Raw genomic sequence first — 114,827 nt, 5'->3', positions numbered from 1 at the left:
TTAAGGCAGCGAGTTTTCAAAATTAGGCTCCTTATTTGATAATTGGAAATTTGAAAATACCTCCCCAAGTGCAGCAATGTTATTTCTTTCGCAGTTAATAAAACATAAAATACACGTTGCCGTAAAGGGAAGGCGATGGGGGGCAGGGGGGGGTGGGGCGGATGGGGCGAGGGAGAGGGGGACACAGGGAGAGGGGGCGACATTTCTAATAACACCTTCACCACAACAGGAGGAAACATGCAATAGAATGTGAATAAATATTTGCGTTTTAGTAAAAAATGTCTGTTTTTTAAATAGTAAACAGGACAGTTGCGAAACATTTTATCCATATAAATCATAGAATATTTTACCTGCACGATTTCCTGCATTTTTTTCGATACAAATAGAAGTAGCAATACATCGATTTATCCTGTCCTACATTTTTACGCTCCGCGGTTATTTCACATTTTTTGGAAAATCGTCTGGCAAACTGGAAATTTCTAAACACCAGCAAAAATAGGGCATCCATCTTTACAGCATTTGAATTAGCGAAACCCGAGGGAGAAGAGGAAGGGGAAAGGAACAGCGGACATTGTGTTCACTGACCACCGACCGGCACTGAAATATCGGCCCAGGTTTGGACGCATCGCCATTTATTCTTTGCTTATTTGTTTGTATGATGTGACTGGGTATGAAGTTGGCTTTGGGGCGCATCTTTACCTTTAAAGGGACATCCGATTCACTCATATTGTGCATCCATGAGAAAGGCAGGGTACATTTACGACTGCGATAACTAGACGCTGACATCAACTATTTTCTTTTATGGCTGCCTAGTTTTTAGTAAACAGTGCATCTGCAGTCAATTAAACGGCACAAATGTACAGCAAAACAAAGCCGCCCTTCCCATCCTCGGTTTAAGACTGGAATGGGGTGCATTGAATAACCCACTTTCACTAGAGGCCTCGGGAAAGAGGAGGAAGAAGAGTGACAAAGGAGCTTAATGGTAAAGATACGATTTAACACAAAGCAGGGAAAATGTATGTTGTGCATTTAAAATAATTGGCGCTATATCGTGGAAAAAAATTTGTAAGAAAATTTCAGCATTCAAGTTATTGATGGGCTTGTTTTCTGTAGGTCGCTGCACATCTCTTCGTCCACTCCAAACATCCGCGTTTTTCATAATATTTATCAGGGATCTGACGTGAAATATATAATTAATGGGGAGCGACGGGGAAATATACAGCCAAGAACTGTCGAAGATGTCTGACGAGGACTTGCTGGCCTGTTCCAAAGAGGAGCTTATCAGTCGACTTCGCAAAGAGGAGTCCGATAAGATATCAGCTCTGATCCAGCGTGGTCGGCTGATCAAAGAGGTCAACAAGCAGTTACAGGGACATCTTCTGGAAATCCGGGAGCTGAAAGTGATCAACCAGCGCCTTCAGGAAGAGAACCAAGAACTGCGTGACTTGTGCTGCTTTCTGGATGACGACCGGCTGAAGGTGAAGAAGCTTGCTCGGGAATGGCAATTGTTTGGGCACCACGCCGCCAAAGTGATGCGCGAGGATCTGGGTGGATACCTCAAGAAGCTTTCCGACCTTGAGCGACTGCAAGACGGCCTGGTGAAAGAGAACTTGGACCTCAAGGAACTATGCTTAGTGCTGGAGGAGGAATGTGTCAGCAGGAGCGATTCGAGTCCTGGAGGCTCCACAGAGCTGAATTTGCCCTGTATGGTTGCACGAGACTTGGGTGACGGCAGCTCCAGTACTGGGAGTGTTGGTAGTCCAGATCAGCTGCACCTGGTTTGCTCGCCTGATGACTAAAGAGCTTATTGCTCAAAAGAAGATCCATGTCCTGGAAAATAAATCAGAATCAGGAAATTAGTGGAAGATTTTATGCCAACACCAAGAAAATGTAGGCCTCTTCCATACAGTAATCATTTTAGATCATAGACTTCAATTTTTGTGATATAATGGCTTCCTGAAGACGTTTGTTTCTTTGGGCATTTGGACTTGACAAATAATTAAGCCCTATAAAGTTTAAAGAGGACAATGGTAAGAAATAATTGATTGGTATCTGAATCAAACTGGGCAGAGCAGTAGCTACAAAAAAGGCTGCACTGGATGGGGTTAGTGGATATGCCTTTAATCACAGACTTTTTAAAAATCCTAATGTGAATGATTTATTGCTGATGCAAATTTGTTAATTTGTTATATGGGGGGGGGGGTCTTTTAATGGGGTTGTATAAAAGTTTGTGAAGGGGGTTACATAAAGGGTGGGAATCAGATTAAAAAGTTTACTTTATAAAGGCGTTATAAACCATAATACTGAACTAGACCAGGTTTAATTGCTTGTACTGCACTGTCTTGATTAGACTATACTGGACTCTCATGCACTGTAATAGACAAAGCCAGATTGTGGAATCATACTGGATTAAAACGTTTTAAATCTGCTGAAAGCCAGGCTGTGGATGTTTACAAGAGGGCAAAGTCAGGAGGAACTGAAGTAGATTATCCTGGGAAAACAGGCATCAAATCCAACATATACAGATGGCATATTCACAATGTACATGTGGCAGAATAAGACAGAATAAAATCTCCTCACCACTGAAAATCTACTTTGTGAAACACTGTTTGCACTGCATCTGGAATGTGGTCATGTCATCTTGTGGCCAGGTGTCAAGAAAAGATCATGTTTTTCCAGGATACATCTCTCTCTCTCTTGGTTGGAAAATTGAATGGAGTGTACCATAGTAACTTGCATTATGCATTGTAGTGAATGAACTGATGCAGCATGATGTTGGTCTAAGCTCAGCTGTTACACCCACATTGCACTGAATACCTATACAATGCTTTTACGGTGCAATAGCGCACATTTGTGCTAAACCATGCTTTGTAGTTGTAAAATGGAACTGGAAGAGTATAATGCACAAACACTGGGAATCTCTGGATGCAAATGATGTCGCAGTGACAATTATTCTGTGCTCATTTGTTGTTTTTAAGAGCACTGCTAAGTGTTAATTACTATTGTTAGATTTACATTATTATTATTGCTACTACTAATATTACTGCTACTGCAACTATTGGTATTACCTTTGTTGTGTTATTTTTGTGTTCCCATTTAGGTTATTATTGAGTTTATTTTATGAATTGGTGTTGTTTTGTGTTCAAGTCTTTTACAAGATATTCACCCCCATCAGTATTATTTGAATGATTATATTTTTGTTTTTAGAGACTCCAGTCTGAAATGGCTGTATCGCTGGCTTCTGCTTATGGGCACCGATGATGACAATGGGAAGAGCTTTAAATACAGTGACAGAGTCACACAACATTCTCACGTGGTCTTTGTGTCATGATTGATCGCCCGCCAGGATGAAAGCATGGAGAGATGTGCTTTATGATTGATTACAGTTTAACTCCTGCCTGAGTGTTAGGGGGACGTTACTCTTAGAGTAAGCCTGTGGCAGATCAATGTCTCAGATTCTCAGCTTTCCTCTGAGAATTAATAGTGTTCTTTTTATCCCTCAATTACCATCCCTTTTCAGATAGGAATGCATATTCATCTTTTGGCTAAATCTCTTCTCCAGTGGTGCAGGTTCCAAAGTTAATCCAGATCTTATGGACCAAGGTCACTTAATTTAGAGAGAGAAATAGGGAAGTCTGTATCCAGGGCCTGAAGTCACATTAATTAATTCCAGCATTATCCTTTCTCCATTTCCGTCCTTCTCTTCTTCTCGCCCTCTGTTACTACCATACAATTTCTGCTTTTTGCTCCCTTCTTTCCTGTTCTCAACAGTGTCTCCCGTCTACAGACATTTAAACCCCCACCCTGCTTATAACTTTAGCCTGTACTGTCCTTTTGACTTGGGGTGCTGCTGACAGAGGTGGAAAGTTCAGGTCCGGAAAGTAGAAATCCAGACAAAGAGTTTGTTTCCACCAACCAGTTGAGTATAATGAGTCGGTCAGTACTCAGCTGGCTGGTTGAAGTAAACTTTTGGTCTGGATTTTTCATTCCTGGACCTGAACTAGGGGGCAGCATGGTGGTCCAGTGGTTAGCAGTGTTCCCTCACACCTCTGGGACCAGGGGTCAAGTCTCCACTAGGTTTCCATGTGTGTGGAGTTTAGATGTTCTCTACCGTGTCGTCATGGGGTTTCCTCTGGCTGCTCCCATTTCCCCCCACAGTCCAAAAACATGCTGAAGTTAATTGGAGTTACCAAAGTGCCCATAGGTGTGCATGTGTGAGTGAATGGTGTGTCAGTGTGTCCTGTGATGGGTTGGCACCCCATCCTAGATTGTGCTTGTAGCCTCCAGGATAGGCTCCAGACCCCCCGTGACCCTGAATAGAACAAGCTGTTACAGAAAATGGATGGATGGATGGACCTGAACTATCCATCTCTGGACTGCTGCATATCTGCTTTGATCTGCAACACATTTATTCAGCTAAATATTTTCCAAAGCTATCAATGCTGCATGCAGGACTTGTATAGTGAAGATGACATACTCCATATTTAAAATATGGGTCATAGGCTCGGTTCCAGTTTACTGAGAAAGATGGACTCGACTTGTCTAGGTTATTGATCTATACATTCCTCCCATCGCTTGTAACCACAACCTCAAAAACCCCACCCACATCTGCTGCATTTGCTCCTCTTTTTGTGTCTCATCTAGCTCCTCCAGTATATCTAGCTCGGTATACAAAAAGTATGTTTAACAGTTACTATAACCCAACACTGGGGAAGTGGTTATGAAAGATGAATGAATGGATGTTTTCTGGAGATGAAGAGAATGTACTGCGTGTGTTTCTCTGTGAATTCTGCGGTCTACTCAGGACATCCTAAAAGGAAGTTGCAAGCTGACATGCTCCTTTCTCCTCAGAACATCCCTGCTCGTTGTCTTCAAGAAATATCAGTATCACCATGAAATGTATGGTTTTAAATTGCCCTGAAGCCTTTAAGGGTAACGTTATACCAAACATGAAAATACATGTTAACTAGATGCCATATTTCTGTGGAAATGGTAGTATAGCCATGTGTGTGCACCTACAACCTTAAGGGATGAGTTGGTTTAAATAGACGTCATACTCCCAGGACACACAAACAGAGTTATTTTCAGCTTCTTTAATTTGTCATTTACAAGTGGAATACTGCAGTCATGTATTCACAAACATGCATTACCTCCATATCTCAGTCAAATGAAAAACAATAATACAAAGTAAAATGCTCTCATGTAAAGGTCCTGCCTTAGTACATTTTGATTCAATCTGTTAAAAAATCTAGAACGTTCTCTGAAAATGTTCTTGTATATCACGACAGTGTGGAAGTATGTGCAAATTAATGTGCAAAAGTGAGCAACATGCCAATTTTTTTTTCAGACAACAACCTAAGAGAGAAAACACTCTTATGATGACTATCGTGCTGTTATTTGAGATTTCTGTATAAATGCATGGCATTTTGTATATTATTTACCTTTCACATGATGAGTTTTTCATGTCCTCCATTCTTAATACAAAACTAACTAAACTTCTACATAGCAAGAAAGCAAAAGTTATCAATCGCTTTTCATTTTCCCATCACAGCTTAGATATTACACTCTACTTAAAATACTGTCCTATGTATTGTAGTGCTATAACTTAAAGAATAAGGCTAAATGAAGTTAATAACTTCTAATAACTATTAGCTAAAGGATTGCATATGCCAGATGTACTTAACATGCATTATTATATCCCCGTATGATAACTAGGCAGAACAATGTGGGTGTCCTCTTTATAATTCATATATTAGTTATTGCTAGTAAATAATATAACATAATAGCCACTTCCAAACCTAGTATAAACTGTTCTTTGTGAGCAAAGACTTAAGTAAAAATGAAATGTCGCTGCTTATAACTGTTATCTTCAGCGCCATCTCCTGGTAACTGCCTGTTGCTACAGTGGGTGTCCATCCATCACAAAGTGAGGATGGTGGGAGAGTTAAGGGAGTGGTCTGACGACTGATCCCCGCTGCTGCTGCTGCGGCGATGGGCTACGCTACAAGGGTGGGGGACAGAGGAAGAAGAGGCGAGGAGGCTGAGATGGTGGGCGGTGGCAGCTGCTGATGCATCCAGTGGGGCAGATGGGTAGGTGAAAACAAGGTTGGCCGAGGTGTTTGGAGAGGGTGTTGATATAAGGATAGGGGTATGCAGGGAATCAGACTCAGCGGGCAGAGCTGACGCAGAAGAGGAAGAAGAGGCAGGGACTGTGGATGGGAGGATTATCTTGGGTTTAGGCTTGTCCTGCCTGATTGATGGCCCAGGTAGATCTGGATCCTCGCGTTCAATTTTCACAGCCCCAAGCAAAAACGGCTGCGGGTCTGGGTCAGAGTCAGAGTCTGAGTCTGAGTCTTCGATCTTGCAAATAGGCCGATGGGCTTCCAGGACCAGCTCCAGCTTCTCCTTCTCCTTCTCTAGCTCAGAGATCTCTTTCTGCAAACTGGTCTTATCGCTTTCCAATTGGTCAGTCTCCTGTGAAAAGAAGGGAGGAGCACAGAGTGATAGTCGGGTCACGCGCATGTAACACGGGTCTAATAGGGGTTCCTCCAGCTCTGGGGTTTTCCAGTAACTTAATGCTATATGCTGAAATACAGTGAAATGATGATACAATTAAGCTTGAAGAAATTATTGTTTACCTTTGAATGTTTACCTTTGTGAAACGTAATGCTACCCGTTAGACAGATGAGGATTTGCCAATCCCATTTACTGGCAAGAATTTCATTAATTGGGTTGTACTCACATTCTGAAGAGTGTCTGTCAGCTCACGCCGGCGGTTCCGGCACTTGGCAGCAGCCAATTTGTTCCTCTCCCTTCGCATTCTTCGTCTTTCAAGTTCCTCTGGGGACAACTGGATGAGGATTATATGAGACGAAAATGTTATGTACTGTTAGGGTATGGCACAAACATTTAGTTTATAATAATAATAAATGTGCTCGTTTTTAAAATAAGGAAAAAGCAAGCATATATTTAATTATTATTACAGTCCTCGGAAACAAATTGTTGAAAAACAACTGCTGAACTTATGTTTGTGTATAATATGGTACACATAAGAGGGTAACAGCGTCATCTAGTGACTATAATATATTACTACACCTTAAACTGCAAACATGTTTTAGAACGCCTTGTTTTTGCTTTGTCATTTACACGTTTTGTTGTTACTTCCATCTTATCTCATTCATAATTTAATCGTCTGCTCCTTATTTTTTCCCGTCTTTATGAGCAATGACTCACGTTCAGGCTACTGTGACTCAGGTGTGAGTCATATGACCAGCCCTGATGAGTCACATGACAGCACACTTCCTGTCCCATCATTCTCAATCCCGTAACGAGTACTTCATATGTCACATGTTGAATTTGAAACCTTTATTTCTAAGCATTTTTATGAAAAACCCATATATCTATATATAAAAAATAGAGCTTCTGATTTTACAACCTATTGTTTTCACAGAGCAGGAGGCAGTTGATATAATAATGAAATTACACTTTCTGGCTGAATTACAACAAACAACTTATTATCAGCCTATAACCCATAAACATTTAACTACAGATTTTACTGGAGAGATAAGGCTTCCCTTGTGTGTTGATTTACACATTTTTTTCCCACTAATTTGAAATTTATATCTTGCCACATATAGTATCTAAGTAAATCGCTTTGAGTGTGTAAACATGTAATGTATAAATTTCTCTCAAATAAGAAATGCTATTTTTAGTTGGAATTACTCTCAGCCTTCTTTGTACGATTCCTCTGTATGTCACTTAATCCAAACAGCTACCCAGCCTCCTCACAGCTCAAAAAGATGTGGCTTCTTCTAAAGTGTTTTCATAATGCTTTATGTTTGGGGAAGCCCCTCTGGCTAATTAACCTGGCAAACATGTAATGTATGTAATGTCATATACGAGTCATACTACAGGATGTTACACATACAATTGATGCTGACTCAAGTTTCAACTGTCCAACTTGTTACCACTCTTTTCATCAACTCTGAGAACTTAAGAACAACAAACTTCTGTTGTTGCCGTGTTGCTGTTTTAGCATTAGTTCTAAATGAGAGGTTCAAAAATAGTGAATATCTTTTCTCCTAAAAAAATGTGTAACATTTCTATGTGTCCAGCCCAATGCCTTGATATTCCTGTCCACTTGCACATGTATACATAGCATGAAACTCACAAAGTCATCAGTCCGCCGTCTTAGCACGCCTGTTTCTCCAGCAGCTCTTATGACCCCTGGCCGCAGCAGATGCATTTGAGATGCTTGCTGGGGTGGTGACAGAGGTCCTAATGGGGGTGGTAGAGGTGGCCGTGGTGCTCTGGGAATCGCCGGTGGAGGCAAGAGCGAAGGCTGGACTAACCACTGAAGGTCCTGGCTGGATGTGATGGTATTGAGGCTGGGAACAAACTGAGCAGCCCCAGTTCCAGGAAACTTATGCTAAGAATGAGAAATTGAGAGGGACTTACACATCCAGTTAAGTATACACTATGTAATACTAGAATATTTTTAAATCATCCTTTAGATGCTTATATTAATAATTTAAATTTCCAAATTTCATTTACATATACTACATAAAGTCAATGTAATTACAGTTTGAATTTCACAGCATATACCAATGTCTCACCATATATGAAGATAAACTGGAAAAAATAATATACTGAAATACCCACTGTTTACCACTGTAACAGCAACCCACCAACAAACAGGTGTACCAAAATCCTAAAATCTTTGTTTTATAATTCAATAATCTTTCATTCTTCATTATACATACATTTAAAATATAATTTATAATTGATAATGTCCATATATTCAGCATCCAGTAGTATAATATTTAGCCATGATTAATCGCAATTTATCTGTATATCAATAGAATAAGTTGTATAATATAAATTGCACGTGTGTGTGTGTGTGTGTATATATATAAATATGGATAAATACCTGTTGCTGTTCTGAAGATGAAGTGCTGGACTCCAGTAATCCGGGATTTGATCCTGCTCGTGGGGTACCAGAAGTTCCCGAGAAGCACTGGTCGCTCGTTTCGCTCATATTTTTGTAATTATGATACATCTTATAATCAAATTCAATCCCAGGAAAGATCTCCCCTTGTTTGAACTAATCTTAACACAACGTTGAGCAGTCGTCCCGTAGTACACTTGCCAATACCTCCAAATAATATTCTGAAACTGATTCAAAGGTGAGGAAATCCACTTTCTTCACAGAGCGCTTTAGAGTGAAGTAGTCTTGAAGGGTGGATATGGAACAAGTAATATTTACACAATCGTCACTATTCCTCCACCATCCAAGACATTCAGGAAAAAACAATTAAATTAATACATTCAGATTAAGTCTAAGTCGATGTGGTCAAACGATTTTTGGCTGGCCGAAAATGATACCAAAATACCTCTGCGCCCCTCTTTATTGTCTGGAGATGGTAGCACCGATCGTTTATTGGATGAAATGCTGTCGTTTATGCACGTGTGGTTGACGTATTAACCCATATATGGATCTTTTCCTCTGATTTACAGGGATTCCTCTTTTGACAGAAGAAACCAGAATACAACTTTCTATTCCGACCCTCCGCCCCCCACCCTACCTGCCTTCCCGACTACGCCTTTCGCATTCTGTTATGTCTGCTCTTTCGGGTTTATTCTTGTGAAGACGCTTCAACCTATTTCTGAACTATAATAGTAATAAAAAGAAAATAATCTATATGAAAATGATTCATCCACGGTGATTTATCCATGATTTATAACGGTGAATTTATCCAAAGCAGATATAGGCTAAAACTATAAGACAAGAAATGAGAATGTAGTCTGTCGTAAAAAAAATAAAGTTATTATTTCATATTTCATGTGAAACTCCTGAAAAGTAAAAACGCTAAAGCAGAATGAATGAGTGACCACGAGAAAAGTAGCCAACGTCGCAGAATGTGGCAAACGTGCTCTGAAACCACTAGGGCTGGATGGCTGGGGCACCAGGCAATGATTCAGTGATAAAGAATGAAACGGAACTACTGAACTATTTTTCACCAACCGTCCATTCATTCTTTATCCCTTCTAAATGGGGTTTTGAGGTTTAAATAAAAACAAAATGAACGATTTGTCTACCAACTATACTTATAAAGCTAAAGAAAAGAAAAGTTAACAACATAGTTATTCTCTATACATATACATGTCGTTTTATATTATTTTGGGATTTTATGTCATTTGTCTTGTAGTTTGACAACGGTCCACAAAAAAGGTAGAAGTTAAACTTTAATTCATTTGTTGAAGCAAAATAGTGTATAGGTGTAAAGTAATATGCATTTGCCTCCCTAAGCAGGACCCCTACTCCCAGGAACTAGACACTGAGCACCAAGGGTGGGCTCCTCAGCTGTGTATAGCCTAATGGCCCATGGGCAACAGTATGGCTCTCAGTTACAGTTACTGCCCCCACCTCATGGGTAAGAATAGTGTGTCTAGAAGTCACGTATGGTTTTTTTTTATATAAGGCAACCATTTTCCAGCAGGATAATGGTAAATTGACAAATTATCATGACTATAAAGAAATATACAATATTGTTGAAGAATTATCTACACCATATGCGTCTTCTTATTTTGGTAGAAAGAATACACATTTAATGGCATTTGAGGTCTCCACCCCACCCCACCCCCCATCCCATCGCAATGTACGCCCATGCTGATATTTACTTCACTGCTGTCTAACACTGAATCGATCCTAATAAAAATACGGCGATATGAATCTGAAAGTAAGATTCAAACTCCACCTTAATGCTGAAATGCTTGTGACAATTTTTAACTTGGAACATCCATACACGTCAGAACTAAAGGTGAGTGAACAATCAAAAGGTCCTTGGCTGTGAATAACTTTACTTTGATTTCTGTTACGTCTAATATGATCTAAAAGTCGAAATGCAAATAGAAAAAAATATTCAAATATAAATACAGGGTTTTCCTGTGCAGCGTAATTTAAAGAATTAGTCAGTAGTTAGTAATAGACCCACATTTTACTTTATATAATCTTAATTCCTGAGATTATTAATGCTGTGAATAGGTGCGAACTGCAATACTACTTCTAGTTTTGGACACATATATTGTAGGCCTACAACACATTTTGTTTATTAACTAGTTTTCAGGAAGAAATGCCTAGTTATTAAGCAAATGGCGTTTGACTCCAGTGACTACGGATACCATCAGCTACGTTTTGCTAACGAGTTACAAGAAACTGACCTTATTTTTGCTTCTGCTTTTCTGTCTTATCATCATTACACATTGAATATTGAGTTGCAGTATGAAAACTACAACATGTATATCTGCAATTCGAAAGTTCTCATTTTCGTTTCCAAGCACTTTCAAACGTATTTACCTAAAAGGATTTTAATTAAGGTGTTTATCCAAGTACAAAAAAGACATTTCCTCAATGATACAACAGCATATATAACACCATCAAGTTATCTACCTGGATTTCAATATTAAATAAGATATGATTCAGAATTATCATGAATTCATCTATAGTACTCAAATGAATATATTATATAAATAAAAGTAGTGAGTTCGTATGAGTCATGTTTCATGAGCGAAAGTGGGGAGTTTCTTATGTTTTAAGTCTGACATTTTTGTTTTATGTGTCATGCTGGTATCTAATTTCCTGAACATTTTACGTTTTGTATGGGCTATACACTGATATTGTGATCCAGTGATCACCAACGTGCGGGCTCCGATCCGCATCTGGCCCGAGGTAAAAAAGAATCCGGACCCCTCCGCCTTCGCTCGGCAGATTTTACTGTCGGCATCACCCCATGGTCGGCGTTTTTTTTTTTTTCTAAGACGCAATGGACCTTAGCTTTGTGTTGCGGACTGAATTTGTCCCTGGGGAAAAATAGTTGGGGACCAGGTTGTAGAGTGTATCGTTCCCTGCAGCTGGTCACGAAAATACAATAAAGGTCAAAGGTAAAGATGATGCAAGCCAATTGAAACGTAGTTGTCACAACACACCTTCTCCGACACTTTTCCTTTAAAAGGTTCAGACGAATACCTACTGTATGAAGGTGCAATGTCACATCTGTGACATCATATTTGCTAGTACATCAAGTTCAATACTTAAGCTTGAGGAATAGTTTGTAACAGCATGGATCCACTGTACCCATCACATAGTATCCCTCTCTGTCTGATTAAATTGCAAAGAACCCAAGGGAAAATAAACATTTACCAGAAATGCACATGGTACCCTGCCTGTCTCCACATTTCCTTTCTTTGTGTAATTGGACTCAACCCATGTGTATTATACCATGTTCTCAAAATGTGTTCTCCGAATTTTATAAAAAGATATCAATATAATCTTCATGACTCCTAACTTGCTGTCTCTGTGATAATTGGAGAACAAATTTCAATTAAATTACTCTGCTCACCCTAATCAAGTAGTGCTGATACATATGCATCATTTTCATTCATAAGTCAAACATTTTCCACAGTTTCTTATCCAGTGCAGCATCATAACAAGCCTGGAGCATATCTAGCGAGCACAGGGCACAAGGGAGGACATGCTCTTCCTGTCAAGGATCAGGGCAGACTTGGGGCAATGGTGAGGCATGATGCAGGCAGAGAGGTGGACAACCCTCTGGCGACTCACAGGACAGGGGTTTATTAAACAAGGACAGGGAACACTGGGAAACACTACAAAACCAAACCAGACCACGAGGGGTCAAAGTAAAACAAAGACTACTACAAAGGGGTCAGGACAACAAGAGGCGGTCAGGCAGGTAACACATATACATCAGTGGCATAGAGACCTTTGACAACATACAATGAACCACTGGGGAACTGAACTCAGACAGGAACTTAAATATGAAAACTGAACTGGATAACGAGACAGCAGGAGTGAGACATAGACAATTAACCAATCAGGGAGGGTGCAGGGCAACAAGCAATCAGGAAACACACAAGGACCGGCACAAGAACAGGCAACAGGTGGAACTAATTAACTCAGGAACTAGGAAGAGAAAACTAAGACACTGACAGGAACAAGGAAACAGAAACTACACTAGGGGAATAACAGACAGGTAAAAACACAAGCACAGGCACAAAGAATGAAACCAAAACCAAATACAAATCACAAGACACAGGAACTAGAAAACTCATACAAATGAAACACTAGGGAACAAAATACAAAAACAGAGGAGACTGGATTCAAACACACAACAGAGGGGTTAAGAAAGCTTAAGTTAGTCAAATACAGTATGTATATAACATTCCTGTGTATGCACACATATACATATATTTGGAACATTAACATTTAAAACACTGAAACATTTAGTCTGAAGACGCCCCCCCCCTCAAAAAAAAAAATAAAATGTCCTCACGATTGGAAAAAAAGTTGCTGAACCGGGGTGAGGTCTCGCGAACAGCTCATATTTGATAACGATAGGTCACAACACCCAGTTTAACCCCTGCTTAATATGATGACGTAAAAGGTAATGGTCAAATTGATTTCGCCGACATAAAATGTTACCTGAAGAAGGGATTGATTGACCGCGTAACCAGTAAACGCAAAGCAGTTCACAAACAGGAAGCCTCTTTGCACCAATAGGGTGTTTAGAATGGGCCACGCTGCCACGCAGGCACGGAATACTGTACCAATCGGTTAGTGCAACGGGGCTGCGTCTTCGAAGGTTGCTACGTCTATGGTTTTTGTAAGTTTTTGTTTAGTTTTAAAATATTTTGAAGATCACTACTAACATTTTATACATCCCCCTTTATGGTCATAACTTCGGGTTATTGTTAATATCTCGCTTTGCTCTAAAACCACGTACATCCGTAATAATAAATGGCGTAAAATCGCAGCCCGTATACGGCTGTATTAGCTGACGAGCAGGAGAAAGCGTCGTGATGCATTGTATTTACACAAATATAAATTTCAGTTAGCTAACGTTATTACTTTTTTCGAACAGTAATGCACGATGGACGTCCCACACCACGGCTATCGAGCAAGTAAGTATGAAGGACGGCAAATGTTGCAGAGTTGCTTATGACAAGTAAGCGGTTTAGCCTGTGGTTCTGAAGCTCGTCCCTGCATGGGCCTGTTTCATTTTGATGGCCATCCCTGTAGATGACACATATTATGATTTTGGCGTTTCCGTTTGCTAGGTTCAGTTAATGCGCCTTTTCTGTTCTGTAAAATACATCATTGTTTTCTTTGACTTCATTTGACGACCTAGTACATTCAGAGAGTGAGTGACCGAACGATAAATGTAAACAGTTTTTTTAAGCATGGTGGTCTTTATAATGATGTATAATAAGATAACGGGTGGCAAGTTTGGTCAGCTTCTTGGAGTGAGATTTTCTATTCGAGACAAGTCTGCACACGCAGTTACATGTATGCAACATTTTATTACCTTAAAAATGGTCTGTGGGGTCTGCAAACTGTCCCAACGCTTTTGATGTAGGTAATTTTAGGTTTATAATGGAATAATATAGATTTGCTGTAAGATTTCTTGTGTGAGCGCGAGAGTCAGAAAGTGTGTCATGCCAGATGCTCTCAGATAATGCATGATAATGTGAGCAAAAGAGAATGGCATGAGCATTTAGTTCTCATATTTCCTGATGTTCTTGGCGTAGTTCTATCTGTTCATGGTGTTTGAGAACTGATGCAAATAAGAACAGTGACAGAAAGAAATAATATTTATTTAAGCTTTGGTTTGAACGCTGGACGCAGTAGTAAAGCATATTTTATGCATTAGTCATTTTTCTGTCCATCTACCCTCTATCCTGGTTCCCTATGAGTTGCTGTTTAAGGCAAAATTCAGCTTCTGTTTAAGCAGGTGTTTTGTAATTGAAGATATAATGTATTACATTAAAGATAAATCGTGTGTATTGCTTGAACTCAAGTACAAGTAAGATTCATCATGTTATTCCTGTGCCCGGTTTGTGATTCCTGCCTGGTGGTCATGTTCTTAGTTTGTAGTTTTAGGTTTTGACAGGTACCATCCACAACCTTTTGGATTTCTACTTCATTAAAAAGTCACCATGTGGAATACTTGTGGTTAAAACAACCGCAAACTGACGTTTGTGTTTCAGCATATTTCGGAAAGGTTATAGGTTAAAGTAAGTTGGGATGCCATGATGTAGGAGACATATGAACAAGGTCTGTATAGTATGGCTAAGTTTAACTGTTTGTCCCTCAAGAACAGTGCTTATTTTGCTGTGGTCAGTGGCTCACTTCACACATTTCTCTCTGAGCTTGGGGAAAATGAGGAATATGGTTTTCCTCAGAAAGCGATTTAACTTTGTGTAGCAGTGTCATTATTAATATTAATAAAACATTCCTCATCAGTTTATACATTTTTAGCATTACTTCATTCCTCTGTTCCCAAGCAGCAAAGCCTCGGGCTCGAGCGGCGCCCCCTTCTGGCGATCCCTTGTTGTTTGAGGACACCAGCTCCTCAGGTCCACCCATGGGACATCAGGGGTACTACAGCTCCGGGTACAGCATGAGTGGAGTTGGTGGCGGAGTGGGAAACAGTGGGATGAATGAACTGTTTACTGACCCAATGGCCAATGCTGCTGTCATGTATGGCTCGTCACTTGCCACACAGGGGAAGGATATGGTCAACAAGGAGGTGAGGTTTTTTTTTGGGGGGGGGGGCTAGATTGCAGTGAATTAGAGGTATCAGTTTGGTAGGAGAGAGGGGAAATGGAATTTGAAGAATGTTGCCGTGGCTCTTGTCCTGATGTGAAATGCTGTGCTTTTTCTGTTTAACCTCTAGATCAGTCGGTTTATGTCAGTGAACAAGTTAAAGTACTTCTTCGCCGTTGACACAAAATACGTTATGAAAAAACTGCTCCTTCTCATGTTTCCTTACACACATCAGGTAATCCAGCTGGCTTGCTGGTCACTCGTCGCTAAAACTGTTGCCCATTTTGGCATATATCACATTCTAATGGTCTTACACATTTTAATTTGGCAATTTGATATCTTCCACTCTTACAGTAAAAAATCTGCAAACTGCTGAATTGCATGGTGCCTTGCTTAAAGAGGCACATCTTCGTCATAAATTACAAGAACTTAATTTTGTAGTTAAGAGTTTAACAAAAACAGAAGTATGTCAGTGTTGCTCATCTATCCTGTTATTGGAATGTAGATCCTCACTTCCTGTCTGTGCCTGTAGATCCTCACTTCCTGTCTGTGCCTGTAGGTCCTCACTTCCTGTCTGTGCCTGTAGATCCTCACTTCCTTTCTGGCCTGTCCTTTGTTATACATTCCACCCAGAATACCCACGTGATTAATATACATAACATAATATCTATTAACTTCTTTGGTGTTAGCCAGTTTGCATTTTACAACATGTGAACCACCAAATGGCAAAGTCTTTTTTTTATTATTCATTTTTAATCATTGTTTATGTTATTAGGACTGGGAGGTGCGCTACCACAGAGACACGCCCTTTACTCCCAGACATGACGTCAATGCTCCTGATCTCTACATACCTAGTGAGTAGTTGACCTAAATTTTTAATACAGCTTGGGTAATTACCCATTAAAGAGCATATTGACCATCGTCACCTCATTTGCCTCCACAGCTATGGCCTTCATCACATACATTTTGCTGGCAGGTATGGCGCTGGGTATCCAGAAAAGGTTAGTCCTACTTATGGTTTTATTTAAGGCTCCCCCCCAACAATATGTTTTGAATTTTACAGTCAGATGAATTCAAAATTCATTTGTCACTCTCTAATTTTCAGGTTTAGCCCTGAAGTCCTCGGCCTTTGTGCCAGCACTGCTCTGGTCTGGGTCATCATCGAGGTCCTGGTTATGTTGTTGGGGCTCTATCTACTCACCGTTCACTCAGACCTGTCAACCTTTGATCTTATTGCCTACAGCGGATACAAATATGTGGGGTGAGGCTCTTTGATCCATGTATGACTTTCATCATATGTTGCTATTTACAGTTGGCCCTCCATTTCATTGGGGAGGGGTTGGTTGGTCCCAGGATCCCACCCCCCCCCCCCCCCCCCCCCGATGCTCAAGTCCCTTACATAAAATGGCGAAGTATTCGCATATGTTACGCACATCCTTCAGTATACTTTAAATAGTCTCTAGATTACTTGTAATACCTAATACAGTGTAAATAAGGTAAAATACAGCAGCCAAACGAATTACTTGATAGTGTAAAATAAAATTGGCTTTTCTACCTTCACTCTAAAGACAGTCTTTGCGGGCACTGAAAAGCATTGTGGGTAAACGAGACAGGAGAGCACCTTTGTCATTCAGCCCTGCCAATACGGGAAACCAGAACACTGGTAGCTGGAAAAAATGATTGAAGCCCCGTTACTTCTTCACCGCCCCCGGCTTCTAACTGGAAATTAATAGCCTACCAAAATACCCAAATTACACGTACAATTAGCACTTTGTGCATGGCGAGTTCATGTTTTGCTTTTTGGAACTTTCTGAATTTTTTTTTTTTCTCACTGATTCATTTTAATCTGGGGTTGGATCGGGCGGCTGACTGTAAGACCAGGAAGGAGTTATTGGAGTAGATCATCCTCATGTTGGTTTCACTAATCAGTAATTAAGGTGCTTTCTCTCCTTGAAGTTCAAACCACCATCTGGTTGATATGTGACTTGTGTCCTCTGGTAATAAATCTATTTGCTCGTGTATACTGTGGTAGGCAGCTGCCCAGTCAGCTTGTCTGACACCTGTCCTTCTGCCATACTGGGAGTTGTCTGACACAGCCAGAATTCTAAAAGATTAGAAGTGAACATTGGTTGATTGATAAAATGTGATTTTTAGTTTCTGTGTTCAAATGCAGACTGTTGTCTTAATAGTTGTAATACATACTACTTTGGCCTACTGTGTTTCACTATAGCTTTGTTTCTGTCTCTCCTAGGATGATCTTCACAGTTCTCTGTGGGCTGCTCTTTGGCAGTGATGGCTATTTTATTGCTCTGGCTTGGTCCTCCTGCGCCCTCATGTTTTTCATCGTAAGTTTTAAAGCATAGATTTTTTTAATCTGCTGTTCAGCAGTAACATGCATCTTTGTATACTCAGTTACCTGTTTTTACATTTTTTTAATTTTTTTTTTACATTCTGAATACTAAATATTTCAAAGCAATTTTCCATTTAGTGACTGATTAAGCTTTGGTACAGGAAAAGTTAAAAAAATTCTGCTTTTGTTGGAAGTAAAATGTAAAGAATATTAATTGTAATTTCTTGTGTTTAAGACTAAGTCGAGCAGTTCTGTTTTATGCATGTTATGTACAGTAGGGCTGCTTGATATCACGTCGCGGTTATATGGTGTGTGCACCGGCGTCTTTTTCACCTTGTTTAAAAACAATATCTCCTCTTTCAAAATATGTGGGTGTTGAACCATTCTTCTCTTCACTAACAACCGAAGTGCTTATTGCTTCCGTGATATACCAAAATAGTAGTATGTGACGAGCTCTGCTAATTAAACAAACATAAGGATATGCTGAATTTATACGGATTAGTAATTTTTGGGTGTCACAATACGGCTAACAATATTTTTGATATACTACTAATCTGATTACCAAATTGTGGGCTTAAGTAAACATCCGTACAGTACCGAAAATGTTTGGACAAATTTTTTTTAATTGTTTATGCCCGTCATCTAAAGCCCTGGTGATTATTGTGCATGTGCCTATAATCGAAATTAGATCGCGATGTAATATCATGAACAACAAATTTATATATGGATTTTACGATTTGGATTTAATAGTTTGTCATTTTGACTTTATATTTTAAGCAAGTTAAAAATGACTGCATTGTGTCAGTTTTGTGCTTTTCATGAAGCAAATTTTCCTGATCGGTCTAGGTTTTGTGATGCAGTCTCCATTGCATTAAGATTGTCACAACTCACTGACATTAAAACTCTGTCTCTCAGGTCCGCTCCCTCCGGATGAAGATTCTTTCCTCTTTCCCTCCTGACTCCGTGGGTACTGCGGCCAGTGCCAAGCCCCGCATGCGTCTTTACATTACTGTAGCCACCGCTGCCTTTCAGCCAATCATCATTTACTGGCTCACTGCCCATCTGGTCAGGTGACCTAAAAGAGAGTGACTCCTATGGTTTAATGGACGACGGACTCAAATTTTAAAACCTTAATCCACACATTGACTAATTCCACCTTCAAGGAAATGCATTTTGTTTGATGGCATTTCCATACAAAAAGGAAGACCTGCTATTAGAGATGAGATTGTAACTTGTCATTGTGTAATGGATTAAAGTTTTAGTTTTTATTTCGGTTTAATATGGTCTTTTCCACAAACAAGAAGTACGGGAATATGACGCATTCTCCCTCCCTGCCCTTTTTGTGTTGCCACGCGCTTAATCAAAGAACGGACGTAACTTCCCGTTTTCAGTTGTAACCACGTGGGGGAGCTCGTCAGGCTACAACGTCAGCTAGTGCAGGAACAGATTGGTAGAACAGCGAATATATTGAAAATAAAATAAGAAAAACCTTGCCCAAAGAGCCTTCAGCAGTACTGTGAACTGTATTTGACACGAAATATGGACTAAAAGGGATGATTCTGCTGAAGTTGAAACGTCACATGAATTTGAGTTCCCCAAATAAAACTGCATTGCTGCTGATTTAAATAAACAACGGCGACATTAAATGGTATGATGTTTTTTATGTTCAGTTTTCCCTTTCACTTACTATTTTACATGTATCTGTGCTGTTACCTTAGAATGAATAACGATACTATAGAATTGTCTTTTGGAAAAATAAACTGAAGTTTTGAAAATTGTCTTCGTTTCTTTAGTTGAATCGGTTTTCTGTCCTTAAATACGATAGCTGTATATGTGAACATTAATTACGGTGACCTTGTGTCCTATTTTTCCCGTATCCGTCCATTTCTTTTGGGACCTAAAACTCCTGACACGTCCGCGATTTCGCTTTGTTTCACGTTGACGTTTGTTTCTACAGTCAGAATGCTTTCTGTGTGCAACTTTGCGTCCTGCCCCTAGTGCAGTCTTTTTTGCAAAGCAAAATATGGTCATCCTACACTGATATATAAAAAATGTATTGCTTCTGATAACGATTTTACTTCCTCTGTGTCTGGTCTCCTAGTATATCTGCATTGCTTTATAAACGCTTGTCTCCAACTCCAAGTGTTTGGATTTATTTGTAATTTATCTTAAATCATTGTCCTGGGTGTATACTGTGCATCCATGCTGTAAGCCCAGTAGCAGAGAATCACGAGGTAGTTCCCCTTTAATCGTGGCCGCGCTGGACGCGCGCAGGTTTCTAAGCGTCCTTTTGGTTTCTAAGGAAACGCGAGGAAGGTTGGAACGCGGACAGACGAGAGAATTCGGCTAAAACGCGTTTTATATTAATTACAAAAATAGACATTTTTTGTTTTGTTAACACTCGTACACTTACATATCTGTCTTAAGGTTTTTCTGTAATCAAGGTAAGCAGCGCATGCTTTAATTGTTTCTTTACAACCTTTCTTCTTTTATTCGAAACCGAGATAGAGGGCAATGGACAAAGCCTGTTTCATTAATTGTGCAAAGTGTAACTGTATATTCTAGCGCCATTTTCATAAGATGCGCCAACGTCCCTTTTGTTTTCTAAACGGTGCGATAAGTGCTAATTTTTAAGTACGTGTGTTTACACGATGTATAAATGTATATATGCATCTTGCAGCATAAAATATGTGCACCTGTTGGTTAGCTAGGTTGCTAAATCATTAACAGGAAAAGTGGACTGGGAATGACAGACAAGGACTCTGACCAGGCTGGCTAACTTTTATACTTTGTCGTTTTTTTCCCCAAACATGTTCTTTTCTCATTATGTATAACGTCTATCTTTAACGATATTTGTATATAATTGTTGTCGCGTTAAGAGCATCTATTAATTTCTTTTGTGAATAAGATGAATAATCACTTTGTTGACTTCTGAACAGGTCAATAGTTGGATGAGTGTATCAGGAATCTGGAGCTGGGAGAGAGATGGACACCAACTCTCAACCACTGCCACCATCTCATTCTCTTCACGCCACTCTCACTCCTTGTCAGGCTCTCCCTGTGTCCCCCTCCCTCCAGTCCCAGCCACTGTCCCCGCCATCGTCCTCTCCTCTCCCTGCCTCATTGCCTCTTTCTCCTTTGACACCCTCTAATTCACTCCCTCTATCACCTACATCTTATTCTCCCTCAGCCCTGACCGCTGACTCCCAGTTGCTCTTTGCTTCTTGTCATCGCCTGTCTCCTCCCCCACTTTCCCAAGGACCTGTCGCGCACTGCCCAAGCCTGCCTACCTCCGCTGCCGAGGATGACCTGACCTGCCTCAGCTGGCTGCACCAAAGGGGCGACTTACTCCCCCTGCAGCCCCTACCTAAAACCATTCCACTGCCCCAGCTAACACTCCAAGACTCCATACCAACCCCTCATCTGCCCCTTTGCTCTTCCAAGCCCCCTTACTCCTTCAGCAGTCTGATTTTCATGGCCATCGAGGACTCCCCAGAAAAGAGGCTACCTGTGAAGGGGATCTATGACTGGATTGTGAACAACTTCCCCTACTACAGGGCAGCCCCTGGCGGCTGGAGAAACTCGGTGCGACACAATCTGTCACTGAGTAAATGTTTTCACCGGATTCGCAGAGAGAAAGGCCAGGTAAAACAAAAAAAAATAACTGTCTCACACCAGACCAAGTACCACATTAACTGAATATATTCCAATAATATCATGAAAATGATGTTACATTGAATTCAACTAATAATAACTAGTAATAATGAGTGTTGTCTTTCTATTTTTGGTTCCTTTTGATACATGGACACATTCATATGTTTCTATATTAATATTGTTATACATATATTCAAAAACACATGCATGCAGTGTCCCGTTGCAGTGCATTTCAATAACAATGAGTGGGTGTTTTCCAGACAGTGGGCAAAGGATCCTTGTGGTGTGTGTCTCCAGAGTACAGACCTGCCCTTTTAGAGGTGCTTAGGAAAACTCAGCACTGCCACAGCACCAGTAGCAACCTGAACAGCAGCCCTCTTCTGTGAGTCTACTTGCACACAGATATCGGTTACATATGTTACATCTACAGTCCAAATGAGCAAGTCTCGCAAATTATACACAACCTTGCTCCGATGTGTGTTTTAACTGCACGGCTGCTTACAGCTTGTGTCAGTGTTTCTCAGCTGGTTGATTGTAAACTAAAAGTGGGTCGCAGAGAGTAAATGGCTTTCTTTTGTGTCGTAAATTAATGACCAAGAATAATGTGGGTCCTGTGACCAAGCCAGTGGAAAACCTCTGGATTATGTAATATTCCTGTGGTCACATAATGCATACACACGAACGCGCTTAAGCGCACAGGAAGAACACAGCAATAGCTGCAGCCTCCTTTTATGCAGAGTTCAACTAGTAGCATTCGTCCTTGGTGTTTACTGTATAGATGACGGTTGTTATAGCAACCTTTTTTGGCGATATTTCCTATATTGATAGTATTAGCCATTAAAGATGTTGATTCTTAAAGAGGGGATTTCAGTCCCATCTGTGATGAATATATTTATGTGAGGACAGGACTCTTGACAGGTCCAACCAGATTCCCAATAGGTTGTGGCTAGTCAAGTCTGTTACATCAGATAAAGCTTGTATCCCATAGAGTTAATTAAAAAGGAATATCAATGTGCACCTTTCGTTTGATATAGACACTTTGCTTTAGAAAGGATCTAGAGTCATTTCAACAAGAAAATCGGAAATCCCACATTCGGAGTTAAACAAGGAAAAGATGGTCAAGAAATCATCCATCCTTGACCAAAATGTCTCTGAAGAAGCGTGGAATCTGAAAAAGTCGAAAGTAATTAGTATTTTTGTTAGTTTCTCCCACAATCCTCTTTATATTAACCACTGCCAGTGTTGCTATTACACCACTCCAAAGAGCAGCCTGTTAAATGCAGACACAAGATATGCATGTCGTCATGCATTTTTAAAGACTCAACAATAGGTTTGTCTGACATTCTTCTGGGAACTTAGAATGAGTGTCAGGGAGATTTTCTCAGAATATTCACACTGGCCTTTTCAGTTGTGAAGTGTAACACACACTTTCCCTGAGTTACAGCATTCTGACAAGGAAAGCTGTGTAGGATGTCTTAAACTTCATTGTGTGTTTGATGACCCTTCCAAAGTGTGACACAAAATCAGAAACAGCCTAACTGATTTCATAGCACAAATCTGTATTTTATGATACTTATTTGCAGCAATGTAACAGCTTTTAAAAATGTTCTTTATTATTGTGTCCTGAAACAGGCTTGAGGAAGGAGATTATGGGGCACCAGTGTTAAGTGATGCTATACAGATCTCAGGTCAGTTTCTCTTGCTTGGAATTAATTTCTGTACTAAATGCTTAACATATACACAGGCAAAGCGAAAAACCTTCCACATACTTTTAATCAAATTAGATTTTGAATGTGAAAATGAAGTTCATTTTTCATGGTTAAAACGTGAAGCATGCATATTTTGCACGGTACCTTCCTCATTACGGTCCGACAACTCATCCTCCCTCTAATTTCATTCTCTTCCGTGCTCGCTCTTTCCCTCTGCATGTTGCATATCTTCTGCGTTTGTATGCCATTTCCCTAGCAACCGCCAGCTGTTACCTTGGCAACCTTGAGCCACCGCAGCCAGATGGCATACCACTGTGTCTTTAGTGGGTTCATTGTTGTTCACTTAATGCCAAGGACTGACTTTCACTGCTACTGTAGAGTCGAATGCACATAATCTTATATTTGCTGTGTAAATCGGACATACATTTTTATGCAGGTGGACTGTTAATGCGTCCATTTTTGCATACTTTGTAGTCATAAGTGTGTTTGCTTGTTCATTTTTGACCAGTTTTGCTCTCTTTCGCACAGATTCACTGTCCCAAACGCTTCTCCTTTCTTCACCCTCCCCACCTGCCCTGCCCTCTGATACGGTTGTCCATTTGACTGCTGACCAAGAAGAGCTGGTTTCTATGGAGACCATAGAACTCCAGGAAGTGAATGAGGATGGAGAGAAAGACCCATTAACAGATAGTGGCTACATTGAGTTTCACTACTACCAGTATCATCAGTACCAGTACCTAGTGCTTCCAGGGGAGACTGAATTAGACCTGGAGACGGTAGAGATTCTGCAGCTGGATGCTGAAGCCCAGGAGGCGGCTGGGTCTTTGCTTGACTTGGCAGGAGGTGGACATTAACATCCTCTGGATGAAACCTGAACAGAAAGAGGCACATCTGTCTCACCTGCCACGTGTCATACCGACACATGCATACACTGATCTTCACACTGCCTGAATTAGTCCTATTGACATGTTGACACATAGTGATATATTTAATACTTATCACCTAATGCTGCTCTCTGATACACACCAGCATGCAGAGTTTGATGCAACTCAGCAAAACATCTTGTTTGACTCTGATGATGTGGGACATCGGAAAATTAAAGGACAACTTTATCCAAGACAAATCCGGGTGGCTGATATACTCAAATTTTATTAATAATCAAGACTGCCGTGTGAGATTTTCCGCAATAAAAATATGGTTATTCAATGTGTTAAAATTAACTGCCAGCACTGAGAGATTCAGGGCCCAGATAATGTTTTAATGTTTAGTTTTAAGTTATGATACACATACAACTGCTAAATACTTTTTAGTTCATTCTTAGAAAAAATTATATTTTAGTTTTACTAACTATTGTAAATCTTCCAGCTATAAACGATTTTGCATGGTCAACTGAATTTAATAAAGGTTTTCATTTTAAATTAAAGTTTTTTTTCTGTCAACAATAAATAATTATTGAGATTCTTAGAGCCCAGTGTGCATCCATTTCATTTTTCTGTTACTATATGTGGGGTGGTGCAGTGGTTAGCACTGGTGTCTCACACCTCTGGGACCAGGGTTCAAGTTTCTGCCATGGTTCTATGTGTGTGGAATTTGAGTGGTTCCTCTGCTTGTCATGGGGTTTACTCTAGTTCCCCCAAACCCACAATACAAAAACATGGTGAGGTTAATTACCCATAGGTGTGAATGGTGTTTGAGTGAGCCTGGTTATGGGATGGTGCCCCATCCTGGGTTGTTTCCTGTCTGGCCCCAGTAGCCTCCTGAACAGGCTCTGGACTTCCTGCAACCCTGACTAGGACAAGCAGGTACAGAAAGGCATAATAATGGTACTTTCAATGAGTTCTCAGACACTGGCTTTTATTACATTGATGTGGGGTGTTGATCTGTATTTCTTGCAGAACCTTTGTCAGTTACAGTACATATATGGAAATAACTGATAAATGTATTACTGAAAACATCTACCCAATGGTTTGATATCCCCATGGAGGAGCTGGACAAAGTTGCTGGGGAGATGGAGGTTCCAGGGTTGCCAAATCTCATGCATCTGGTGTGACACTCACGCTTTTGGACTCACATTCACACAAGAAATCTTATGGCAAATCTGAATTATTCCATTATAAACATCAATAGTGTTGGGGCAGTTTGCAAACCCTACAGACCATTTACAAGGAAAAAACTTATATACATGTGAATGGATGTGCAGACTTATCCCCCTGAGGTTTGGGGATTTCTTGCATTAGGACGGTTGCATACCCAGATCTACCACTGAGGACATGAAGGTCAAGTCCTCTATTTTTTTCTGCTACTCCAACAGCCATGATCCATCATGGGACACACCTAGAAAGGGTTAACACTTTTGACCTTGGTATTTTAAAAATCACGACTACAGCCCTGGATGGATGTTGCCTACTACAAAATCTACGTTTATATGCTTTAAATGTGAATCAAATGCTATTTGCGCCAAAACAAAAATTAACAATGGCTTCAAATTAAGCACAAGCAACAATAAACTTCCAATTTCACTTCCAGTCAGTGGCGGCTGTAGCTTGTGCACACCAGGGCGAACCCCAACTTCGTCGCGGCTACTCATGCCGCCCATACCTAAATACGTCAGCGACTACGGTAACGGAAAAAGAACGTGTTGCACTCCACCCTTCCGCATTGGTAATGATTCATGAGGCGCTGTTCGCCTATCGGGGTGCACCCTGGGAGATGGTGTTTAACCACTGCCGCACATTGTTTGAGTTATATGATACTTTTAAATCCCAAAACTACAATCCCTACATGGCCATTCAATGGGGAAGGGAATGTCAAGATATACGTCGCTGGTAGCTGTAAGTTTTGGATATTTTTACAGTCATTAAAAGGAAAGTGCTTGCCTCCGCTTCAATTAACCGGATACTTAAGGTATACATAATTTGAGAAAAATGTACCGATTGCATAGTTCTAACATGTAATTTGGATTTTTCTGGGCTACAGCGTTTGTTTTGTAGTACCTTGATGGATGCTGCGTTTATCAACATTTCGAGACCTGACTATAGTTGGCAGTAATTCATTTTTAATATTGTAGATCTGGAGCCATTTTGTAATGTTGTTATAGGACTTAAAATTTCTTATATTACCTAGCGTTTATTGCGGTATATTTGTCGCATCAGATGTAGAGTAGAGTATTGTATAAGATTTATTTAGCTCTGTTATTGTGGCTGCATGCTGCGTATAGAGAGTATATTTGTTGATATATAATCCGTGGTTGTTGCATCCCATATACTAATGGAATTTTGTAACGCGAAATGCGTTTTAACATTGTAGTACCACCAATGGACAATTGCAAATGTCATGGCGTTATTCCGTTTATGCATTTTAACAGGTAATACTCAAAATTTCTTCACGGGCCTAAGGTGTAACAGAACCCAGCACAACTCCCGAACTTAAGCACTTTACGGAACGTTTGTCGTGACAAATGTCATAGATCGCGTACTTCACGGCGACTTTTACATCAACCGGAATCTGCGGCTTTGCTTTTTAGCAGTGACACCAGCTTGTGATGATTTTTTTTTCATCGCAACATTTCCAGCAATTTGCTTGTGTGTACTGTCCCACGGATAAACGCGACGAGCCGAGGTGTAACAAAGAGCTGTATTCAGAAAAGTGTCTGATCGGCAAGGGAGCCTCATCATACGCCAGTAGAGCCATACAGGAGCTACCCAGGGCAGATGCGCTCCCAACCTGTTAGAGAGGCTATTTACTGTGCTAGATCTTATTAAGCAATGGCTAGACATGAGTGTCATATCAAATGCATTCCATGTTCTAAAGATATCAAGTGTTTGATAATAAAAATAAGTTAATTAGTATTCTAACAATGCCAGACATGATGTAGTTGTGCTAATCTTAATGACCAGTGACCAAGGTAGTTTGGCAGCCATCTATAAGTAAATTTGTATGTTTATATTATGGTTTGTCGCATTAGGAGCAGTCTTTACTGTGTGGTTTGTCATTGATTTAATGTTGTGGTGATGTTTGTTGTATGTAGTAAAGTACTTTCTGAATAATGCTGTTAATTTTCCATTCTTATTTTTCCTGTCATTGAAATGAGTGTTTTCTGTTTGTCACGCACAGGAAGTACCAGTGTCTCACCAATGAGGGGCAGTAGCGAGCCTGGCGCAGTCCAAATTGTGACTGTTAGCAAGGAGGATCACTCCTTCTCACTGGACACAGAGGCTCTGGAACGAGTTCTTTTGTCCCCACACGTCCGAGACAAGCATGTCGTGGTGCTGTCCGTTGCCGGCGCCTTCCGCAAGGGCAAAAGCTTCATTCTGGATTTCATGCTTCGATACATGTACAGAAAGGTCAGTGTTCGTACGTCATGTGATAATCTCTGTGGCTGAACTGCCATTTCATCTTTGCCGTCCGAGATTTAGGCACAAATCTTGTGATGCAGCGGAGCGAGTTTGCTCTCTGTCACGGGGAGAGGTTGTTGGTTTAGAGCATTGTGTCCCGGCTGGCCATACAGTACAGTAATGCCTAATCTAGTAACCCCAGCTGCCTGCCGTGATTCCCGCCTTTTTCTCTCTGCATGTTTAGTCTGAGGACAACTGGTTGGGATCAGAGGATGAGCCCCTGACAGGCTTCTCTTGGAGGGGGGGCTCGGAACCAGAAACCACTGGAATCCAGCTGTGGAGCGAGGTCTTTCTGCTGGAAAAGCAAGACGGCTCTGAGGTACAGCCCGAAGCTACCTTTGAAGGAAAAGTGTATGGCTCTATGTCACTGCTGGCAATGTAAAGAGTGCCATGTTTTAAGCGGTAAAAGGGGGAAATAGAAAATATCACTAAATATCGGAGCAGTGGCAAGATGTCATATAGGTACTACTGTAAAGACACCCCACATTTTAAGCTGGAAAATGCATTTCTGAAACCCTAAATTTGAATGAATGGATGAATTTGATTACAAATTGAAAATATCTTTTTCTATATAAATGAATCATGCACTATGATCCTTCTGCTGCTATGTAATTTCATGGGCTGTTGCACAGGTTTTGCATTACGCACGAAATCGCCACAGACTCCTTCAGGCAGTGTGCTCATGTATTCTGTGTGCCTGTATTGCTTCAGGCACCAAGTCACCCTCTGGAAATTCCTCTGGTGGAAGAGCCTGATACTTTACACATATTAGCCCATCCTGGACAGGCAGCTGTGTGAGGTCTGCATTGTGCCCCTTGCAGGTGGCAGTGGTGCTGATGGACACCCAGGGGGCTTTTGACACCCAGTCTACTGTGAAGGACTGCGCCACCATCTTCGCCCTCAGCACCATGACTAGCTCCATACAGGTGTGGCCTGTCTGATCAGCCATGTTTTTGGCTTTGACATGCTGTTCGTCCTGTTTTTTTCTTTTCTGTTTTTTTTGTGTGTGTGTCTGTCTGTGCATGTGGATGGTTCTTAGTCTTGCGAGATGCTTTGCATCTTCACCTTACTAGCCTGCTTTTCTCCTTCACAGTGTCAGAGTTCTCCCCAGTCTGGTTTCTTTTTTATTCTACTTGTGTACATGTGCATTTATTCATGGTGCCATTTTACTTCTGCATCCCTTATTTTGTAGTAGGCAAACCCTGACCATCCAGTGTGTCTGGTGCTTAGCAACATGTTTTGTTTCTGTAGATCTACAACCTCTCTCAGAATATCCAGGAGGATGACCTACAGCAGCTTCAGGTTACTCATCTGCTACACACGCTAAATACGCACCACTTGTGCATTCCAGCGCGAAATGGTGCCTGTCCCCAGCACGGCCCAATAACCCTACCTCTCTGTACCTCATTTCAGTTGTTCACAGAGTACGGTCGCCTTGCCATGGATGAAATCTTCCTGAAGCCTTTTCAGGTACAAAGACATTAACCAGATGTTACCAGTGCATTTTTAGTCACTCATTTCAGATGTTTACCAGCTCAGCGGTGTAATTAAAGTAATACTGTTTTTAAAAGTTTACTTATACTTCGCAGTTTTTTTTCCTAAAGCCTCTTGTGACCCAATGGCCTAGAGCAGGGGTCTCCAACCCAGGTCCTGGAGAGCTACTATCCAGTCGGTTTTCAATCCTGCCTGGCTTCTGATGAGCCACACCTGTTCTCAGGTAAATACCAGGAGCAGGTGTGGCTCATCAGAAGCCAGGCAGGATTGAAAACCTACTGGATAGTAGCTCTCCAAGACTGGAGTTGGAGAGCCCTGGACTAGAGTTTATGCTGTGTAATAGCCCATCAGTGTAAACTAGCAGCAGTGCTAATTCCCCCACGCTATCTGTTAACAAAGTGGACAAACCACAACATCTGCCCAAAGATGCAAAGTGGCAGTGCAGGCTGGGGGCTGTGGCGGCTGCAGTCTGAGTCACAGCGACGTCACGGTCACACTCCGTCATGGCGGCACACGGCATTGAGTTTCCTAGGGCTAACATTTTGGTGCCAGTTTGTTTACATGCCGTGAGTACGTGTAATAATTCAGTTATTTCACTTTTCTTGTACCTCACACCCCACCCCCCCAAACCCAGTCCCTAATGTTCCTCGTCAGAGATTGGAGTTTCCCCTACGAGTATCCCTACGGACTGAAGGGGGGCAGTGACTTCTTGGACAAACGCTTGCAGGTAGATGTTGGAATCCAGTACAGTTATATATGGCATCATAGGGCTGGTGGGTTTCTATGCAATTTTATTTATTAGTAGTACTAGTATTTTTTTTTAATATTAGCATAGTCTGCAGCACGTGGGATGTTTTGTAGTCCTTTGATGGTACGTAGGTGACGCCGTGTAGATTTTGATACTTATCTTTTGTCATTCAAAGAGCATGTTTGTGTTGGAAAATAGGGCGAATCTCGGGGGCTTGTATGAATTTGTAATCTTGCACATACACCTTGAGTGACCTGTACATATGATGCCTTTCGTCACCCCTGTGGTCCTGGTGAAGTTCACAGTGAGCAGCATGGTTGTTGGAGCTCAGTAAAGCCACAGGCAAATCATTTAACGTCAGAGTATTTTAAAATTACACTGCAGTCACAGCATAAATAATGATTTATTATTTAATTGATACTTTATGTTGGATAATTGAAGTCAGACCATCCTGGTGCAGAGAAAATATTGATGGAACTGAAATGGCACATGAATTATGTTAGTGTGAATTTTGATATTTGATAACCTTTCAGAAATATAAGGCAAGTCTTTATTTCATTGCCATAATCACCAGGGACCTCAGCCAGGCTAGATTTTATTTATTTATTTTTTTTACCGAAGATCATATTTTTGAACATCTGTTTCTAAACAGCCAGACGTTTGATAGCTATAGTTGTATCATCCCCACTGATTGCTCAGCGTCACCCCGCATGTCTAGCAGTCAGTTGCTGTCAGTATTAGCAGAAGCGCGTAAATAGAGAGTGTGTGTATCAGTAGAAAGGTGGCTGATGTGTGTGTATGTGCCACCGTGTAGGTAAAAGAGTCCCAGCACGAGGAGCTGCAGTCAGTGAGAGAGCATATCCACTCCTGCTTCAACTCCATTTCCTGTTTCCTGCTGCCACACCCAGGGCTGAAGGTGGCCACCAGCCCCGCTTTCCGGGGGCAGCTAAGAGGTACTACGGCTGCCTTTCCATCACTTCCACACGGCTCACGGTGACGTCTGTCCTGTACATTCCTCTCTGTCATCAGTAGCGATCCCCGCACACTTCAGGTCAAGACAAGTCAAACTTCACTGTCATTTAAACGAAATGGCGTAAAACCAGTTTTACATGTGTTGAATTTGTACCGCAGATGCGATGGGCTGTTTTAATTGCTTTCAGACGTGGCCCAGGAGTTTAAGGACGAGCTCCGTACCCTAATTCCTACACTGCTGAAGCCAGCCAGCCTGGCTGAAAAGGAGATCAATGGCAACAAGGTCACATGCAGAGGTCTGCTGGAGTATTTTAAGGTGAGGGGGTGATGACGCCTGTTACTCTCCCTGATGCAGCTGTAGCTGCCACAGCGTGCTGGAGATGCACTGTCACTCTTTCCTGCTGTGGTGGGTGACAGCTGTTTTTACTCTCTTGTCTTTAGGCATACATAAAGATCTACCAAGGCGAGGACCTTCCCCATCCGAAATCCATGCTGCTGGTACTTAGTCTAATTACTGCTGCTTCCGCTAGAGTTTTGGCACGTGTCTGTCGCAGGGACTATTCAGTGTTGATTTCACCTTTACACTGATTGCACAGACCAGTAGCTTCTGGCAAAATATGAATGTTCTGCTCTGTGGACAAAGATAGATTGGATAAGAGCATCTATTCCCTTTTTCTGACTGCATGTGAAACTCCCTGGTTAATTCAAATTATAGAATCACTGCTGTCTCTATCAGCATGTAGATTTAAAAATAAATAAATAAATAATGAAAACGGTAGTCTATCCATCCACCTGTCTTTTAGGGATTTATTGGGTACAGGGTTGTACGTGATCTGTGCATTCAGTTTAATACTGGGAGTACTAGTACTCATAAATGTAATTGATGGCTTGGTTTGCAACAAAGGTAAGATTTAAGGATGTTCAACTGAAAACTGAATGAAAGTATTGTTCTTGTGAGAATTCCTGTTTGCATTTCAGACTGGGTGATACTTTGTCAGTGATATGCAGCCAGCTGATTTTGTGCTGCTTTATTCCAGGCCCCATTTTAAAAACAGTGGTAAAGCTGTCCTTCTCTTTCAGGCAACAGCAGAGGCTAACAACCTTGCAGCAGTGGCAGCAGCCAAAGATCAATATTACAAGAACATGGAGAAGGTTAGTACATTCATGTACATGTGGGGACAATATGAGAGTTAAGAGTGTATGTCCGAGGAAATGAGACCTTTACCATTTCATTGACAGTACTTCATTTTCTTGAATCTGAATGACATTGAGAACGTTGTCATTCTGATTTTGTTGTTGTTGGTCAACCATAGTGAAGCGGAGTACAAGCCAGTTTTGGTGAACCTTTTGGGTACAGCTCAAATGAGAATCTAACCTGCAGTCAGTTCCATAAATATAACACATTGTGACAGACAAAAGTTGCAAGTGTTGTTCTAGGTGTGCTGTGAACCGTTAAATATAGCTGCAACGTAAAGACACCAATAAATCGCTGTGTTTATGACCTGGTTGTGTATTAATACATCCTGTCAAATCCCCAATGTGAATGCAGCCTGTAAGACTTTCCCGCAATAACTAAGAATGAAATCTAATGTTTATCTGTTTAAAATGTTGTTGTATGACTGTCTTTGACTCCCCTCCCACTTTCTGTCCTTACTAGGTCTGTGGGGGAGACTTGCCTTACGTCTCACCGGACTCCTTAGAGGAAAAGCATCAGTTCTGCCTCCAGGAGTCACTGGATCTCTTCACGTCCACCAAAAAAATGGGGGGACAGGAGTTCTGTGAGCGCTACTACACCCATTTGGAGAAGGAGCTGGAGGAGATGTGGCAGTCTTTCAGGAAACACAATGAGGTGAGGTGCAGATTCAACTGTGAAGCAGTGTCACCATCTAGGCCAGTGGTTCCCAACCCAGTCCTCGGGGACCCACATATGGTCCACGTCTTTGTTCCTTCCCAGCTCCCAAGCAAAACAGTGGACTGTCTGCTGGTCCCCAAGGGCTGGATTGGGAAACACTGGTCTAGTCAGTATTAGCACTGTGGATACATAGGAACATGCTTTTTATTTTTAATGTACTCCCATGACACTGTACTGGAAAAGGAGTTGGATGGATTTTTATATACCTAGGATAAACAAATTCTTAAAGTCAATATGTGGAATATAACTGATGAATGATTAACATTGTATCACTGATATAGCTTCTTTTTTTTCCTGCTAAAAGTCCAAGAACGTCTTCAGTGCATTCCGAACACCTGCAGTGCTGTTTGTCCTTGTGTGCTTCCTGTACGTTCTGTCGGGCCTGCTGCTGTTCATTGGATTGGCCAGTATGGCGTCTCTGTGCGACCTTGTCCTGGGCCTGGCCATGATTGCCATGCTCACTTGGGCCTTCATACGTTATTCTGGAAAATATCGCGGGCTTGGTAGTGCAATAGACCAAGCTGCTGGGGTACTACTGGAACAGGTAAGTTCCCTACCAAAGGTCACATTACATTAAAACAGGGGTGGCCAATCTTATCCGCAAAGGGCCAGTGCATATGCAGGTTTTTGGGATAATCTTTAGGGCTGCTGTTCAAACCTAAGTGTGAAGACTCCTCAACCAATCATCAGTGCCTGACCACACAAATGTCTTCAGGATGAATGGGCAAAATTCTCAGACACACTCAAAAAAGCCTTCCCAGAAGATTGTGGTAGCAGTGTAAATGCATACTTATTTTATGTGCATTTGCGCTGATATGAAAACAAAATATAATGCATTTTAATCTTTATATGCTAACTCCATTTCATTTGCGGTATACGGGTTAAAATGCAAGGTATTTTCCTGTCATAGCAGCATAAATGCACATAAAATAAGTATGCATTTGTGCTTTTACAATCGATTGTTGCACGTATCGTTCTTAAAGGTGTGTGTTTGTTTGTGTGTGTGTGTGTGTGTGTGTGTGTGTGTACTGCTGATCTTTTTTTTCTTTTTTCCTTCTCTTTTTTTCAGGCTACAGTGGTATTAAACATGCCCAGAATGCCAGCAGTGGTGCAACAGAAGAAACAAAGTTAGGTTCCCAAATAAAGCTCACTGGCAGCCAGGTGACATTCATGGCTCACATAATAACATAGTGATACACAAAATGGATACCAAGAGAGAAACAGCACAAGTGTCTGGTCGTATACGGGCTCTAAAATCTTAGATTATTGACACCTTTACACACACCACAATACACTACGTGGCAATGACAGTAATACCATTTCACCAGCACAAAAGTGTGGCAACCTACAGCACTATCCAGCTTTAAACGTTAATGCGAGGTGTACTGCAGGGCTCCGTCTTAGAACCCAAAGAACGTCATTTTGTACTGCTATGCATTCACACTGCCTTAAGCTGTTACCCTGTCTCAGGGGCACTGGTGTTTGTTGTTTAGAAAATTCAAAACTAGGAAGTAGGTGCATTTAACACACCAGACATTGGTCAGTTAGCTTTGTCACCACAATCTTTGGGTTGTGTGACTGTAATATCAAAATATGTTTTATCTGGGTTTCATCTGCAAATGATTACTTATAATTTAAACACCAGTGTACTATATAATTTAATAATTTAATGTCTATATATGCCTTAAATTTGATCTGGCACCATGCTGCATTAATGCCTTGTATTTTACACAATGTGCCTTATACATAATTATAGCAGTACTCCCAGGGTAATAATCAGGTGCTGCGTTTTTTTATACACTATTTTTCTGCTTATGGCTGTTTTTCCGCTGTAGTATTCAGACATATTGTTTTCCCTGTTATTCCCTTTTTCTTATGTTTAGCAATTAGATACAAAAAAAAAACTTTCCACATACAGGTTGGATGTGTGTATACTCCATAATGCATCCATTTAAAGTGTCATGATATTTTTATTGCATGAGAATTGGTCCGCTACTTAGATTGTTACATGCTGTCTGTTAACTCTGACTCCATTCCTGTCTTTAAGAAACTCAACTCTGCCGTATATCAAGATTTGTTTTAACTTTTAAATCATCACATATTCTGTGATATTTTGGTTATATCATTTCAGTAACTCGCACAAAGTTGCATCTTAAATGAACTGAGATTTTAAGTAGTGAAGGACCAGTTAAAAGGTTTATATTTGATAATACAGAAAATGAATTCCAGCTGCAAGAGAACACCCCTCATAACTAAGCAGTAATGTTTATATATATTTTTTTATTTAATTACTCTGTACATCACATTCCACAACATGTTGCATTCAAGTCTTATGTCATCCTGTAAAGTTGCACATGTAAATGATGTGGGTATTGTTCATTAACTTTGATACTCTTTGCACATTTTACTCTTTGTTTAAATTTAAAGTTTATTCATTTATGTAATAAAAACATTTGCATTAAATGTATTTACTCAGCTTTCTTTCTCTCCTGGCTTTACCGATGTTAAATGTAAATTTATTATTTTGTCCAAATCAGCTTACACGTTAAGAGCATATACTGTGTTATATCGTTTACTGGAATTGTTACTGAAAGGAGTAAAAGCTTTTGAACTAAATAAAATGAGAATGTTTAAAATGAATCAAAGTGCCCACTTATTTGTACGATCATTTTCATGCAAATCGCTGCTCCTTAAACTTATTTACATTTGTACTTCAAAACACTAGGTGTCAGCATTGAACTAAACACAAAATGACAGTTTTTATGCAGGACTAGTAAAACTTTTCGAATTGGTTTTACAGAGATTTAATTCATGTTGATAAATGTTTCATTTTTATAATTTTTTTCTACTTGGTTATAACTTCGGAGCAATACGTCAGTTATAACATTTGACAAGAAAAACATTACAAAAACTCGTCTCCTATTTAAAATGCGGAAGTTGTGTCCTCCATTCTACAGTTATCTTGTCTACTGCGGGCCCTGTCCCGCCTCTCGTCGGGTTCTGCGGTTCTCTTTCCTCAACACGCTGCTCAACGAACTTCGCTTCAGATCTGCGATGGCTTATTACCTTATATGGCAATCGACGCCACAATCCACACGGCGCTAGAGCAGTAGCGTGGGGCGCGCGCACGCCACCGGTGCTACTATTCGCTTCCTTATTTGGAAGCGAGTTCAGACGCCTTAAAGGGAGAAGCACGTGGGCGGAACTGTGGTATCCTTCAGAATAGTCAAACGTAACTACGTTGATTCGTTCTTTAAATGTGGTTTTGGGCAACCCAAAGAACCGAGGAAAAGGAACCTGATTAAAAATATGAAAATGGTACATACACGTAGATATGTGTTAACTTTATTTGGCTTCTTAATTGTACCTAGTTTCTATTAATAAAACAGCGTAGCTTAACTTTTTTTCTGTGCAAAAATAAGCTAGTCTTCAGTCATTTACTGATATAACGGTACGAGCTAGCAAGAGGTTGACTAATACGATATACATGAAGGACAAAAGTATTGCATTAACAACTACAGCTAATTGCAGTTAAGCAAGTGGTATGTGCAATATCAAAGTTGGCAACCAAAATATGCATCCATATCAATAATGTCATTTCAATGTAGGAAAAGTTGCAGTGACTGAAACCAGAAGACCTTTCACTGTGTGCGTTTCTTCACAACTTACTCTTTTAAACTGGCTGTCCAGTTTCCTGTACTTGGAAATCTGTGCTGTATCACATCTTTTCTGAAAATACAGCAGGCCTAGTTTTCGTCATTATAAACTCTCTGATTAAGTATGCCGATGCCCTTAATATTTCTCGATCTACGTCGTACGTCAAAATTCTGTATGATAAGCATTAGTTTAACCCCAAGCTCGTGTTTTGTGCAATACACTGAAAGATTTACACGTCATAATCATTGAGATCGTGATATCGGCCATTACATATTCTTAAACATTTAAAACTGGCATTGCAGTAGACATTCGCTGCATTTAAATTGTACCGGTATCTCCTAGACAAACCTCAATTCCCACTATCCTCTCCGATTGAAGCACAGGGTCTCCAAACCCGGATGTGCGCTTCCCACCCACAGCTGCGAAGCACGCACAGCTGGGCGCGTCCGCGAGGCGTAGCGAGTCATACGGAGGCACTGCACTCGAGCTCATTCAATCGCGAGCCAGACGCCGACAAACTCGTACAGCGATACTACCATGGTACGTTCACATTTTAATGTCTCTGCCCTCATTTCGGAATATATATATATGTATAACAACACATAATCCAAATGTTTTATAGTGCTTTAGCCATGTAGCGGGTTTTGGGTTTTGTGCTGTAATAGCCCGCATGTATTAGAGCTGCAGTAGAGCACTTCCTAGTTTTTCTTGCTTTCTTTCTCTCTCTCTTCCACTGGCTATGCACTTGACAGAAAACAAGTCAGGCGGTGACTAATCTGAGTTCCTATTTTTTATAAAATGTTTGTGTACGAATTAAGTGATGCAGGGAATATATTTTGTTTCTCCCCCTTGTTTACTTGATTAAACCATATATATAATATATATATGTATAACGGTATATAACGGAAGCAACAAAACGACGAGAAAACTGGCGCCATTTCCTCGTTCTCGTTCTCTCTGGGCAAGTTGAGGCCTAGCTCGGTATGTCTGGATCTGTTTTGGCGTCTTATTAAAATGAGTCGACAGGCCTCCACCTCAGTCTGCCGCCCGTTCTCCGGCTCGTTGTGAATGTCGGATTTGAGTAAATTAAGTCTGTCTCGGTTTGGAAATGGCGATTGTTTTGTTTTTCTTATGTGACTTTTTGACTCTGTGGGCGACTGAGCGGTTAACTGCCCGGTGCACGTTTGCCAATTTCGCGTATTGATTGTCAATATTTCAGCTGATGTGTTTGACTTTGCAGGCGGCCGTAGCTGCAGTTTTTAGGTAATGTGGCCGATTCTCACACGGAGTAACGCTGTGCTCACGGCCCCACCCTAATCTACTTTTCGCTCTAAGATCGGGATCCCATGTTTCCGTAGCATCTCCGATATATTTTACTTAGGCACTTATGTAAACCAATGCACAAAAGGTGACATCTAATGACTTAAGCGACCCTACGTCGGTTCTTCAGGAGAGACCTAGCGTTTGGCTGTCGTCTGAAGTGGCTTGACCGGCTTCCTGGTTGCGCGCAGGCAACTTTGACAAGCCGTGTCGGTGGCCACCCCTGCTCGTCAAAGTTCAAGGTTAACTTGAGCTGCTTTGGCTGACCAGTTGATGCGGCACAGTGGTCGTTGCTGCTAGTCAAATTTGCCGTTGTTCAGAATTACCACTTGTATGTGCGAGTTCTGTACCATGTGCTCTGCAACTATTCACTAAATTTCACGACTTTATAATCTCAGAAGCCATTCTATTCGATCTCCCATCCCTCTTTGCTTTCTTCCAATAGCTATTTAAAAACCACATGCTTCCAAATGTTAAATGTTAGGGTCTTTTGGCCTTTGTAGCGAGTTTGTCGTCGTCGTTGCGTTTGGAAATGTAATGTGTGTTAAATCATTGCATTCGCTGTCTTCGGGCCTAGTTGCGTGCGCCTGCGCGTCTGGAGCAGGCGTTGGTACCGGTATCATCTCTCTTCGCCATACATGTACTCAGCCTTTTTTTCCCTTTTATTTCCGGTTTTGTTTCGCGTCTGTCTAGCCGTTAGCAAAACTGAAAATCGGTCGCCATGGTTTGGGCTGTTGGGGTAGGATGGTGGCGCCTTTGAGTATCCAATTTGCCGTATGTTAATCGGCTGAATTTCCGAGATCTTGAGGGAAACGGTGGCAGGTGTGTGTTCGTTCAGCCAGAGAATCCGAAAGGCTAAATGAGGGAAGTTTTCTAGCCTCTTCCGACTACATTTCCTATGTTGCAGTGTCGCAACTGACTCACTCGCCCCGAAATCAGTGTTAGTCTTGGCCAAGTCAAACGACTCTTAACCGAAAATCATGCAGTATACCCAAACTATCACAAGTAATTTTAGTGACGGGCAGATAGTTGTACATGGTAACGCATTTTGTAGGAATCGAAACCTTTGGTTTGTTAATGGTATTTTAAATTGCACTCCGCATATTGGTCTTAGGAGTTTTTATATTACGGATTAAAATGCTGTCATACTCGTCTAGGCCGCGAACAAACAGGACACGGAAGACTTATGAGCGGAATATTTAGCAAATTTTGACACTCGCTTCATTAAATAATTCTTTCCGTTTGTTCAGACTCAACCTGGAGAAATATGGAGAAACTTTGATCCTTTTAACTTTTTAAGAATTATCTTGTCTTTATAACCATTTCTTGCTGTCTTAAATCCTTGCTTGGCAGCTTGTACACAGGTAATTGTTGAGGTGCTCCTTGAAACAACCCTTTCCCTGCGCTGGGGATTTACACATTTGTTACACTCTGGCGGATCAATTCGATTCTGTAGTCTGGTGCCCATTACATTTATTTTGGTGGTTAGTTGTGTAGTATGCAACTCTATACAAGCTCAAGTAATGCAGAGCCATCTGCCAAATAAGCTTTGTCCTCTTCATGCTCAAAACATGCGGCTGGTGCAATGTTGGTTGATATTTTACGGTTGTGATTTGCAGTTGCGTAGTACCTTGTTATACCCGGCTTTCATCTGCTTTAGTCTAAATGAAAATCAGAAGTCCTCAGTCTCATGCATTGTGATTGAAATTTGCTTAACTAAACACCACTAAAGCCCTGTTGTCTGTAGTAACAACCCATGATACAATGACTTCATGTAGTGCATGCATGCGTCCTCCAGACAAACTTGCAGCATTGCTGACTTAAGTTAATGCTTCCTGATGATCTTCATTTGATTAGTGTGCTTAGCCAGTGGTAAAAATTTTCAGTACCTTGAAATCATGCGCTGTTACCATCAGTGTAATAACAAAGTTTGCCCTGTTTTATATACATTTCTATATAGGTGGAGAGCTCCTTGAAGGCCAATTGGAAAGACTGAAACTATCCAGTCTAGTCAATAGTTTGGAGATAAGTTCCAGTATTGGTTTAGTTTTTTAATATCTGCCATAAACGTGTAACTTAAACGTTTGTTCTGAAGTATTTTGACATTCATTTGCAGCATTTACTTACCTTATACAGTTCATTGATAACTTCTGCAGGGCTTTTGTGTATGTAAAATAATGAAGCATAAAGGCATTTACAAAGATCCCAGACAAACTGAATAATGGATATGATTGTTGCACTGAATGGTGCATTTTATTTCACTAGTTTAAACTATATATAGAGCTGTTTAGTATTAAGTTTTCTTAGATTTATAGTTTTAGGTGATGTAACATCTTGCATGCTTAACATTCTCATCCATAAAACATTTAAATCAAAATATTCAAGTTGCTAAAATCCTAAATGTATTAAGCTTGCTGCACACAGTGAATTGCAATGCTAAAATTACTTGCAGTATATGGTTTTGTACTATCTAGTTTTATATCTTTAAAAATAGTACACTGTCTGAAATAATACTTAACTAGCATCCTACTGCTCTCTGCAAAAGATTTCACCTGAGAAGAGCACTTTTTCTGGCCTGTATGTATATGTTCAGGAAAAATGCTGTCTTCAGAATTAATCAAAATAATACAATAACTACCTTTTGGGGAACAAGATTTCTTGGATTGCTAGAGGAATCCAGCTTTGTTTCTGTATACTCTTACCATTCCACTTATTTAACAGCCAGCTTGTTTTAATAATTGACTTCATGAAATATTGGTAAGCCAAATTAGTGAAGTGCATGGGTATATTGGAGTGATTGGAGAGGCTTTGAAATGTCTATGCTTAGAGACTTACAGACACAAAATCATCAGATTTATGGCAACTAGGGCTGCAAAAAATGATTATTTTGATAATTCATCATGTGATCGACTAATTCATTATTTTGGCCAAAACGGGGTTCAAAGAAAAGCAAATACTTTATTTAAAAAACATTAAGAAGTATTTAAGTGACTGTTGTTGTAAAACCTTTACACAATGTAGAGAATCTCTAAAGTGGCAGTGGCATAGAAATACAAAATCTGCTGTCTCCGCCATATTGTTTGCTGATGATTGTACTTGGCCTAGTAACAACTTCAAAACTGTTCATGAAACTTTCCCATTTCACTTCACTGCCTGTATTTGTTTATTGCAATACACTTGCCCCCTGCTGGTCTGGTGGAGTAGCATTGCCGTACGCATGTGCTGATGTGACCTGTTTCTGTGGACGCATAACCGTGTACAGACTGTAATGGATGCACAGAAGTGAAATATGAACTAGGCACAACATGCCGACGTTAACATTATGACGACATCACCTTCTAGCACTGTTTACTCGGCATGCTAAAATGCACCCGAGCAATGACGAAATTAGTTGATAACTATTTCATTGATTATTATTGATTCATTGTTGCAGCCCAAATACTGTTTTAGCAGAGCTTTATACAAGAGGCCATGCTGCTAATGTCTACTCCAGAAAAATTCCAGTATAGTGTAACGCTCGGTCCAGTTGTTGAAGAGCACAGTTGGCAGGTTATTCCCTTGTCATATTTCATGTTATTGCTGGAAGGTAATTTTGCATTGGAATTATCTTCCAACTGCTTACTTTCACTTGGTTGGGGGTCATTGTAATCATTCTGCGTAATTTCTTATATGAAGTAGATTTATTGCAGAACATTGTGCTGTCAAATTACATTTTGGGAATTACAAGTGGGGGGGAAAAAAATCAATCTGCCCATCAGCTTATCACTGATTTGCTTTCAGCTTTAAACAGTCTTTTGCAAACCATGCTGCATATGAACAGGAAGTTGAATGCTTTGTGTTTCAGCTCTTTGCAAGCTTTTAATACTTTCCCGTCTAGGTTTTTGAGGAAGTGATTCTGTTCTTACAGTATGCTGTAAGTTTACAGTACACTGAGTTGTGTAGTAGATTTTAAAACATTTCTATCCATAGATTACATCTCACACAACTGTGTGTGCTGTAGCTGGTATTGAAAGATACTCGTGTTTATTGGTTTGATAGTGCCACCTTTGAAGGAAACACATGAAGTAGCCTGTTTTGTACTCGTATCTTATGTCCTAAATTGGTAGGTCATTGGGCAAGCTCTGCTGTGCTTCCCATCTTTCTTTTATCTATTGCCCTTTAGTGCTTTACATTGCCCTGAAAAGGTTGCATTTAGGCCACTCCTTGCTCCTATTCATTTTTTCCTAGAGTGAAATATTTTTTCAGTCAGTGTCAGGTGTTTATATTGTGACAAAATATCCGTCTTTTTTTTTTCTTTCATTTTTTCATACTGGTCATTTAGGCTTGGTAGCTATTAAGCACTGGGCTGGAGTGGAGTAACCATGCATTTGCATATCACTGATTGATGGCTAACCACCCTCCTTGCCCCTCTAGGCCTCCGGAGTGACAGTGACCGATGATGTGATTAAGACCTTCAATGACATGAAGGTGCGTAAAGCTGAGGAGGACAAGAAGAGTAGAAAGAAGGCTGTGCTTTTCTGCCTGAGTGATGATAAAAAGAGCATCGTCCTGGAGGACGGCAAGGAGATCTTGGTGGGTGATGTTGGAGACACCATTATGGATCCCTACTTGCACTTCGTCAACATGTTGCCTCCCAATGACTGCCGTTATGGCTTGTATGATGCCAAATACGAGACCAGGGAGACGAAGAAGGAAGACCTTGTCTTCGTGTTCTGGTAAAAATGGTTTTTTGATTGACTCTTGTGTTAATATGTTGTCTTAAATGTCTTATTCATGGGCCTTTTGAGCTGAACCACTGTCTCTGTCTTAGGGCCCCAGAGAATGCCCCTCTGAAGAGCAAGATGATCTATGCCAGCTCCAAGGATGCCATCAAGAAGAAATTCTCAGGTTAGAAGCCCAAAAGGAAGGGTTGGCTGCTTGGTGAAGCATCACTTTAATTCCTTAAAGTTTGACTTGCAAGCAAAACACTCAATTGTAAGGATGACCGAAGAGGAAATGCAGGTTGAACTGTTAGTTCCCAGCAGACAAGATTAGGCTTGTATTTAGTTATCTAAATATAAAACGGGCTTTTAAAATGGCATTGAATGGATTGAAAGTCAGCTGAATGTATGCTGTACAAAAGTACAAAAAGTCACTGATATAAAACTGACATGCCATTAGTTTCCTGCATCTGCACATGGTTTCACTTATTGCAGGCAGCTTCTTATCTAGCTGTGACCTTTGGTTAATCAGTCATCATACACTGAGCTCAAGCAGTACATTTGTAGTCTTAAGCCTGATATGGAAATTCATTACAAGTTAGGCTTATTACTTTGCTCCCCATTTCATCTGGAAGTATCTGGCTAACACAACATATGCATGTATGGTATTGAAATGCAGGTCTAGTAAAATATTTTGTATTGTCTTGTTTTAGGCATTAAGCATGAGTGGCAAGCTAATGGGCCAGAGGACATCAAGGACCGGAAGTCCTTGGCAGAAAAGCTTGGAGGCTCATCAGTGATGTCTCTGGAAGGGCTTCCTTTATAAGTTTAACTCCAGGTTGCACTTTGGGCCTATCAGAAAGCATATTTGTGTTGGGGTATGGCTTTTCATTCTGATACAAAGTGTGTGTGTGGAGGGGGGGTACTCTGGGTAGGTGGGGGTAATAGATGGGGGGGGGGGGGATATTTGCAGGAGGGGTGGTATCTGACAGTTTTAATTTCCAATATTGTTGGTTGTCATTCCAGTTCACTCAAATAAAACCAACACAAACGTGGTTTATAAGTGCATAGGGTAGAACTGAAATTTAAACCGTGTATGAGAACAGGTTTTTCTTTCAGAATTCCTTTAGACTGAGGTGAGGACAGCAGCTGTTACATTTGAAACTTCATTCCTCCTAATTTTTTGTTTTTGCCAAACTTATTCACTTACGATTATTAGCTACACACCTGGTGTTATACAACATGCAGTGGGTTTTCAAACGGTTTTTGGGAGCTTTTTTTTTTTTTTTTTTTTTTTTTTTTTTTTTTTAAGAATGTCAATATAATTCCAGAATTTAGATAGAATATTAAAATGAAACTGGAAATATTTTGAGACCAAAACAAACCTTGGCACATTGAGGACTAAAAAAAACTTAGTTCATTAACCAGTTAATATTGTCTTTTGGAAAAGCCTATAGAATGGAATGATAAAGGTATTGCGGTAGCGTGTGTATGGAGTGAAGGCTATTTGCTGCGTGGTTGGATGTTTTGTATCGTCCCCTGATCTCTAATAAAAAGCACTAAACTAACCTTTGGATGCCCTTTATTTTGTGTAGCTCTTGATCTTTGAATGGTTGCGTATTGTAACTAAATTATGTTGCTCCAAGCCCATCCTGCAATTGGGGCATCAGGTAAGCTTTCTTTGGCCTGTGAGTGACAGAAAGGTATAAAATAGTTTGACTTTCGGTAGCTGTCTTGACCAATACTTTGGCATGTTGTCTGTTCTTTGACATCAGACATATCTGCTAGAAAGGCCTGGGCATGAACCTGACGGTGAACTCAATCAGCACTACACTTCGTATCTAAAACATCAGAAAAATTGCAGGTTATGCTTTCTGACGGTACAGCAACTGGTGGATGAGTTTAATGGAGTCCCTGCAGTTTCAGATTTGTATTGATTTATAGGTTTTGATCATTCATCAGATAGGCTGCTAGGGTTGGCATTTACTTATGCAGAGGTATGTATCCAGGTGCATGTTCTGTGCATTTTTTTGGGATATGTGTTGTACTGCAATACTGATTCTGTCCACAAGATGGCAATGGTATATATTTTACTGTTGCTGCCTTGGGAGAAATGTCTTCAAAGCCCATGTTTGGGGAACTACTGTCTGACTTGAACAACTATATACTAGTTAACTAGCATAGGGGGTATTAGTGTCTGATCAAGCTTTGGGTTAACATTGTAAGTCACAATAAATACAACTGATATGTACCATTAGCTTCTGGTTTACTTAACCTAGTGCATCACAAACTAATGTGTATTAACAGATACAGGAAAATTTGAAAAAGCCAGAAGTCAATATGTAAATGCTTCCCTAATGTATGACAACCATGCACACAATGACCAATTTATGAGGTATGCCTACTTTCTGTTGTAACCAGCTTATGTGACTGCAACTGAATACATATAGCACAGATGCTGGGTCAAGAGATTCACTTTTTGAATACGCATTGGAACAGCCAAAATGCCTTATCTAATTTATTTTGAATGTGGTTTAATGGTGTCGTACGTGGCAGCTACATAAAGACTGACCTCTAGGAAGTTTAAGGCACTGCAGTGTCATGTGTTAACAGGATGGCGCGATGAACAAAAATGTCCAGTTAAAGGAATTTCTGTGGCCGAAAGAAAACGTTAATGAGAGCTCAGAGGAAAAGGCCGGACTTGTTAAAGATAACAGGAAGGCCATACATGTGCAGAAATGCTTCCCTGAGCACATAACTCACCTACCTTTGAAGTGATTCCAGAGCCAAAAGTGAGCTTAACCTGATAGTCACTAGGTGTTTATATGGAAGTGTATTTCAGACAAGCTGCTTTTACGCACTCATAACCAATCAGCTTCATTTTACAGTTAGTTTCTATACTTTACCTCATGTAGTACCAATGTCAATAACTTACCTCTACTTGCGTCCCTTATACTGGGCCGTTCAGTTGTCCAGTCTAGAGAATCTCTCTTCCTACTTGATTCCATTGCTTGGCTAATGGCCCCTTCTTCATTGGTTTGCCTTCACATACCTCCATCCACTTTTAAGACCATTTCTGCAAGACGCTACAGGTCATCGTGTGTCATGAACACCGACGTGTACATGGCGTTATTACCTATACATGTGTAAGTAATAAACATTAGCATTTTTTGTACAAATGCTACAACACTCATCCCAGACATTTTATATTTTTTCATCAATTTACTCCACCCACGCTCCTCCCTGCCCCAAATCCTAACGGTATTTCGGATTCCAAAATCCTGCCTTGTTCCAACCTGCCTTGACTAACAGTCAAGATTAAGAATTCACGGTGACGAAGCAGGAAATCGGAGAGAGTTATGTCATATTACAAAATATCCACTAGATGGCGCACCAAACACCAGACAGGCATAAATATTTGTTGCTGCATAAAGCACCTGAGCCGATGAAAAGTGAAATTAAAAGACTGCCAAAAAAGAAATTAATCAACCTCTGAAGAAAAATTATAATTATATTAATTAATTATAAATTCTGACAATAAGGGGAAATCCGTTCAGAAATGAATGAATAAAAGTAGATTTGTGTAACCGGCGGTGTTTAGTTAATTTAACGAGGGATCTGTGTCAGGGCTCAGAAGGTCATTGGTTCAGATCCTGTGGTCAGCAACATAATCAGATCACTGTTGGGTCCCTTAGCACAGCCATTATCTGCTCATGAGATGCTCACTGGCTCTGACCCTTACTTGTATGTCACTTTGGACAAGAGTGTCTGTTAAAAGTTTATTTAAATATGTCATAAGGTATGTTAATATAAGGGCTCCATGATGAGTACTCTGATCTCATCCACCCAGTGTTGTGGGTTTAATGTGTGGCCCTGCTGTGCGTGTGGAGAGTTTGCCTGCTCTCTACTGGATACACAGGTTTCCTCCTGCAAAGTCAAAAAACGTTTAGTTGGTTGAACTAGTGACTCTAAATTGTGCCGAGTGTTTGAATGGGTGCCCTGTGGCAGATTGGCATGCCATCCAGGTGTTACGCTGCTTCCTGATCTGCATTTTCCAGGGAAGGTTCAAGGTTCATGACATCACTGTGCTGGATATATGCTTATGGTAAATGGACATGTTAATGCGATAAGCAGAAATGGGCCAGTAATGGTACCAATGACATCATCACTTCACATCACCACATCTCCATGTAGTGGCGTAGATATTTTTGAGTGTAATCTCTCCCCCCATTTTGGTTATACACTGTATTGCAATCTCTCCCCCCATTTTGGTTATGCACTGTATTGTAATCTCTCCGCTCATTTTGGTTATACACTGTATTGTAATCTCTCCCCCCATTTTGGTTATGCACTGTATTGTAATCTCTCCCCCCATTTTGGTTATACACTGTATTGTAATCTCTCCCCCCATTTTGGTTATACACTGTATTGCAATCTCTCCCCCTATTTTGGTTATGCACTGTATTGTAATCTCCCTATTTTGTAATCTCCCTGTTTCTTTGTACTTTGTTGTGAGGGAAACAGATGATGGTTACAGGAGATCAAAGAAAAGCAACATGTCAAAATAGATATTTAGCGGAAAAAATATATAATACCTAACTACTTCTACAATCACGGTAAAATAATTTTTTGATAAGGAGTTATGTATTTATAGTTGTCCAGAAAATGAGTCTATGTCAAATATTCCCGATGTGCATTAAGTCTAAGACTTAACAATATTTTCTGGATGTAAGTTGTGTTTTGGAGAAAATGAAAGCAAAAGTAACTTCCAAAAATATCATAAGAAATTCAGAGCTTTGTGTGAAGTGCTTTAAGGGTAACAGGTCTAACAGGTGTGGATAGCTGTATAATGGCGGTAACTGTATGTATGTTAAAAACAACCAACGAGCGGCTTGGAACATTGCTGAAATTCTTCCCAGTAATATGGGAAAATGCAAGGAGAAAGACTAAAAAGTTCAAGATAAACTGCAGTGGAAAACAAAGATCTAAGGGCTACAGGCACAAGACAGGGAACAGCCCAAGATGGAGCGCCAAGCCATCGGTACATAATGTATGAGCTATTTCCATGCTTTGAAAAAGGCTACAGTTAGGTCTTCCTGTAAATTTAGTGAATTTGGGTAAAGAAGAGTAAACAAAATAGAATGAGCTGTGAATGAAATATCAAACACCCTGACAACATGTACCGAAGTCAAGGAATCAGTACACTACTTTATAAGAAGCATTGGGCATTTGTATGAATGGGTGAACTTTTTTTTCTCATCCATCCTCATAGCAGAATGGTGAGTGGAAAAGAAGATGAATGGCAAGAGTGGAAGGCTGCTAGTCTGGTTGAGCTTGAAGTGTGGCACCCTGCCTGTGTGTTACTCTTGCTCTCTGCACCTACCGTTTCTCCTCTGCACCACTCCCCATATTTTCCAGGCGTCTGTCTTAACACTCGGTCAGTCTACACACCTTTGAAACTTCAAATGTCAGACACGTAACCCGACGCACCGACTGAACACTGACATCACAAGTGTGGTTGAAGGAACAAAGTGTGTTTATCGTAAAATTGTGCTTGTTTGTTAACATGAGGATATATCAGATAACAGTCACATGCCCAAACAGTAAGTGAAGCCACTTATTTTTCGAGAGATTGCAAGTATTTACATTCAGTGGCAAATGAGTAAACATGAAGCAATAATTACAGAAAAAAATCATATGGAATTGCTTCACATATGCCGTGGTATGTTACTTTGGTTTATAAAACTCACTAAAAGCTCACTGTTTCCAGGTCAGTTCAAAAACACTAAGGACTTGCTTAATACAACCTGGGAAGGTATACATTTCCAAAAAAGAGATGGTGTATTAATTCAGTTCCTGCTGTGAGGTTTCCTGGACTGAAAAAGTCAAACAACTGCCCCTAGGGTAGCAGATTTATTACTGGAATATATTTGAAGGTAAGCAAGAAGAATATGCCAGTGACACTTTTCGCAATATATTTTATTTACTTTTCCCCCCAAAACTGAATGATCACATGACTCTGGTGTCCATAAAACCAGTTTCTGTTAGAGGCACAAAGAGATGCCAGAAGTCAGCAGTTAAAGGAGACTGATGAATTAGGGGTGATGAGGAAGGAGAGGTGTGTGTTTGAGCCGACCAATCTGACAGCCCTGGTAACATACCATTCATTCTGAAGGGCAGCCGCCCTACCCACCTTGTTCTCCCTCTAATTCTGGCTTCTGTACAAAATGTCTCTCTCCCCGCATGGCTCACTCATTCTCAGAAAGTAGTTTTCTTTAAGCGGTCTACCCAGATCAGGTAGATTCCTTTAACCAGTTCCTCAGAGAAAGCAAAAGAATTCAAAAAAAGGTCATTAACTATTTTTTCCCCTTTTAAACTAATGCAATCTTTTTGTCCAAGTGATAGATTCTACTTTTTATAATTTATGTAATTCTATGATTCTTTTCCAAAATATTGCATAATACCATGGAAAAAAATGTATTGTTCATATTATAAGAAGCTTTGAAAATGTAATATTTTTACTGTGGTCTACCTATTCATCATTAGCTCATTTAAATCTGGAATTTCATCCAGGGTGTCACCTGCATCATCAAGTAAACTTTCTAGGACCCACAATCCCCTTAACCATGCTGTGGATAAACAGTGATATAAAACAGTTGGATGAGTTTGCTGATGCAACATCCTTATGACACAATACGAAACAACACATCTTTCCCCTTTTATCCATCCATCCATTTTCTGTACCCGATTGTCCTATTTATGGTCATGGAGGCTATGGGTGCAAGTGTCTCTTCCCCATTTAGTAACTCAAATTTGCATGATATAGTGTCTCAGCCATGTAACTCATGTCACCATAACAACTACCAGAAAAAGTAGTGATGTAATTAAAGGTAGATTATCAGGAATCACACACAATGTGAGTTTCTTTTCCAGATTATACTTTAGTTTATATTTGGAAAGGCCCATTAAAAGGAATAAATACACATAGGTATATGTTGGAAACACATAATTGATTTTTGGTTGCTATTAACAACAATATCGTCAGCAACAATAACAATAATCATTTTGGACCTTTCTGTCATACAAATATAAAATTCGAGCAAACTAAAAAGCCCAAAATCCATGAGATACAATTAAGTAAATTAATATTTATGTATTTGTAAATAGGGTGCGGCAGCAAATATCCAGAGTAGCAGCAGTGGAAATTAGACTAATTTTTAAGAAAAGAAGTAATTACACATGTATAGCATATGTAGGCCTAATACAGTACACTTCTTTCACATTACCGGTTTTGCAAAAACACACACCTCCACGCTTTCTATGCATACAACCCACGCCCCAATCAAGAATCTGTTTTTGCTTTGGTCACACCAGCTATACATAACGAAACAGTCTCTCCCGCACGTTAGTCTCGCACATTACTGCTGTATTACAAATAATTACTCAATAACAACAATAACCGCTGAAACAAAATACAGTAACAACTTCCAAAAGTTTTTCTGCGTGTTTTGAGTGAATGACTTGTGCATTGCACTGCATTGTTTTGTGTATTTTTTCTGCATACAAAAATAGCCTATTATTAGCTATGAGTTATGCAACCTCCGCCCCTCTTCTTAAGGACGTCTTTTATGAAATACTTATATGAATGAAGTGTATCTCCGTTAATAAGCCATAGTCATGGTTGTGTCTATTTCTTATATGAATGTCACGTTTTACAGCGCTCCGCCACAATTTACCGTTCTCGCTAAAGCCTTTTTTCTGCGTCTACCGCTTCTCCCTCTCCGTTTCCAGGCTGCTGAAGAAGAAAACCGGTCGAACAGGTAGAACTTCGACTTGCCTCGATCAGGTTTGTTGTCACCGTTATTTCCAGACGCATGCGCGGTCATACCTGTTTCCTGCTCAGTAGTGTACCTGCGCTTCAGCCTTTGAATTCGCAGTGTGGGTCCGAACATGTAACTGGCGCTTTTTACTTCTCTCCGTTATTACTTCTACCTGTCCGGATGCATCGATCCTCCGTTACCTGCGAAACCTCTCATCAATGAAACTGAAACAGAGCTAAGAAAGACACAATTAAGGAAAAGATAGACACACAGGGATCGGGCTAAAGAACGGGAAAAGTGTTTAAGTTTGTAGAGGAAGAGAAAGAGGGAGGAGTGCTTGAAAAAAACCGAGACTCTTTTTTTATGTTATGTAGCCGAGCAAATGATCCATATAACTTAAATCCAGTGTAACGCAACGAAATTTATTTCTTCGGCGACTCCGGTATTTCAAATCACGGTTTCGTAATTTATTATTTCGGGAAATCAACAGTTGGATTTAATACCTGAAAAGTAGCGGAGGAGACGGAGAAACCATGCCCCGAGCCTTTCTTGTGAAAAAAGCAAGTATTTCGCCGGGCAAACGGAACTGGAGCGAACGTCCAGATCACGAGCGTGGAGACATTTACATTCCAGGTAAAATGATAAAATGCATATTCATAATTTACAGCAGCAGAACTATGTGTGAATGTTTTACACCGATAATTTGAATAATAACAAAGTATTACACATAATCATGTTAATGAATTTCATGTTTATTGACACAATCAAGTTCTGAATTAAAATATATTGTTATATCAATTCTGTCTTCTCTTGGTGTCTGTAAAATATTTTCTGACAGTAAATAATGCTGAAAACTCAACCTCTTTTAGGCCCTGTTGTTGTGTTTAATTATTTTTATGCGGTAACTCAACCTTGATGTGTTTTGCTTAAGTGCATGTAGGCGAGTGCGTACATACGTTAAATAAGGGATTGTAGAGCCGTTACTATTCATTGTTGACCTTCAGACCTGCCTTGCTTCCTTATAGAGTGAAACTTGCCTCCTATCTACGAACATGATTTGCTTGGGCCACACTGCGTTAAGATTGTTTTTACATTTACTATGATCCGACACCTAAATCGACGTTTCTCTCAGGTACACCGTTAATTAAATTAATGCCCCATCTTCAGATGAACTACTTCAAGAAACAATCTTATGTATTACGCATTTTGTTTTAGTATCTGGAACCTATACGATGTATCCAGGTGCAGTCCAGGTTGACGCTGCATCAGAAAACTAATTGCATAACGGAATGCCACCGTCGTCACTCATTTATTGGCAATAGTGGTTCTTTCCATGTTCGGTCGTATAAAAGAGCCCTTATTTAATCATTGACTACTTTAGCAGAGCTCCGATTACATTCACGATACTCAACTTTGAACAGACGAGGGCAACAACAATATTACCAAGATTGTGCAATTAACAGCTTAGTCTAGGATATTCCTTACAAAAGGCACCTGCAATATTGCGTGTGCAGAAATGTACTGATGCATGACCGTTTGACTTAGAATGATGCGGTGTGGTGTGTGTTCAAGGGTGTTATGTGTTTAATTTCGTATTTTGTTTTTGAATCCTGTATTTGTATATGTACCATTAACAGCCCATGTAATGCATAATTCGGAACAGACTAATAAACAGTTCAGTTCTGACTGTAGCCTATTTATCTGAACAAATATCTTTTAACATAGGCCCGATGTGTGATGTTTTTTGTAATATGGACCTTAAATACTAGCGATTTAAGAGAGATTACCTTTATCTATTATTACAATTATTTCAATGCACAGTGATTTTTATGGGTGTTCGTAGAACGTTAAATGTGGTGTATTTATTGAAGATAATGTATTTTATATAGGCCTATTTCATTTTAATGTGCCCTTGAAATCCATCTCCTGTTTAAATAATCAGAAATATGCCCAAAACAGAAATTCTGTCGCGTTTTATGTATAGTCGGACGGTTTTATATTGTAGCCTACAGTAAAGGCTATAGTTAAATAGCTTATCTGACACACTAAATTTCACATAATGAAATATTTATTAAATGAAATATATTGTACACAAAGTACACAATGATACCATAAAGTCCATTAATTAAATGCGTCTGTAATTGGTAGGGGTATGTATAGAGTGACACTGTGCTTCAAAGAGACTTTCAGTTCTTTCGGTTATATAGTTTACCTGGCAGGGGAGTCGTGCCTGTTTCACTTGTTACCGCTACAGGTATGTTAATTGTACTGAGCTGTAATTTCCCTGTGGTTGGCATAGCAGTAACCTTTTATTGTGTATTCTCACGATAACTTCTGAATTACAACGTAAAGGAGCCGTGCGTTTATTTATCCGAGCAGCCTTGGTCCTATATGTATTCATCACGCTTCAAGGTTTGGCTTGTTTATCCGCTAAACGCGATCCCCTGGCATTGCAGGCACGGCAAGTACACTTACTGTTTACTTACTTTTCAAGCATGTGCCTTGTGTGTCCGACTCTGCAATTGTTATCTGCGGAGCTGCCCGCTTTCAGCTCGGTGGGTGTAAGTGTGCATCGGCTTTTGCATGGCTGGCGGCTCCTGGTCTGGTTAATATTTAGTGCAGTGAAGGAAATAACGGACTGCGCGGCGCACCCGCCTTCCCCTTCACTACACCTTTAGTAAACACGGCACGACCCGTTCGCTCGTAGACTTTCACTCCTCTGGCGTTTATTTTTTTTTCTTTCTTTGAGTTTATCCTTTCTTGCAGATTGTTCCTGGACTGTACTAATACCAAGCCCTATAAATTGATTGTCTTACTATAGTCGTGGACCTACCACCAAAGTAAAACATTTGATAACTAGACAATTTAAAAAGTAACAGTCTAAAAAGGTGAAGTGAAAAAAATAAATCAGTGAACAAGAAAGGTAATTGCCAGTTTGATGGTGATTGGTTAGTTATGGTTGTAATATACAAATTACTGTTTGTTTTTAATAAGAACACTTTCTTGAACATCCAAAACTATTGTCTTAGTTACTTGTCTGGTTAAAAAGAGTAGCAACTATTAGAATATAAATTGTTATTGAAGGTGCTATATTGTAACATAACTAGGGCTTCGTTCTCATTGTATCGCTTCCCTAAGATAAGAAAAGTAGTTTATTTGATCGCGAATATTTATTTTTACGTCTTTATTTTTATTGAACAATGCCATATTTAGAATGATAAAACCGTTAAAAGGAGCATTCTCTGGCAGTAATATTCATAATTTTTCACAACTTGTCATTAAAAATTTATTTGCGTCATGGGCTTCAGTTCTTGCTGGATAAATCAGTTGTAATGTGTAAAATGTAAATAGATTACAATATGATGAAATTTTAGACAGCTTAAAGCTATGGTTTCAGTCGGAGAGATTGTATGAATTTTTGTTTTTAAACAGAATTTTGAATTATTTTATTTAACGTATTTATAAAATTCGATTAAAATCGCCTTCTATTCAACAGTTGTGCATAGCCTATGCCATAAAAATAATAAAACACATTTTCATTCATATTCCCAACCCCCACTGTGCCATAGGCTAAGCCATCCCCAATTTATTGATGCCATTGTCCGGTTGTCGTTGGAAACGCACGGATCGGGTGTGGGTGCGTGGCAGGGAGGGGTGTGTAAACAGCAGAGATTAGGCTGAACTGGAAAAGACCAGGTGCTGACGGATCGCTTAACCCCCCCCCTTTTGCATTTAAGATCACAAGCGATGAAGTTTTAATAAATATGTCAACTTTCATCTTACTAATACCTTCCCGGCCAATCATTCTCTGTCAGTGTCAATATCAATTAGTTTTGTCCGGGTATATTTAAACTGTACAGTGAGTTCTGGCTGCCACGCCCGTAGCTGCTTGACTCATTGGGGGCGGGGGGCGCAAGAATGAACATGTTCGTAGATGGGGGGTCGCGATTTACCTTATTACGCCAATTGCTCTAAAACGGTGCTCAGCTACTTAAACATGTATGAAATGAGACCCGTATTTTCGGAGAAAAAGTCTTAGGCCTCTAGTAACTGTCGAGGTGAAAGGAAACACCGATGGTGAATTAACAGTATACCGTTAGTGACACAGCCGCTCTTATTTGCAAGACAATTTGCAATTTTATCTGATCGACTTCAGGCAGTATCAACAAATGGATTCGGTGTCCGACAACCAGTTTGAGATTCGCAAATAAATGGGGATCATATGATTTTTTTGCACCGTTCTTTTACCTTTTGCGATATTCTGTATCGTTTTACACTGTACGCAATTCAGGATAAAAATTATGTGTAGGCCCACTGTCGTAATCATCCTATTCACTTGCGTTTTATAATTTTTTTAATTACACATGGATCTTATCTGTTAACTTTGCTACAGGAAAGATAGGTTTATACTTAATACAGATGCAAGGATAAGCGCACTGGTTTGTTACCGCGACAGATACGATGATAATGGTAAACATGTGTGATAATACTCTGCTAGGTACAGAAGGGTATCCATGTTATGTGAGAGCAGGTATTTTATTTTTCATGCTCCTTTTGTGTAGCAGTGTGGACAGTTATTGCTGTGTATGGTGTGAGTAATTCTGGTGAGCCTGTACCTCTGGCTAGGCTGGTCAGACAGGTAGAGCAGTAACATGAGTGAATGACACGAACCTACGGCAGCACAGACACAAAGTCCTGCTTCTCGTGCACACCCATCATCAGCCGGTCACCCTGTGGGGTCACCTGTTCCCAACTTCTAAAGCTTAGCAAGATATTTTAAGTTAGACAGGTGTGCTGTGCAGTAGTAAATGTATATTATGACGAAATAAAAAAAATACAACTGAATTATCATTACATAATCTTTCAGTGTTATATAACGACCATTCAGTTGTGTGTGTGCGTATCCTATATATACGTTTTTATGACATATTCTTTAGTTACTTAAACAGCATGTGCAGATTTACTTGATTAATACATATTAATTTTATGGCTCATTATTTATTATGCTGAAACAATCTATTTACTTCCATAGCTCAAAGTGACACATGTACCCACTTGATAATCTAGTGTTAGCTTTTCACCTGTAAAAATGTGAAGGTGCAAATAATCCTAATAAAAAGAGAAAAGTATTTGTTGCTGTAGCTTAAGTGGTCTGTAACTCCACACATATTTATTGTGCATGTTCTCTCTCACTCCTTCCCAAGTGTCCATTGTTCCGTCTGTCTGCGTGGAGGAGTCTGAGGCCAGTACCGCCGAGCTGAGCCGATACCAGCTGACGATTACCCAGGAAGCCCTGCGGCATGCCCACACAGCCGAGCTCCCGTCTTGCTCTGCCCAGGGCCAGCAGCAAAGCCCAGAGCCTGAGAGTCCAAAGAGGGCACAGAGCAGCACCTACATCCGCTCAAAGATTAAGGTGAGGACTGCGGAAGAACGGGAGAGAAGAAGTGGCAGCGGAAAGAGCGTAGAGCACTGTATCCAAATCCGCTTCTCGGGGACCCCCTAGTTGATCCATGTTTTTGCTCCCTCCCAGCTCCCTTCTCGACAGTCCACATTTTTGTTCAGGGAGCTGGGAGGGAGCATCAACATGGACTGTCTGTGGGTCCCCAAGGACCAGATTGGGAAACACTGGCATAGAGTAAGTTGTTAGGAAATTCAGGCTTGTAGTGTAAGAGTGTGGAATCTAAGCACCCAGAACCTGGACATAAGGCTAAATGCAAGCTTCTCTGACTCACTGTTATCAATCTGACCGACACTTATTGGAGAGAAACGTAAGTGACCAGTCAGTTGTTATGTACATTGGTATGTCTGAAACTAGACACAGTCACTCTCGTGACCGCTGCGTCACTCGATCACAATGTCTCCTTTTCTTTCTGCAGGTCACGACAGGTGAGCTTCCCAGCGAGGTGCCCGTCTCGGCTCCCGTTTCCACTGCCAGCGCGGGCCAGTTTGAGTGCCAGGTGTGCCAGAAGACCTTTCAATTCCAACGCATGCTAAATCGCCACCTTAAGTGCCACAATGAGACTAAGAGGCACCCATGCAGCTTCTGCGGGAAGGGATTCAACGACACGTTCGACCTCAAGAGGCATGTCCGTACCCATACAGGTGGGCTCTCCTGAACTTCACCACCACACTGACTTTGAAGTTTAGATGGACAAATCGTGCAATGATCTCTGACTAATTGCACCTGTTTATGATGAGTAAAAGTTATTTTTTACCCAGTCGTTTTGTTAGCTTCAGATTGACATCTCACTATATTTATTGAGTTTCAGGACAATTTAATAAATTGCCAATAAGAAAAACCAGTGACTCAGTGGGAGGCGCTGTAACTGCACACCTCCACGCTTGCTAGCTCTGACTGGTAACTTGTCCCTGTGTAGTTCTATTCTGGGCACTCCTGCTCATTCACACAGTAAAAAGACTCGCGGTTTAGCTTGACAGCCGTCTCTAAATTGCCCTTTGTTTGCGCGTGTGCTGTGATATGAACTGGCACCTTCTCTAGAGTATCCACTGCCTTGTATCTGGACGGGCTCCAGGCCCACCTTGTATTGTATATTTTCCAAGCAATAAGTCTTTATTGACATCCACTCAGGTGGTAAGTAATTGCATTTACAATGTACAGTATACTATGTAAATAAAGTCATCTTTAGGCACCAGGAGCATTTATAATTTAATTACACTTCTGAGCACAGCTGCTAAAAGCAACGCCCGATCTTGTGCATTAAAACCTCCAGAATCTGATAGCACTGACACACGCAAACTGCTTTTAAAACACAAATGTTGTTACTAATCCAGGATTATCTTCACTGGAGGTAAAGGGACTTGGTTGGAATTGACACTCTGTGTGATTCTCTTTTTCATCCTCAAGACAGCCTCTGTTTCTCTGAATTGTTTTCAGTCCTTCGGGCTAATTTAGTGTCATTATTCATTTTAATTATATTGATTATTTTCCCTGCAACCAAGTTAGCTGAGAGTTTTATTTTTTACCCCCCACAGCAGCTTAGAGTTTAGTCGCTTGTTTAGCCAGATGCGTCACAGGGCGGTTTAAAGCGTGCTGACAAGCTACATGCTGGCTCATTCTGTGTCATATGTTCCTTTCCTGGCGCTGCAGGCGTACGGCCGTACAAGTGCAACCAGTGCGACAAGGCCTTCACTCAGCGCTGCTCGCTGGAGTCGCACATGAAGAAGATTCACGGCATCCTTCAGCAGTACGCCTACAAGGAACGCCGCAGCAAGCTGTACGTGTGCGAAGACTGCGGCCACACGGCCCCCACGCAGGACTCCCTGCTGCGCCACCTGCAGGCCCTGCACCCCCAGAGCGCCCTGCTCAAGTCCAAGGGGGCTCGCAAGCTGGGGATGACAGTGGGCCAGTTCGGGGGTGCGGATATGGAAGACATGTCTACCTCCAGCTCCCCGCAGTCTCAGAGCTACCCTGACAGTGATGATATGGCCGAATCTGGGGGGAGGTAGAGTGAGGGAGGGAGGGAGGGAGGGGTGATCGATGATTTATACACTAAAGCAAAGGAGAATTTTAAACCCTCCTATGACACTGTAAATTCAAAATACTGAGATTTTTTTGTCATTATTGTTTTTCTTTTTCTTGGGCAAGATACAATCCTGAGTTTTTATTTTCTAAAGGACACAGACATATAAGATTAGCACAATATCTAATTAGTTTCATATGTCTCATGCTGTAGCCCGGCTACAATAGTAGCTGCATTTCGCAGCATCCCAGATGAGTTTTGGTTTTTGTCGATGTCTTGAATGCACTTTGTTTCACATCTTAGCCATACTGTAGGAATACTGTTTTGGAACACTAAATTCAACATTTTGTTGAAACTAAAACCAATAATATTAACCAGTCACACTTGAAGAATGACCTCAAGGTGTCACAGCCACGATTATCATTTTGTCACATTGCCTGCCATCTCACAGCTGGCTGCCACAGTGCATCTTAGACGGTATGAAATGTAAAACATTTTGTATAACGTCTTTTTTAACTCTCAAGTTTGAGATCAACAAACAACTTATAATATGGGTAGATTAATGAATCTGGCTTTCTTCTATATGTTTTTAATCTTTTCTGTACAGAATTCATATCAAGGCCTCCTTTTCCCATTCAAACAGTCTCTTAAAATAGGGAAACACTACATACTGAGCATGTGACTCACTTGTGATTTTTAACAAAATCAAATGGACCAAAGGATCTATCACTATATTGCAAACATACATTTGCTGGGCTAATGTTAACAAAAAGATATAGATCTGACTATATGCATTTTTCTGATATTAATCTTTTGAGTTGACTAATCATAAGTAGCTGCAAATTTATTAGCCAGGTAAACTATTGTTCTGATCCAATGCCATATTCTAGCATGTGATTTTTTAAAAAAATCACAGAAAGGACACACTAATGCCATTTCTTCAAAAGCAAGAATGGAAGTACTGTGCAATGAAGTTTACATCTTAATTTACATGTAAAGGTTGGGAACACTAGACACACATGTGAAACATGTATGATGTGGGAGTGTGATGGGTAATCGGGGGTATGCCAGGGCTGAACTGAAACAGGATTTCAGTTTGGGAGAAGATATATATTTTTCTTTCTAGCATCTTATTCTAAACAATAAAATTATGGAGGTGAATTTGTTGATGTTATCAGCAATGTCATGGTGTAACTTTCTTGGCTACATTTTGGAAGAGTTTGAGGAGGATCTCGGCAAGTTCCCTTTGTGTACAAAACTAAGTGTGTATGAAGCAGTAAGAGAATGAGTCAATGAGTCTGTTGGCAGCCTTGTATGTGAAAAGGGAACATATAACAGAAATATGCTTGAGATTACTATTTCCAGCTGTGTTTTATATGTATAGAGAGATATTATTATTTATGGGGGGTGTTGTTTTTACTGTTTACAAAAAAGAAATATATTCTTGTTTTTTAAAATTCTATGGACTTGATCTAGGACTTCTTTGTAAACGTGACATTCGACAGCAAGGAACACAGGTTTGTTTTTGCATCTGACCGCGTGTCAGGATGATGTGTCAGGCTGTGCTTCTGTATTCTATCAAAAGGGTTTCCCGCTGACTAGGTTAAGGTGAGCTGGGTGGTGAAACACAGACCTGAATTGCTGCTCCTCTCATGTCTGGGCAGTCAACTGCATTTGGCTCACCGCCACGTTATTGTGCCATATTGTGCAATAAATTTCATGTGTGGTACGCTACTTTTTAATGGGCTGTCTGACTCATGGTTCAGCGGTTAAGATGCACGCTGTCTGTGCTGTGGTGTTACAGACTGTGTATTAACTTGAATTCTATACACACTGCTCGATCCTGCTGTGTTGTAACGCATTGCAGAATACTGTGGTCCCCTGCACAGGCTCTGTACAATCCTACCGCAAATGTGTGGCTTCGCTGTTGCTATGTACTGAAGCAGACTGTGGAACATTGTGGTACATTGTGCGCTTACGATTGTTGTGGGATTGCTCAACAGTAAACTGACTTTCCAGGACTTTTGTGTGTCGTCTATTTGTCTTTATTTCCAGTTCGTGCCACGTTTCCCGGATTGACTGCTTCTCTTCCGAGCACATCAGAGATCCTTTGTTCACATGGGTAAATCAGGAGGTGCCTGTGTGTGGGTGGATGTATGGTGAGGCAGATTCCAGGGTTCTGTTGAGTCTTGTCAATGGAATCCAGCAGCGGAGCTCTCCTGACATTCCAGCGGAGGATTCCCAGGTGTCACCACGAAACTCAAGTAGTAACACTACGTCAAAGCTCTTTATGAAACCGTTCCGGCCAGCTGCTGATGAAAATCCACTTTAAATGATTTTAGTTCAACACAGGCCAGATGTGTATATAACATGTATGATTCCATATTCATAAGTAATAAAACATGTTAAAAGCATACAGCTGTAATGTACTTCATTGTGAAACAGAAGCAAAAACTAGAGACGATCTGCCTTCTGTGGATGGAGCATGAAGCGCCATCTACTGCTCCCCCCGACCCCGTTTGCATAAGAGCTGCGGACTTCCTTCACATTTGCACACCCGAGGCTGTAGGTGGCGCTGCGATATAATCTACTGCGACGTCCAGAGAGTTTCCCCTTTTGAATAGCGAGGCGGTACGGCGGAAGGGGAGCGTAGTGCAGCTATGTTCAGTTAGATATCTGTATTGTTTATTTGCCTTCTCCTCCACTGACTGTAAGCAGTTTATAACGTTTGCATGCGTTCCAGTTAGTTATGTATGGTATCAGGAACTAGCTATTTGTTTTTAATGTTGCCCACCTTGATGTATATATTGGTGATTCTGGAGTACGCATAGATATATTACCATCGATTATAGTCATTGTAGTATTTCTTTGAATCTTCTAGTATGTAGCGTGATGCCATCGTCCGAGCCGGTCCGCCTGGGTCGGAAGCGCAAACTGTCCCCGTGTCCAAACCCCCTTTTCCTGTGCTGGCTGACCGAGCTGAGGGACCAAGCCAGAGAAAGGGGGCTGAAAACACAACACGTCTACCAGAAGGTGGGTCAGCCGTGCGGAGATACCGTGTTTGTACGAGCTGCGGCCCAGGATGACAAAAGCAGGTGGTATTTAGTGGTTAGTGTTTCAGCCGGTAACTGCTAGGTGTAAATCTGGCGGAGATGCTCTTGCATTATTGAGAAAGATGTCAGTAATTACCACATCCCTCTCTACAAGGCGGTTACGTATAAAGAACTGCACGTTAGTGACCGTGATTTTAACGTGTTTTTAAAACAATGAAACGAATAAAATTCCCCACTCATCCACAGATCTTGGGGGTGGAACAAAACAAGTTTTTAGAGAGACGGTAAATGTGGTGCATAGCATTTAATATGACAGAATATTGCTTTCACATCATTAGTGCACCATCAGCTGTGACATGTCAGATATGGAGGCGCTGATAAATAGTAACGAGAGCCAACTGGACAATGACTAATGTGCCGTTATTTTTCAAATGTAAATGTGATTTTGACACCAAGGCCATCAGCTCTTTGAAGAAGTACCCTCTTCCTCTAAAAAACGGCAGAGAGGCCAAGATCCTGCAGAACTTCGGCGACGGGATTTGCAAACTCCTGGATGATCGGCTACAGAAGCACTACAAGGAGCACGGTGAGAGAGAGGGGAATGTAGAGGCAGTGAAGGTGTGCTGAGGCAGGCCAGCTTGTGGGCTGGGGCCACAAAGCTCTCTTGATGGGAGGGGGAAATCCAGGCGCAGGGAGTGGTCAAGCTCTGTGATGCAAAGCAAGCCTGGCCGGCAGGCCGTTGGAGAACTGAAACCCTAACCCTGGGTTGTGAAGGCCTGCCGTTAATCCCCACGCAAAACAAATCCCGACCCGCAAGTGACTAAATGTGTAACCGGTATTTATCTGCAGTATTTTTCCGCTCATTACTGCTGTCACTCTGCAGGTACCGATGCCCCTATCCACTCCCAGCCCAGAAGTGGTGCTCTACGGCGCAGGCATAGTCAACACATGGCTTCTACCGCACTTCCCTCTGAAACCCCCAGAAAGTCCACAGGGAAGAAGGTTGGAAATAGTATATAGTGGAACTGTTCCTTTTCTCACAATGAGGCTGTGATACGTACTGTTGGTTGGTACCGCAACATTTGTTGGTGTGATCGAAAAGCCTTGTAATATCACACGCCAGATTGGTCACGGCTGTAACTGCAAGTTCCTCAGTTGTGCATTAAAGGGTCAGATGGTGCCAGTCAAAGCCGATATGGCATCCTAGGTGAGCTTCGGCACCCAGTTTTATTCTCTCTTGGACGGTGCGATACCTCTGCTTGCGAAGTAGGTGCCCTCCCAGCAGATGGCGCTCTAGGCAACTGTGTTTGTTGCCAGGTGGATTGACCATAACTAGGGGATGATTTTCTTATACTACCTTTTAAGCATACAATAGGTAACATTTCGAAATGATATTATTCCACCAGGCAGAAGCAGTATGAAATTAATGATGTTCTGCATTCATCTTCATCACGTTCGCTCTGTTAAATGTGCCCAGGGGAGCAGGGCCCCAAAGCGACTCCCGGGTGATGGAGGGATTGAGAAAGGAGGCAGGAAGAGGAGAGAGTATGTACCACAGAAACGCTCCGGTGGCTACGCTGTCCTCCTCGCCCTCTACAGGCACTGTCAGGTACTGACACCGCACTGGGTCGCTTAGCTGTCAGCTGTCCTCAGAGGTTTCATCCCTATGATGACCACTGACTCGTGATTGTGCCTTAAGAGGCTTCACATTTCTTGTGGCTGCACCCCTGGCTGCAGATTCCTGGAAGCAAAGGCTATCTGTCCAAGCTGGACCTGCAGAGAGAAGCTCAGCCGCTGTGTGACACGTCCTTCACTGTGGTGAGTCTGAAAGCCAGACAGACTGGTAACTCGGTACAATGCCTAATACTAACTGGTGTATGAACTGTTAGTGATATAAAAAGCATTTCTTGATGTACTATACATACAGATATAGATCCAGTTACCAAACTTACCCATGGCGTCTGTCACAGTATATTTAGCTAACGACGGTTGTTACCTTCACACCTCTCCTTTGCAGCCCAGTTTGGGCAGTAAGTACACGGCCTGGTCATCGGTGAGCACACTCTTACAGAGGGACCTTCTGCTGAAGACTCACAATCCAGCCAGGTGGGCCTTTGCGAGCTTCTTAAAGGAATGAGCTGTAAACAGACTAATTACGGATCTGGGGTCTGTTTCACAAAGCAGGATTACTTGCTTAGCCAGATAACTTGCCAGATTTAAGGTAGTCTGGTTTAAATAGACCTTATTTTCATCAACTTACATTTAGCCCAGACTACCTTAAATCTGGCAAGTTATCTGGCTAAGCAAGTAATCCTGCCTTGTGAAACAGGCCCCTGGGATGCAGCTGATGTAGATGTTTATCATTGACAGGATAGGTCTTTTCTTCTTGGTTCTCCAGCACCCTTAATGCCTGAACGACCGTTTCTCATGCCGATGAACGTCAGCCTCCTTTAACCGCCTAGCAGACGTACTTTGGCGTATGCAGCCCGTTTGTTTATACTAGTGTGCTGTTGGTGTTAATAGCAGCAGCGAATCCGACACCCTTAAATAAAAAGCCGTAATGTTCCTAATAGAGAGGCTGCTCTGTCATGGAATCGTAAAGCTGAGAAGTTTTCAAATGCGGCATGTATTTCGTAAGATATCAGATAAATATATTTTGTAGTCTTTTATTGGTGATTTTATGTTCATATCTCTACTTTTTAACAACTCTATAAAGCAATATAATTTTTTATACGTCAACCCAAGTGAAACAATTAAAAAATGTTAGGTTTTCAGTTGAAGAACCTTGCCATTGCATTTTTATTGTTGCTCCGAGAAATATAAAACGATTCAATAAATATGAGAAAAAAGTGGCACAGGTATTCGACCATAAGTTGACCATAAATAATCTCGACCATACCCAATTGTAATACTTTGGTATTTATGTTAAAGCGAGGCTTTTCTTTTATTAGCAGTGTAGGACTAAGATTAATTTCACAGCATTAATCTATCGTAACCAATACTTAAATCAATGAGCACAAAAACATGAGATATGCACGACTGTATTATGAGTTTTGCTGCTTTTTAGGGGCGTCAGCAACTCTGCAGCTGCAAAGATTGTTTTCTTGATAGCTGAACAGTATGCTAATGCAGTGGCCAGTTAGCAGAAAGGAAAGGTGTGATACGCCTGAAGTATGTCACTGCTGGCGGGTAAAAAAAAAAAAAAAAAAAACCACATGGCTGTAATCTGCGGCCTCTACACACAGGTACTCACTGACAGAGTTAGGCATGGCTTTGGCACAGCGACTGGGGTCCGGCGACAAGGAGGGGGAGCAGCAGCAGACATCTGGAGATCAGGAAGACGTGTCCCTGGGCCCCCCAGCTACTATAGATTTGACAGAGGATGAGCAGGAGGAGGACTGGTATATAAAGAAAATTGGTGGTCAGGTCATTCTGACCTGATTAAATTCCCTTTCTGTATATTTTGTGGTAAAGTCAAAATCTCTGTCCGTTTTCGAGTAGTACCGCACACAGACCGGAACCCATTGTAACTGTGGCCCAGAAGCAAAGTGTGGAGGCTGCGATGAGTATCTCAGGAAAACCCCAGGCTGCAGGCCCTGTCATGAGGGTAGCTGACGGCATCCTTCTGCCAGGCGGCTATGACATCATACTATGTGTGGACTTCATTGAGACGACAGGGTGAGCAGATGGCCTTACTCAGATGCTCTGAGTGTATTAACTCCTTCTCTGTGTTTTGGTTTATTATTTTTCCCATATAAACCATGGCCTCCCCCAATACCTACGTTTTTGCTCCAATTCAGTCTAGCTTATTCTGCTGATTACAGTAGATAGCTATGTGCCCTATATGTGCCAGGAAGCATTAAGGACACAGTTTGTGTGCTGCCTCAACACACACGGTCACCTCATGGCCATTTGTCACTCCCTGGGCCATAGAGTACCGTGCGGGAGAGCTGGGTCAGGCTGCTGACGTGCTGTATCTCTGCAGGTGACCCCTTAGAGCTGCTTGTACACTAGTTAGCTGGGATGTGGAAATGAATCCCTCCTCCAGTGAGAATAGGCCAGCATCTCAGAGCTCTGTGGGTGTTAGAGGGGTATCATGGGGGGGGGGCTAAAAAATAATTAATGGATTGATCTGGGTTGGGGGCCAAGTGTAGGCACTTTCACACCACCAGAACTTTTTTCTGGAACCTGGGACTTTTGTCATGTTCACACTGCAGGACCTCTGCCCGACTGTAGTTCCTTGGAGGCAGTTCCAGAACCCTTTTTTAGTCACTACTCCAGACTAGGTACTTTCCATTCGAACACAAACTACTAGGGAGGCCCTTACAGCGATGGCTTGCTGATTGGTTGGCCACAAGCACTGCTGCTAACATTTATGTGGAAGTGCAGGGAAAACAGATATAATTAGCAGAGCAAAAACTGAGCAGATGGAATTATTTTTGTACCCCTATTAAATTTAATGCATCAATTAATACAATTTTTGCTTGCTAACCAATATGTTATTGTCTAATATCATCAGTGTTGGCGGTGAAACTTTCCAGCACTTACAAGCAAGATAATGTTACGCAGTTTTTTATTCAGTGGAAAAGATCATTTGGCCTGATTTAATCAGAATCATAAACATGTTGTAGGTCATACAAGTAAAATATTTTGATTGTGATCAGTCCCCCCAGCAACTAACAAAATGGCTTGTTTGCCACATGAAAACAATGGAGGATAATGTAGTTTCATATGAAATTATGTGTGAAGTTTAACCTATGAGCTTTTGTGTCTCCCATGCTTGTTTGGCATAAGGTCCCAGTTCCTGTTGTGTGGTATGAAAGTGACACACGAAAGTGGCCAGGAGTCACAAAAGTTCCTAGTCGAGACAGCCCAGGAACTTGTAAACCTGGACTAGGTTCTGGAACTTCGATGTGAAAGCACCCTATCCTTTCGTGGGGCACAAAATCTCTAGCAGTGCCCCTGGCCGGATATACTCAGATCTGTCCTGGACTGTGTGTGTTTGGCAGGTCACTGGTGAAACTGTGTAGCCTGTAGCAAGTCACTGGTGAAACTGTGTAGCCTGTAGCAAGTCACTGGTGAAACTGTGTAGCCTGTAGCAAGTCACTGGTGAAACTGTGTAGCCTGTAGCAGGTCACTGGTGAAACTGTGTAGCCTGTAGCAGGTCACTGGTGAAACTGTGTAGCCTGTAGCAGGTCACTGGTGAAACTGTGTAGCCTGTAGCAGGTCACTGGTGAAACTGTGTAGCCTGTAGCAGGTCACTGGTGAAACTGTGTAGCCTGTAGCAGGTCACTGGTGAAACTGTGTAGCCTGTAGCAAGTCACTGGTGAAACTGTGTAGCCTGTAGCAGGTCACTGGTGAAACTGTGTAGCCTGTAGCAGGTAACTGGTGAAACTGTGTAGCCTGTAGCCGAGCTGCTTCCTGTTGCAGAGGCAGTGCTGCACGTAAACAGGAGCTGGTCCGGGAACTTCAGAGGAACGGTGTCACCTTTGACATCAGGAAGCTGAACGTGGGGGACTTCCTGTGGGTGGCCAAAGAGAAAGTAACCCCTGTACCAGGTGAAGGCAGTCGCCCCCCCCCCCCCTACCAGGGGCATTTCCCTCGGTTGCTGTGATATCGGGTTGGGACATCACTGATGATAATCACTTGACCCATATAAAGTTCTTAGTCATTTCTTTTGTACATTGATGTCATTTTAAGATATCTATTATGCCTCCTAGTGTACGGTATATATGGTTCAATTGTGGTAAAAGTAATTTCTCAAAACAGGTATTACTAGGAAAAACTTAAACACAAACCCCAAGTATTGCTATTATTGACTTGATTTCAGTGCTGCCCTTCATTCAATAAACACCTCAGTCATGCCTTTTTAAATTAATACTGGACAGGTGACCAGCCCTTTGTAATTCTGTCCAGGGCCAGCTTGAGGGACCAGTAACCCCTGTGACTGTCCTATCTAACCCCAGTTCCTCCTTTATGGATTGGATTGAATAAGCTTGTAGCTGCCTGTGAGATCGTCCTCCTGCCCCTCCTCCAGGTCACCTGCGGCCACCCCCGGCCAGAGAGCTGGTCCTCGATTACGTGATAGAGCGGAAGCGGATCGACGACCTGTGCGGCAGCATCATCGACGGGCGTTTTAGGGAGCAGAAGGTAACGCGGTTCGGCGGCTGGTGCAGTATGGATAGGAATAGCAGTGTACTGCAGCTTTCACTGCCTTTTGCTTCCAGTTCCGGCTTAAGAGGTGCGGCCTGCGGCGCCCTGTGTACCTGGTGGAGGAGTGCGGATCTGCGGCCGCCCACCTGAGCTTACCGGAGAGCACGCTGCAGCAGGCCATCGTAAACACACAGGTGTGCCGCTTACGTTACACAGGAGATGAGGCGAGATGGTTTTGCACAAAGCTGCCCTTTTATGTAGCCCTTTAAAGGACCGCACACGAGCATTAACGACACTCCGACAACATGCCAGGGAAACGAGGGAAGGTTACACAGTAGGTGGTAAGGCACACACACGGTGAGTAACTACACAGAAGCTAGAGACATGTCAGGATTATACATACAACACAGGTCAGGGTACATGAGACAACCAGGATCACAACAGGTGTTTACACTAAAATACAGACAGCTATTTATAACAAGTCATACACAGGGCTGTTTACATGGCTTGTGAGCATGCTAGGATAAGCAAATGGGCTGGGCTACATAGAGCCATCTCCCCCCCCAAAGGTCAGCCATCCCATTGACCGCTACACCCAGTCCCCAGTCCCCAAAGGTCTGGTGGCAGTCGTCGGTGCGTCTTCGATGATGGGGGGAGCAGTCTACTCGCGAGGGCTAGTGATGCTGAGGAGACTGGGAGGCTGGTGGGCACCGAGCTGCTGGTGGGCACTGGCATGGCAGGTCCCTCCTGGTGTCGACCCTTCCCCTTGCATAGCTGTGAGAGAACCTGCTGCTCCCCCTGCATTCTGGATAGGAAGGCCTCATGCAATGGCTCCAGATGCCACTGACACAGGTTGTGCTACTCCTCCAGCTCGTCTTGCAGTCTCCACTCCTCCTGCTGTTCTTTTATGCAGCCCTTAAAAGGACCACACACAAGAACAACGACACTCCGATAACATGGCAGGGAAACGCAGGGCGTTTACACAGTAGGTGGTAAGGCGCACACACACGGTGGGTAATTACACAGCAGCTAGAGAAACGTCAAGATTACACATACAACACGGGTGAGGGTCCACACAACATCCGGGAGCACAGCAGCTATTTACACTAAAACACAGACAGATATTTATAACAAGACATACACAGGGCTGTTTACATGGTTCATGAGCATGTTGGGATACACAAATGGGCTCTGCTATGCGGGGCCATCTCACCGGCACTACAATATGTTTATTTCTGTTCTCTATGTGGGTCTGCTGCATGGAAAACATTTTGCGCCTTCTAGTGTTGTGGCGTGACAGAACGAAGAAAGTGATGTGTAAAGTATTCAGCAAATTGTTCTTGCAGATCTGTTCCATTGTCGTTTTGTCCAGATGTCGTTTGAAACATAAGGCCACTTTTATGCTTGGGCACTATTCTATTTTTCACACTGTGATACTGAATGCCTCAGGACCCATCTGTTCCGGGAATTACTCTACTAGCCTGATGCTTCTGTATGTTCTCTGAATGTTCTTAATGTTACACTTCTGGTCATTGAGTAATCTTATGTTCTTGCTTTGGTAGAAGTTGTTGTGTAGCTCCAGCTCCAGAACCGCTTGCACTTGTAACTGGCCGTACGTTGGAAGCTCACTCTAGCTGCACTTATGCCTAGTCGCCTCCTCAACAGCATATTTGTTTGTAATGTGCCGTTTGCCTCACTTGTACGTCACTTTGGACAAAAACATCTGCCAAATATAAGTAAATGTAATACGGTCAAGACATTATAATGCAGTATTTGGTATTTTTATGTTATTTTCAGAAGCAGTGCTAGTCCGGTAATTTTCTATGTAGTGGGGTCCCCACGATATAATTTGCTGAGCTGATTTTGTCGCCAAGATTTTGAAATGCTGCAGTATTTTTGCTGCTGTAATACCAGCCAAGCCTAGTACTCAATTACCTTCTTTGAAGGGATCCTGGGAGTCATTTTCATTTCTCCCTTAACTGACAAATTAGCCTCTTGTGTCCCCATCCCCACCACCACTGTCTACAAACCGTAAAAGTCTTTTTGCTTGTGAAATTGTGCTAACCCTGCTGGGATCCTCAGTGACACGTGGCAGATGTACTGGGTTCTTAAAAGATGCCAGAGTATCAGAATGTCTGTCTCGCAGGTGGTGGACGGCTTCTTTGTGAAGAGGGTGCAGGACGTGAGGGAGTCGGCAGCTTACCTCACCATTATGACGAGGTACCTGCAGAAGCTGTACCAAGTGAGTTTCACAAGCTGCTCTGCACACACATGAAAGCAGGCTCCACTCGAACCTTAAACACTCAATAGAATATTTTTCCACTGAGGCTTATTACGTATGGCCAGACTCACAGATGGTTCTGTCTCACACCCCCAGTGGAGTGGAATACAAATGCTCCTTGCTTTACAATGGCTCAGCTTACAATATTTCAACTTTACTGTGGCATAACAACATTGTACACTCAGTAGTCAACTTTCTGAGTTTGATCTGCTCTTAGACTATAGCGATATGCTGGGCAATGACAGCATCCACCCAGCCACCCTATCTGTCTGTGATCACTACAATTACTGGTACTTGGTTAGTTACAGTAATTTGTTTTAATTCAGTGACAGTAGTTATTTACTTATATTCAACTTACCGTATTTTCCACTTGTGATGGGTTCATCTGAATGTAAACCCATCATAAGTCGAGGAGCACCTGTACTGAGATACTGCCTCACTCGGCCTGCTCAGTGCCTGGGCAGTGTCCTTCAGTGAGGGGTCGGTCATATTCTGCTGTGTGTCTTTATTTCTGACACAGAACAAGACTCTAGTCTGCCGGCCGAAGGAGAAGGAGGAAGAGGAAAAAGGGGCAAGTGAGAGGGTGTGTTTGGGGAAGGAGAGAGGCCAGGAGGACCCAGCATGCTCTCTGCTTTCCTTTGCCGAGTTCAATGAAGGAGCTGTTAAAAATAAGGTTTGACTTTGGTTCCTTAGCCTATGTGAGCTTGCTGTCTGTAGCGCTGCTAATGTTCTGTCCATTGTGGCATGTCTCCCTTTCCCATACATCCTGAGATGCTGCTTCTGTCTGGTTAAGGGTCATTTCTGTGTATTTCTGACTGAGAAGGGCAGCAGTTAAGAGGTGTAAATCTCACAGGCGATTCGGCCAGTCGTGGTCGTTGACCCTCCCTGTGTGTGTGTCTCAGTGCCAGACCGTGAGGGAGGTGTTTGCCAGGCAGCTAATGCAGATCAGCAGTGTGTCTGGTGACAAAGCTACAGCCATTCTGGAGCACTACGGCACTGTGAGCAGGTGAGCAAAATGTCCATCACCCGCTGTCCTCTAGGGCAAGGTTTTTCAACCCAGTCCTTGGGGACCACCAGACGGTCCACGTTTTTGCTCTCTCCCATTTGGCAGGGAATTGGGAGAGAGCAAAAACATGGACCGTCTGGTGGTCCCCGAGGACCGGGTTGAGAAACCCTGCTCTAGGGCCAAAGGTGAAGCTCACTAGATAAACCAAAGGCTGACTGCATGCTGATTTGATTGCCTTTTTTCATTCAATCCATTCCTCATTTCTCCCATACAGCACTGTGCAAAAGTCTTAGGCAGTAAAAGAAAATTATGTCTAAATGATCTTCATGTTGGTAAACTGATTGTACAGCTCTAGAAAAAATGAGACTATATTTTTAAAAAATCTGTATTTTTAAATCCTGGCTTAATCCTGGTTCTGCTGGCAGAAGGTTACACTGTGAGGCAGAGGCTGCTTCCAGGCTCAGTTTGTAAGACAGCAGTACACAAGAACAAGGGAAGCAGGAGACACTGGGAGTGACCAAAGACCAGCCAGGTAGAGAGCAGAAGCAACTTTCTAATGGCACAGATGACTGTCAACTTATGCGGCAGTGCCTCATAAATCAGAGGATGACCTCAAGTGACCTTCAAAAATAATAGGAAACATTAAGTGGTGTGAAGTGCACTGCTAGGACAGTTTGTATCAGGCTCCTAGAAGCAAGGAAGAAGCTCTTCATGAATGAGAAGCAGGGAAGAGCCAGACTGGAGTTTGCAGAAAATGTTTATTTTACACAGGTGCATGGCTATAAATTGAGAAATGAGTGAAATTGAAAATTTTGCTGTGGTCACTATTTTATTTTATTTTTTCCAGAGCTGGCCCTCTGTCAAAATGTGTCTGCTTAGCTGTTGAAAAGCCACTCTGAAAGTCACCTCAGTATTTTCAGCAACCGTTCAATATACCCACGGACCACAAGCACACCACGTTTAGCAGATCAATACCTCATTGTATTGTTTAACTAGTTAAGTTAATTAAGAGCTGTAAGTGAAATTTTAACAAGTAAATGGAGTGGCTGAAGTGCCCACAAGTAGAAGTTTGGGAACCACAGTGAAGGTCTTCTAACCATCCAACAAGGTGTTTTTTTTCTGAGCAAATATAAGTTTACTACCCAGGTATACAGCCTTAAACGTTGTCTTTGCCTGCCGAAGACCTTTGCACAGTACTGTATCGTTCATATCGTCTTAGCATTGCTTTAGTTTCAGTTTCGGTTACCCACATGTCTGACGTATATGAAGTTATTTGTCAGATTAACTTCAGTCCTGGTTGAATAAAATTTCTCTTGCCATTTTCCTGTGGTTCATTTGTTTTCTGGTGTGCCGTGCTGATTAGGAGTCATCACCATTTTATGCGTTTTGTATTATTTATACTGCATACATTGACATGGGGTTTTATATGGGGAAGTGGAGAAGTTCAGCGTCACCACTTGGTGGTGCAGAAAAGCCTAATTGTGCCACATCACTCATATCTGTGTGTGTGGGTTTGTATTTACCACAATGTGGTAAATTCTGTTACTTTTTAGCTTTTTTTATGTCCCCACAATATAAACCTCAAATTATATAAAAATCTGTGACTGCAATCAAAAAAAGTAAATATGCCTAAAGTTTTGTAATTTGCTTACTTATGGTTAAGGTTAGGGCTGGGTAGGGGTTAAGGATTGTTGGGATTAGGGATTTTCTCCATAGAAATGAATGGCGAGTCCTCACGTATATATGGATACAAACGTGTGTGTGTGTACGGTACACTTTGTTTTTGCTAATAAAATTTGCTATAAATGTGTAAGTTACCTGGCAAATATTGTGCCTCTACTGGGCCTCCAAAAACATTTTTGGCAGCAGCTTTTTCACCTAAGCATACAGTGTATTTATTAAATAAAGCTAATCTGTTTAGCAGTCTGATGATAGGATGCTATAGCTCTAAACTCTAAATTCCAGGCTTGACAGGTGTCCTTCCCTGGGATAAATTGCTGTGTAAACCTCTACAGGTTGTACACAGAAAACAACCGAAGGTGTATTTTGCTGAAAATGAATTCTGTTGCAAAAAGCATTATATTTGACCCTTCTGTAACTTAAACAAGAGACAACATTGACATAGATGTCAGGTTGCTCTTGTCACTCCTGATCTACCTGTGTGTTGGGGGAAAGTGACCAGATGATAATCATATTAATGCATGGGAGAATTAGTGGTGAATATGATCAGGTCTGAAGCCTGGTGAATTCTCATCTAATTTTCAATGTTAAATGTAAGGTGTCATTCACTCCAGACAATATATTTTGGCAAAATAAAAGTATATTGAATATATCTTTAGCACATAAATGTATAGTCCCATAAACCTTAACTGGTGTTTGACCCCTTCAGGAAGCGTGTCCAAGGTCCAGGACCCTTAGGTCTTATAATTAACAAACTTAATTTCATATGTGTCTGGTGGACATCAGCCTGTGAGTAGGAACGGCTTACAGATGTCATGTTATCTGCGCGGTCTCTGGATATATAACCATGCACTGTAAATACGTTTGACAGTAGGTAACACATTGAGCCTCTTAACGTGTAACTTTCACCTGCTGTCGTTTACATGCCTGTTGTTTACATGCAGTCTCCTGCAACACACATGCTTTTCCATAGACATACAGTGGTCATCTGCATCTAGTATGTATTTAAAATAGCCTGTGGACGGACTACCCAAAACTGCTCCTCTGAGTTGCTTTTAAAATGAATTCCTGCATTAATTTTTAACATGGTTCTTGCTAACAAATCCAATTTGAGGGTACAATTACCTGTCAACAGGGCTGTACCCTCAAGGGTTTGCCAATTATACCTTAGCAGTAGGTAAATCTACGTCTTGAGGAACATATTTGTACCATTGGGGGTACATTACTGTTGTTTGTACCTTTGGTTACAAAACCGTACCAATGTTGTACTCTTTTTTTTTTTCTGACAAGGTAGGAAATTAAATTATGTAGTCATTGCAACTGTCAGCTTTAGAAAGCAGGTGCTTTAAGTTCAGCCGTTAATAAAACTACAATTAAAATATAATTTACAGGTATATTGGAGACTATGCACAAAAAACGTATGCTCTTAGTGCTTTTTCATGCTGGTTACCATCAGCACTGTGACTCTCCAGAGATTGTGTACCAATGTGCATTAATCCATCTGGTAGAAGCTGCTCTCAGCTGGAGAAACACTTTTAGCAAGATGTCTGTCGCTCATAAACTCACAAATAAATGGTGCCTTTGTTTTACATATTTTGTTTTAAATATGAAAGCTTTTTAAGATTTTAAAATGGTATTCATTGTAACTACTGTAAATGTCCTATATGAAAGGCTGATTTCAGTATCGCTTTTTAAAAATAGGAGTCTGTCTCGATATGAATAAATCATTTACTTCATATCCTCTGTATTTTCCAGTCTGCTACAAGCCTATGAACAGTGTTCCAGTGATGCAGACCGAGAGAAGCTCCTCTCCTCTGTAAGATACGGAAAATTAAAAAGGTCGGTCCATATGCATAAGTTTGCCTGTACCAGTGTATTGTATCTAAGCTACACACGGTAGGCTCTCCTGCATAAAGACATTGGGGATTATTGGCGACGTCACATGTATGTGTAATGTTTTGGAAGCAGGTGTTTATCCAATCGCTTTCCCCTCAGGAACATCGGACCTGCCCTGAGCCGCACCATCTACCAGCTGTACTCTACCCCAGGAGCCCTCTCATAGTTTGGCTAATTTTGCCTTTAACGCACAATAAGCTGTCTCCCTGTGATATTGTCATGTGTAGCAGTTTAATGCACCAATCATTGTAATACAAAGAATTTTTTGTAGATGTTTTTATAGTAATAAAAAAATCTATTAAACCCCAGAAGAAATGGTTTCTTTCCTCGCCGATAATTTGCTTAAACCGTTTAATTTTTATTGAAGCATCTGAAGCAAAGTGCCGTCGTCTTTAAGAGGCGGTGTTGATTTAATACTCCTGCGGTGCGGAGCCCGTCGTGCTGCGTATCAGATGCTGGCTGCCGAACCAATTCGGCTTTCTCATGTCTGTTTACCAAGAGCCCCGCGAAGTGCCCTGAGGGACGGACGGCTCGCGTCTTTGTGTCCTCAGGTGGGTGACGTCAGTGGGAACCCTTGCAAGAACAGCGCGTAGGTGAAAAGTCCCTACACAAAAGGCGGATCTCCCCAGAATGGACACGTTCCCGGTGACTCGCCGACTCCTCTTATCTCTTTATCTGTATCTGCTTCAAGCGATGTGAGAAACCGGACAGTGAACCCCCCCCATTCGAAAATCCGTATTGAGCGCCCCGCAAGCATCTTCACATCACACCAGCTCCATAACTGGTCTTTGACGTTGTGCTGAGGAGGTACGCTGCCGTACCTGCACGTCACTGAGCTGTGGCGATACTGGAGGCGCATTCTCACCCATCAGCAGCTGAACTGGATTTCTCCTTGACATCAGAGGCGGTGGGAAAGACGTGGGGGGAAAGGGTGTGCGACTTCGGACTGGACACGGACAGAGGGAAGGGAGGGTGAAGGAGAGGCGTATTTCGCTTAGGATAATGCGTGCTGGCCGCGGCCGCTGCTCTCGGAGAACTGGAGCGGAGCCGGATGCAGATGGGGTGACTTATGCGGCCAAGGGGTCCCGACGCGGCCGCCAGGTTGTGCGAGCTTTGGGCCGCTCTCCGGTGCTGACGGGGCGCGAACCGGAGTGTAACGTGTCCGGGGACGAGGGGGGATTCAGGGACTGACCATGGCTGAGGAATCGCCAACGATGAATGGCAATGGGAGAGAAGAGGTGAGTCCTACTTATGTGGTATTTGCTGTTTTAAAATGATACACCTTATTACAAAAAAACTGAAGGAGGGCTGCGCATTTGCGTTGTAATCTATTTTCTGCCGTTTTTATGTTCTCAGTATTTCAATGCATTTATTTACAATAAGACATTGGTCTGTGGTTCCTTTATAACTTATTATCTTAACGAGCATTAAGATTAACATTGTCTTATTGTGGCGTGATATTGTTTCGGTCATTGTCGGCGCAGACAAGAATAAGTTGGATAAAGGACGCATGGATGTCAAAGGCAGTGGTAGGTAGCAAGCTACAAACCTGCAAGCATTCTTATAGGATATTATTATGCAGTCTAAATGACATGTGACTTTACCAGTTCGTATGTTATTTCATGTTAGTTTTGAGTTTAATCATACGGATTCCCAGCTGGTAAGCGTGATTTGTTTTCATGAGCATCTCGGATTTAGACGGAGGGGGAGTGAGGGGTGATCTTACGTGTCATCGATCAGATCGGAGAGGTTAACATGGTCTTTTCTGGGAAGAACGGATGACAATTGTCGCGTTTTAAACTACATGAACATGTTCAAAAGATGGATTATCTGGGATAAAATAAGAACTATATAGGCCTACTCGTTTCACGTTTGGTGATTGTTTTGGTACCGATAATACGGCAGGCGTTAAATGGTTAATCATAAATTAGTCACGTTTTACTAAGTATCACATCGGTCTAGAGATGCATCGTCTCCATTCCTCTATCATGTTTCCGCATCTCTCTGTTCTTCCTCTCCTTTTCCTACACGTACGTTTTCTGTCTGCATTGCAGCTAAAGAAGCTGGCGTGATGTAGACCGTATACTCATGTCTAACTCGCATTCCTTCTACTGTGACCCCAGCTGGTCCGTTTGCCGTGAATCTATCCTTCCATGTCTTATGGTGTTCATATTTTTTTGGTGAAATGTGTCATCTGTGAGGTGGCTCGGGTGTAGAAATGAGATCTAGGACCACGTTGTCTATGATAAAGCTCTCTAAATCCACTCTGTGATAAATGCATAAACACCAACTTGACTCTAGAAACCAAATAGTAGACGCCCGCTAATCCCAATTCAATGCGCCAAACTGGAACATGAGCTTCTACAGGACGCCTACTTTAGCTCGCGTTCTATACTGTTTACCCCGGAAATAAAACTGCTAATTATAGCTCAATCGCTGCCTGTTACCCTCAAATCCAATTAAAATATCAAGCGGATTTGAGCTAATTATAACAAAATAGGACTTCAAATTAAAGCCCTTTTATGGTCAATCTAAGGCGCCGCATACGGTTTTATATGCATCGAAAAGTCGGCACAATTCCCACATTAATATCTGCACATTTGTAACATTAGTATTGCGTGCTGATGACACAGGCTCCGGGCGCAAGTGGCCCAAGAGCGACGCGGACGGCCGGTGTTGTGACGAGTTCAGCTACTTTGTCGAGTTAGGGCTAACCATAACCCCCAAAAAACCCTAAAACCCTTACCCTAACCCTAACCCCCAAAAACCATAAAACCCTTACCCTAACCCTAAAACCTAATCCTAATCTCAAAACGGAGGAACTGCACATGCGCAGAAAGGCTCGATAGCACGTCTCGATAGGTAGTCAACTTGTCAGAACACCGGACGCGATAGGACTCTCATCTGCGGCATAAACTCACACACACTCAATGGTGGATGATGGGCCTTTAAAAACATAACTTAGACTATACTTGTATATATACTCAATAGCATACTATACCTGTCTACTGAAAATGACCATAAGTTCCTCTGTATCTAATTGTGAATATAGTTAAAATCGTAGTCACCTCATACTGTGTATAAAGTTTGTGTATACGCAAACGTGGAAAAAGTAGCCTACTCTTTTGTAATACTGAATAGCATATTATGTGCAGTCAGTCCAAACAGTAAAACTGTGGCATTTAAGATTGATCAAAATAGTAAAGACCTGAAGTTCGTCTGAGACCAATTTTCATCAGTATTAAGGTCAATGGTGTAGCATATTATGCTTCTTCAGTAAAATCATGGTGAATGAAGACAGGAGTTATTTCCTGAATGTAGTAAGATCTGTTATGGTGTATAAACAGCTTTAAAGTTAATCAGCCAGTTGGAAAATAAATACATTTCAGCTCTGTTTCTAAAAGTTTGAATTGAGATGTGTCTGATTGTTCTGAACTGTTTTATTTTCTTGTTTTAATTTATACCTAAGTAACATTTTTAAAAGACTGAAAAGAGATTCAAAGAACAAAACTGGTCTTAATGGTTTGTGATTGAGAGAATGAAAGTGTAATAAAATGATCAGTCATAAAATAGTGATTTCCATGATTTTAAGTGGGTCCATCATGTTGCACGGTCTACTCCAATTTCAAGTTAATCAGCGATATTTAAGTGTGTAAGGCAGTTATCAGATGCATTAAACTCATCTTTAGGATGCAAACCAAATATCTTTAGGATTAGTTATCCTGTTAGATGCAGATGGTCAAAAAGAGGGATTACTCTACATAACCACATAATGGGATTGTTACTGTGTAGTAGTTTAGCAAATCAGTGCTGTACGGCAGTATCTTGATGAAACTGATATCACAGCAGATCACAGCCTGTACACAGGTTCAGATTCTCAAGGATTTTGAACAGACAGAGACAGATCAAGAATAATCTTCCAAAGGAAATGATGTAGGACAGCAGTGAAGTAGCTGGTGCTCTGAAATTTAACACGCTAACTCAACACTTACAATGAGCACTGGTTAGTGTTCATTGGAGATAAAAGGTGAAATTAATGAAGCAGTGCCAGTTGAATTTGAGTAATGTTATTTAAGTTCTCAGCCACCTTTTTTGTAAGCAGAAGCCTGGGTCAGACCAGGGGAAACCAGATTAGTAGCATGTCAGCAATTTCTACATTTGAAAAAAACAGAATAGTGCTTTTGCGTTTGTTATTTTATTTTTATTTTTTTCACTGCAGTTGAAAAAGCACTACAGAATAAGGAAAGCTGTCCTTTTAATGAAAGTCCTATCCGTTCCCTGCTATGTGGAAAATCTGTGCTTGGTTTGAAAGAGATGCCTGTTCTGGCTTGTGAAATATGATGGAACAGGGCATGTTTAAGCTACACTCTCACAATTGAACAGCGAATTTCCAAAACTCAATCAGTTACTTTTTCTTTGTGTTTGAGATGAAGTCAGACTTCCTCATGATATGGGATGGGATTGGGCAAAATTCAGTCGCTCATGCAATCCAAGGAAGAACTTTTGTTACATTTCTATTATGTCCACATAAATTTTCTGAAATGTATCCCGTGGTCTGAGTGAGTTTTGGAAATTTGCTTTTCAATTGTCTATACTCCTGGCTCTAATGAAATTTACTGGATGACATGATTTTGGTATAGGTTTGTGCATGCCCTGCAATGGGTTGGTACCCCAACCTGGGTTATTCCCTGCCTTGCGCCTGTAGTCTCTGGGATAGGCTGTAGACCCCCACGACCCTGAATAGTGCAAGGGGTATAGAAAATGGACGGATGGATGGTTTTGGTATAGATTTTATCTGAGTTACTGAGGGATGGGAAGATGAATGTTCAAATGAATCTACTAGGGTTCCAGGCATCAGTCTTGCGGGTCTAATTGGCCTGCCATATATAGACACTCATGTTATTCCCAAGTTGCAGTTTGAGTAAAGGAGGATTTATGCAGAAAGGGGAGTGAGAGTGGGCTGTATTTTTTTTTCCACGGCACTCTTCCCTGGGGATGTGCAATCTGCTGCCTTTCTGCCGTTTGTCCTGCCTCCCTTGTTCCCTCTCATAAAGACTCCTCACTCCTGCTTCCCATTCTTTACGCAAAACCTGATTTTCCTCTTCCCTCAAATCCCACCTGAATCACATGTCTCCCCCCCCCCCGTAGTTTCATCAGATTCACAGTGTCCCAAAACAAGTTAAAGGCCGTCTAACAGAATTTTAATTGAAACTGAAAGGATTCGATAATCAATCTAATTTAGAGTCCTTCATCCCCAGTCCTGTATCAGCATGGAATTGCAACTTTCACACACTAATCTAAACTGGTATGCGATACGCTGACTCTTTCTCTGCATTTCCTTTCTAACCTTCCGTTTACCCAGTGCTGATATTCATCGTTATGTTAACCTCGGTGCTCCTTTTACAGACTGATCAATAATAGGAGAGGCGGGAAAAGGCAATAGGGCCAGAAGCACATATAAGGTTTTAATGCTAATGCACACTTCTGTACTATATTAGTGCCGTCAACTAGAACTACTTTGGTGGCACAAGTTTGACACGCTTCTTCTTGGCACGCCAACGTATCTGTGATTTTTCTCCAGACTTGCTGTTTGTCCTTTCCCTTTCTCCTTGACTACTCTGTTATTTTTTTTTAGAGCAATTGGTCTTTGTGTCACAAGAGAAAGAGAGGAGAGAAGAGAGAGAGGGGAGGGAGAGGAGAGGGGAAGAGAGGAGAGGGAAAGAGAGGAGAGGAGAGCTGTTTCAAGTAGGAATACACGACACAAGCTGCATTTTCCTCCTGCATTGTGCTGCCTGTCGCAGGATCAGAGAGGGAGAGGAAGAGAGAGAGAGAGAGAGAGAGAGAGAGAGGGGGAGAGGAAGAGAGAGAGAGGGGGAGAGGAAGAGAGAGAGGGGGAGAGGAAGAGAGAGAGTGGCGCTGACTGTGCAGCTGAAACAGTGGACTAGGACATATCATTCTCTCACCCTCCTTGCCCCTCTACTGCCCCCCCCCCCCAAAAAAAAATTTATACACATTATATATGCACTTTGCAGACAACATGGATGCATAGCTTAAAGAAATCAATTGATAGGTTAATAATGCCATATAGTAATATGATTTGCTAGGTATAAATGTCACGGTTCCAAGATTGAGGGTCCAGTTCTGACCACAGGTCAGTTTGTACAGATTGGTCATTGTGGGTTTGTATTTACCACATTGTGGGGACATTTGGTCCCCATAGTGTGGTGAAACCTGTACCTTTTGCCTGTGGGAACATTAAGCATGTCCCCACAATATAAACCTCAATTTAAAAAAATATGTGAATGCAATCAAAAAATTGGTAGGGGTTAAGGGTGTCGTGACTGGGATTAGGGTTTTTCCCATAGAAATGAATGGAAGGTCCCCATTAAGGTAGGTGTGTGTGTGTGTGTGATGCTCTGGTGTCCTGCCACACTTCCAGAGATATCCTATCCTAATAAAATGGTGACCCTTGATCTGGCCTAGCTCACTATCATGCCTGTGTGCCATACTATTTTATATATATGTTGGCTTTTGTTCCAGGAAATGCCCCTTTCATATAAAAGTTCGGTGCAAAAATAAATGGAAGGTATAACCAAAGAGGGATTGTCTAATGGAGCCACGCCCCTAACCGCACACAACCAATCACCACGCAGACAGGAGTAAAACACACACCTTTCCAAGGACATTGTTGCATCTTTACCATAATTGTGAAATATCTAATTACATGAGGAAACAAAAATCTACAACAATTTTAAAATAAAGAAGAAGGTCAAGCTATCCTCTTCTTTTTGATGTCATTTTCTCTTCATACATTCAGGATGTAAGCAAAGCTGCTCACACTGACGTCTGTCCCTCTTTCCGTCCTGCGTTGCATCTCACCAGCGGAAATCTCACAGGAGCAGGTTGGGGGGGGGAGCGTGGATGAATAATAAGCAAGTCTGGGAGGTTTATCTAGTGCTAACCACAAGGGGGGGGCAGGTTAACAAGGGGGCTGCATTTTTGGGGACAACATCCCCCCTCAAATCGCCACCTAGGTATAACTATAAAAGTTAAGGAAGTTAAAGTAATGCAAAGTATTCCACAAACTACCTGAAGTATTTCAATTTGATTTATAAAATTCAGTCTCTAAATGGTAACTGATTGCTTGTGTAACGCTCTTTCCCTGCTGCTCTCTCTGATCAATTCTCTTGTAGTATTTTTGTCAGGCCAGATAATCTGGCTTTATTTCCATGCCCAGCCTTATCTAACCTCTGAAAATGGGTTATAGGTCCTAACCAGAGGAAATGCAGAGGGGCTGCCAAACCCTCACTCTCATAGGTGCTTCTTTCCCACAATGCTGTTCTTCAAGGAGACTCCCACACTCCATCATACAGAATTTCTTTGAATGAGAATAACTCTTTATTTTAGTGTAAATCCTGAAATGTCAGGCTTAGAGTAGAACTGAACAGCTATGCATTGTTGCCTGAGTACTGTTGACTTTGAATAATGAGCATAAAGCTGATCTATCCTAATCAGAGCCCTGGACAGAGATTAACTTTAAAACATGGACCTATACATAAACTTACTATTATTCAGAATTCTTTCTGTTTTATTTTAACAAGGATTTTTTTTCTGTGTCTGTATATAGTATTTCTGGGTCAAATGGACTTGATTAGCAACCCTCACATAGTGTCTTTAGCACTGCTATCAATTAAAAAATAGAAAGTTATTTGCAACATTTAAAAAAAGTGAAAATTTGAATGATGCCTCATTCTGAGTCCAGGGGGAACACTGACCAAAATAGGGTCAGAACCACTGTCTACTATGAGATGAATGGCATTCACCATCGGTACTGTCCCAGTTGCGGTTCCTGTATCGAAATCCTCGCTCTCAAAATAGACATCTGAGGAAGTTGTTCAAGCCCTGCTGGTCACCATGGTAGTGCCCCCCCCCCCCACCCGCCCCAACTTGGAATCAGTGATTCTTCCCGGCCTCTGCTTTGTCCTCTATCCTTCTGGTTGAACAAGCTTGAATTCAGACCTTGCCAGGGAGCCCTGATCCCTAATCCTATATACGGGTACTAACAGCAGCCAAGGGGGGCAGCTTCACAGACTAGGAGACGGAATCCCAGCAGGCCGGACTGCTCTATGCAAATGGAGTCCATTCGCTGGCTATAACCCCCCCGCACCGCAGCCGCATAATGCAATAAGGCGCCTTCTGAGCTGCCCCAGAGCATTTCCCCTGACAAGACGGGAGCTGCTTGTGGGTAATGTGATCCACAGGCATTGCGGAAATAATGTACAACCAGCTGCGATGAAGCCACAAGATAAGGTTCAAAAGCAAGTTCATCTATTCCTTTAGCTCTAAAGTTTCATGCATTTTTTGGCTACCGAACCATTTTGGTCACCATCATTTCTTGCATATATTTTAAGGGCATAAGGGTTAAATATACTGAGAATTGGTGTCTGGGAAAATTTATACTCTCCTTTTACAAAAATTGTCAGGTTAATCAAATATGTAATAGCTTCATACACTATATTAAAAGAAAGTCAGTGATAAGCACATTAATTAGCGGAGACTAATTAAAAGCTGCTTAACCCTGTTCTCCCTGTGTGTGTCAGTGTTAATCCAGGCAGACCCTTGTTGTTCAGGTTAATTTGACTGTTAATTGAATGGCTGCAATTTAACCTTTTGGAGGATTTTTCTCTCTGGGGAGGCCTTTTGCACGGATAAGAGGCCTAAAAGAACAGTTATTTTACATTTGTCTTTTCAAATAATTTTAGTATCCAGTGCAATTATGGCAAATGAAATATTAATCTTCCCAAGGTCTTTAATAGTTTATAAAACTTAAATTAAATAGCTGAATGAGAAATTAGAACCCTATTGTGCTGTGGCTTTGGGTTCCTCAATGAAGCAAATCAAGTTGGAGTAATGCAACATTACTGTGTATTCACATTAATGTGCAAAAGCCACTCATTAAAGAGTCTGGAGCTGGCACACTTATTAATTACAGAAACCGGATGGTAATTATAATGTAGACCTTAATTTAATAAGAAGCTGGACTGTTCAAAAGCCAGCAGATGCAGTGAGACCCAGGGCATGATTTAAAACACAAGTGGACCTTATGAGACGAAGAACAAATCACATCAAATTTGAGGCGTTTACCCAGCGAATGACCAGGTGCCGTGAAATAAGATCTAAAGTTCTGGATCGGCGATCTGAATACCGGGCCTCAGGTGTGGCGAGGGGATAACAGCCAACACCAAAGCAGAATATATGCAGGGTTTTGGGAGGTTAACGTCTTGTAGATTTACGGAAGTCATATGACTGCAGAAGAGCATCACCGTGGAAACGCTCACCGCAGAATATGATACATAAAAACAAAACCAGCCACGCATTCTACAAAAGAATAATCAAAATAAATGCCAGAGGTTAGTAATCTTAGCTCCCACAATCCAGCACACCACAAACCCGAGTAGGTATCCTTAAGTGAATTTAATCACTGAAAGTCCAGCAATGGCGCGGGATCAAAGTGGCGAGGCTGCCTTTCTCGCGGGTTTACTTTTCAATACGCTAAGAATAGCCCCTCCTCTGGACCAATTTAATTAGCCAGTAAGCAATAAGTCACGTATCAGCAGCACCAGTGCTTAGTGAGGTTACTGACCTGAAACGCAGCGCTGATTAAGCTATGCTTAACAGCATGTGAAAAGGCGCTATATCAATACTATGTTATTATTGTTGTTACTAGGAACATCTCATGTAGTGACAGTTCTTTTTAAGTTGTCCTACTTTACTAAATGGGAATTATACCGGTTCACATCTCCTGTGTCCCCTGGTAAATATTTGCAGCCATGATGACAGTCTGATCTTAACATAGTTAGAGGAGTTTAATTAGTACAAGACATGTCAAAGAAACAGTATTTTAAAACACCACACTCTGTCATCTGATTGTACGCCATTGGTTTTTCGACAATACAAATACAACCAGATTAACAATGATCAGGTCCGAACTGGTTGATTATTAATAAAAAGAGAATGTGAAAACCATCCGAGTTCGGATTGTCGTTAGTAGAAAGAAAAAGAAAGACTGACTGTCTGATCTGTGCTGGGGGCACATGCAGGGGTGTGAGAACCAGGGTGGGGATGTACCCCCCAATATTTAATTTGGCTTCACTCTTCTCCCCCGTAAATAGACCTTTGCCTTTATTAAGCTGTACCTTCCCCCCCCCAATATCGAATCTCCTACACCATTGGCAGCACAGTACATCAGTTAATAACCGCTACGCGTGTGCAGCACTGAGTGTCAGTCTAGGGCCACCCTGTTTAACAACCGCTACGCGTGTGCAGCACTGAGTGTCAGTCTAGGGCCACCCTGTTTAACAACCGCTACGCGTGTGCAGCACTGAGTGTCGGTCTAGGGCCACCCTGTTTAACAACCGCTACGCGTGTGCAGCACTGAGTGTCGGTCTAGGGCCACCCTGTTTAACAACCGCTACGCGTGTGCAGCACTGAGTGTCGGTCTAGGGCCACCCTGTTTAACAACCGCTACGCGTGTGCAGCACTGAGTGTCGGTCTAGGGCCACCCTGTTTAACAACCGCTACGCGTGTGCAGCACTGAGTGTCAGTCTAGGGCCACCCTGTTTAATAACCGCTTCGCGTGTGCAGCACTGAGTGTCGGTCTAGGGCCACCCTGTTTAACAACCGCTACGCGTGTGCAGCACTGAGTGTCAGTCTAGGGCCACCCTGTTTAATAACCGCTTCGCGTGTGCAGCACTGAGTGTCGGTCTAGGGCCACCCTGTTTAACAACCGCTACGCGTGTGCAGCACTGAGAGTCAGTCTAGGGCCAACCTTGTTTAATAACCGCTTCGCGTGTGCAGCACAGAGTGTCGGTCTAGGGCCACCCTGTTTAACAACCGCTACACGTGTGCCGCACTGAGTGTCGGTCTAGGGCCACCCTGTTTAACAACCGCTTCGCGTGTTCAGCACTGAGTGTCGGTCTAGGGCCACCCTGTTTAACAACCGCTACGCGTGTGCAGCACTGAGTGTCGGTCTAGGGCCACCCTGTTTAATAACCGCTACGCGTGTTCAGCACTGAGTGTCGGTCTAGGGCCACCCTGTTTAATAACCGCTACGCGTGTGCAGCACTGAGTGTCGGTCTAGGGCCACCCTGTTTAATAACCGCTACGCGTGTGCAGCACTGAGTGTCGGTCTAGGGCCACCCTGTTTAATAACCGCTACGCGTGTTCAGCACTGAGTGTCGGTCTAGGGCCACCCTGTTTAATAACCGCTACGCGTGTTCAGCACTGAGTGTCGGTCTAGGGCCACCCTGTTTAATAACCGCTTCGCGTGTGCAGCACTGAGAGTCAGTCTAGGGCCACCCTGTTTAATAACAGCCACGCGTGTTCAGCACTGAGTGTCGGTCTAGGGCCACCCTGTTTAACAACCGCTACACGTGTGCCGCACTGAGTGTCGGTCTAGGGCCACCCTGTTTAACAACCGCTTCGCGTGTTCAGCACTGAGTGTCGGTCTAGGGCCACCCTGTTTAACAACCGCTACGCGTGTGCAGCACTGAGTGTCAGTCTAGGGCCACCCTGTTTAACAACCGCTACGCGTGTGCAGCACTGAGTGTCGGTCTAGGGCCACCCTGTTTAACAACCGCTACGCGTGTGCAGCACTGAGTGTCGGTCTAGGGCCACCCTGTTTAACAACCGCTACGCGTGTGCAGCACTGAGTGTCGGTCTAGGGCCACCCTGTTTAACAACCGCTACGCGTGTGCAGCACTGAGTGTCAGTCTAGGGCCACCCTGTTTAATAACCGCTTCGCGTGTGCAGCACTGAGTGTCGGTCTAGGGCCACCCTGTTTAACAACCGCTACGCGTGTGCAGCACTGAGTGTCGGTCTAGGGCCACCCTGTTTAATAACCGCTTCGCGTGTGCAGCACTGAGTGTCGGTCTAGGGCCACCCTGTTTAACAACCGCTACGCGTGTGCAGCACTGAGAGTCAGTCTAGGGCCAACCTTGTTTAATAACCGCTTCGCGTGTGCAGCACAGAGTGTCGGTCTAGGGCCACCCTGTTTAACAACCGCTACACGTGTGCCGCACTGAGTGTCGGTCTAGGGCCACCCTGTTTAACAACCGCTTCGCGTGTTCAGCACTGAGTGTCGGTCTAGGGCCACCCTGCTTAACAACCGCTACGCGTGTGCAGCACTGAGTGTCGGTCTAGGGCCACCCTGTTTAATAACCGCTACGCGTGTTCAGCACTGAGTGTCGGTCTAGGGCCACCCTGTTTAATAACCGCTACGCGTGTGCAGCACTGAGTGTCGGTCTAGGGCCACCCTGTTTAATAACCGCTACGCGTGTGCAGCACTGAGTGTCGGTCTAGGGCCACCCTGTTTAATAACCGCTACGCGTGTTCAGCACTGAGTGTCGGTCTAGGGCCACCCTGTTTAATAACCGCTACGCGTGTTCAGCACTGAGTGTCGGTCTAGGGCCACCCTGTTTAATAACCGCTTCGCGTGTGCAGCACTGAGAGTCAGTCTAGGGCCACCCTGTTTAATAACAGCCACGCGTGTTCAGCACTGAGTGTCGGTCTAGGGCCACCCTGTTTAACAACCGCTACACGTGTGCCGCACTGAGTGTCGGTCTAGGGCCACCCTGTTTAACAACCGCTTCGCGTGTTCAGCACTGAGTGTCGGTCTAGGGCCACCCTGTTTAACAACCGCTACGCGTGTGCAGCACTGAGTGTCGGTCTAGGGCCACCCTGTTTAACAACCGCTACGCGTGTGCAGCACTGAGTGTCGGTCTAGGGTCACCCTGTTTAACAACCGCTACGCGTGTGCAGCACTGAGTGTCGGTCTAGGGCCACCCTGTTTAATAACCGCTACGCGTGTTCAGCACTGAGTGTCGGTCTAGGGCCACCCTGTTTAATAACCGCTACGCGTGTGCAGCACTGAGTGTCGGTCTAGGGCCACCCTGTTTAATAACCGCTACGCGTGTGCAGCACTGAGTGTCGGTCTAGGGCCACCCTGTTTAATAACCGCTACGCGTGTTCAGCACTGAGTGTCGGTCTAGGGCCACCCTGTTTAATAACAGCCACGCGTGTTCAGCACTGAGTGTCAGTCTAGGGCCACCCTGTTTAATAACCGCTACGCGTGTGCAGCACGGAGTGTCAGTCTAGGGCCACCCTGTTTAATAACCGCTACGCGTGTGCAGCACTGAGTGTCGGTCTAGGGCCACCCTGTTTAATAACCGCTACGCGTGTTCAGCACTGAGTGTCGGTCTAGGGCCACCCTGTTTAATAACCGCTACGCGTGTTCAGCACTGAGTGTCGGTCTAGGGCCACCCTGTTTAATAACAGCCACGCGTGTTCAGCACTGAGTGTCAGTCTAGGGCCACCCTGTTTAATAACCGCTACGCGTGTGCAGCACTGAGTGTCAGTCTAGGGCCACCCTGTTTAATAACCGCTACGCGTGTTCAGCACTGAGAGTCAGTCTAGGGCCACCCTGTTTAATAACCGCTTCGCGTGTTCAGCACTGAGTGTCAGTCTAGGGCCACCCTGTTTAATAACCGCTACGCGTGTGCAGCACTGAGTGTCAGTCTAGGGCCACCCTGTTTAATAACCGCTACGCGTGTTCAGCACTGAGAGTCAGTCTAGGGCCACCCTGTTTAATAACCGCTACGCGTGTGCAGCACTGAGTGTCAGTCTAGGGCCACCCTGTTTAATAACCGCTACGCGTGTTCAGCACTGAGTGTCAGTCTAGGGCCACCCTGTTTAATAACCGCTACGCGTGTGCAGCACGGAGTGTCAGTCTAGGGCCACCCTGTTTAATAACCGCTACGCGTGTGCAGCACTGAGTGTCGGTCTAGGGCCACCCTGTTTAATAACCGCTACGCGTGTTCAGCACTGAGTGTCGGTCTAGGGCCACCCTGTTTAATAACCGCTACGCGTGTTCAGCACTGAGTGTCGGTCTAGGGCCACCCTGTTTAATAACAGCCACGCGTGTTCAGCACTGAGTGTCAGTCTAGGGCCACCCTGTTTAATAACCGCTACGCGTGTGCAGCACTGAGTGTCAGTCTAGGGCCACCCTGTTTAATAACCGCTACGCGTGTTCAGCACTGAGAGTCAGTCTAGGGCCACCCTGTTTAATAACCGCTTCGCGTGTTCAGCACTGAGTGTCAGTCTAGGGCCACCCTGTTTAATAACCGCTACGCGTGTGCAGCACTGAGTGTCAGTCTAGGGCCACCCTGTTTAATAACCGCTACGCGTGTTCAGCACTGAGAGTCAGTCTAGGGCCACCCTGTTTTCAGCTGCCACACTGCGAAAGGGTGTTTGATGCCGACTCGTTTGCCGTTTGAATATAATCCATTATTCTTGCAGAGATGCATGTCAGCAGAAGCTTTTATGGATTTATGGATTAATCTGGGATTTGTGCTCCTCTTGTAATGGTTTGAGTGATCTTGACACAGCTTCAAACTGTGTGGGGGGGGGGGCTGATTAGTTGTCATTGTTGACACACCACAGCACACAGTCCTCTGCATTTAACCCGTATGTGACATCATGACATAGCAGCTTATTCAGAATCTGGGGCACAGCACCTCGCTCAGGGTACCTCAGTGGTAATTTGCTGGTCAGGGGTTCAAACCAGCAATATTTTGATTACCCATCTGTAACCATTATACCACCACTGCCACTGGGCAGGGCCCCTGCCCTCTGCCTCATAAACAGGGTCATTTTGCCAACATATATGCATGACATAACAGAACAAGGGAGTGTGTTATTGTTCGTATTGCTGCTGCAGGTTTAATTATAAATATCCATCCATCTTCTTGCCACTTATCTAGTACAGGGAGCCGCGGAGCTTGGATTCTATCCCAGGCAGCATAGTGCACAGGGCAGGGGACGCCCTGGATGGGATGCCGGTCCGTCGCGGAGCACACACGTATGCACACTCACACGCACAATTGGACATCATGCACAATTTCCAGATGCTGATTCAGCGGACTTGATGTGACTAGTTTGGAGGAGGATACAGAAGTAAGCCATGCAAGATGGGGAGAACATGCAAGCTCCACACACCCTGCAGCAACAGAGCTTCCCTTCAACCCCCACCGTCATAAATATTATTATTGAATTTTCCCACAGCCTTTCTGAGAGCCGGTCCTTACACATCCTCCTGAGAGAGTATTATGTGGGGCTACTTAGCGGGAGGCTACTAACCTTAACTGCTCATAGATCAAAGGCAGCAACAGCGTGATTAATCCTGTTTGCAGCAGTGAAAGCTGAATAAGCTGCCCCCCCCCCACGTCTGCGGGCCCTCAGCTACCCGTCTGGCTTTTTGCGGAGCCTGCATGTGATCTGACAGTCAGCTGGGAGTGCAGGCAGGAAGATGCTGGAGGTGGTGCGTGCCCAGAGGCGCCACTGAGGGAAACGGAACAATCACACCTCTCAGAGGTTTTAATGGAGTGCAGGGTGAAGCCATTTCATACCTCGAGGTCAGACTCAGTATGTGTTGCTGGCCTCTGAGACTGGGGGCAGGGCATATGGTCAGCCTTGGAAAACTTTGCCGGTACGGACTGTCGCCAGTTATTTAAGAATTTCATGACTGCAAAACTGGATCCCGCCCAGCTCATGACGTCATACCCCTGAGTTATTTTTTTTCCTTGCCGTAGCATAGCAATATTATATAAGCTTCAGATTACTCTAATGCTCACTGAATGAGACTTAGGTCTCTGATTTTGTGGTCGAATGTCTTAGGTTACCTTTAATATCCCCGTGGCTTGTTTTTTCCTGTCCAATGGATATTGCTTACGGAACTCCTAACCTGGCAAAAAGGAGGCGGTTAAATCTGCCTTTGGGGTGAAGGATAGAAAACCAAAAATTCTTACTATGTTCCTGTGAACTTAAGAAAGACAAATTGAAGGTAAACAGTGACTCTTCCCGACGTTGTGTTTTTGTAGAGTAATCGCTTTTTGTGGCGTGCTGCTGGGTCCCTTGAGCAAGGCATTTAACTCCAGCTGCTCCCAGGGCGTTGGATGCTGACTGAGCCCAAGCTTTCCTCTCGCCTCTCTCATTCTCACATGGAGACCAAGATGGCGGATGTGAAAAGGAGCCGATTCCCCCATAGGGTTCGGGTTAATCCCCCTGCTATTTATTCCTCATCACGTGACCTCTTGACTATAGCTGTGACGGAAGATTATTGGTGGCTTTGCAGCTTCACTTCCTTGTCCTCTCTCGACGAACATCTAACTCTGCTGTCCAATCATCTTGTGCTTATCTCACCATCTACGCCTCATGAACGTTTCGTCCAATCACACTCCGCTTGCTAATGTTGCATAATCCTCTGGACACTCAGACCACGTGAGCGGCAACCCCAGGGTGCTGCTGTCTGCTGGACAAGACATCCTGACCATACCGCCTCTATATCTGTGCCAGGAGACGAGACGCCGCTTCCTGTCTGTCTGTACGGGCTGCACTGTCATCCGCCTCTTCCCGAGTGCTCAGCGGGGCACAAATGCGCGTGTCCGCCCAGCGCCCAGTGCCGCTGACTCAGCACGAGCCTGGGTCCCGCCGGGCTCCATCTACGGCCTCCATGCGCACATCGCAGCATGCACGTCGTCCCGCTTCACTGCCCCCTGCCTGTATCCGTCTAGGCCAGATGGCTACAGTACCATGTTTAGCCACTGCTCAAGGTCTCAGTGCCCCCCTCTCCCTGTCATTCTGCTGAGCTTGAATGAGCCGTGCTGAGTTAACAGTGTGCAGAGTGTTTCGGTGCGGTGCTGCGTGCCTTACTGTACCCCAGGGCTATTCCATATCATTGACTGCAGTTTTGTAAGCGGCAATGTCGTCCAGTGACTGCTGGTGTTTTGGTTGCTTTTGTTTTGTTCATCTTTGTTCCTCATTGGGAAAACATTTATGCATTTTTACCATAGTCCTACATACTTACAGTGCTGTGACAAAGTATCATTCAGATTCGATTCATTGGTTGATTGAGTGACTACAGGTTGTCTATTGTATTATGCACATTTTTTTTGGAGATCAGATATGCAGAATTTGTCACGGCACTGTATTTAGTAGATGCTTTTACCCAAAGTGCACTGCAGCAGTGAAGGCGGGGCTAGTCCCTGGGGCAGTTAGGGGTTAAGGGCCTCGCTCAAGGGCTCTAAGGTGAAACCCTGCCGACCGCAGGATTTGAACTGGCCGCCTTCCCAGTGAGTCCTTCCCCGCAGATTAATTGGATTAATTTTGAGGTAATAAGTCAATCAAAATAGGTTTATAATTTTGTTCCTTCAATTGAGTTGGAGCCAAACAACAAATACAAATACAAATGTGTCATACATCTCTTTTTTTTACCAGTTTTTAACCAGGTAAATCTTCCAGAAATTCAACATGACGTACAGATACTCCAAAAGAGGTGTCCCATACCTCACCTTTTATGGATGAACTGCTGTTTTTATTTAGAGAGAAACAATGCAGGAGACAAAGTCAATTGCTAACTTCAGTCTTTCTTTGTCTTCCCTATTCTCTCCACCCCCCCCCCCCCCCACCCTAACCTGATCATTTCTCCTCCTTCCATCTCCCCACCCCACAATTCACCACCCACTTCCCTCATTACCCGTCCCCCTCTTTGCGATCCCATTTCACCTCCTCCTCCTCCTCCATGGCCTTGCACCCCCACAGCAGGGCCCGCTGAAGCAGTCCCTGAGCGGCTCCCTGTGCCGGGAGTCTCAGTGGAAGTGCTTGCTCCTGACGCTGCTCATGCTGGGCTGCTTCGGCACGCTGGGCTGGTGCGCCCTGTGCCGCGTGCCCATCCTGGCATCCGACGACTCCAACGGCAGCGTCCAGTACGGCCAGCGGGGCCGGATGCACCACGACAGCCCCTGCTCCAGTGGCTACGTCTACATCCCGCTGGCCTTCCTGGCCATGCTCTACGTGGTCTACCTGGTGGAGTGCTGGCAGTGCTACTCCAAGATGGCCGCGCTGGCGCAGGCCGAGGTCGGCGAGGTGTACGAGCGCGTGCAGCGCCTCCAGCAGGCCACGCCCTGCATCTGGTGGAAGGCCATCAGCTACCACTACGTGCGGCGCACGCGGCAGGTGACGCGCTACCGCAACGGTGACGCCTACACCACCACGCAGGTCTACCACGAGCGCGTCAACACGCATGCCGCCAGCTCCGAGTTCGACTACACCCGGCACGGGGTGAAGGACGTGTCCCGTCAGCTGCTGGGTCTCCTCGAGCACCCGGCCGTGCGGCTGCGCTTCACCAAATGCTTCAGCTTCTCCAGCGCCCGTGCCGAGGCCGCCTACCTGACTCAGCGCGCCCGCTTCTTCGGCGAGAACGAGGGTCTGGACGACTACATGGAGGCCCGCGAGGGCATGCACTTAAAGAACGTGGACTTCCGGGAGCACCTGCTGGCCTTCCCGGATCCGGCCCGCCTGCCCTGGTTCGCCCGGCACCACGTCTTCTGGCTGGCCTCCGCCCTGCTCCTCTCCTGGCCTCTCCGCGTGGTGGCTGAGTACCGGACAGCCTACGTCCATTACCACGTGGAGAAGCTGTTCGGCGACGGTGACGACACCCGCGAGGGTGGGGAGCAGGGAGAGAGCGGCCGGGGCGGGGGAGCAGCGCCCAGTTCTAGTTACCGTGCCATCTCACGGGTCAACACTGTGGACATGACCGAGCTGGAGTGGCACATCCGCTGCAACCAGCAGATGGCGCCAAGCTATTCTGAGGCCATGCTCATGGAACACACCTCCAGTAACAACCCCCCTCCTCCGGCCAGCACAGCCACCGCTGGAGCCTTTCACTCAGGCTACCTTCTCCAGAACTGCCCCCGCTGCCGGCGGTCCTCCAGCAGCACCTCGCTCCCATCTCGGATCAGGGGCAACGTCAACGTGGGTACAAACGTGCTCGTGGGTGGGCCAGTTATGGGAGTGAGGGCTAACGGAAGTGGCCCCGGGGTCGCAGGGGGCAGGCTGGTGCTGAGCCGGAGCGGGTTTTCACTGGGGCGGCTCCAGAATTCCCGGCCCACCTGCCTCTTCCATTCCCACAGCGTGGGAGGGGGAGGCGCGGGCAGGGGAGATGAGGGCAGTGGATTTTTGGGTCTCGGGTCCCGGCAGGATGAGGAGAGCAGGGGGGTTCTAGAGAGAGTGGGGGATGAGGAAGAAGAGGAGGCGGGAGGGCAGGAGGCGGACGAGGAAGGAGAATGTGAAGAAGAGGCGACGGAAGGGGAAAGGCCACCGGCCTATCAGGACGCGTTTTTATTCCCAGTGCTCATTGTCCATGGAGAAGAGAGCTGCCATAGTGGAGAGATATGAGACAGGAAGTCAGTGGAGAGAAACCTCTGACCAGAGATCTAGAAGGTGTGAATGAGAACAAAGAGCGCAGGGCACCTGAGAGGAACGCATGTAGGAACGGCAGAAAAGGCCGTCATGGAAGGGTAGGGGAAACCTTGAGGTGGATGGAGGACTCACAAGAGGGTTCTTCTACCTTTTGTACAGAAGAATGCAAGCAGAAGGCAGGGAAGCTGTGCACCAACATGCATGTGCTTCCCATGTCTGCTGGTTCGTCCAGAAAACAGACGCAGGCAGCAACAAATACCAGCTTATAAGTACAGATGGAGAGCAAGCTCTAGAGGAATGTACTGTTCCCTTTAATTTGGGGGTGGGGGACTCATCACACAGCAAATGTCTGTGACAGATACTGGATCATTTCACTCAGCTGCACTGTGGATGCAAGTGTATCTGCAAAGAGACCTCAGATCTTCATTCAACTCCTCTACAAGCTCACAGAGTCTAACCCTACAACCTTAGCAGTGAACAAAAAACAACATAACAAAAAGGTATCTGGTAACCAGGATACAGTTTTTCTGGAATTTATTACACCTTCATTATTTTCCGGTTGATATAATCTTCACAAAAGACATCAGCAGTAGCAACTTCAAGCAATTAATGAAAGTCATTTATTGCTTCAGCCAAAAATAATAATAATAATAAAAAACTTAAAGAAAAGACTAGAATGTTCTACTGATTTGTCTTTTAATGCTTCACCTGTGAATTTGTGGCCAATTGCTGATTGGATCATTAGTCACACTACCAGCACCCCTCAATAGTAACCAATCAACATTCAGCAATAGGGTGTCGGGGTGATAGTGGAATTTGTGAGTGATCTCTTATACAGACTGGGTGTGGTAGCAGTGATGCTAGGGACATATTAAAAGTCCTTGCACTGGATATATTGTAAACCTCTGTTCCTACACTGGTCACCATTAAAAATTGCCTTCAAATCCAGATGACTACACACATAGGTGACCAGCACTTTTGAAATCAAGGTTGTAATTGACGTATGTGCTTGTCTATGTAAACAGGACTGTCATCTGTGCAAAGACAGTAGAGTGTGCTCTCATTGTGGCACTCCTGGATGACAGGGCCAGATGCCCGCACGCCTTCAATTCACTGCTGATTCACTGCTGATTCACTGCTGAGCTGAAGATCTAGCATTGCAGGAATTGATTTGATACGTGAGAAGTGGGGGTGGGGGCAGAACTGTGCTGCGGTTTGTCTGGCTGTCCATTTTTCAGCTGGTAAAGTAAAACAGAAACAGAGAATGGCCTCAGCATGTGAATCAGTTCTGACAGAGGACACAGGAGAGAACAAGCAGCAGATGATGGAAGATTATTGGTGACTTTGCAGCTTTGCTTCCTTCACGGTGTCCTTTCTCGACAGACATTTAACTTTTGCACTCCTCTGTCAAGTCATCCTGTGCTTATCTCACCATCTACGCCTCATAGACATTTTGTCCAGTGCCACTGTGCTTGTTAATGTCGCATAATTCTCTTAAAGCTCAGACCGCGTGAACTGCAACGCCAGGGCGCTGTCGTCTGCTGGACAAGCCATCCTGACCACAGCGCCGCACGGACCTGGTGACACATTCCTTCAGGGTAATGGACTGATTGTAGAGGACCTCCACGTGGAACGGAAGGACTCCTGATACTCTACAGACGCTTAATTGCTCCTTTTCGCTGACTCATTTGGTGCATATTTAAAAAAATGTGCAAGTATCAACAAGACATGATTACAGTTCAGTCACATGCCAGAATGGATACATGTGCTTCAACTGTTTTCTTTTAAACGAACCGATGCCTTACTGCTGTTTGTCATTCATTCTTCTGGGTCATCCATTTCACCATCAAGAAATGTCATGGAAACAGATGCTTACAAGGCATTTAGGTTAAATATTTGTCCAGAACCAAAAAGTGTGACTAAAGATGCTGTCTAATTTTATTTTAAAAGTGCTGTTAACTACTGAGGCACTTGAGACAGGGTCCCAGTCGGATGTCTTAGCTGAGGTTTTTCATAGTTCACTTTTGCTGAAGCACTGCAGATTCTGACAAGGACCTGGACCTAAGCTTAAATGCTATAACCGGTTGGATATTCTGCAGCTGATCAGCACATAAATGACAGTTTTCCATTGGCGTACAGGAACCGATCCATACCCGAGCCGTACTGTGAAGAGACTATTACAGCACGGTTTGGTTCGGTTTTCCACTGCAGAAGGGTCAACTCAGGGATTGGAGAGCGACAGTGACGTAAAACCGACGAGGCACTTATTTACTAATCAAATGGTGTACATCATGATGTACTGTGTGCTAATTTCCTGTGAGAATCAGTGTGTCATGTTAGCATCAAACGCTAGTGGAATTAGCATTCGCTTGTGTAAATTTGCATTATGAATCCGTTCCATTCAGCTGTTGTATAGTACTTTTTTAAGAAGGAGTTTGGAAATTTTCAAGTTCTAAATTTCTGGAATGGACTGGTACGTGTGCGATACTACTAATAATGAATATATATCTACAGGTAATCCATGCGCAGAACACCGGTATCTCCATGCATTTCAACCCGTCAGATGGTGGTGACGGAATCAGCCCGATTCGGTCACGTGTCAGAACGGTACGTTACAGCTTGGGTATTGCTCGGGTGCGGCTCGGTTCTCGGTGGCAGTGGAAAGAAAGCCGATGCATAACAGCTGAAAAAATTCAGACATGAATGTTTGATGTGTGGTAAAAATACAAAACATGCTACTGGGAAGGTTTAAAAGAATCCTGTCTGAAAATTAATGCATTTTTTTTTCCTTTCTCAAAATTGTTTAAAATAGCAATATCATGTCTCATTTTCAGCTCAGCTAACCAGCTGAGTACTCTGTGACTGTGACTCTTAATACTCATCTGGTTGGGTTTCCACTCCAAACTAGCCACCTCTGGCTGCAGTCCATGGCCATGCAAATGCAAAGAGGGCATGCATCCATGTACTCATTCCCATAAAGTTCCTGTTGCAGTAATGTTGTTGTCCAATTACAGCAGCATCTAAATGTTCTATGTAACTAGCATGAATGTGTACTGACAGTGAAAAGACTGACGGTGTAAACCTGTAGAGAATGTATGTAGATCATCGACATGGTGATTTCTTGGGGGTTTTCTCTTGCCGCTCTCCTCTGGTTTACTTTCTGGCGGTATTGGACGGGGAGAATGTAAAGCGCTTTGAGCCAATGTAATGTTGTGAAAATGCGCTAGACAAACATGAATTGGACAGAATTCAATTAGAGCAAAGTTCAAATGAGAAAAAAGTGTGCTTTGGTGGGTGGGTTGGAACTGATGGCAACCTCATGAAAACTCAACATTACTGACTCGTAATATTGAAACCGGAGACAATTTCTGCTACTGTTATTACTGCTTCTCCAATTCGTATTGATGATGCAGATGAGGATATCAATAAAGTTCACATCTTGAAATGTATTTCACTTTTTTCCTCTTGTATTGGACTCTATAGAGCTGTAGTTGGATTTGTCAGGATAAAATTCAGAACAGCTATGACTCGGGCCGGCGGGCAGCCATATTGACCCTGATCATTTCAACATTACACTGTCTTCAGCCAGGGGATCAACGTGTGGCCTTTAAAGAAAAGAACAGGGGTACATCTCCCAAAAGCATAGTTGCTAACAATGTTAGCAACAACGTTAGCGACTTACGTAGTTACGTATTTAGAACTATGCAGCTGAACGGTCCTAATGGGACCTATTGGGAAACGTACCCCAAAAAATGGCCGGCATGAGCAATGCCTCCAGGGTGGGGGAAGGTTGGAGTACATTCTTTCCCTGGAATGACACCCTGATCACTAACTTTTCAGTTAAAGTGTCATTTAGCGTCTGTGACCTTTCATGGGTGAAGGGCAGTTTTATAGAGTGAAGTGCTGATGTACGCATGATCCTACAAACCATATTCTGCCAGCTCTCATACAATAATATTTTGGGGAAAAAAAAGTAAAAAGACAACAATTTAGTAACACTCAGTTTATATAACATGCAGTTCTCTTCAATCACAACCACGGACTGAACAAAATAATCACATAGCGCCATCTACTGGTGATTATAGTAATTTAGTTACTCAAAAATACAGATTAAACTGAATCAGACTGGAGACAATGAAAATGAACATTGCCCTAAATAAATGTTTCTGAAACCTACTAAATAAAATGTCACTCCACTAGTCCAGTTCCATCCTACTGTAATCTGGTGTTTAAGGACGTATCAGTGAATGTTGAAAACAATCTATTTTATTATTAATTCTGCCTTGATTTGCTATGGTGGGTCCTGTGTGTTCTGTCTGCTTTTGTTGTTTTATTTAAGGGGAAATCTTGGTTATTAAATTCAATGTTCAATACAACCACATTTCAAAATAAAAGTACCACTGGAAGGAAAAAGGAATTTTGAAACTCTTTGCTTCTCAAAAAACAAACAAAAAAAAAAAATACGCAATTAGAACCCAAATCCAATTTGTGATACAATTACCCTCGCATTCAATAGATATCAGGCCCATAAACACTCGTGGAGCCTGTAGATAATTTGCAAAATGTAATCAGTGAGCTCATATCCTGTGTTTTCTATGGTCATGGCATGTTGAGTATCCTATTGTGCTAGAACCACAGCACTTAGACATGGGTAAGCCAACACATAGTGCATCAGTCTAACCACTTATTCTGCTTGGGGCCGAGTGGGGGGGGGGGCTGGATGCAATCCCAGGCAGCACAGGGCATAAGGCTGAAACACACGCACCCCTTGCACTCCTTGCTCTTTCATGAGCCTCTCTAGGGTGTCCTAACCCAGCATGATCGTGGTAGGCCAATGTGATAGGCTGATGTTGGTTATATCCTATTTGCGATTGAATTTCATTGTGCTTAATTTAAACTGCACAATGACAATGAAGTTATTCTATTCTATTCTATCATATAAAATGAAGTTTCCAGAGGAAATTTGCATAATATGAGGAGAATATATAAACACACAGGCAGCACTCAAACCCTTATTCCAGGAGTTGTGAGACAGACAACTCCACTGTCCACTACGCCACAGTAAAACATATAATTACCCTCTTTATTAAGTCGTCCATCAGATGAATACATTATTTTGTTTGCGCCTGTCATACAGCAGAGAGTGTTGTATTACTATCTACAGCTATTCATCATCGTGAACTATGTTGTGTTCCGAACCATTGCAGGGAGCTTTGAATCCCATGCTACTCTGAGACGTCTGCTAGACTCTTTCTCTTTAGGTTGTCACAAAACCCCTCCCTTCCACTGACCTATCAATTCAAACTTCCTTCTTTTGCCTCTTCCTCCCAGCCAATCTCCTTGGGCCGCCCAGCACATGGGTGTGATGATGCTGATTCTGGCTCGTGGGAGTTTTACTTACACAAAAATGTTCTGAGGGCAGAACAAAAAATGATTTGACTAATATTCTGATACTTGCGCTTGTGATGCCCATTGTACATTTCCATATGGTGTTGTTAGTGGGGAAATGAGAACTATTATGAATTGTTAATCTATAAAAGGGTCACATTTTAATTATTCATGTGTAGGTAACTAGCATTGTGAGTGGGTTCAATAAGCTATATGAAATCAGTATGTGTGATGAGAGACTACTGCAATTTGTGAATTTCTTAAAGTGTCATGTTTGAATGTTTTTGACCCCGTTACCAAGTTAATTATATGTGGCGGAAAAGACGTTACTTATTTAGCCTTTGTCCTGACTTTGAAAATCGTAAGAACATGCATGGAAAAAAGTTACAAAAAAGCAAAAACCGCTGAGCTAAGCTGAAAGTGTAATTTGGGTAGATTATCAAAATTTTCACTCAGATATGGGGGCAGCTGGAAAGTAACCATCATTTATTTTTTTATGCTCCTAGTGTTCGGTTTGGCGTGTTGGTGATGCTGAATGACAGAGATTCCCAACAGAAGACACGACTAAAATGTTATTTTTCGCATCATACACAAAAAGTCATGTCTCACACTGAAGAAATTTTTATTGTCATTCATTGTCATCACATCCACATGCAAACAAGTGCTCTAAGGAACACCAGTAATACATTTATTTTAAAAACAGTAAAAAAGCACTTCTAAAAATGATGCTGATTGATTATTTTTCAATAGTAACCCAAACTGTGGTTAGCAGAGAAGCAAACACTGTGATTGTGAGTGACGTCGATGGGTTAGCTGGTTTTCTCTAGATGTTTTCTCTTTACTTTCCAAACAATGGTTACCCAAGTTTACGCCCACCTGCCCAAATGAGCCTCAGTCAACTACTTTCAACTGCAAAAGTTTGATCTAATGTCCATTAAATCATCTATCTGCTGCTTATCTCGTCAACAGTGCTATAGTAAACTGACCTGCACACAGATAAGAATTAGGAAATTTACATAGACTGATTCAGTCCTGTGCTGCACTTAGTAGGCCTTTGTCATCCATACTGCCATTCTTTATAAAAAATCATGTACACAGTCAAACAACACCTGCGAGTGTCAGTTAGCTGGAAAAAAACTCTAAGCTTTTTCTGTCTTTCCTTAACTGCGTAATTTCGATATTAGATAAAGTGTTCAGTGAGGTTTTTAAGTAAACAATTTTGTCAGACGCATGTGCGTACGAGCAAACTGGCATCAGCAGGGACTTCACAGGAAGTGCCACCATTTCAGAACGAACACTACTGAGGCAAGCAGTCCAGGCCCAACTTAACTTAAAGCCTGATCCTTTTCCCAGGTAATAAATCCAAAAGCTCAGTGGAAATATAGAAAAAAGAACCCTAACTGCAAAAGGCTTGGTACACAAACCAATAAACACTCCCAGTATAATGGTGTTAATGTGTTCACATCTGAGCACATTAACTAGTTTGTGAATGCAGATTATATAGTAAACCAGAAACACAACACGAATACCTGGCTATCAGCACTATGGTTATAATTTAGGATTAATATTATTCTGTTGGAAAAAACACTGAATTTTTTTCAGGCTATTAATCTGACAACTAAGGAAACTTTTTAATTATTATTAAAGATATGAATGTATATGATTGGACATTTCTATTTAGTGGTGAAAATACTGTAACATACCCATTCAATTCAGTGTAAATCAGTGGAGAAAATGTTTAGACCAGGTGACAGAGAGACGAAGACTTCATAGAAGTGAAGAGCTCAATATGTGGTGCTCTAACTGAATGGATGTCCAGACACAGGTGAGGCCAAGTATGATGGACAAGAGTAAGTTACCATGGCAACAGATTAATTAGGTTTTTCAAGTGAAATGAGTTCTAATAGGTTAAAAATTCATCCAAGGATTTCTCCAGCCTGGGACTGTGTTATGATGGATGTTAGCCAACCCTCAAACAAGGGTCACTGGTGCCTACTTGTTCGGCCAAGAATAGGGTTTGACTCTGATGGGGAAACGTGCTCTCCTTCTTCTATGGTGAACTCTGACGCCTGATACTTCTGGAACATCACCACCATGAAGATAAGCATCCAGAAGAAGAAGTTCACCCACACTGCCCCCTAGTGGAGACAAAAAGAAACAACAGGTGGGCTACAGGTGGGTAGGAGAAGGGGGGAAAGTGAGTGGCAACATGAGGTTAAAAAACTGAAAAAGTTAAGTAAACATTTTATGTTACCATCACCATATAATTTTTTTTCCCTAAAAGCAAAATTTAAAAGGAGGCCTGCTGGTAAATCACACTGGATTTTTTCACCATTATTAATTTGCACGTTGAGAATGCTGGACAGCACAGACCTCGGCACTGTGCAGGCCGGAGTAGAACCGCTCGCCATGGTACGGGCTGATCCACCTCTTAGTCTGAGCGTCCTCACAACTGCAACACACATACGCTCACATCATCATGAACACTTTCTGCGCAACAACAATGCTCACAAACATCTTCCTTACACAGTGCTTTCCAAAAACCGCCCTGGGAGCAATAAGGCACTTTAACAAATGAACCTAAATGCCAGAAGCACTGTAAAATAATGGAAAATGCGAAGTTAATGACAGCAATGTGCCCACAGTGCTTTGTATAAATAATTAAAAATCATTTTGGATTTGCATGCCTCGTAATACAGGTTAGTTACAAAACATTACTGTAATCCATCCACCCAGCCATAAAAATCAATCAATCAGCTTTGATCTTCTTTGATCACAAGGAATTTTCCAGTAGAGAACAGAGATATCCTGTTTATCACATTATATTTATGTAACACGGCCTGAGAGTGAGGTCACTGATTTGAATAGCCCTGCTGTAGCCCATGGCTGCTGGGCTATCCTGCTACTCACCTTTTTATGGTGGTATTGCGCAGTATGGAGTCACAGAGACGGTCTCTCCCAATCTTCAGGATGCACCCAGACACTAGGAGGAAGAAGAGAAAAATCCCACACACCACGAGACTCACATTCATCCAGACACGCGCCCTGGAGAGAGACAGAGGGCAACACAACACAAGTATCGGTTAATGTCAAAAATCACCACAAGTTATCATGCTTACTTTTGTTATATAACTGCCTCATCTTGAAATATTTAAGCACTTTAAGATGTTACTTTAAAACTGAGGAGACAGATGGGGCTGTCTGTACGTCTAGGCCACTGTAGTCACAGAATCACAGCCATTCATGAGCATGTTAAGACTCGCCAATTAACATTCCTATACCATATATAGAGTTGGATAGAACTATTACAAAACAGACACTTAAAGGGAAATTACTTAATAACAAAGGTAAATGTGAATCTTAAACCGTGGGGTACAAATAAATACCTCACAAATACTTCTTATTACTGTCTACAGAAAACAACAGTAAATACAATGACCCCCCCCCCCCATGATTACTGTGGGAAAATGGTGAGCAGGTCCTCTCACCTGCTGACTTCCTCGCCCATACAGCAGGTGTAGATCCAGTACAGGGTAAGAGAGAAGCAGTAGACCCCCATGAACACAGAAATGACGGTGACGAAGAAGCAGAGGGAGGTGGGGCTGGAGCTGTCCACCCCGAGGGACTGGGCCGTGGCGTTATAGCTGACTGTGCCATAGAGCATGCAGCGCCCGGCAAACTCCCCCTGCAACACAGACTGGAGTGAGCATTACCGCAGGCTGATGGTCAAGTGGTCAAGTCGAAAGGTCAAGACAGTTGCTGTAAAAATTTGGATGACTTATGGGAGGTTTTCTAATGACTAATCTGACCCACTTTGACAGATATGAGATCATGGATTTATACCAACATGAAGATCACTTAAACATCATTTCCTTGACTGTCTACGACCTTTGCCCGGTACTGTGTATCCTGGAGGAAGGCAAACTCACTTTCGGTGATTTTAAGCCATAGATGCAGACACTCATGTTGAGCCATTTCAGTGGCTGTAGGTAGAAGAGACACTGCTGTACCTTCTTCATTGTGTCAGCTGTTATAATTATTATTATTCATTAGTGCCTTGCATAGAGCAGACGAATGTCCACTGAGTTACCATCCCAGCCCTGAGAAATGATGTTCATGGAACAGCAGAGCTCTGCAGTTGTACCTCTAAGCAGGAGTCTTAATCTGAATAAGTAACTGATGAAAAATAGCTAACATTATGTGTAGGTGATGTGTAAATAACTGTGTGTATCAGGAATGTGTGTGTGTGTGTGTAGGGGGGGGGGGGGGGGGGGTTGCCTGTGCACCTGCCCCTTTTGCCCAAACGATTGTAATAACTGACAAAGAAAATCTAGTGATAGGGACCCCCCCCCAGGCCGGATTTACCAAGGGGGCCTCTGTTCAAGCACCTGCTGTCTGTGCACGTCAATGGAGTATACAGTACTTACAGATGTATATGTATACATACAGAGCAGATTAAGACTCCTGCTTAAAAGTACAACTGCAGAGCTATGCTGTTCCATGAACATCATTTCTCAGGGCTGGGATGGTAGCTCAGTGGACAAGGCTGGGAATTTTATGTATTTCCTCCTGCAGTCCAAAAACATGCAATTGGTGGTGAACTGCCAACTCTAAAGTTCTCAGAATGTGTGCCCTAAAAAAGACCAACGTCCGATCCAGGGGTTTCCCCTGCTGTGTGCCCTATGCTGACTGAAATCAACTCCAGCGACTACACTAATGGGGAAGGAGTCGCTAGCAGATCACATGACCGAAAATCGCAAAAGCAAATTTAAACTCACGGAAGTCAACGATTTTTTCTTTAACAAAAGAGGTTATGGTTTTTAGTTTTATTCTATAAATATATACATTTGGAAATCCGTGCATTTCTCACACCCTTGCAAACTGCTGACGTTTAAACACACGAGCTCAGTGGATTTACGGATCTTTGAGTGTAAAATGCGGGCGAGAATCTCATTTCGACACAAGCAGGAAATCCCCCCCCCCCCCCCCCCCACTTTAATGGTGGTAATCATATGACCACTCAGTTTGATTTACGCCACTAAAATAGTGTGAAATTCGGAATGCAGTGTAGGTGGCAAAAAAGTGATCAAGCACCATAATGCTGTCATCCAGCTGTATATCCGAATAAAACGCGATGCAAATGACAAGAGTCAGTTCGACAAAATGAAACCACAGAAATTGAGAAAACGTGTTCAGCTGTTATTTTCCCGAGTCGATAAGTATGTTTCAGATTATTCCTATAGCTATATGACATTAACTGTAAAAGAGTGAAAGTATTGCGTGCATTGCCTTAGGACTACACTAACTTTGGCTTTAAAGTACTGCGCACACTTATATGTGCTTCTGATCACAAGGCGACGCTAATGACTAACGGGAAGGCTGGGGTTTAACGCGAAAAAATGATGTACATCCATACATTTAAATATATGCATGCACATGAAGTTGTTCACTTGAAACGCAAAGACCAAGGACTGGAATAAAGATCAAGTTCTATTCACAAGGGTATTGCTTGTATGAAGCATATTTAATTAATATGACAGCATGGATGCCAGACGACAAAAGGCCAAAGAGTACAGACTAAAACTTTTAAATTTGGTTTTACCTGTACGATAATAAGCGAAGCTGCAGTGACGATCCCGCAGATGAAGCAGCTGGCATAAAGCAGCAGCTCCAGAATGACCAGCCTCGGTAGCGCCATCTCATTCTCCTCTGACATGTACGCGCGCGCCCGAAAACAGCCGGCGGCGCGCATCCTGCGAAAGGAGCAGCGGGCCATGCAATAAATGGATTACCTCCCGTGTTATTTACCGCCTTGGTACGGGGGAAGAGTTTGAGTTTTGCAGTATTTAAAATTCTTCGAGAGGATAAAAACATTTTCGAAGGGATTTTATGTGTTCATGAATGCAAGAATGGTTACCCTCCTGAGATTTTATAACTTTTTATTGTTCATATTGTTGCAATGTCAACTCGGTGAAACATACTTGAAACATGCAGAAGCGCTCAATACAGACAAACACTTTACTGTGCAGAACTGCCAGAGAATACCAGCAGCGGCCTGGAAAGGGGAAGTCACCGCTCACCAGTACACACATCTAGCACTCACTAGGAGGCATTCAAGGGCCATGCCCACCAGCCATTGTGGCCCCCCAGCGTCGCCCACTAGGGACACGTCATTTATTTCACGCTACCACCCTTTCAGCCCAGCCTGGGACAGCATGTCGCCGAGCCCCTGATTGCTGGTGTCGGTGTCAAGCATGAAAGGCAGTGTGTGATCGGGGTTTTTCTAAGCGCAGTGCAGTCTCCGGTCCACTGGAAGGCCCAGCCCTTCTCAGTGAGGCGGCGGAGTGCTTTGGTGGTGAAGTTCATCGACAGAATCAGCAGAGTGGATGAAAAGGTCATCGAGGTAGATGGCACTGGCAGCGGGGCACGGTGGCCTGGACTCACTCCGTCACCCCCTCCAAGGCAGCTGGGGCGTCAGAGAGCCCGGATGGCATCAACTGGCAGTGCCATAAACTGCGACCGATGGTGAATGCGATCTTAGGTTGGGCATCCGGAGCAGTTCGACATGCCAGTATCTACTTCGGAGGTGTGAGGAGCTAAACCACGTCTACCCAGTGATGTCATCTTCTGCTCCACTGACTGACACTTTGCAAGTGCCAGCCAATGAGGTCACAGCTAGATGAGCAGGGCATCGCCGATATCGATGCGGTGCTGGACGAGCACAGTTGGGCAGCACTTATCATCAGGGACGGATTATGGGTTGTGTGGGCCCCTGGGCAAAACGTTCGCGAGGGCCCCCCCCACCACCACCACCACCAGCAACACCACCACAACCACCACAATTCAAGGACCCTTGGCAGCCAAACGCCCTCCCTCCATGTTTCCATCAGAGGCCCTATAGGGTCAGGGGCCCTTGTAGGCAGAGGATCAAAGAATGTAGGCCCTCTAAAATAGAAAAACGAAAATACATTGTTGATAAGCGTTGCAAATTGTTTTGGGCTAGGGGCCCCACGGGCCCCCTGCACCCCAAGGGCCCCTGGGCAGCGGCCCCGCTGGCCCGGTCCGTAATCCGTCCCTGCTTATCATCCCTGAGCGGTGAAGATGTGCAATTGCCAATCCAGCAAAGTCCTCAGTCAGCATTGCTGCTCAGCTATCAAGCCTATGCTGATCCATTGCCACTGCTCATTGACTGCCTGTGCTGTTTCTGGGAGGGTCTCGCTGCTGCCCTTGCACTGCACTGGGAGACTTGGCTGTGCATCAGTGTCGGCCGGAGCAGTTGGGGCTCCTTACACCATAGTTTGCTGAGAGAGGGGCATCATACCCTCACTGAGCTGGAACTGGCTGCAGGCACGTTGGTGTTTGCACGAGGAGTCCAGCACGCTAATACCAGCATCCCTCATGGCGGCCCGCCACACCCCCTGCTCCGTTCGCCCCACCAGCATGATGTGGAGCTGCCACTTCCCTTTCATTGACAGATGTGAGCTACACTCAGGTCACATCCCACCGAGGGGGGGCCAGCTGGTTGGTGTCTGGGAGGACACCTGGGCAGATGAGGGTGATGGTGGGCCACATGTCCTCCAGGGCTCGGCAGCGGGTGCCCTCCACAATGCAGCACACATACAGCCCACAGCCGTGACCCAGCCAGACTGATGAGGAAGGGGTGAGCGCCCGTTGGTGCACCGCTGTCAGCTCTTCGCTCCCTGTGTTGTGCCAGGTTTGCAAACACACTTAGCAGAGTAAAACTATAGGAGCTCTTTCCTGCTGTAACACAAGGGCTGGGACACGCGCTGCTGCGGAGGCAACTCGCTCTTCCAGGTAGTGTGGCATGGTGGGGTGGGGTGGGGGGGGGGGGGGCTGCACTAGACCTATCAGTTTGGCCCTGGAGTCTCCGGTTTACCGCTGCCCCTCCCATAGCTTATGGATGAGATTGTTGATTTCTTTGGCAACCTGGCATCCCACTTCTGACACCATGCAGTGCTGCAATGTCAGCTCAGTCAGACATGCTTAAAAAACACAGAGAAGCACTGAAGACACACAAACACTTTATTGTGCACAACGGCCTGAAGATACTAGCAGTGGCACGGACAGGAGAAGCCACCATTTCACACATCAAACACCATTGGGGGGGGGGGGGGGATGACAGACACACCACAGTAGGGAGGTACTGTATTAGGCACGAGAACGTGACACACTTAAGTTCTTTGATGTAATTACACATTACAGACATTATATACACACTATCTACAACTGATGCAATGCATGCCGATCTGTGAATATAATAGCTCCTGCCAGCACTGCGGCATGACAGTATATCAAAGCAGGAAATGCTGTGGTAGCGTTTCGTGTCTCACTACAGTGAATGTTTTCTATGTTATAAATACAGAAAATTTACTGTGGTATGAACAGAATGTTGCAATTCGGTGCGTAGTACAAATCCGCAGGGGATACTGGTCGGGTAGTAACCAATGAGTAAGAGTGTTTCCCATGGAGTGAATGTATTTCCGTAAGCACCTGCCGCAAGAGTGGATGTCACGCGAACTGTGGGCTTCCCATATTTCTGCCTTATTTGTCTCTGCCAGTGCGCTGTTCATAAAAGTATCATTTCCATTCCTTTTTTATAAATTTTATTATTAAACATGACCCAACACGTAAATCCTGTTACACACACACACACACACACACACACACACACACAAACACTACCTTGCAAAAGTATTGAACCTCCTTGAAATGATCAGATTTTCCTGAATTAGTAATGATACAGACACACAGTCTTCCTGCAGTTCAGGTTGTCATCGACTTTTAAGACCGCGATCAGTTACGACTGACTGGTCGCAAGTCGTTTTGGTTGTAAGTCGGCCCTTTATTTTATATGCAACAATTATTTTTAGTATACTGTATAATACAATTAAATAATCTTTAGGTCATATTATTTAGTATTTTTTAGCCTTTTTTCACTATTTTCTTAGTTCATCATTGTTACACAAATGGACATGAATGTATACTGTACTGTGAGCACTGTGAACAGTAGCCTGAGCACGAGAGGAATGAATGGGCATCTCACGCTCCCAGCAGTCGGGGTTGGGGGGGGGGGGAACAGTTATAAACTCACAATGTGGCCATATATCTATGGTCTCGCAACGGTCGTAAAGTTGATCAGTCATAAGTCGACGATGACCTGTATATTTATTGCAAACGCATAGTTTTTCATAGTAAATTTTCAAAATCAGCTATTTGTCAGCAAATCTTTTAGGGAAAACCAGAAACTGAAAATCCTGCCTGTGTGCATTTTAAACCCCTGAGCTCTGGAAACTGGAGACCAAGAGTAAAAAGACATTCACACTATTTACCAGTACGCCATTACTGAGGACACAGCTGCACATGTTATAAACCACCCACCCCCCAAACTGTCAGTGTGAAGGAAAGGAGTGGAAATGAAGACTCCAGCATTACAAGGCAGTGAGAGGTAAACTAATCAAATTGCACGCATTTAGAGTAGGGTACAAAAAAATCCAAGAGGTTATGCATACTAGTTAAGCACTGCTGGATCAATACTGGGAAAGTGGAAGCTACACCAAACCTGTCATCCCTAAAATCAGCAATGATACAAAGAGGTGATGGAGGAGTGAAGCCAGAATTGAAGGAGCTTCAGAGTTCAGTGGCTGAGAGTCGAGTGAAGGTAAGCATGTGTAGAGTGAATGTTCTGAAGGGGACCAGTCAAAGTCCAGGTCTAAATCCCACTGAGAACCTGTGGCTTTGTCCACAAGCGGCATCCAACCAACTTGAAGGATCTGGAGCAAGTCTGCCATGAAGAATGGGCAAAGATCACTGATGAACACGGTAAAAAGCTGGCAGGTACATGTCCCCAAAATACCGGAGCTGTTATTGCAGAAAAAGAAGGTTAAACCAAATACTAATGTATTCGGGGTGAATACTTATGCAAGTAGCATTTTTCAGTTTTTGATTTTCTTTAAAAGATTTGTTAACAAATAATTGATCTTCACTTGAAAATTTACCGTAAGAGACTATTACTCGTGAGATACTAGAACTCGTGGCCATACGTGGAAATTAGCAGGAGACCATTTTAAACTGAATTTGAGAAAACACTTCTTTACACACCATGTAGTTAGAGTATGGAATAATCTTCCTGTTAGTGTAGCACAAGCTAAAACCCTGGGTTCCTTTAAATCAGAGCTAGATAAGATTTTAACTCTGAGCTATTAGTTAAGTTCTTCCCAAACGAGCTTGATGGGCCGAATGGCCTCCTCTCGTTTGTAAATTTCTTATGTTCTATAGTAAATACTCAATAATTTAATACTTTTGCAAGGTCAATAATTTTGCAAGGCGTTGAATATGGTAGCACCTTATAAACATTTTAAATACCTGTTTGCATATAATAAGATATTTTCCATTACTGAAGGTAACTCTTAATTGAGGAAATATAGATATTATAAAAGGAAACACTTGAAAAAACATGCAGTTGTCACAAAGGGTTAAACGAAAGTCATTTTTATGACTTTCTGATGACTTCTTAAAAAAATGCAATGCTAACATTTTCACTTAGATGCCTGAAATTACTGCTTGAAGTGAAGACATCAGGAAAAGGAGAACAAGCTTGTGCTCTTCCTTCCTGACCTTCTCCATGTGTCATGCCCTGATCGTCCGCTCCTCTCGTGTGCCACGCCCCCTTATTAACCCCATGTGGATTCCCCATTTTTAACAGCTGTTCCCAATCGTTGTCAATTAGTCCATTGTATTTAGTCCGCGTTTCCATTTGATTCCCCAGTCCGGTCATTGTTATGTCAGCCCGAGTGTTGCTACTCCTTGTGTTGCAACTCCTTGTGTTGCTGCGTCCATTAAACTCCGTGTTTCCCCCCAAACTTCTGGCTTCCTGCGCCTTCACTGCGCTCCGTGCGCCGTTCGGCAAGACACCATACGGCTGATGTCAAACCGCTGGGGGCCTCACAATGTCACAGGTCTTGTATTAATATCTGAACTGAGTTTTATCAGTGACATAAAAGATAACAGAGCACGTAAGTATGCTTCTGTCATAACTGTACAAGTAGAAAAGCACAGGTAGAGAGCTGATCCAAACATAGCAACTCTGAGGTACAGGGATGCGACACTGTAGCCAGCACTGTCATAAATTTTAAAATACATAACCATGTAAGTATAAAACAACATATTATTAATGTCTGATTGAATCCTGACCTGCTCCTTATTTGAGAAACAGCACCTCCAGGTCCTTTGTAATTTTGGCAATATTATTATATTATTATAGTGATAACTGACTTGTTTTGTAGTCCTGTTTTTTGTTTTTTTGTTTGCAATATGGAGTTTTGATTGGCTTTCCCAGGTTGATGGTGCTGGTAGTTGGTAGATGCTTCCTTTATGCTGTGTTATGCTCAGCCTGGGGCTGCTTTGGCACGGTGTGTGTCTCTGTGCTTTAGGAGAAGTGTGTCAAGAATAATGGTGTAATGGTTCTGAAACTCGGACCACAAACCGCGATACAAACGTTCACAATCTCTTGACACGGTTCCGGAAGACTGCACCCTGACACCCCCCCCCCCACCCCCCAATCTGCAACCAACCAGTTGAGTATAAACAGCCACATTCACAGAGAACTAAACTGGTTTGTCAAAACCAAACCTTGGTCTGGATTTGTACTTTCTGGACCTGAACTTTCCACCTCTGCCCACCACCACTGCAGGTGCTTCCTGTTGAGCTCTCATCACATTACTCATGTTTCAAGACTCATTTCCATCCATCCATCCATTACCTACCGATTGTCCGTGGTTCGGGTCGCGGGGGTAGCAGCTTCAGTAGAGGCACCCAGACCTCCCTCTCCCCAGCTACCTCTACCAGCTCCTCGGGGGGGACACCGAGGCGTTCCCAGGCCAGCCGAGAGATATAATCCCTCCAGCGCTTCCTGGGCCTGCCCCGGGGCCTCCTCCCTGTAGGACATGCACGGAAAACCTCTCCGGGTAGCCGCCCAGGAGGCATCCGCACCAGGTGTCCAAACCACCTCAACTGGCTCCTTTCGACGTGAAGAAGCAGCGGTTCTACTCTGAGGCCCTCCCGGATATCCGAACTTCTCACCCTATCCCTAAGGGAGAGCCCAGACACCCTGCGGAGAAACCTCATTTCGGCCACCTGTATTCGCGATCTCATTCTTTCGGTCATTACCCATAGCTCATGACCATAGGTGAGGGTAGGGACGAAGATGGACCAATAGATTGAGAGCTTTGCTTTCTGGCTCAGTTCTTTCTTAGCCACGACAAACCGGTTAAGCGCCTGGAAAACTGTAGACGCCGCTCCGATTCGTCTGTCCAGCTCCCAATCTCGCCTACCCGCACTTCGACCTGAAGAGGGCAATCCACCTGTTTCCGGCTGAGAACCATGGTCTCGGACTTGGAGGTGCTAATCCTCATCCCCGCCGCTTCGCACTCGGCTGCGAACCGCCCCAGAGCACGCTGGAGATCTCCAGCGGATGAAGCCAACAGGACGACATCGTCTGCAAAAAGCAGCGAGGCAATCCTGAGGCCACCAAACTGGACACCCTCAACACCCTGGCTGCGCCTAGAAATCCTGTCCATAAATATTATAAACAGGATCGATGACAAAGGGCAGCCCTGGCGGAGCTCAACCCGCACTGGGAACACGTCCGACTTATTACCGGCAATGCGGACCAAGCTTCTGCTCCGTTCATACAGGGACCGGATCGCCCACAACAGTGGACCCCGGACCCCATACTCCCGAAGCACCCCCCACAGAGCACCTCGGGGAACTCGGTCGTAAGCCTTTTCCAAATCCACAAAACACATGTAGACTGGATAGGCAAACTCCCAGGCCCCCTCCAGTACCCTTGCACCCGTGTTCCACGGCCAGGACGAAAACCGCATTGTTCCTCCTGAAATTGGATCCTGCTTGGATTGCCACCTTATCGTGGTGGAGGGGTTTGCGTGCCTCAGTGACCCTGGGGGCTATGTTGTCGGGGGCAATAGCCCCTGGTAGTGTCTCCCAAGGCAAAAAGGTCCCAGGGGAGGGGCCAGACAAAGAGCAATCCAAAAGAACCCCATGAACAAGTTTAATAGCAAAGTCCCGTTTCCCTCGCCCGGACTAGGGTCACCGGGGCCCCACCCTGGAGCCAGGCCTGGGGGAGGGGCCCGTTGGCGAGCGCCTGGTGGCCGGGCCTTGGCCCGTGGGGCCCGGCCAGGTATAGCCCGAAAGAGGCACGCGGGACTGTCCCCAGGTGGGCCCACCACCCGCAGGGGGAATGTCAGGGGTTCGGTGCTTTGTGGATCGGGTGGCGGCCAAGGGAGGCCCTGGCGGTCCGATCCCCGGCTGACAAAACTCATTTCTCATTTCAAAATTAACAGGATAACACATATGAGTCATGAAATTATTATCCTATTTAAAGTAAGGGCAAGATGTATATTTTGTAAATGCTATACATTGCACCTATTTTTTTCCAACTGCGTGTGTCACATGACTATTTTAGGCCAATCATAACTGAGTGATCACACCTGCTGTAAAAGCTAGGCTAGTTTCATTAGCTCAAGATGGATAATAACCCACTTTAGTCTTCCAAATTACTGGCGGTTAATCAACCCCAGGAATTTTGTATAGTTTTTACATTTACTTACGTAGCTGACACTTTTTGTCCAAAGCTACAACCGAAAAGACAAAGACTTGGGCTTAGAACAAAAGGCCAGCCGGCACTGCTGGGCCAGATGGGCTCAAGGGCCCCATGGTAATAAAATAACTCCACTAACCGAGGGATCTGAACCCATGCTGGATTATTCACTTGAAGCACAAATAATCAAACCAAGTCTTAGTTTTGGATATATTATGATAATACCAAGTGCCGTAGTGAAGAACATAATGCTTGGAAAAAAATTTAAGTAAAAGATAAAGAAATTACCCATGTACAAGAATAACGATTCATGGCTTCAAGCATCACAGCATACACGCCATTTTGAAAACAGATGACGAGACAGATGGGTTTCCTCTGGGTTCTTTGGTCCCGCCCCTCCTCCCAGGCCAAACCATACTGGGTTGCTAAGGGTCTGTGTGTACGTGTGCTCTGTGATGGGCTGACATGCTGTTCTGGGTCATTCCCTGCTGTGCACCTATAAGCTCCATATGCCTGTTAAATAGCATAGCATAGAAAATGGGTGAGATAGTTGAAGCCCCTGGCCTTCAGCCTAGGTAACCCCATGCATTACCGCACCCCTGGAGACAAAAAAACTACTTTTTTTCCACCACAGTGATAAATGTTCTCAGTTCTCTTACTCCTCTCGAAATAACGACACACATCAATAAGATAAAATACAAATATTAAAATAAAAATAAAAACCATCTCATCTATTGTTCACCTAATCTGTTGTATTGGCTGTATATTGATGTTATTAAATTTCATAATTTTTTTAAAAGACGGTCCCAGAGTGCAATGCTACCTTGGAGATCCCTTCAGGGGAGACAGGATGTCAGTCTTAGAAATTTTGAGCCTGGAACCAACCTGCTGTTTAACCTTCTGCCAGCAGAGCCAGGATTAAACCAGGATTTATAAAGTCAGATTTAAAGAAAAATAAAGTGGTCTCAATTCTTCTCCAGGGCTGTATAGTCTGTAAGTATAGTTATGACACTGTAACAACTTAGGAGTTATATTTTACTATCCTTTATTTTGTTAATAGCAGATTTGAATTAAAATGCAATGGAAGTGTATTACAAATTGAGAAGTCAAGAAATGTTTTCATTCTACAGTTTTTCTCAGTGATATGACTTGAGATGGGCTCCTTTACACTTCTCTTTGGTCTTAAGTCAGACTTCAGTTACAAAATCTTTCAAAACTAAAATACAAAAACCATTTAAACACAATGAGTAAATTACACAAAATGTAAGACAAAAAAGATACAAAATACACTTTTAAAATCAGAGGGTTTCCCTCTTGGCAGGTACAAAAAAGCAGGGGGCTTCTACAGCCGGGATCCCAGTTTGATCTCCCCCAGGCCACATCAGCGGCCAGTAGGAGCCCAGAGAGCACCGGCAGCCACAGGGCAGTGAGTCCAGCCAGTAGCGCTTTCCACCAAGTGTGTTACGTGGGTCATTGTACCTTTAGCTGTCAGAGCAGGACATGCGGCTGACAGGGCATATTACAGGGTCGGCGTGCTGTGGCCGTCAGCCTGCTCAGGTCGGTGGGGGTGTTTTACTTTGGTGGGGGGAGTCCTGAGCTGGGATTAACTGGCCATTTTAGACAACCAAGGTGAAAATTAAGAAGGAAAACATAAAGTACAAATTTTGTTCTTGGAGACTATATCCCTAATACTACACTTTGCATATAAACTTTTACATACATAAAGTCCTTGTTGTGCCAAAGGTGCCGCTTAGATTATATCCTGAGCTCCCCATACACCACCTCCGGTTCAGCCCTCTTCTCTCTCCTGCTCTTATTCTTGTTAAATGTGACCTCAGCGTATGTCATTTCTTCAGTGCCAGGTTTACTCTCTAGGTGGAAAGAAATCAGAGAGTCTGGTTATTCTAAGAGTTATGTGCCAACAATATAAACGTAGGTGTTAAGTTCCGATGTACAGCGAATGCGGCCGTTTCATTTCTGACCTTCTGCCTGCACATGGGGTCTCTTCCTGCAGTAACTATAAATCACCACTGTCAATACGAGGAGTAGGACCACTGTTCCCAGTGCGGCAAAAAGAATCTGCATCATATCAACTGCTGTAAAAGAAAACATTTTCTTATTGTTTTTCCAGCATGAATATCCTGTACATATTTATCTTTTGTATTCTTATGAAATAATGTGACAAATATATTCACTAGAGCCAGTGCTAAACAACAAAACAATAATAATAATAATTTACACTTACAATGATTATCATTTTTTTTTCCTGTTTGCTGGCTACTCGTATTACAAACAGCAGCCAGTGTCTCTCTCCCATCGACAGTGAAGAATATTTTCATATTATATAACAGAGAAGGGCTCACTGTAGCATTCATTCTTACTGCGATCTCTGTACCATTAGTCAAGGTGCAATTTACAACTGGTCCAAGTCCTGTAGTTTCAAATGATATGCAGTGAGATATGCTAACCAACCAAATGATGTATTATTCATTTATTATTTATGAAGAAAAGAGTTTAGTCCTAATCAGTCACATTGTGGGCAAAAAAATGACAAAATAACTGGTGTACAGGATTTTATTTTTGCCCC

General features: G+C 43.0%; 10 protein-coding genes across 18 annotated transcripts; 8 read left to right on the top strand and 2 right to left on the bottom strand.

Annotated features, from left to right (window-relative positions):
* The first annotated feature begins 200 nt into the window (after positions 1-200).
* Positions 201-3,309, top strand: ccdc85b (coiled-coil domain containing 85B). The gene is made up of 2 exons (XM_023794088.1): positions 201-614; positions 1,114-3,309. Exon 2 carries the CDS (start codon positions 1,197-1,199, stop codon positions 1,797-1,799), a length of 603 nt encoding a protein of 200 aa, XP_023649856.1. The 5' UTR covers positions 201-614; positions 1,114-1,196; the 3' UTR covers positions 1,800-3,309.
* A 1,769-nt stretch (positions 3,310-5,078) lies between these two features.
* Positions 5,079-10,032, bottom strand: fosl1a (FOS like 1, AP-1 transcription factor subunit a). The gene is made up of 4 exons (XM_023794237.2): positions 8,930-10,032; positions 8,171-8,428; positions 6,743-6,850; positions 5,079-6,474 (listed from the first exon to the last, which is right to left on the bottom strand). Exons 1-4 carry the CDS (start codon positions 9,056-9,058, stop codon positions 5,920-5,922), a joined length of 1,050 nt encoding a protein of 349 aa, XP_023650005.1. The 5' UTR covers positions 9,059-10,032; the 3' UTR covers positions 5,079-5,919.
* Positions 10,033-13,521: 3,489 nt separating this feature from the next.
* On the top strand, positions 13,522-19,747 carry yif1a (Yip1 interacting factor homolog A (S. cerevisiae)). 2 transcript variants are annotated; one of them, XM_023794955.2, is made up of 9 exons: positions 13,522-13,679; positions 13,938-13,977; positions 15,361-15,605; positions 15,753-15,857; positions 16,398-16,476; positions 16,566-16,623; positions 16,728-16,883; positions 17,874-17,967; positions 18,888-19,747. In XM_023794955.2, the coding sequence occupies exons 2-9, from the start codon at positions 13,947-13,949 to the stop codon at positions 19,044-19,046; spliced, it is 927 nt and encodes a 308-aa protein (XP_023650723.1). In that variant the 5' UTR covers positions 13,522-13,679; positions 13,938-13,946; the 3' UTR covers positions 19,047-19,747. The 2 variants fall into 2 exon arrangements, with proteins under 2 accessions (XP_023650723.1, XP_023650729.1); XM_023794961.2 differs by having other exon boundaries at positions 13,523-13,679; positions 15,364-15,605.
* A 112-nt stretch (positions 19,748-19,859) lies between these two features.
* On the top strand, positions 19,860-24,799 carry LOC111835037 (uncharacterized). Its single transcript, XM_023794942.1, has 5 exons — positions 19,860-20,416; positions 20,912-21,617; positions 21,887-22,008; positions 23,259-23,314; positions 23,864-24,799. Exons 2-5 carry the CDS (start codon positions 20,958-20,960, stop codon positions 24,187-24,189), a joined length of 1,164 nt encoding a protein of 387 aa, XP_023650710.1. The 5' UTR covers positions 19,860-20,416; positions 20,912-20,957; the 3' UTR covers positions 24,190-24,799.
* Positions 24,800-26,084: 1,285 nt separating this feature from the next.
* Positions 26,085-35,500, top strand: atl3 (atlastin 3). Of its 3 annotated transcripts, none has more exons than XM_023794260.2 (14): positions 26,085-26,166; positions 27,449-27,678; positions 27,914-28,048; positions 28,551-28,655; positions 28,981-29,031; positions 29,143-29,199; positions 29,858-29,950; positions 30,786-30,924; positions 31,132-31,259; positions 31,385-31,441; positions 32,024-32,095; positions 32,601-32,792; positions 33,160-33,399; positions 33,925-35,500. In XM_023794260.2, exons 2-14 carry the CDS (start codon positions 27,469-27,471, stop codon positions 33,985-33,987), a joined length of 1,542 nt encoding a protein of 513 aa, XP_023650028.2. In that variant the 5' UTR covers positions 26,085-26,166; positions 27,449-27,468; the 3' UTR covers positions 33,988-35,500. The 3 variants fall into 3 exon arrangements, with proteins under 3 accessions (XP_023650028.2, XP_023650023.2, XP_023650017.2); XM_023794255.2 differs by having other exon boundaries at positions 26,119-26,239; XM_023794249.2 differs by lacking the exon at positions 26,085-26,166 and adding an exon at positions 26,398-26,699.
* Positions 35,501-36,895: 1,395 nt separating this feature from the next.
* On the top strand, positions 36,896-44,100 carry cfl1 (cofilin 1). Its single transcript, XM_023794268.2, has 4 exons — positions 36,896-37,052; positions 42,246-42,547; positions 42,643-42,719; positions 43,246-44,100. The coding sequence occupies exons 1-4, from the start codon at positions 37,050-37,052 to the stop codon at positions 43,356-43,358; spliced, it is 495 nt and encodes a 164-aa protein (XP_023650036.1). The 5' UTR covers positions 36,896-37,049; the 3' UTR covers positions 43,359-44,100.
* A 6,321-nt stretch (positions 44,101-50,421) lies between these two features.
* Positions 50,422-59,854, top strand: ovol1a (ovo-like zinc finger 1a). The gene is made up of 4 exons (XM_023793988.2): positions 50,422-50,985; positions 55,557-55,765; positions 56,229-56,454; positions 57,461-59,854. The coding sequence occupies exons 1-4, from the start codon at positions 50,886-50,888 to the stop codon at positions 57,817-57,819; spliced, it is 894 nt and encodes a 297-aa protein (XP_023649756.1). The 5' UTR covers positions 50,422-50,885; the 3' UTR covers positions 57,820-59,854.
* Positions 59,855-60,410: 556 nt separating this feature from the next.
* On the top strand, positions 60,411-74,211 carry mus81 (MUS81 structure-specific endonuclease subunit). Of its 3 annotated transcripts, none has more exons than XM_072717440.1 (17): positions 60,411-60,543; positions 60,715-60,866; positions 61,343-61,472; positions 61,770-61,888; positions 62,364-62,495; positions 62,624-62,704; positions 62,904-62,992; positions 64,132-64,287; positions 64,388-64,564; positions 66,317-66,444; positions 66,924-67,036; positions 67,114-67,233; positions 69,186-69,281; positions 69,841-69,993; positions 70,223-70,326; positions 73,762-73,845; positions 74,002-74,211. In XM_072717440.1, the coding sequence occupies exons 2-17, from the start codon at positions 60,726-60,728 to the stop codon at positions 74,066-74,068; spliced, it is 1,890 nt and encodes a 629-aa protein (XP_072573541.1). In that variant the 5' UTR covers positions 60,411-60,543; positions 60,715-60,725; the 3' UTR covers positions 74,069-74,211. The 3 variants fall into 3 exon arrangements, with proteins under 3 accessions (XP_072573541.1, XP_072573542.1, XP_072573543.1); XM_072717441.1 differs by having other exon boundaries at positions 60,437-60,543; positions 60,695-60,866; XM_072717442.1 differs by lacking the exon at positions 60,411-60,543 and having other exon boundaries at positions 60,735-60,866; positions 61,390-61,472.
* Positions 74,212-74,333: 122 nt separating this feature from the next.
* LOC111834985 (transmembrane protein 151B) lies at positions 74,334-99,224 on the top strand. 4 transcript variants are annotated; one of them, XM_072717439.1, is made up of 4 exons: positions 74,334-75,140; positions 91,558-92,769; positions 95,731-95,823; positions 99,111-99,224. In XM_072717439.1, the coding sequence occupies exons 1-4, from the start codon at positions 75,096-75,098 to the stop codon at positions 99,141-99,143; spliced, it is 1,383 nt and encodes a 460-aa protein (XP_072573540.1). In that variant the 5' UTR covers positions 74,334-75,095; the 3' UTR covers positions 99,144-99,224. The 4 variants fall into 4 exon arrangements, with proteins under 4 accessions (XP_072573540.1, XP_072573539.1, XP_072573538.1 ...); XM_072717438.1 differs by lacking the exon at positions 99,111-99,224 and having other exon boundaries at positions 95,731-96,665; XM_072717437.1 differs by lacking the exons at positions 95,731-95,823; positions 99,111-99,224 and having other exon boundaries at positions 91,561-94,402.
* On the bottom strand, positions 99,210-104,370 carry tmem179ba (transmembrane protein 179Ba). Its single transcript, XM_023794868.2, has 5 exons — positions 104,207-104,370; positions 102,093-102,289; positions 101,515-101,649; positions 100,978-101,056; positions 99,210-100,742 (listed from the first exon to the last, which is right to left on the bottom strand). The coding sequence occupies exons 1-5, from the start codon at positions 104,354-104,356 to the stop codon at positions 100,587-100,589; spliced, it is 717 nt and encodes a 238-aa protein (XP_023650636.2). The 5' UTR covers positions 104,357-104,370; the 3' UTR covers positions 99,210-100,586.
* Positions 104,371-114,827: the final 10,457 nt, after the last annotated feature.

Source organism: Paramormyrops kingsleyae, chromosome 10 (assembly GCF_048594095.1).
Source record: "Paramormyrops kingsleyae isolate MSU_618 chromosome 10, PKINGS_0.4, whole genome shotgun sequence".
Classification (NCBI taxonomy): domain Eukaryota; kingdom Metazoa; phylum Chordata; class Actinopteri; order Osteoglossiformes; family Mormyridae; genus Paramormyrops; species Paramormyrops kingsleyae.
Note: the sequence above shows the minus strand (reverse complement) of the source record. Positions and strands in the feature narration are given on the sequence as shown.

What these genes read in the sequence shown, in the direction of transcription:
- atl3 (XM_023794249.2), top strand. Translation starts at nt 26,669, where the DNA reads ATGGCGTTATTCCGTTTATGCATTTTAACAG. An exon ending in GTCTGCTGGAGTATTTTAAG is followed by an intron (nt 31,260 to 31,384) that starts GTGAGGGGGTGA and finishes TCTTGTCTTTAG; the next exon opens with GCATACATAAAGATCTACCA. An exon ending in ATTACAAGAACATGGAGAAG is followed by an intron (nt 32,096 to 32,600) that starts GTTAGTACATTC and finishes TGTCCTTACTAG; the next exon opens with GTCTGTGGGGGAGACTTGCC.
- tmem179ba (XM_023794868.2), bottom strand. Translation starts at nt 104,356, where the DNA reads ATGCGCGCCGCCGGCTGTTTTCGGGCGCGCGCGTACATGTCAGAGGAG. An exon ending in CGCAATACCACCATAAAAAG is followed by an intron (nt 101,057 to 101,514) that starts GTGAGTAGCAGG and finishes TGTGTGTTGCAG; the next exon opens with TTGTGAGGACGCTCAGACTA. An exon ending in CCGGCCTGCACAGTGCCGAG is followed by an intron (nt 100,743 to 100,977) that starts GTCTGTGCTGTC and finishes TGTCTCCACTAG; the next exon opens with GGGGCAGTGTGGGTGAACTT.
- LOC111835037 (XM_023794942.1), top strand. Translation starts at nt 20,958, where the DNA reads ATGGACACCAACTCTCAACCACTGCCACCATCTCATTCTCTTCACGCC. An exon ending in TTCGCAGAGAGAAAGGCCAG is followed by an intron (nt 21,618 to 21,886) that starts GTAAAACAAAAA and finishes GGTGTTTTCCAG; the next exon opens with ACAGTGGGCAAAGGATCCTT. An exon ending in TGATGCTATACAGATCTCAG is followed by an intron (nt 23,315 to 23,863) that starts GTCAGTTTCTCT and finishes TCTTTCGCACAG; the next exon opens with ATTCACTGTCCCAAACGCTT.
- mus81 (XM_072717440.1), top strand. Translation starts at nt 60,726, where the DNA reads ATGCCATCGTCCGAGCCGGTCCGCCTGGGTCGGAAGCGCAAACTGTCC. An exon ending in GACTTCATTGAGACGACAGG is followed by an intron (nt 64,565 to 66,316) that starts GTGAGCAGATGG and finishes TTCCTGTTGCAG; the next exon opens with AGGCAGTGCTGCACGTAAAC. An exon ending in CACTACGGCACTGTGAGCAG is followed by an intron (nt 70,327 to 73,761) that starts GTGAGCAAAATG and finishes TGTATTTTCCAG; the next exon opens with TCTGCTACAAGCCTATGAAC.
- LOC111834985 (XM_023794857.2), top strand. Translation starts at nt 75,096, where the DNA reads ATGGCTGAGGAATCGCCAACGATGAATGGCAATGGGAGAGAAGAG. An exon ending in ATGGCAATGGGAGAGAAGAG is followed by an intron (nt 75,141 to 91,557) that starts GTGAGTCCTACT and finishes GCACCCCCACAG; the next exon opens with CAGGGCCCGCTGAAGCAGTC.
- fosl1a (XM_023794237.2), bottom strand. Translation starts at nt 9,058, where the DNA reads ATGTATCATAATTACAAAAATATGAGCGAAACGAGCGACCAGTGCTTC. An exon ending in CATCTTCAGAACAGCAACAG is followed by an intron (nt 8,429 to 8,929) that starts GTATTTATCCAT and finishes TCTCATTCTTAG; the next exon opens with CATAAGTTTCCTGGAACTGG. An exon ending in TGACAGACACTCTTCAGAAT is followed by an intron (nt 6,475 to 6,742) that starts GTGAGTACAACC and finishes TTCTTTTCACAG; the next exon opens with GAGACTGACCAATTGGAAAG.
- ovol1a (XM_023793988.2), top strand. Translation starts at nt 50,886, where the DNA reads ATGCCCCGAGCCTTTCTTGTGAAAAAAGCAAGTATTTCGCCGGGCAAA. An exon ending in TGGAGACATTTACATTCCAG is followed by an intron (nt 50,986 to 55,556) that starts GTAAAATGATAA and finishes CTCCTTCCCAAG; the next exon opens with TGTCCATTGTTCCGTCTGTC. An exon ending in GCATGTCCGTACCCATACAG is followed by an intron (nt 56,455 to 57,460) that starts GTGGGCTCTCCT and finishes CTGGCGCTGCAG; the next exon opens with GCGTACGGCCGTACAAGTGC.
- cfl1 (XM_023794268.2), top strand. An exon ending in GACCTTGTCTTCGTGTTCTG is followed by an intron (nt 42,548 to 42,642) that starts GTAAAAATGGTT and finishes TCTCTGTCTTAG; the next exon opens with GGCCCCAGAGAATGCCCCTC. An exon ending in CATCAAGAAGAAATTCTCAG is followed by an intron (nt 42,720 to 43,245) that starts GTTAGAAGCCCA and finishes GTCTTGTTTTAG; the next exon opens with GCATTAAGCATGAGTGGCAA.
- yif1a (XM_023794955.2), top strand. Translation starts at nt 13,947, where the DNA reads ATGGACGTCCCACACCACGGCTATCGAGCAA. An exon ending in AGGATATGGTCAACAAGGAG is followed by an intron (nt 15,606 to 15,752) that starts GTGAGGTTTTTT and finishes TTTAACCTCTAG; the next exon opens with ATCAGTCGGTTTATGTCAGT. An exon ending in TCCTGATCTCTACATACCTA is followed by an intron (nt 16,477 to 16,565) that starts GTGAGTAGTTGA and finishes TTGCCTCCACAG; the next exon opens with CTATGGCCTTCATCACATAC.
- ccdc85b (XM_023794088.1), top strand. Translation starts at nt 1,197, where the DNA reads ATGGGGAGCGACGGGGAAATATACAGCCAAGAACTGTCGAAGATGTCT.